General features: G+C 56.9%; 2 protein-coding genes across 8 annotated transcripts; both read right to left on the bottom strand.

Annotated features, from left to right (window-relative positions):
- Nucleotides 1-34,350: 34,350 nt before the first annotated feature.
- Nucleotides 34,351-38,577, bottom strand: P2RY1 (purinergic receptor P2Y1). The gene is made up of 2 exons (XM_084267097.1): nucleotides 38,351-38,577; nucleotides 34,351-37,831 (listed from the first exon to the last, which is right to left on the bottom strand). Exon 2 carries the CDS (start codon nucleotides 37,761-37,763, stop codon nucleotides 36,672-36,674), a length of 1,092 nt encoding a protein of 363 aa, XP_084123223.1. The 5' UTR covers nucleotides 37,764-37,831; nucleotides 38,351-38,577; the 3' UTR covers nucleotides 34,351-36,671.
- A 17,956-nt stretch (nucleotides 38,578-56,533) lies between these two features.
- MBNL1 (muscleblind like splicing regulator 1) lies at nucleotides 56,534-139,937 on the bottom strand. Of its 7 annotated transcripts, none has more exons than XM_084267396.1 (9): nucleotides 139,830-139,937; nucleotides 113,442-114,430; nucleotides 80,206-80,376; nucleotides 77,390-77,590; nucleotides 70,960-71,217; nucleotides 68,941-69,094; nucleotides 63,732-63,826; nucleotides 60,553-60,627; nucleotides 56,534-59,851 (listed from the first exon to the last, which is right to left on the bottom strand). In XM_084267396.1, exons 2-8 carry the CDS (start codon nucleotides 113,613-113,615, stop codon nucleotides 60,571-60,573), a joined length of 1,110 nt encoding a protein of 369 aa, XP_084123522.1. In that variant the 5' UTR covers nucleotides 113,616-114,430; nucleotides 139,830-139,937; the 3' UTR covers nucleotides 56,534-59,851; nucleotides 60,553-60,570. The 7 variants fall into 7 exon arrangements, with proteins under 7 accessions (XP_084123522.1, XP_084123524.1, XP_084123520.1 ...); XM_084267398.1 differs by lacking the exon at nucleotides 139,830-139,937 and adding an exon at nucleotides 133,169-133,193; XM_084267394.1 differs by lacking the exon at nucleotides 139,830-139,937 and adding an exon at nucleotides 133,025-133,151.
- Between the last annotated feature and the right edge of the window lie 489 nt (nucleotides 139,938-140,426).

Genomic DNA, 140,426 nt, shown 5'->3' with positions numbered 1-140,426 from the left:
GCGCCGCGCGGGGCCCGCCGGGGCAGGGAAGGGGCGGCCGCGCCTGGCGGAGCTGCGCCGGGCCGGCCCTGGGCGCGGGCGCCGGGCCCTGCGCGGGGCCGCGGGAGGGGACGGGGCTGCCGAGGGAGAAGGCGCGACGGGCCGCGCTGCGCTGCCGCTGTCGCCGCCACCGGCCCCGCCGCCCCGGCCCCGCGGCGGGACGGCGCTGCCGCGGCCCATCGCCCCGACCCAGCGGCCCCGGCCCATTGGCTCCGGCCCGCCGCCGCCCGCCCCCATTGGCTCCCCGGCCGCGGGCAGCCGCGCGCGCAGCGCCTCGCTCCGCCCCGCCCCGCCCGCCAGGCCCCGCCGCCCGGCAGGAGCGGGGCGGGGCCGCGGGGCGCGGCCGAGCAGCTGCCGGCGCCGGACAGAGCGGCCGGGGCCCCGCGGGGCCGGGCTGTGCTCAGCCGGAGCCGCGCTGCCCCCGGACAGGCGAGCGGCGGGCCCGGGTCCGCTCTGCAGCGGAGGGCGCGGCCTGGGTGTTTTATCGCCGCGGAACAGCCGGAGCCTCCCGCTCCCCCAGGGCCGCCGCCGCCTCCCGGCGCCACGGCGGGGCCGGGCCCCTCGCGGGGGACCCCCGCGCAGCCCCCGCGGCTTCCCCGGCGCCTCTCGGCCCCGCAGGCCGAGCGCGCCCGCTCCGCGCCGTGCCGCTCGGGAGCGGCGGCTGGGGCCGGCGCAGGCCCCGTGTTCGCCGCGCCCCGCAGGCGGGGGGTGCCGCTGCGGACGTGGCCGCGGCCCCGCGCTGAGCTGGCGCTCCGCGGCCCGGCCCGGGGCTGACTCACGGGGCTGGCTGGGCGCCTCTGCTTGCGGAGGTCGTTCCTGGGACTTCCCATCAATCAGACCGGCGTTCCTGTGGAGAAAGCGTGGTTATTTTGGCGCCCCGCAGCCCCTGGGTGTGTGTCCCCCCCGGTTCCCGGCTGCTCTCGCTGTTTGTTCAGGCAGCCGTGGCACGCAGGGCCTGGCTACCCCACCTACGTGCCTGGTGTAAACTCAGCGCTTGGGAAACGGGCCGTGGGTAGGCAAAGACAAAAGGATTCCATACAGGGTTTGTGAGCAGCTTTCTGTTACTCTGAACAGCTTCCACAGAGACTGAATTCTTAAGGTTGTTTTAGCCAGAGCTCGCTGTGGGACCCGCTCTGCTGGGACTAGCTGCTCTGCATCCCCATGGGCATCTGGGGTGTGCCACAGCGCTGCCAGTCCTCTGGTGATCCCCGGTCCGCAGGAGCTTAAGCTACACCCCTCTGCTCTTGCCTGCGCCGTTGCAAACCAAGCCCCTGGTGAGGAGCACAGAAACTGCACTCCAGCATCCCTGCCGCGGGCTGGGCAGCACTTCGAGCGACGGGATGGATCTCTGTCCGGAACGCAGCTGTCTCCATCTCAGCTGTCAGGGGTCGTCATCCCCGTGGGGACTCCCCAGGTGGGGCGTGGGTCTGCCCGGCCCCCACTTGTGTTCTCCCAGGTGCTCAGTCTCCTTCCTCTGCAGAACGTGTCAGCTGCAGGCAGGCCCTAAGCAAGGTGCTGTGGAAGGTGCTGTGCAGATGGGCCTGGAGATGGATGCGGTATTTTAACGTGCTGAGGAATCCCGAGGGCAGGGCTTTGGCCCTGTCTCTGTGCCAGACCCTGCCTGCCTGCCACACGTTACCCCTAACTTGTGAGGAGCCTGTAGGCCATCGTTTTCCCAGAGCAGTACTCTGGCTCTTGGAAAAGTGAAGATGACCACTACAAGCACTGGAAAACCCACGTTCCACCAGCCAGGCTCCTCTCAGTGACTGCTCAGGGCGCCCATAGACCTGCAGGATGTTGGTTTTGGAAACAAAATAACTGAGCCCCTGATGAGGCTTTTAAGTCCTTTGCCCGCCTCTTCCTGTCTCTAAGCACCCTGTCAGGCCGATTCCCCTCTGAAGTACTGCACAGGAGAGCTAGTGCATTGCTCACCACTGATCACCTTCCAGCAGCGCTCCAGAGGAGAGCTAGCACATCTCTCACCACTGATCCCCCTCCAGCAGTGCTCCAGAGGAGAGCTAGCACATCTCTCACTGCTGATCCCCCTCCAGCAGCGCTCCAGAGGAGAGCTAGCACATCTCTCACTGCTGATCCCTCTCCAGCAGTGCTCCAGAGGAGAGCTAGCACATCTCTCACCACTGATCCCCCTCCAGCAGTGCTCCAGAGGGGAGCTAGCACATCTCTCACCACTGATGCCCCTCCAGCAGTGCTCCAGAGGAGAGCTAGCACATCTCTCACCACTGATCCCCCTCCAGCAGTGCTCCAGAGGAGAACTAGCACATTGCTTGCTCCCACTGCTCCCTAAGCCAGCCAGGGCCAGGCACCAGCCAGCAAGCGTTACCAAGGGTTTCTTTAAAAACAGCCATAAAAATTGGTTGAAAGGCTACAATTGTGCTTCAAAAATAGTGTGTTTTCATGTTCTGCTGACGCACTTGGCCTGTGCTGCTCTCAGGCTCTGGTTGCTGTGTGGATGCACTTACCTTCACCACCTCTGCAGCACCCACGTGGGAAGCATTGCACTTACCCAGCAGCAGCAGGTTAGTAAAGCCCAGAGAGTCGTAATGCTGGCTTCAGCCCAGGCTGTTTAACCCATTTGTTGAGTTGTGGTTTGGGTTTTCCTCAGAAACAGACTAAAACTGCTCTCTGTTCCTTCCACACTGTGCTGGTAACGGCTGCTCCTTCTGCAGGATTAAGCGGTCCGTGTTCAAGGTGACAAATGATCTTCATGCTGTGGAGTGTAAACATGGGATATCATTGCCCAAGTCCCAGGCCTCTGCTACACCTTTTCATTTAATCTCTCATGTTACCAGGCAGCTTTAGGTAATTAGTCCACAGCTCTGCTTTTAGGAATCTGGAGTCCATGAAGTGATACCGAGGAGCCCGTGGGAAGGGACTGACAGTAGCAAGTCTGGGTTTGCTGGAGAGAGTTCTTCCAAGCATGGCTACAGGCTGCTGAGGGGATGTGTGAGCTGGGAAGGTTGAAAACCCCTGGCTGAGGGTACAGACTTTATGTTAATAAATGCTGTGTGGGGTTGTTGCAGCCCGTGAGTGGTGCTGTGGTGTAGAGCCTCTCAGGAGTAAACGGGGTGTCCTGGAGCAAGCCCTGTGTGGGCAGCACGGAGGCGTGTCAGAGCAGCACAGCCTGGGCAAAGGGGGACTCTGGGAGAGTTAACTATCAATTTGGTTCTCAAAATGGTCAAATATATTTGAAAACCAATTTAAAGATATTTGATACTGCCTGCAAAATGTCAAAAGTCACCTGAAAAACACGGGTTTGGTTACTGACCAGTTTGCTGTATTTTTATGTGTAAGTAGCTTTCACTGCATTGAGTAACCCTGTTCATTCAGCAAAGACTATTTCTCTGTGTACTTCAGAACGATCAAGTCTGGAGCTGTGTCTGTTACAGGTACTTCTGTCCATACCAGTATGGGTGTTGCAGAACTGTAAAGCAGCGTGGGTGGTCTTTTTATCCCCAAAATGTGTTTCACTTATAGGCAAAGACTAAAGTTCAGCGTAGTTTAAACCAGTTTGGTTTAGTGCTGTACACAGAGGTGAAGAAGTTCTGGCATTATCAAAGGGATCTTCCAACCAGCTCCTCTGGAACTCATTGAAGGAGGCACAGCCAACCCACTGACAGCTCTGGGATCAGCTCCAGCCAAGGCCAGTGCTAGCACAGGGTGTGCAGCCTCCTGAGGTCTGATCCGGCACCACGGGGCTTATTTAGGACAAGTCCTTGATAGAAAAGCTGTGCTGTACCCGGGAACAGGAAAGTGAGGGGAGCAGTGGCTTGAGTTGCAGGATGCCCCGTCCCTGGGGGTGTTCAAGGCCAGGTTGGATGGGGCCCTGGGCAACCTTGTGTAGCTCCAGGGCTGGTGATCCTTGGGGTCCCTTCCAACCCAGACCAGGCTGGGATTCTATCCTGCATAGTACCTGTCAGCTGCTGGATTTTGGGAGGTCTGAGCTCCATAAATGCAGGAGGTGCATGGCTTTGATTCAAACACTTTGAAAATGGGTGAGTGCACCAGTTTGCTTGTATCAGAACCCTGCACTCTGCCGTGCTCCGTGGAAGGAGGCGATCGGCTTCATTCAGGTTCCCTCTGGCTTCTGTCAGTGGCTGCTCATTTAAATGATTTTTATTAACATGTGGGAAGCTCTTGTGACTGTGAGAGGCTCTTCTGAGCTCACAGTGCTGTGTGCTAACTAGGCATGGTGATAATTGAATTTTGAGGCTACAAGTGATGCCAAGTGTTGTGCTTTGATGTTGAAGTTTTATGAGATAAGTGATTTTAGCAATAATTTCCTAACTTACCCATGTAGCTCGTTTCACCCCAGCACAGAGATCCAGCTCCATATGCTTCTCCTCTGTGGCACTGCTGAATAATGGCCTCAATACCCTTCTTTACTCTTGTTCAGCAAGAGGTTTTGGGTCCCTGCTGAGGTGAGAACAGGTCCTGCTGAGGTGGGTTGTGCTGGGCTGAGGGCGCAGAGCTGATCCTGCCTTCAGCAGAACCAAAGGCTTTGGCAGTGTCTTTATTTAGCACGGCTGCTGGGAAGAGTCCTGAGGGAAGCTGTGGCCTAAGAGTACTGCACAGAGTCATTTCAGTTCCTACTATCCCAGATGTGCCCTGGGTGCAGTGGAGATCTGTTACAGGTCACTTCTGTTGCAGTGACTGTGCTGGGCCAGAATGCAACACAGAGGATCAGGAGGTTGGAAAAGCCCTTTAAGCTCACTGAGTCCAACCATCCCTGTGCTGTGCTGACCCAGATCCCTGAGCACCTCATCTCCCCTCTGTTAAACACACCCAGGGGGTGACTCAGCCCCTCCCTGGGCAGCCTGTGCCACAGCCCCACAACTCTGCCAGGGAAGAACCTTCCCCTCCCAGCTGAGCTGCCCCTGCCCCTGGAATACAAAGCAGTTAAACTGAGAAGGTTCAGAACCGTTCAGGGCAGAGATCCTGCTCTGTCACTCCCATATGCTTAGTGTGTGGCATTAATGTTAGCAGGAAAGCTTACAGCAAAGGGGGGAGTGAGATGAAATAACCCCTGGAGACTTGAAACTACAGTTGCACTACGTGTTTTCTGGCATTGGACAAATCTGGAGAATTTTTGGGATGCTTATTCATTCTGAGTACATGAGATTGAGCAAGATTTCTGGGCCAGGGCGAGTTTTGGATTCATATCTGAATTCTGTTTTGAATTTCATATCTGAAACAAGGCTGCCTGACGTCTGTTTATCTTCATCCAGTGGCGTTAGGCATTCTTACTCTGGAATCAGAGTGTCTACACGTGGAGCTAGATGAGATAGTCAGTCAGGGTAGTTCCACGGGCAGACCAGTTTTATTGTAAGTGAAACTGTTCCATCTGCTGACGCCCAGATAACCAGAAAGAAACTGATAAGGCAGATTGCTGAGTGAGTCAGGCCAAAGGTACTGGACATGCTGGCAGCAGCAGGAGCTGGGCCCTCCCCTGACTCACCAGCACAGCATCTCCCTTCTGCCAGCTCTTGGTTCATGCAGAGTCATCCTTTTCCTGCCCCTCTGCCTTCCTAAGCCCACAATGTGTGGCTCTGGGAAACACAGCCCCGCTGTGACTGTCCTCTGCTCAAGGCTCCCAGATGCAGAACGCTCGAGTTTCATGCCTTGGGACATAGTAGCAGCTACTGGTGGGTGTCAGGAAAGAGATTTGTTAAACAGTGACCTGTACACAGCAGAAAAAGTTCATGATTTCCATCAAGAGTTGTGCCAGAGCTCTTACCACGGCTGGAGCACGGGCTGTGCTGCCGGGGCTCACCACGTCACCGCGCTCCGGTCGGGGTGATCATGATGCTCTTTATTCTCTGTAAAGGATGTGTTCAGTGGTGTCTGTGCCTCCCACTGACAGGTGTGATGTTTATAGCCACAGCAAGCACGGTGGTCAGCACCCAGGCCTGTTCCTGGGCTCTGCCTTCCTTAGCAAGCCCCTTCTGTTGCCAGGAAAGGTGCTGCAGCCGCGGGTTTTCGGTAAGCACACGAGACAAAGCACTTACCTGTTGCCCTGTGCAGCAGTGTGTAGGTGTGGTGAGACAGCCTGGGGGACCTGGGTAGCACTGGTGTGGAAACCACGCTATTGTATGGTAATGAGAAGGGTGCCAGCGGCCTGAAGTGAAACCGGTGACTAACTCCGGAGATAAACTTCCTGCCTGCAGCCAAAGCCCCGCAGCAGAGATGCAGCTCCTGCACTTGCCCCGTGGCGTTGGATGGCATCATAGCTGGCAGTGGTGTTCAGGCACAGCAAACCCGCACAGCTGGGAGAGCTCCCACTCTGGAATTGGGTCGGTTCCCCCGTCTCCTGAGCAGCGCGGCGCTTCGCTGAGCAGTCTCCAGCCCCGTGGCAGCCAGGCAGGGGTACCCTCAGCTGAGATCCTGCCGTGTTTCCTGAGCAGATGGGCCGTTTCCAGGAGCAGTGCTGCAGCAGGAAGCGGGGCTGGCAGGTCACCAGGCTATGGTTGTCTCTTCCCTGTGAGGAATCACTGCAGCAGTCTGCCTTCGGTCTCCGGTCCGTGGTGTGAAGTTGTGGTCCCAAGCATGGGGGTTATTTCCTTAACTAACAATGAGAGAGGCGCCTTTTAACAAATGAGAAGGAAACCTGGGTAAAACCCAAGCTGTATTCCATTCCTTCCCCACTGCCTGCAATGCTGATGAACATTACAGGTCCCCAGCAAAGCAGCAAGTCCCTGGCCAGCGTGTGGGGCTGGCCTGGGAAGGGCTGCTGGGTGCACGATGCAGGGGACCAGTATCCCCTGTGCACAGAACAAGAGAAACACAATTAATTTTTCCATTCATTAACAAGAAAAAATTATTTAAACATAGTGAAAATAGGTGAAAGGTTGCAGTTTGGGGCTGTGTGTGTGGCTTTTCCTGGGCAGCATGGAATTTCCCCCGGGATGTCATTCAGTCAGAGCATCTCCCTGCTGAACAGTGGTTCGTGGTGCGTCTTGGCTGAGCCTAAGAGCAAGTAAGAGATGCAGAGCTGTTAGTGCTTGCTTGTTCTAGCTCCCACCATCATGATGTGCCTGCCAAGGTGAACTCTTTCCATTTCCTGGCGTTATTTCTCTTACTGTCTTTTAAAACCAGCGTGGACATGGGATCCACTGGGAGATTCAGGTGGAGCACATGGTGGCTTGATCTTCCCCAGCTGCAAATTCCCATGCCCACGATTTTGGCCTGCCCCACGAGCTGTGTGACAGGTGCAGGCTGCTTCTGTTAGCCCAAACACCCTTCATCAGCTAAAGCCAAGCACCCACCTCACACCCAACTGTGAGGAGGTCACGGGGGCTTGCTGTGTCTGCCAGCTGCCTTGCAGCCTCCAGTGTAGAGGCAGTTGTGAGAGGAGAGGAGGAAGCACAGCCTTCAATCACAGAAGGTGGTTGCACAATGAAGATGTCTAAACCCAGAATTTCCTTCTTTTGCCCCGTGGTGCTTCGTGCTGTGAGTGTTTCCTCTGGCTACAAGGGGGAGGTGCTGAGCTGATTGCAACAAGCCGTAACTGTTGAGTTATGGAAAGACTTCACCTACTCGACCTTCAGGGATGTTTGTGTAGGTCCACATCTTACCTGGCCGCTCAGTGAGCAGTGTCTGACCAACTCCTTGTTCTCTGTCCTGTGTTTTCTCCCTCAGGCTCCTGGTTAATGCTGAAGGAGACCTAAAGGAGTGTTTCTGGGATGGTGGCAGCTGCAGAGGAGAAGCTGCCCTTTGTCTCTGGGTTTAACAAGGATCCCACAGCAATCAGAGGACAGTCAAAGCTTTAGACAGGTGAGCTTTTGCCTGCTTTTGGTTTTGTGTTCATGCAGAGCTGCACAAGGGAGAGACACCACGTGAGGTTTTTTTCCTCTCTGTGTGAATCCTTCCCTGCCTGGTGATTTCAGGAAGGGTGATACTACCTGACTCGTGGAAGCTCACTAAAACCACACTCCTTTTAGGCACTTGGTCCAAGCTCCTAAAATATTTAGAGCACAGCCCTTCAGGAAGCTGAGCAGGTCTCAGGGAGACAGGGGAGCTGCAGATCCCTCAGCCTCACCCCGAGTCCTTTAGACTGCACAAGAAAAGCAGTGGAGCTGGAAAAGAGGAGCTGCCTGCTCAAGGGAGCTTTGTTTTGTGATACCCAGGCAGCCTGCGAGGGCAGCAGAGCTCTGTGAGCTCAGATGGGCAGTGGCAGTTCAGGGAACACCCGTGCCAGATTTGGCCACGTGGCAGGTGAGTGAAAACCACCCCAGTGCCAGCTGTATAAATTCACAATCAGTTACCTGAGCAGGATGGGTAAGACAAGATGTTTAGGAGGGATGGAGGTGTTTCAGCCCTGAAACTTCTGTGTGCTTTGGGTGGAACCAACAGAGTTCTGCTGTGTCTTGGGTAGAATGGCATGGGTTGGAAGGGACCCCAAGGATCATAGAACTCACTTGAGTTTAAATATCACTTGTTATCCTCTTTATGTGTGCAGCCTCCTATCTGAGTGCTTTGAAGTAATTTTGTGATAAATATATCAACAAAGGAGATAAGCTTTGTGAGAGCAAATGAAGACCCTTGATAGGCTCAGACTGATGTAAGATATTTGCAGCCCCAGCAGCCTTCAGATCTCTTCAAGTCCCCTCCCAAAGCATTGTGTTCTGATTGTTTTAGAGGGGCTGCTGCTTACAGCTAGCTTACACTTTGTAAGCAGCTTACTCAGGCTGTTTCTGCTGGCCAAGGTTGGAGGGATCATTGTGTCTGACCACCGATTGTGTCACCAGCCTAAAGATTGTGTTTCATCTCTCAGGCCTTCTGCAGCTGGGCTGGATTCCCCTGGATGTGGGAGCCAAGGAACTCTTGCAACACCCCTGCAGATAACCCCACGCAGCCTGACTGCCGGGCAGGCACCGCACAGACACCCTCTCCTGTCTCCAGGGGTGACCTCAGGGGAATCAACAGACGAAGCAGGACGATGGTGATACCACCTGGTCTGTAAAGCCACCTTTGGTGCTGTCAGCCAGGCCAGTCAGGAATGCTGATGTGGCCACGAGCCCCGGGAGAGCTGGTCTGCAGGCTGGCTGTCCTCACAGCCCGTGGGACACTGCTGCTGCCTTGGGGCCGGCGCATGGCAGGCAGCCCCCTTGCCCCCTGCTCTGGGTTTGGTGGAGCTCTGGTGCTGTAGGCCTTTCTTCAGACTGCAGCCTGGAGCTGCAGCAATAAATATAAAATATCACCACTGAGAACAGAGGTATTTCTGTGTATTTTGCTTTGTTGGAAGCAGTTCCAGACAGAAGGTAGCACAGGAGTGCCAGTGTTTACCAGGGTACCGATGTTTATCGGTGTCACTGCCTTCCCTGGTGGCACTCTGTGCCTTCCAGTGTGACAGTAAAGCACAGACCATGTGAGAAAAATACACTGGAAATGCCAGGCTAAAAATGGCTTCAACTGGGAGCTGATTCTGTTTGAAATGAATCACTTGGTGATGGGTGAGGGACCTGCAGCTGGCTCCCAGGGACAGGTCCCCTGGATCTTCATCAGGTGGCTTGTCACTTACCAGCAGTCTTGCCTGGCTGAAGGTGAGGTGGTATCAAGGGTCAAGCCACACAAAAGGCACAAGTTGCTCTATAGAATGCATATTCCTGGGGCAGAACTGAATTCTTGCTGTTTGTCCCACTGGCAAGCAGCAAGGAAGGGGTCTGCTCCTGGATCTGCTCATCTTACGCTGCTCCTGTGGGCCAGCTCTCCTTGCTCAGGAGGAGGTGAACCTTGTGGCCTCTTGGGATCAGTGAGGAGATGTGGCATTTTACACTGTAAGCAACACAAAATGCCAGGCTGCTCAGAGAGTGTGTTTTCAACTGTATTTTGGGGTGGGTTTGCTTAGGTTCACCCTCCCCATGAAGCTGGTGGCTACGTCACTTGATGAGCAGATTCTTCTTGTGTTGTGGCAAACTCCATACCCCATCTCAGAAGGGACAGATGTTTGTCACTTACCCAGGCTCTCAGAACCCTCACTAGAAATTCCAGTTGTTCTCCAGAGTGCCAACAACCAACCTGACAGCATCAGCAAGTACGTTCAGGCCATGAACACTGCGTTGTACACCCTTCGCTGTGTCTCCAGGCTGTGTAGCAGGCTGTTGATACCCACTCTATACAACAATAAACCAGCTTTGTTTCCTTGCAGGAAACAGGGGATGTGGGAAAAGCTTTTCTACAGTGAAAACCGTCTCAGATCCACCAGCTCCTGCTTATAACGCGTGGCCAGTTCTTTGGCAGAAAGGGAAACTCTGCGTGGAGGAGTGGTTTGGTCATATCTGTGCCTGGGCTCATACAAGGAGTTTCTTAACAGGTTATTATTGTCTTCTAGGAGCTTTCTCAGGCTGTTGAATGAAGCACTGTGGTGTCAGCCAGTGGTATGCTGACACTGAGGTGACTGGCTATTGCAAATGTATATTTAAGAGTCAGGTTTGATTTCATCCTCTTTGTGCTGCAAACGGTGCAGGTTGTAGTTCACATCACACTGAGTCCTCCTGCAGATCCCAGCCAATGGGTTCATGAGAACAGGAGGGTAAATTCAGTGGAACATCCGTGGCTGTGGTGACAGATCAATTAAAAATAGCCTTCCTTTGTTGGTTTTTAATTTAAACTCCCTGGCACCTAAAGAAGGAACGGTCTGGGGTCTGCACAGCCTGGAGGGCTTGGGATCTCACAGTTGCTGGGATCTGGAGGGGACCTGCCAGCCATGAGCTCACTCTGCACCATCAGTGCTTAAAATAATGGTTCTGAAGCTCCTTTTAGTCTCCCCAGTGAAAAGTTTCCCTGCAGAAAGACTGCCCTGGGCACGCTGCTCAGAAAGGGGGGGAGCTGGATTCCCACTGAGCTTCACTCTGGGTTAACTGGAAGCAGAAGTGTCTGTGCTCCTTATCCCAGGTGTGACTGGTCTGGGCACTGCCCTGTGCCCAGGGCGAGGTGCTGGTGTTTGGGGAGGGGGCTGATGGGGCTGTTGTGGCACAGCTCACCCAGCCCTCTGACCTGGCTCCAGGCAGTTCCAGGGTTTAGCAAGCAGGAGGTTTATTTGCTCTCTGTCTGCCAGGTTCGTGCCCCTGTGAGCACGGAAATGCCATCACTTGGGTGCTGCACTGAGTGGCCTGTAAATACCACCCAAAAACGTGAGTCATGCCTCCTGGGGAGGACTGAGAGCCCTGGCTGGGGCTGCAGGGAGGGGAGGGAAGGGGAGAGCACGCAGCTCCTGGGGCTTTGTGTCAGGTGTGGTGCTGACTCAGGCTAGACACTGCCAAACCTTAGGATGTTCCTGACCAACACACAGATTAACCAGCAACAACAGAACCCCAGACAGCGGCTGTCTGCTGCACCACGCCAGGTCACTGGGCATCCTGGTCAGGGTGAGGACCCAGCTGGGAGCTGTGGGGCTTGGGAGCAGCACCAGGGTAGCACCTTGTGCAGTGATGACCGTGGGGAGGCTGCTGACAGCCACTGCCTTTGGCTGTCAGGCTTTGGGTAGCCTGACATTTGCACAGGGACCCACCCTGGCAGGTACCACGCTCCCTCGTTAAAAGATTGACATCTGTTAATGAATTGATTGCATTTAAACGAAGCCTGCTCGCCACTGGGGCTGATAAAAGAGATTAATTACTATTGCAAAATCACATCATCCTCCAGGAGGCCCTGGGTGGAGGGAAGGAGCACAGCCACTCACCCGGCCCTGGTGCTCATGGGGTGGGGTGAGGGTGGGGTGCTCACCCCTGGCTTGCCCCAGCCACATGACCCCCCTCACAGCCCCCTCCTCTCTCCATGCAAAGGCCTGGCTTTGCTTTTAGCTGGGCTTACGGGGAGTGGACAAAGTGGGGGCCATTCCTCATGTCCTCTTTGCCTCTCGGGTGGCTGGAGAGAGGGGAGACCCTGGGGAAGGCGGGTGGGATTCCTGTCCTGGTGGCTGACTTCACTGACCTGAAACGCTGCTCGCATGGCAGAGCTGTTAGAAGGTGCTCCTCATGTTTTGTTTATCCCCATGGTCAGTAGCAGCCTCACAGAAGCTACAGTTACAGGTAATTCACTTGCTCTCCCTTAAAGCAAGTACCTAAAGCCTGAGATCTTGGACAAACAGGCTGTGTTCCACCCGCAGAGCCGAGTGTGGAGTCCAGGTCTGCTCTGCTCCTGCCAAGGGATGTGCTGCACAGAAAGCACACCCAGGGTCTTGCTTCACTTGAGGAGGGAGCCGAGGCTCTTTTTTGGTAAGAAATATCTGGGCTGTTACAAGCTTTACTCCCAGGCAGAGAGGGTAACTGTGGGCTGGTTCGTAGTCGCAGCGAGAGCGCAGTAGGGTGATGGCTGTGAGAGTCAGGCAGAGCTCTCAAATTCCCAATCTGCTGATCACTACAGGGACAAGAGTGATTTACTTCATTTCTTTAGTGGTGTGGCCTGTACTGGGCCTGCCCCTGTAAGGGAACAGTGGAAGGGGAGTGCTGGTGGCTCCTGGGGGAGATGCTGCACGTCCTGCCTGGCCGGGTCACAGAGCTGCCTCTGGACCCCAACGCTTTGTTCCCTGTGTGGTGACAGAGGCTGGGCAGAGGCAGATGTTTCTGTGACTGAAATTAAAGAAGAAAGCTAAAGTTGTGACGGGGGGGGGGGCCTGGCCTCCTGGGCCGTTTCAGCATTAGGAAATCCATCCCTCCATTAACGTCCTGCGGCAGTTTCCCCATGGAAAGCCCTGTATAAATGCCAGCTGTGATCCAGTGGCCAGCAGCTGAGCATGAAACACGTTTCACACAGGGGTTGGGATAAGAAGTTCCATAACATTTGGCAGAATGGCTTATGCATTCCCAGGAATTGTACACAAAATCCATGCACAGTGCCCACTGGCTGGGGACCACGCACGGGATTCTTTCAGTCCAGCTCCTACCTCAGCAGATACCCACGCTGCTGGAGCAGCCAGGGCACACGTGTGAATGGGACTCGTGACAAGGGGACACACGCTACCCAACCAGCTCGAGTGGGAAACACGAAGTCCCAGTGGCCACTTCCAGTGGAACAGGAGAGCCCCGAGCTGGTCCTGCCCGGCGCAGGGGAGGTGTGAGGGATGCTGCGGCTGCCGACGGGCAGCGTGAGGTGGTGCTTCTGCCTTTGTTCCCCTGCCCTGCGTGTGGTGGTATTAGCCCCCCAACACAGCCCCCCCAGCCCTCCACAGCCCCCCCCCCCAGCCCTCCTATAGCCTCCCCACCAGCCCCACACAGCCCCCCTTCCTCCACACAGCCCCCCCAGCCCCTCCATAGCTCTCACACACACACAGAGCCCCCTGACAGCCCCCCAGCCTCCCCATAGCCCCCCACACAGCCCCCACACACAGAGACAGAGCCCCCCCCCAATCCCCCTTCCCCGCTCCCGCCCCCCCAGCCCCGGTCTCGGTGCCCGTCGCTCCCGCCGGGTGCCGCGGCCGAGGCGGGACCCGCTGGCGCCACCTGGTGCCCCGGCAGCCGCCGCTCGGGCCCGCGGGAGCCGGAGCGGAGCGACGGGACGGGATGGGACGGGATGGGATGGGATGGGACGGGATGGGATGGGATGGGACGGGACGGGATGGGACGGGACGGGACGGGACGGGATGGGATGGGACGGGACGGGACGGGACGGGACGGGACGGGATGGGACGGGACGGGGTGGGACGGGATGGGGTGGGATGGGATGGGATGGGACGGGACGGGACGGGACGGGACGGGACGGGACGGGATGGGATGGGACGGGACGGGACGGGACGGGATGGGATGGGACGGGACGGGACGGGGTGGGACGGGATGGGGTGGGATGGGATGGGACGGGACGGGACGGGACGGGACGGGACGGGACGGGATGGGATGGGACGGGACGGGATGGGATGGGACGGGACGGGACGGGGTGGGACGGGATGGGGTGGGATGGGATGGGATGGGATGGGACGGGACGGGACGGGACGGGATGGGACGGGACGGGACGGGACGGGACGGGACGGGATGGGATGGGATGGGATGGGATGCTGAGCGCCGGGACCGAGCCCGCTGGGCCCGGCTCTGCAGCAGCCGGCGCAGCCCCTCATCCGTGTGCAGCTGTTCCTGGGAACCGCCAAGCCGAGCGCGGGGATCTCTCGGGGATCTGATCAATGGGTATCAATATCTGAATGGTGGGACACAGGGGGCCATGGGCAGCCTCTGCTCAGTGTCTGTGGGGACAGGACAAGGGGTGATGGGCTCAAGTTGGAGCACAGAGAGTTCCCCCCCAATCTGGGGAAGAACTTCTTCCCAGTGAGGGTGAGGGAGCCCTGGGACAGGCTGCCCAGGGGGTGTGGAGTCTCCTTCTCCGGAGAGATTCCAGCCCCGTCTGGACACCGACCTGTGTGCCCTGTCCTAGGGACCCTGCTTGGGCAGGGGGTTGGACCCCATGAGCTCTGGGGGTCCCTCCCAGCCCCTACAATTCACTCTCTCATGCTGAAAACATCCCCACAAAGGGCAGGAAGATGGCAGGGGACAAGCAGCTTCTCGGTGGCTCGTGGTGCTTCAACACCACCATGACCAGAACTGCCACGAGACTCATCAGCCCCCCTGGGGTTTGGGTCAAGTGGGGAGTGAAACTCACGCTGGTGATGCAGCTGGGGCTGTGGGTGTCATGGGCTGCATCCTTACCCAGTGAGCATCCCTGCGGGGTTCTGCTGCTGGGTCCCTCCACGGGGCAGCGATCCTGGTGACCATTCATCCCTGGCCCTGCGCTGCAATTACTGCTGTGGTCTTGAGTAACACTAATCACCAGGTCCTGGGCCCTTTCCTCACGGGCAGGGGATGTCACCAGCCAGCCCTGGGATGTCACCCCCAGGGCTGGGAGGGAGCGGGGTGAGAAAGCCAATGGGCGCCGCTGTGGTTGGGGAACTGGGAATCACCAGGAGGGAGCTGAGGATAAAGACTCAGGATGAACTGCCTCTGGTGTGAAGGCAAAGCCAAACCCCAAGCACAGCCCCTTCACCTCCTGTCTGGGCTCCTGTCACCTCTACGGTGTCGGCTCTGAGGGGGGCTGGAGCTCACCCTTCCTGTGCCTCCTGAAGTCCTGCAGAAAATCTGTTCCTTGAGGCATCCAAAATCATCCCCTGCACACGGGGCCTGTAACACAGGGTGCCCCTGGTGCTCTCTGGAGAAGCCTGGAGAGAAGGGGTGAGATTCAGAGCACATCACCCAGCTCCTCCCTGTGCTTCCCCAAACACAAGGGTGCTGCTGCACCCGTGTACCCAGGGACTGGTCCCTGCCCGGCTCCTGGCACCCCACCACCCAGAGAGGGTGCAGGAAGCAGGTTCTGGCTTGGGTGGTGGGAGATGATGGGCTCTGCGCAATCAGTGCTGAGGGAGCATGGTAGCTGTCTGGCCAGCGCTCTGTGGAGGTGGAGCAAGGTGGGCAGGGGCTGGCAGGGGCTGGCAGGGTGCAGGCAGGGGCAAGCAGGGGCTGGCAGGGCACAGACAGGGTCTGGCAGAGTGCAGGCAGGGTGCAGGCAGGATGCAAGCAGGGGCTGGCAGGATGCAGGCAGGGTGCAGGCAGGGGCAGGCAGGGGCTGGCAGGGTGCAGGCAGGGGCAGGCAGGGGCAGGCAGGGGCAGGGCAGGATGTCTTGGCTCCCATGGGGTGTGCAGGGCCAGGGGACGTGGCAGGTGGTGGGGTCAGCACATCGTGGAACCCCCAGACCTGGTGCCAGCACCTGGGACCTCCTTGCAAATACAAAGTGTCCCCTGGCCCTGCCAGCACCAGCACCCCCCTGCAGGGCCCACAGGAAGGCAGACACCCCCCCAGACCCACCCCCACACGGGTCACAGGCATCCCCCCCCCGCCGTGCCCGCTGCGCCCGTGAGCGCTGCTCCCTCTGCCACGTGTCTTTCCAGGATGTGACAAGCAACAGTTTGGGTGTTGGGTGTTTTTTTCCCTCTCCTCTCCTCTCCTTCCACCCCAGCTCACGGTGCTTGCAGCTTGCTGGGAGCTGGGTGCGTGCTGCTCTGCCGTGGCTCATCGCCAAGCGTTACTCACCACAGGGTTTATATATTTAGCCAGTGAAGAGACAATATGACCAGCTTAAAAAATAGGCTCCTTGATGCCTATTTTTTAAGTTGGTCATGTTGATCATGTTGGTCATATTGTCTGCTAACAGCCCCCGTGTGTCAGAGGGGTGGGATGCTCATCACTGCGGAGCAGTCCCAGGCCAGAGCCAAAGCTGCATCTGCCCTGGCACACCCCAGCTTGCACGGAGCCTTCCTGGGTGCCAGGACTGCACTCCTGCCTGGTGCTGGCCCTGGAGGCTGCCTGCATGGCATCCCACTGCTGGAGGTACCCTTCCAACCCATGCCATTCCATGATTCTATGATGTTAACAGAGCAGCATTCGTTCCATGGGATCAAGACACTGTTAAAGTCAGGAGGAGAGATCCTCATCTCTCCAGGGATCAAACGCTTCGTGGCTTCCATGATGTTTCTTGCTATGGGCACACTGGGGCAGCCCCTAATGTCAGAGCTCTCCTGTGGCTGCCGGGGCAGCCTGGGGCAGGCTGGCCCAGGTGCCTCCCTCCGTCCTGACACGTTGGCTTCCAGTGCCGGCTCGTTGGCTGAGCTCGCTGCTGGAGCTCTGATTTGCATCTTACCAAAACATCACGACTCCCTCTGAGGCTCCTCACACCCACCTCGCTGTGCTCCAGCCCCGCAGCGCTCGGGGAGAGGAAGGTGTGAGCACTTCTCATCCTGATCATGGAGTCACAGGCTGGGCTGGGCTGGGAGGGACCCCAAGGGTCACAGAGCCCCAACCCCCTGCCACAGGCAGGGACACCAACCTCCAGGCCTGGAGCTACACAAGGTTGCCCAGGGCCCCAGCCAACCTGGCCTTGAACACCCCCAGGGATGGGGCTCCCACCCCCTCTCTGGGCAGCCCCTTCCAGCCCCTCACCACTCTCTCTGCAAAGAACTTCCCCCTAATATCTCATCTCCCCCTTCCCTCCTCCAGCTTCACCCCAGCCCCTTGTCCTGCCAGTCTCTGCCCTTTAACAAGCTGATTCCCCTCCTGTTCCTGGGGTCCCTTCAGGGACTGGGGGGCTGCAATGAGGTCCCCCCACAGCCTTCTCTTCTCCAGGCTGATCCCATCCCTTGGACATGGTGTCTCCATCCCTTCCCCTCTCCCCATCCCCCCACAGCTGAGGCTTTTCGGCCACAGCCCCAGCCAGGTCCCACTGGTGCCCGTTGGGTGGGAGCTGTGGGCTCCTGCCATGCAGGGGGATCCTCCAGAGAGGGTGCAGGGGTCTGGGCAGCAGCACAGGGGTCTGGGCAGCAGCACAGGGGTCTGATCTCGCCCACGCAGGAGCTGCCTGGGAAGTCTCCTCTTTGGGAAGGGCAGGGAGAGCCCATGTGTGTCCCCAGAGAGCTTCACCCTTGCACTCAGCCCTGGAATGTGACCCAGCCCTGGCAGGGTGAGGGGCTCAAGGTTCAGGGATGGTGCTGGCAGGGACATTCCACCCAAAATCCCCTTTTTGGCTGTACCTTTGCTTACAGACACTGAGCAATCCCAGTCCTGGGGGACAGAGGCTCTCCCCACTCCTTTCTCTCCATGCCTTCGGGGTACAGTCCCAGCTGATCCCATCCAGCTTGTCCCCTCAGCAGCTTTACTCCATAAGGGATGTTTTGTTCCTCTGGCTGCTCTCAGGCTGCACAATGGGGTGTTTGGGGGTGTTTTAATTGTAGAAAAGCAGCTTTCAGCCAGGCTGGGGGCTGCAGCCCAGGGCTGATCCTGCTGGGTGCTGTGGGCATGTCAGCAGTGGCCTTTCCCCCCGTGATGGTGCCCGGGGAGCTGAGCATAAATGGGGTCAGCCCTGGGGAGCTGAACTGTGGAGCATAAAGGCAATTCTGTCCTTCCCCACACACCCCTTGGGCAGGTGCTGGATGGAGGGATGGAGGGATGGATGGATGGATGGATGGATGGATGGATGGATGGATGGATGGATGGAGCCTGGCTGCAGGCAGGGCAGGCAGTGGGTGGTCCCCATGTCCCTGTGCCACTGGCCCTGGCTGTGTCTGTGTGGGCAGTGGGCAAGGGGCAGATCCCCTGCTCAGCACGGCCCAGTGTTCCCAGTGCTCCCAGCACTCCCAGCGCTACTAGTGCTCCCAGTGCTCCCAGTGTTCGATGCAACACAGGCAGAATAAGGGTCTCTAACTGTTTGCCTCTTTACTTCCTGCTGCCCTCAGCAGCCCCTGGCTGGAAGCAGGACTCTGCAGTGCCGGAGCAGTGAGCCGTGTCCCACAGAGGGGTGTCCCCTCCAGCGAGAGCTCCGGTCCTGCGGGCACTGCTGGCTGTGTGCTGGCACCCGGCACCTCCCGGTCTGAGGGGGCCGCAGCCCCCCAGCAGGACCCAGAGCTGGCTCACTCTGGGGGGTGCGCTCCAGCCCTTGTCTCTGGGACACACACTATCCCCCAATATCTGTGGGATGATGTTGCAGGGGAGATCTGCAGTGGGAGCCCCCCTGGCACCCCGGGGAGGTTGAGCCCTGCCCTGGAAAGCTGAAAGCGGGACAATAGTCCTGGTGACTATTAATTCCAGCACATGAGGCTTCCTGGCACGGGCGCTGCTTCTCACGGGGCCCCGCTGGAGCTTGGCAGGATCCAGGAGGCTTTTCAAGCAGGAGAGTCAAAACCCTTTAGTTCTGCTGAGTGGGACTTGCCTAAACCAGCAGCAGCTTGTGCCTGGCGAGGTGACACGGGGCCTGTTTGGCACCTTCTCACTTCAGCCTGTCCTGGCAGTGTTGGGTTCTTCTGGGCGCTGGATAGATGGGCAGCAGAGGGATAGAGGGGCTGTAGGTGGCTGCCAGGGATGGGCAGAGGACAGGATCCCACAGCACAGCTCCCTGAATCATTTCAGGGCCTCTGAAAAGAGGCATTTTCCTCCTGAGGAAGCTTTGAGAGAAGAGAAGAATTCAGCTACTCCATTATTTATTTGTTTATCCTTTTTTGATGGTGATGGTCAGCTGAACACAGACAGGGGGTGTGGTGGAGAAGCTGCCCTGTATTTTCCCTGGGGGAGGGTCCCTGGGGACCCGAGGTGGCCGGAGGGATGTGGGGAGCCCAAGGCTGCCCCCTCCCCACTCCCTGCCCCGTGCTGGGGGTCAGGTCAGCACTGGGCCTGATGCTGGAGACCAAGGGACACCCTTTGCTGCAGCTCTGGGGGGTTATTATGAGCAGGTTGCTTGGTAAGGGCACGGCAGTGCCAGAGCTTCCCAGTTCTGTTTGGGATAATCCAATGTTTCATGTTAACCCCCCCTGCCTGTGATTATTCCTGCCCAGGTCCTGGACACAGGCTCTCCTTTGCTTCAAGCTCACTGTGCTCAAGCACCAATCCCCGTCTCCTCCTCTGCAGCATCGCTCTGCTAACAGTCTGGGCACCCATTTGCCACCTGCACCCATTACACAGGGCACCCAGCTCCTCAGCAGACACCAGGGCAACCCCCCAGTATTCCAACAAACCCCTATATACATTGCCCTGCCTGCCAGGGAGCCCACTGAGCCCCGGGAGCTGACCCAGCTCACCCCAGCACTGCTCCAGCCCCATGCACATCCCCCCGTGTGCACCTCAAGAAGCACAGGGCCGGCCACCAGCCCCTCACGGGGTGCAACGGGACTGGGGCTGCGTGGTCCAGGTCCCGGCACTGCCCGGGGCCATCCCACCCCCAGCACCTGCTCTGCCCAGGCGGGTGTGCAGCGTTTTGGGAAGATCCCCTGTGACCCCCGCAGCCCCCTCGGCAGGAGTGTCCCCCCCAGAAGCAGCGTGGGCCGCGTGGCCAGAGGCGCCGAACCCGCCGCGGGCACCGGGGAGGCACAAGCGGCCGGGGGGCAGCTCCCAGCAGCTATTCTGGGGCTGCCTTCCCACCAGGCAGGCGGTGAGTGCCCCTGGCAGAGCCCGGCACGCCGGCATCTCAGGGACACGTGTTGGAGAAAAGCGAGGAGAAGAGACCCCCAGCCCAGCCCAGAAGGACCCCCCGCTCCCTCCGGAGGCTGGGAACGGGCAGCACCCAGGGTGCTGATTAACTTGAACAGGCAGACAAGACCCTGGCACCAATTAAACACTGCTGATGAGGTGAGGGCAATGGTAATTACAACCTGCTGGCACCTTCACGCGCTGCAGACGTGTTTCATCCCTTTACCAAAGAGCTTCTGGAGGAAGCAGCGCAGGGTGGTGATTTCCTGCAGCATCCCCTTCCAATGCATTAGCTGGAAACACAGAGGATTCCAGCTCAGCATCGCTGCTCTGGTCAGGTCCTTCCCAAGGAAACACTGAGGCTGAAGGGAGACCTTCTCCCCACCTCCCCTGCCCTGCCAGGAGGGTGCAGAGAGGTGGGCGATGGTCTCTGCAGCCAGGGGACAGGAGATGGGACAAGGGGCAATGGGCTCAAGCTGCCCCAGGGCAGGGTCAGCTCAGCTGGGAGGGCAAAGTTCTTCCCTGGCAGAGTTGTGGGGCTGTGGCACAGGCTGCCCAGGGAGGGGCTGAGTCACCCCCTGGGGGTGCTTAACAGAGGGGAGATGAGGTGCTCAGGGAGCTGGGTCAGCACAGGACAGGGATGGTTGGACTCTGTGGGCTTAAAGGGCTTTTCCAGCCTTGTGATCCTGTGATTCTGTGAAACACCTCTGGCGTTTGAACCTTCTGAAGCAGTTTGGAACTGGAGATCACACCTTCACGTGCCCTGTGCGGGTGTGAGCCCAGCCACAGGACAGCCTGGAGGGACATCCCTGATGCTCACCGGGTACCACGCTGGGGCTGGAAGCCACAGGCAGACAGGGCTCGTGCTCAGCAGTCACTCGGTACCCGCCGTTTGGGGCACAGGGAGTCCCGCACCCATCTGGGTCATCGTCCCTGCTGCCGGGACAGCGCCGTGGCCGAGGGCACGGGGCCCCCAGGCTGGCCCGTGTCCTGTGCCAGCGCCAGGGGACGGTCGTCACAGAGCACAGCGGCCCCGAAACTGGGAGACGAGGCTGCTCCCTGCTCCGTGGGGCTGAGGACGAGTCCTGCCGGCCGCGGGCAGGGTGCTGTGCGGGGGGGGCTGTGGGCTGGGTGCCGCAGCCCCGGCCAGCCCGCCCCGAGCCGGGCGCCCACCCGGGCGGCGCCGCGTGTTTCGGGAGCCGGTGGGTTTGTGCTGGGCTCGGCCCAGCCGTGGGAGGCAGCGGGGATCCGGGCTGTGCCTCCGCGCTGCTGCGCCGAGCCGCCGCAGAAGGGAGCCAGATGGCAGAGGGGCTGGCTTGGCAGCACCCTGCGGAGCGGTGGGAGGGCAGCGGAGCCGCCCGGCTGCCCAGCCCGGCTCTCGGCTGGGCGCCCGGACCTGCTCCCTCCTGCCGCACGCGTGTGCATCCCCGAGGTGGGAGCAGGGGGTGGCTCCGGGAGGGCACCTGGGCACCCAGCGGCTCCCGGGCAGTGGCAGGTGATGCCCGTGGGGTTCAGCTGTGCACCATGAACCCCACGGCCCTTCTCACAGCTCCCCCGCCTCGCCAGAGGCTGAAGCTGCTCTCCACCATCCCTGCGCGATGGTGCACGGCAGTGTCGCCAGTGCCCCCAGCGAGGTGGTCCCAAGGGACCCTCCTCGCCCCGTCCTGGACCTGCACATCTCCAGGTGGCTCCCCCGTGTCCCATCTGCAGGTGGCAGCTCGCAGCCTGCACAGGGCAGAGTCCCCAGGGCAGAGTCCAAGCAGACCCGGGGCAGCGGTGCCCGACCTGCCACACGTGAGCCTGGGGGGTCTCACAGGGACCTGTGATCCCCTCCTGTGGCTTTTCCTCACATCACAGTGGCAGTGCCAGTGAGGGCAGCTGGGGAATCGCCCCCTCTGAGCACAGTTCACAAGGTTTTGTGACAGTTACACCTGTGCTGCACCTCGTGTCACTGGGTAAGACATGACCCTGGGTTTGGAGCCTGTCCTGGCTCTGGCCAGGCCAGAATGACCCTCCCCAGGCAGCCAGCACAGCTGAGCTGAGTCAGCCCAGGTGAGCTGAGTTACCCCCTGACATCACTCCCCTATAAAAGGGGCTGGGGGGAGGAGGGAGGCTCTTTGGTGCTTCTGGAACAGTCTGAGTGCAGCCAGGACATCGGATCAAGTAGGTGCAGCACTGTGCATTGTCAGGTAAGGTTTTCCTCTGTGTTACCACCAGGTGTGAGTGGAAGAACTGCTTCTTGGTGAGGGTGAGAGAGCCCTGGGACAGGCTGCCCAGGGGGTGTGGAGTCTCCTTCTCTAGAGATATTCCAGACCCATCTGGATGGTGACCTGTGTGCCCTGTCCTAGGGACCCTGCTTGGGCAGGGTGGTTGTACATGATGATCTCTGGAGGTCCCTTCCAACCCCCACAGCTCTGTGAGTCTGTGAATTTGCTGTGGCTGTTATTGTTCCCCTCTCACAGTGTCAGTAACCATCCTTATCCCACCCCATAAGGCTCTGGCTAGTCCTCCTTTGGGATGGAGCAGCACGTGGTGCTCAGCCGCTGCTTGGGGCTGAGCCACCCCAGTGTGGATGCAAAGGAGCATCCTGCTCCAGTGACTTTCACAGCAGAGATCTCAGAAACCACTGGCAGCCTGACACACTTCTCTGTAAGTTATATAAAGTAACTGTTTACAATGTGAGCTGGCAAATATCATATAATATAGCTAATAATTAGATGACACTGAAATATGACTCACTTGGAGTGATCTCATGTGCGTATTTATACCCTGAAAAGTGCTACTGGGAGAGAAGAGCAAAAGCTGCTTGAGGAGTACCAGGGAGGTGGGAGTGTGCCCTGGCTCCCAGCTGGGTGTTTTGGGGGGCTTCCAGTTCAGCCCAGTGTCCCGTGGGGTTTTGGAGGGGCCCAGCCCAGTGTCCTGGGCCCCCTCGGTGCCCTGTTCTGAGTGGGTGTCCTCGCTGCTGCCAGGGAGCTGCAGCACATCCTGCTCGAGCAGCACCAGCACGAGCAAACCAAGGGGCAGGGTGAGGGTATCCTGGGAGATAGAGAATATCTACATCAAACCAGTAAACCCCAGCACTGTTCATTGTGAAAGGGCTCTGCTGCTGTCGCTTTGGCTAGGGCTGTCTGCCTTCTGCTTCTGAAATCCTTTTCCCACCCAGCACCTTCTCCCCCCGGGCAGCCGGCTGGGGCCGCGTCCTGCCCCAGCCCCCTTGGCTGCCCCGTGGGCTCAGCCCGTCCCACCTGCGGCCGCTGGCGTGGGAGGAGTGGGGATGGCAGCCCAAAGCACCCCGGGCCCAAAATCCAGCTGGGAAACACCCCGCCCCAGCCAAGCTCCTCCCGCGGCCTCTGATCCTGCGTGTCGCCCGCCGAGCTCCAGGGCCCTGGCAGCTAATTGCAGGTGGTGATGACAGGCGGGTTAGTCAGAGCTGGGTAATTAAGCCCGGGTTTGCGTTCAGCGGCTGCCATCAGGCCCCAGCCTGCGGTGGGGGAAGGCGAGGCGGCCGCGCGGCCGCGGCCTGTCCCGGTGCAGGAGCCTTTCCCGAGGCCTAGGATGCGCCAGCCTGCGCCGGGCCGGAGCCTGACACACGTTCTGCTGGTCCCAGCCCAAGAGACAAACTCCCTTGCTCCATGTTTCAGACCTCTTTAAGAGGTGAAGCGGAGCCCAGCGCAGCCCCTCGTCTTCCGGGCATCAGGTGCTGATGGGAAGGGTGATGGGGCTGGGTGGCTCCGGCTCCTCCGCCTCCTCCTGGAGTTTTCCCACCAGCATGAGCTTACTGGTGCTTCCAGGTCCCCTCATGATGCTCCATCTTGATGCTTGTGCAAAGCACAGAAGCACCGTGGTCACTGGGTACCAGCCCTTGGGGATGAGGTTGGGTTCATGGCCACGTGGTCTCAGGCACCACGAGCTCCCAGGGCTGTGGTTCTGAGCCCCTGCAGCGTGTGGGGCTTGGTGGGACTGTGCTGGAGGTGTCTGTTTCACGCTCGGGTGGTAGAAGCCATCCCAGGCTCCCTGGGAGGCTGGATGCTGCAGCAGGCGATCCCGAACCTGCCACTTCAAGTGGGAAGAGTGGTGCTGGTGGCAGTTGGGTCTCGGTGCTCTAGGTGCACACATGCAGCGCACGTGGTAGGTACGTGTGTGTGGAGCTGGTGCTGTATTTTTAGGCACAGTGTAACTGATCCTCTTCGCCAGCTCTGGTTTCGCTATAAATTTTCAAAAGCAGCGACTGAGAGCTGTGGTTTGTGTAAGACACAAAGCAGCCATGTGGGAGGGAAAGTGATTTTAGGGAGCTGTGGGCAGGACCCCCCTGCCACAGGCAGGGACACCGCCCCCAGCCCAGGGTGCCCCCAGCCCCATCCAACCTGCCCCTGAACCCTGCCAGGGATCCCAGGGCAGCCCCAGCTTCTCTGGGCACCCTGTGCCAGGGCCTCCCCCCTCCCCGGGAAGGATTTCTGCCTCCCAGCCCCTCTCCATCCCCCTCCTGCAGCTGGAGGCCGTTCCCCTGGGCCTGGCCCTCCCTGCCCTGGGCACCAGCCTCTCTCCAGCTCTCCTAGAGCCCCATGAGGGACTGGAAGGGGCTCGGAGCTCTCCCCAGCAGCAGCCTTCTCTTCTCCGGGCTGAGCCAGCCCAGCTCTGCCAGCCTGGCTCTGGAGCAGAGGGGCTCCAGCCCTCCCATCATCTCTGGGGCTCCTCAGACTGGCTCCCACAGCTCCGTGTCCTCCTTGTCCTGGGGACCCCCGAGCTGGAGGCAGCGCTGCAGGGGGGTCTGTGTCCCAGAGGGGAGCAGAGGGGCAGCATCCCCCTTCCAGCCCTGCTGGTCCTGCTGCTGGGGTGCAGCCCAGGACATGGGGGGCTTTCAGAGCTGTGGGTGTACACTGCCAGCTCGTGTTGGGCTTCTTGTCCCCCAACACCCCTAATTCCTTCTCTGGGCTTCTCTCCATCCACCCCCCAGCCTGTGGCTGTGCCCTGATCCCCAGGCAGGACTTTGCCCTTGTGGCCTTGTTGAACTCCATGAGTTTGCCCGGTCCCACCTCTCCAGCCCATCCAGGTCACTCCAGATGCCATCCCTTCCCTCCAGAGTGTTGACCCACCACACAGCTTGGTCTCACAGCAGGCTTGCTGGGGTGCCCTTGATCCCACTGTCCATGCTGCTGACGAAGCTGTTGAACAGCACTGGTCCCAGTTCTGACCCTGGGGAGCCCCACTCCTCACTGGTCTGCACCCAGACATCGAGCTGTTGGCCGCAGCTCTTGGAATGCCAAAGTCCAGCCAGTCTGCTCCCTGATCCCTGCTGAAGGCTGACTGAACCCCCAGCTGCTGGGGGCTGTCCCGAGGTGGGCAAGAGCCTGTGCAGCATCCCATGGGCTCCACATCACACCTTCAGCTCCCCCTGATTTTGGGGTTGTCAGGGGGCTGATGGGTGCAGGGGGGGCAGGTGAGCGGCGGGCAGGGCTTGGCTCTATTTTGGGTGCAGATAGCTATGCTTAGGGCTGAGTCATCCCTCCCAGTATCAGTTGCAGGAGAGCTGAGTGGAGCTGTTGACCAAACCCCATGGTGATGGCTTGGGGCCGTGTGCTGGGGCCACCAAACCAAGGTGGAGCCTCTCCACTGGTGTCAGCAGCTGCAGATTCAGTGTGCAGGTGTTAGCATGGGTACCAGCTCTGGTCCCCTCTCACTGCCTGAGCCTGGCATGGGGCTACGGGGTGCCTTTTGGGTGGGAGCAGGGCAGTGGGTGATGTGGCTGTGGCTGCGCTGGGCTCTGTCCAGGCTGTGGGCAGGGGTCCCACCAGCCCCCACAGAGGTTTCACAGGGCAGCTGCTTCTACAGCCACTTACTGAAGAGTGGGATTCACTGGGACTCACTGGGCTCTAACCCCCCTCCGTTTTCCCAGCCTGTGGATGATCCCAGAGCCAGCTGAAGCAGCTTCTCCATGTGCCTGCTCAGGGAGGCGCACGGCGCTGGCCGCAGCCGTGCCAGATATCACTGGTACAGCACCAGTCCTGCCAGCAAACAGCACAGAGAAATGTTTTTCTCTGCAGATCGATCCCCCGTGCAGAGAGGGAAGGCTAGAGAACATTTCTCATTGAATCACATCCAAACAGCCAAGTCAGCCTCCTCCATCTGCTTGCAGTGAGGCTTTAGCCGATAATTTGCCTCCGTGGGTCCCTCTGTCCTGGGTACTGGGGTGCTGCCTTGGACACTGCTGGGTTCTTTATCCTCTGGTGACACGGTGCCCAGGTGACACGGTGCCCAGGTGACACGGTGCCCAGGTGACACGGTGCCATGTCACCAGAGAGGAAACTGCTGGAAATAATCATCACTTGGGTGCCAAGCCCTTCCAATGGCAGCGAGACGCCGTGTGCAGAGCCAGAGCTCTTACTCTGAGCCCAGCCCCTGAAGTAACATCCAGTTTTGGTGTAATTCTCCTCAAGCATTTAACACTGGGAAGGTTATTTTTAGTGTGTAGATGGCAAGGTGAATGGCAGCCTTTCAGTCCGCCCCCAGCTTCTCATGCTGGGTGCCCAAAGCTCCTGCTCCCCTCCAGCACCCCTCTGCAAGGCCAGGAGCACCCTCGGTGCGGGGAGAGGATGCTGCTGCACCCACCTGGCTGGGGGCGACTGGGGGTGATGAAGGTCCTGAGGGTGATGATGGGATGGGGGTGTTGGAGCCGCCGTGGGACTGGGGCAGGCAGGGAGAGGAAGCAGTCCCTCTCCCAACTCTCTCCCTTCCCCAAAGGACTTTGTTTCAAAACAAGTAGTCTTTTAAGAATCTAGGGCAAGCCAGCCTCTTGCCAAAATTAGTCTTTGTGCAAGAGCATGAGGAGGAATTTTAATGGGAAGCTGGTATGTGGGGACGGAGGGAAGTGGCTGCTTTTACTATCCAAACGCTGCTTTAAATAAGGCTGCAACACCAGCCAGCCTTGCCAGGCTCCAGAGAGGGTCTGCAGGGAGCGTCGCTGCCGCCGCGCAGGAACAAAGGGGAGAGTTAAACCCCAGCTGGCTCCTCTGTGCCAAGCGTGCCCGGGCACAGCGCTGGGGCAGCAGAAAGCTGCAGCCCCCGAGGCAGCAGGGCCTGGGCACGCTGCTCCTGCCTGGCCTGGGTGCTGTCACCGCAGGGGTGAGCTACCAAACCCTGAGAGGCCTCTGCCTTGAGTTCGCCTGGCTGTGGTTGGGAGGGCAGGGAGGGGAACCCACCCTCTGCTGTGCCCGCTGGGTCCCACGGGGCCCTCAGGATGGGGATGGGATTGGATGGGATGGGGACAAGGATGGGGTGGTGACTGTGAGACAAGGTGAGGTGGCATAGGAGGGGATGGGAATGCGAATGGGGATGGGCTGGTTCAGCAGCCGGGCTCCATCCATCCATCCATCCATCCATCCATCCATCCATCCATCCAGTGGTCCCTGGTTGGCACTGCCACACTGAGCAGCTCCCGTGGGCGTATGTGCTGGAGGACACCACTGGTTGTGGGATGAATTTAATGGAAAATGGGGAAATGGGAGTTTCTGGGGGGAACGATAACACTCTGGTTGCACACCCAGCCCTGTCCTGGCTTCTGACCCTCGTCACCCCAACCCAGGCCCTTTGCAGTGGCACCAACCTGCCCTGCTGCCTCCCCTGCCCAGGGGCTCTGCCAGCAGCTGAACAGCCCCTCCAGAATCCCCCAGGGGGAGATCATTTGGGATCTCTTTTGCAAAACTTTCACTTGTCTTTGAAAACTAAAATCCACAGGTACAGCCCCCTCCCTGCAGTGGGTTATTGGTTTTAACTGGGATTTTATAACCTCTGCTCATGCTGGCCCCAAGTTCCCTGCCAGAGCAGTGTGTGTCCCTCGGGATGTGCTGTGGGGCAGCACCACTGATTCACGGCTTTCCCAGAGCAGGAACGAGATCCCCACAGCGTGCTGCTCTTACTGGTTGTGTGGGATGTGCTGGTCTGTCTGCTGGCCTGGGGGGTTCCCTCTGCTGCCAAAGTTCTTGGTGCAGGAAGTGTCTTGGGGTGCTGAAGGAGCCGGGTCCCCAGTGCTGGTGGTGCAGCAGCTCCTGGCTGTGCCAGGGGGTGCCTGGTGATGCCACTCAGTGTGGTTTGGCCAGGGAAGGGCCTGCCCCAGGGAGGGGGTGCCAGCAGCACCCTGCAGAGCAGGACTGTGCCCTGGCAGAGCAGCAGAACCATGGTCTCCTTGCTCTGGTGCAGGCGTGTGCATCGCAGTGTCAAGTGTGACCTTTGAAGGGGGATGGATGGACTTTGGGCTGCCTGAGTCCAGCTGCTTGTCTCCAGTAACACCAGTTGCACCCACCCAGAAGGTCTAGAGCCCCATCCGGGCTCAGCACCAGAGGGGCTCAGCTGTCCCAGGGATGTTCCTGGTCACCCACCACTGACACAGCTCCCTCGTGGGGGGGTCAGAGGAGGCTTTAAGGCAGTACCAGCAGCAAGGGCGGTGCTGTTTGATGAAAGTCCTGTAAAAGCCCCTCAGCATTATCAAACAAACAAATAATTCCTCCTCTGCAATGCAAAGCTTATCATCCTCCATGTATGACTGGACTCCTTGGGTGGTTATAAAGAGGAAATTAAAATTCAGCTGTGCAAGTAATCCCCAAGGAACGAAGCTGCTGTGGTTTCCTAAAAGCACCTTTTATTCTGGAATTAATAATAGTGGAATATTTAGTGTGAAAACTCTGTGTAACACCCATGACCTCCTCCCAGCTGGGTCCCAGAGAGACCAAGTCCTCATCCATTGGTGCCAGGGCTGTGCCCCAAGCCTCTGGCGTGTCAGTTTGAGATGCTCAGGATGTGGGGTCATCTCTTCCCCACCTTGCTCAGTCCTGTCTGTCTGTCTGGGTGGCCTGACACCCAGGGAAGGACCTCGGCACTCCAGCCGTGCAGGGGCTGGGTGATGATGTCTGAGTCTGTGGCTCAGCAGCTGGTTCCACTCTCCCTGCATCCTCCCTGCTCCGCTTTGCCGGCTGCTGGCTGGGTCGGCTGAGGGACGGTGCCAGCTGGGCTCTGCAGGACCCCCCAGCACCCGCCACAGCCGCTGCCTGGGAGAACAGGCCCTTTCCTACAGAAGGCCCTTGTGTGCAGTGGGTGCAAAGAGGTCTGGAGGCAGGGGCTGTCTTACCCCCGGCGTGGCTGTCACAGAGCAGGCTCTGTTAGGGGACACGTGCTGCCTGTGTGCCGATGCCAGCGCTCGGAGCTCTGACGCCGGAGGGCAGGGGACAAGCCCAGCGTGACCGTGTCCTGACGGCTGTGGGCTGCCCCAGCCTTCCCCATGGAAGCTTCAGTCCCCTCAAGGGCTGGTAACGGGGTATCAGGACCTGAGGTTGGTTCTCAGAGCTGAGCCCTGGGCCTGCTGCGTGAGGGCTGTGAGAGGGGCTGGGCTCTGGCTGATGGATTCCAGCCTGGCCCTGGGTTGCTGCCACGTCCTCTGGGGGAGCGTGTGGGGCTGATGCTGTGTGGAAGAGCCGTAATCTGGCCGGTGCAGACTGGTATGAATTATTAACGTGAGCAGCTCTGCTGCTCCTTGGGTTTCTGGGGATGCCGGGAAGGGCAGGCGGTGCTTGGAGCGCTCCGAAGGCTTTGTGCTGGTTGCTCAGGACACATGGATGCTCTGGAGCAGGCAGGAGCCCTCACAGGCAGGGGTGCAGCTGCTCAGGACCCCAGGAGCAGGTTTCCCCATGGAAGTTGCTGCCCGATTCTCAGCTGGGCAGCCCAGGATGCGTGCCTGCTGGATGCTGCCCAGTGCCAGCCCCCATGACCCACAGCCTGGGTGGGTGGGGATGCTGTCAGTGCCGAGAGCCCCTCCAGCACCCACCAGTGCGATGAGCCCTTCGTGCAGCCCAGCTCTGGTGGGTGAGCAGGCAGGAGGGGCAGCTCAGCACCCTGCTCCCAGAGCAGGGCCCGGCAGGGCGGTGGGTCACTGCCGCCTCGCAGGGTGGTGACACTGTTCCCCAGGGACACCTCGGGGGCTATAAATACACTCTTGGTAGAGCACTGCTGTGCTTGTGACACCCACGCTCAGCTGCTGTGGAGCTTGGGAGCTCTCTGGGTATTTATATGCCTGTCAGCAGGCACGGCCGGGTCGGTCCCAGCAGCACCGAACAGCCCTGCACCCCCGGTCGCTCTGCATCCTGCAGCCAAACCAGCCCTTCCCACAGAGGAAAGGGAAGTTTGGGCAGGACAGATGGAGCTTTCACTGGGTCAGAGCAGGTGATGCACACTGGGCTGCCAGGGCACAGCCACACCTGTGGGACACATTGCAGAGACAAATACACGATGCCACGTGGGAGCTGCTGAGGGACTGGGAGCAGGATGCCCTTGGGCTGGATGTGGGAATCAGGAGAGGTTCTGGGAGTGGGTGCAGAGGGGGCCAGCCCTCTGCCCACAGACCCCCATACATTAATTCACTTGTGCTAGGAGGGGGGTGAGCCCCTGCCTCCTGCAAACACCCTCCCCCTAATCCCCATCCATTTGGTCCTCAGCTGCCCAGGCTGGGTCCCCTCAAGGCCATGTGTATGTACCCCACACACCTTCTAGTACCTGGTTTAAACGTGTGTCACCATGCAAAGAATCACCTGGAAACAGGCATTAGCTGCAGCGACAGGAAAAGGCAGGAGAAGGGTTTCATCCTTTTATTGGTGCCATCACAGGTTGCTAGGTACAGTGCCAGTAACTGTGCCTGCACTGCTGCTGCCACTAAAAATAGTTACACCCCCAAAAGCCATGCCTAACAGCAAGTGTACGTGCAAACAGGCCCGTGCTTTATTAAAAAAAACCCCAAAAATCTTTTTATTTGTTAAAATTATAGACAAGTAAGGGGATTTTTTACTACAATTAAAGCCATTGCACAGCCTGAGCTTCGATGGCAGGTGCTGCTGGCTTGGCAGGTGTCACAGGCAAACCTCACCAGCATTTACATGAAATGATATTAAAACCACAGGACAATAGACAGTTTTCATGACTATCACAGAATCCCAGACTGGTCTGGGTTGGAAGGGACCCCAAGGGTCACAGAGCTCCAACCCCCTGCCACAGGCAGGGACACCAACCTCCAGGCCTGGAGCTACACAAGGTTGCCCAGGGCCCCAGCCAACCTGGCCTTGGACACCCCCAGGGATGGGGCACCCACCCCCTCTCTGGGCAGCCCCTTCCAGCCCCTCACCACTCTCTTTGTAAAGAACTTCCCCCTGATATCTAATTTAAACCTCTCTTTGACTTTAATCCATCTCCCTTGTCCTGCCATTATCTACCCTTTAAAAAAGTTGATTCCCCTCCTGTTCCTCTGCTCCCTTCAGGGACTGGGGGTCTGCAGTGAGGTCCCCCCACAGCCTTCTCTTCTCCAGGCTGACCCAGCCCAGCTCCCTCAGCCTCTCTCCATAGGGGAGGCATCCTTGAAACACACTGCATTCACAGCCATGAAGTCAGTAGTGGCTTTAACTCGTGTTAATTTTTGCCTCGTGAGCCGTACGTCTCCGAGTGCTGCCGGTCATTGTGCCGGGGGTCAGGCTCCACAAACACTATCCCGAGTAGATTCTGGTTTGGCACGAAGCCCCTGAAGTCAGAGATGTCACAGCAGATCACAGGCAGGAGCCTGTTCCTGTACCTGAAGCTGCTGGTTGGATTCTGTGGGTTTGGTTATTCCCCCTGAGAAGTTAAGGGCTTTCATTGCAGGGCCGAAGGACTTCCCAGCCAAGGGCCAGCCCTCTCCCACCATCCCCAGTCGGCAACCAGTGTCCAGCACGGCTGCTCAGGAGCTCAGAATACATTCTCAGTATTGACATTCAACTTCAGGACTCAGTTCCCATCCCAGCTGCCACCAGCGGTGTGGACTGGGCTGCTGGCAGCACGTGGGGGTGTCCAGCGTGGAAGGTAAGGAGCTGGGCACAGAACCGAGCCGTGGCTGTGCCTACAGACACAGCACTCGAGCAGTGTTTTTGTGTGGGTCTGAGCTGTTACAAAACCTGCCAGCAAGGACCAAGAGCGTCCCAGGCCAGCAGCTGGCAGGTGCTGGGCTGTGGCAGACCCCTCTGCCTGGCAGGACCGCAGGCGGGGGGTGGCAAGGGGAGCGGCCGGGTCCCTGCTGCCCACTGGCACCAGTGCTGGGGGGACAAGCGTTCTGCTCGGCAGGCTCCAGACCCGCCCAGCCCCGCTCCCTGAGGCTCCTGCTGCTCAGCCGGGCACCCAGGGTGTTGTGTATCCCCCCAGCCTTCCTCATGGAGGAAGAGGAGGATGCCAGGCTCAGGAAAACTTGGTGTGGTCCCTCCTCAGGCCCATAGGGTGTAAGGCTGAGGGTTTGGGCTGTGGGCCCATGCTGGAGACAGAGCTGCAGCTTCTGTCCCGGGACGTGCAGAGGAAGACAGCGGGATGCCCTGAAGAGGAAGGCAGTGGGATGGGATGCCCTGCAGCGTTCACTTGTGGGCAGCCAGCAAGGACACAAGCCTGCAACACCCACCCCCGCCCCCCCAGTCCCCTTGCAGGGAGCTGGGGGTGGGAGGCAGCTTACTGGGGTGCCTGGTGCCATCTCCTGCTCAAAGCAGGAGCAGGGATGAGGCTGCTGGTTCCCAGTGTCTGGTCACAGCTTCGTTAACCCCGTGTCCTACAAAGCAATTACAACAAGACCCCTGCACACTCTGTTGGGAAACGTACAGCCTGACAGCAGCCCGTGTGGAGGTTTCACACCGAGCTCCTTCTCAGTGCAGATCCCTGGATGTGGGAGTTAATGGGCATAAATGAGGAACCGAATTAACCCTGTGAGCTGGGGGAAGCAAAATACAGCTAATGAATAATAATGTGTTTCGGCCTGGATCACTGCAGATGAAACTTAAGCTCTAAATAACTATTTACTCCAACCCTTTTGGCGTCTTCAGTGACTGGTACTTAGGAGGAGATTCCCAGCTATACCCAGAGGAGAAGCAGGTTAAAAGCGAGATCACAAAACGTTTCATCTCCTTTGCCTGGCGAAGGCCAACGCGGCCCAGGGAGGGAAGGGGGAACTTGTAGGTGGTCCCCATGGTGAGACGATGAGCTGGACTCCTGCCACACACAACCCCCACCATCCCATTGCTGCTTATTCGTGACTGGCCCAAGGCTGGAGCTCTGCACGGGGACTTGGTGAGACGGGACCTCCTGAGCGGCACAGGGACAGGCTCCTTCGGCCGGGCCCATGGCAGGGCTGTGCGGATGAACACAGGCCTCTCCCGGGCCCTCAGGCTGGTGGACTGAGTGTCTCCCACACACATGCCCTAGTAAGAAGTGCCAAAAGGCAAATATTTAAGCAGAGTCTTGCCAAGCTCCCCAGGAGCTGATGGCTCCAGCCAGCACGCTGCCTGGGGACCTGCTCCCTTTCTGTCCTGCTGGTGTCCAATCCTCCTGTCTGACTGGCCCAAGACTCCCGTCCGTCCTGTGGCAGGCAAGAAGAGATGGTGCAGGAGGAGAGAGGGGCCTGGGGGGATGTCATGTGGTTCCAACCACCCCCTGTCAAACACAGCAGTGCTTAAACCCAGAGCAGGAGCTTCACACGAGGCCGCGAGGCTCAACTCCGGGTTCCAGCTGGATTCGGGGGAGGCTGCGGCATCTCGGCACGTGTGGAGCAGGGAGCTGCATCAGAGCAGGACGCGGGTGGAGGTGTCGGTGCTGCAGGTCCCAGGAGCTGAAAGGTGGAACATGAACTGTGTGCAAGATGTGGTCAGCGATCGTTGTCGGCGTCCGGCTCCCCAGGGTTGCGAGTTGCCCACCACGGCTGATCTTCATCAAATAACGTCCCGCAACAGGCCGGGTGAGTCGCCTGGCCGGCTGCAGAGTTCCCAGTGAGGCAGGATAAAGCAGAGAGCACTCCCAAGGAAAGGGAAAACCCTGCTGCTGTTCTGAACCCCAAGGGCTGCTGGCCACCCCAGCTCCAGAAGGCACGGCTCCTGGCAGGGCGGCTGTCCGCACACAGGTCTGTCCCCCAGCACACCCAGCCCATAGCTGGGCCCACAGAATCCCGTTGTGCTTGGATTTCACAGGCACCCTCAGTCAGCCAGCGTTGCCATATTAGCCAGACACACTGTGCCACGCAGCTCCGTAAGGCCCAACCTGGGCGTAGGGGTTGCATCCTGCTGCCTGTTTAGGATCCTCTCTCAGATGTGGATTAGCAGAACGTTTTATTTCCTAACTGAAAGGCAGAAACAGACCCCGGAGAGCTGGGAAGCGAAGGCGATTCTAAACCCAGCGCAGCAGATTCGGAGGAGATCCTATTTTTATGCTCTCTCCCCGTGTAATTCATCTGCCATTCCAAGCAAGGCATGCCTCAGTTGAATGAAGTCTCCAATAATCACATAATAGCAGAAGTCATTTATTGTGAGCCAGGCTCATTCTCTGGGGATATAAATAGGCTGTGCTGTTCCACAGGCTTTTGTCAGCGGGGATTAATTAGCAATTGACCCTTGGTTGGGATTTCTTCACTACCTCTACATTTTTCATCTTGCGGGGCTAAACGAGCTCTTAACGTCGCTTCGAGAAGCTCTGCTGCCTAAGCAGCAGTTTAATTTATCTCTAGGCTATAAATCAGCAGCTTAATTTATCACTAGGTTACATACCAACAGTGAATAGTCAGGGTGGAATCGAGTTTATTATAAAGATGTTCTGTCAGAAGACACAGTATTACAGTGATTGAAACATGCTGTTAAATTTCCCATTAATGCCCAATCCTGAGGCTGAACACGCAGAACCACACTTTACATACTTTACACTTAGCTTTCTAATAAATAAGTTCAATAAATAGGGGGTTTTGCAGAAGGAGAAGCCGCACGTGTGAACAGAAGCTGCTTTACAACATGGTCAAAACCCCCCAAAAAAACTAGAGCTATTCTTGTTCGTTACCAATCACTGGAAATTAGTGAAGTAAAATAGAAGTATTTTACTCTGAAGACTGGAGGAACAAAGATCTCCTAAAATCACCCCTAGGATTCTTACATAAAACTTAGTTTTGTACACTAAAATCGATAATTTAGAGCATGCTTTCATACCATTTTTAGCACACAGTAATTTTTAAATACATTTCTTAAAAAACTGAAGAGAAAGGTGAGCAATGAGCAGGACTGCCCGTGTACGATCTTGTGCGCGCCCGGATCACTAGCTCTTGTGTTGCACAATACTGCAGCTCGGCTAATTTTGGATGACCTATTCCACATTTGGAGAAGACAGAGAATATAAAGGGCCAGGTTTAGTCCGTAGTATATTGCGACATCTGGTCAATACAGTAATTTGTCACAGTACAGAGAGGTTCATTCCCCCGATTTTTTTTAATACATATATATTATTATATAGAATCCATTTCTATTATCCATTTAGATAAGGATTTCCTCGGGAAGCAACTCAGGCTGACCCTAAAGACTGCCCGGCACAGAAATACCCTCGTACCAAAGGAAACCCCAGGCAGCTCGAGCAGCTGTGGGTCTGTGTCTCTAGAAGGTGCAGTTAGTTTCAGCACACGCGTTCCCCATGTTTTACCCGTATGGAACTCCAGCACGGCTCCCAACACCGGGAGCCAAGCGCTCGCGCCACAGCGAGATGTGGGTCGGCCGTTGGGAACCCGGGCGCTCACCTGGGTCAGCCTGGGGGAACCCAGGCACTCCCCCGGGTCAGCCTGGGGGAACCCGGGCGCTCCCCCGGGTCAGCCTGGGGGAACCTGGGCGCTCCCCTGGGTCAGCCTGGGGGAACCCGGGCGCTCCCCTGGGTCAGCCTGGGGGAACCCGGGTGCCCCCCTGGGTCAGCCTGGGGGAACCCGGGCGCTCCCCCGGGTCAGCCTGGGGGAACCCGGGTGCTCCCCCAGCGCTCCCAGCCCACACTCAGCCCCGTCCCGCGGTTCCTCCGGCTGACATCGCGCCCGTCTTCCTCATCACGGGAGGAGGCAGGATGGGACCGTCGGCAGCTCGGAGCCGCATCGCACACACGTGCACGCTGACATCTGACCACCAAAGGCACGGTGACACGCGTGCGAGCGGAGCTGGCTCCTGGAGAGCCCCGCCAGCGGCCGAGGGGTCCGTTCAGCTGGGAGCCACTCTGCCTTTAAGCAGGGCCCAGGTTCCCCATGAGCAACCACCAAAAGCGTCACCATGCACGCGCACCGGTAAGCCTACCTTTAGTAAAACACCAGCACTCAAAGAAGACTGAATCATAAACGCCACCGAACTACCAAACGATTATGGACACTAGCAGGAGCAGAAGGAACAGCAAAGCCACCAAGGTGGGAACCGCACCGTGGCTCCCCGTTCAAACACCACGGCCAGCGAAGGGCCGGCTGTGCGCAGCCAGCCTCAGGAGATGCTGCCCTTCCTAATTTTGCTTTCCTACTTTTAAAGGGAGGCTGATTGAGAGCGTTTTAGAACGTGGGAGAACTAAGCCAATTACAACAGAAGCGCTTGGATCGCTGCCTCCCTTCAGGGGACTCACTTCGTTTTACTTTATCTGACACAAGCCAGAGAAACGAGCCCATCGCAGGGAGGAGGAGAGCTGAATTTCAACATGTTATTTCCCATTAAAATGCTTCCACTTACTTTGTTAAGCTTTTTCTAAAATCAGAAACTGAGGCTTTATCTAAAAGGAATCTGGGAGACCAGTAGATTTTCCTCACACACTGGAGCACTACAGCATCCCACTGTCTCAGAGCGGAGGACTTTTCCCCCCAAACTGTTCCCAAATCTTTCTCCTCCCATTCACAAACTCGTATCTCCGTTCTGTTTATACTCAGATAAAATATTGAGAGTCATTTCCTCGCTCTTGGACTGCACGTTGTGTTCGCTCCTCCTGGACGATTTCCTGGTCGCCCTGGAAAGGCGCCTTCGGAAGGTGTCACCTGCCAGGAAGTAAAGGATGGGGTCGACGCAGCTGTTGAGGCTGGCCAGACCCCTGGTCACTTGGTAGGTGGCATAGACCTTATCGTTGAAGGCACACATTTGCGGAGTCTGGAAATCCACCCTGGCTCTCAGATTTAAGGTCTTCATCACGTGGAAGGGAAGGTAAGACACAGCGAAGACTGTCAACACAATAATAACCAGGTAAATGGACTTTCTCCTGAGAGGGGAATTGTCCAAATCTTTGTAAATCAAAGCTTTGACGATCAGCCCGTAGCAGCCGAGGATCAGGATGAAGGGGATGCAGAACATCAGCACCGTGGTGCACATGCTGTAAATGAAGTAGCTTCTCAGGTAGTCATCGGCTGTCGTGTCGTAGCACGTCGTGGTTTTGTTTCTCCTGATCCCCGTCCCCGAGTAGAACAGAATGGGAGAAATCACGGCCACCACGATGACCCAGACCAGGGAGCTGATGTACACCGCGTTCTTCTTCTTCAGCCTGCCCAGCGACTTGAGGGGGTGCACCACCCCCGTGTACCTGTGCACGCTGATGCAGGTCAGGAACAAAATGCTGCCGTACAGGTTCACGTGGAAGATGAACCTCTGCAGCTTGCACATGATGTCTCCGAAGATCCAGTCGGTCTTATTGAAGTAGTAGAAGATGAGGGCGGGCAGAGTCAGGACGTACAAGAAATCGGCCAGCGCCAGGTTGAACATGTAAACCGAGATGCCGCTCCAGGGCCTCATATGGAAGACGAACATCCAGATGGCCACGCTGTTGCCCAAAAACCCAGTGATGAAGACCAGAATGTAGACGGTGGGCAGGTAATAGAACTGGAAGCCGGTTTTGGTCAGGGAACACTTGGTGGTGGCGTTTCCCGCTGACCAGCCGCTGCTGGGTAACAGGTTGGGCTCAGTCCCGTTCAAAGCAGCTGAGAGCAGGACCTCGGTCATGGTCCTTCCACCAGTGTCACATAGGCCCGAGGTGAAGCGACGAGGTCTCTACAGGGACAGCAGCGCATCTGAAAGAAAGAGGGGAGCAGCGAGAACCCGGCTGCCAGGGGAGACCTGACCCGCCCGGACGGGGCGCGGACCGGCCCCGCCGCACCCAGCCCGGGCCGGGGAACAGCGCGGCGGGTCGCTGCTGCCGCCACCGCCGCTGGGGCTGGGGCGCGCCCGGCCCTGGGACGCGCCGGCGGAGCGGGGAAAGGGAAGGGGCGAGCGCCGCGAAGGGGCAGCGGGAGCGGAGCGGGGCCGGGCGGGGGAAGGAGGGAAGGAAGGAGGGAGCGGCGGCCGCTCCGCCCGCGCTCCTCAGCCGAGCGCCGCCGCCCCGGCCGCCTCCGCGGCTGCCGGCCCCGTCCCACAGCCCCGCCGCCCGCCCGCTCCGCCCGGCTCCCCGAAGTCACCTCCGCCCGCGCGGTCCCGCTGCCGGCGCTCCTCTCCTCTCCGCCCGCCCGGCTCCCCCCGCTCCCCGCCGCCCGCGCGGCCCCGCTCCCCGCCGCGCCCCAGCCCGGCTGCGAGAGCGCCGGGGCCGCCCCCACCTGCCTCCCGCGGCGCCCTCCGCAGCCCGCGCTCGCCTCTCCTCGCCGCCGGCAGCGTCCGCCCGGCGGGGGGCGGCGTCCCGCCCGCAGCTGCCCCGGCCGAGCCGGCTCCCATCGCCGGGCAGGGCAGGGCAGGGCAGGGCCGGGCCGGGGGGCAGCGGCTCTACGGCACCTGGGGCGCCGGACGCCCCTCCATAGCGGCACCGCCGCCGCGGGGAGAGCGGGCGCAGCCCCTCTGCTGCCGGAGGCTGCGCGCCGGCCCCGGGCGGACTGCGGGCGGGACGAGGCGCCGACTCGGCCCAGGGGCGCGCCGCCCGCCCCCCGCACCGCCCTCGCAGGCGGGCGGCGCTCGCCGCTCCCCGCCCGCGGCACACGGCGGCGGGGCCGGGGGCTGCGGGGGCTGCGGGGGCTGCGGGGCGGGGGCGTGCGGGCGGGCGCCGGGGGAGCGGGGCGCGGGCAGAGGCACCCGTGGCTCACCCGGGTCACCCGGCCCGCCCGAGGGTCAGCGGGGCCGGCGGGGCTGCGGGGGGCTGCAGGGGGGGCTGCGGGGGCCCACGCGGTGCGGCGGGCGTGGTGCCGCCGGCGAGGCCGGCACCGGTGTGCACGGGCAGGATCGCGGCACGACACGTGGGACAGGACGGGCCCTGACACCGCGAGGGGATGGGTGCCACGATGGCCGGGATGCTGTGAGAGGCTGGGCACCGTGATGGCTGGGGTGCCGCGAGGGGCTGGACACCACAACGGGCCCAGACACCGTCCCCGTCCCTATCCCTGCCCCAGCCCCGGGCCACAGGGTGCCGGCTGTGCCGCCGCTGCCGGCGTCTGCACAGCGCTTCCCTGCTCTGCCTTCCCCCAGCCCTCTGAAATCTGCGCTGCAGCCCAGCCCGAGCTGTTCCAACGTGTTAATCGCTGTAAATGGAACAGCTGAGCAGAAATATGCTCCACTGACCTCTAATTAAGCGCTATACATTTGGCACCGGAGTCAGAATACGATTATTATTTATTGTCTTAGCAAAACACAATCTGCTGGTTTCAGCCATTTCTTCCCCGTTCACATTTCAGGGAGGATGAGTGAGACACGAGCGAGTCATCGCTGCTCTCAGCGAAACGCTGCGCTGGAGACCGAGCACTGCGAGCGCTTCATGAATATGGATTGATTCCTCAAACTTTGTGAGTCTGTCTAAATTATAGAGCTACTTTGTTGGCAAAGCTTAATTGGGAAATCAGCTGCACATTGTGCCCCGGTAGGAATCCGCGAGTGGATGCAGATGGAGATGCCAGCCCGGCATCGCTTCTGGGGCAAGTTACACACGCTACAACTTCGAGGTGGCAGCTTGGATTTTGCAAACACCAGACCTCTTCTTCTCGTGTGTCAGGGCTGGGTGTTGTTCTTTCTGTACTCACCCACTACCTGCGTGCTTCCTACTTGGAAGATTCTTTTTAATCACAGTACAGGTCGAATGGGAAGAGAAAGGGAAGTGAAAAATGAGGTCAGGAAGCAACACCTGTAAGCTCTGTGAGGCAGAGCCAGCCCAGTGGTGCCCTCTAGGACTGCAAAGTGCTACCGAAAAGATACCCTTTGCCCCACGAGAGGAGACACCCACTAAAGAAACACCCACAGGAGAGAACGCCCACAGACCAGGCGTGTGGTGAATATGGTGTAACACTATTCAGCCTGCCATGCTGCTTTATGAAAAAGCCACTGGAGACTCAGCTGCATGCCCAAACCAGAGCGCTTTTCCTGAAGGGCTTGAGTTACTGTGTTAAAAACAAACCCCGGACAAAACACAAAGCCAAGCTGTTAGCACAGGAGAAGCCCTTTCCTTTACCTTCCCCTCGTGAGCGTTATTTCACTGGTGATTTGCTCGGTCCCGCAGCTAACACATCACTTCTCCTGGCAGCCTCTTGAGCTCCCCGTCTTGAGCAAATTTTGAGTCATGCCGCAGCAGCGTTAGATAGCATCAGTAAACAGGCACTATGGACTGCGGGCTGCTCCTTACCTCAGCAGCACCATAAACCCGCTGCGAGGGGATGAAAGGTCGGGCAGCACCGCGGGACCCGCAGCTGCCCCGGGAAGGGGGTGCTCCTGGGGATTGACAGCCAGGCCTGTGAGCCCAGCTCCCAGCAGGGCCGGGGTTTGTTAACACAGGGCTTGGAGAAGGCCGAGGTGACCAGCACGAGTGTGAGCAGGAGGAGGCGGAGGCAGCTGCACATGCTGGGCTTGCCTGAGCCCCCACGGCAGCGTTCACACCGGCCTCAGCCCTAACGCCGAGGTGACGTTGGCCGGGGTGGGAGAGGCAAAGTCCTGATCTGGCACGACGCCGTGGCGGCAGAGAGGAGCCGCCTCACCTCGTGTAACATTCCTGAGGGGCCGGTACACGTGTCCGGGGTTGAAGGCAAACCTAAGAGTGCCGGAGGGCAGAGCTGAGGAGGCTGAGCCACAGCCAGCCCGCACGCCTGTGGCAACAGAGCAGGAGTGCTGCTGCTGAGACCTCCAAGCCCAGATGTGCAATCTGCTCTGAGAAACTCCAGGCTCCTCGCCAGGCCCCAGCTGGAGTCCTGTGTCCGGAGCTGGGGTCCCAGTACAAGGAAGATGTGGGGCTGTTGGAGAGGGGTCAGAGGAGCCACGGAGGTGCTCAGAGGGCTGGGGCAGCTCCCCTATGGAGAGAGGCTGAGGAAGCTGGGCTGGGTCAGCCTGGAGAAGAGAAGGCTGTGGGGGGACCTCACTGCAGCTTCCCCGTCCCTGAAGGGACCCCAGGAACAGGAGGGGAATCAGCTTGTTAAAGGGCAGAGACTGGCAGGACAAGGGGATGGAGTGAAGCTGGAGGAGGGAAGGGGGAGAGGAGAGACTGGGGGGAAGTTCTTTGCAGAGAGAGTGGTGAGGGGCTGGAAGGGGCTGCCCAGAGAGGCAGCCTGTGGCGGGGAGCTCTGTGACCCTTGGGGTCCCTTCCAACCCAGCCCAGTCTGTGGTTCTATGATTACGTTGTCTGTGGTGTCAGGGCAGGATTTTCCAGGACACTCACCTCATTCCTGGAACATTTTTCAGGGCATCCTCTCACGTTTCCATGGCTGTTTGGACGGTAAAGTGTAGTGATGGTGCTGCTGGCACTGGTGACAAGCAGTGAGCCGCCTCCCTGCCCCGGCAGTTTCCGATTGTACCCCTCAAGGGTATCACACCACACCAGCATCTCATGGGAAAGAGCCCCCTCTGGCAGAAGGTCAGGCCCTTTTCTATACCCCAGTTACCATGGCTGCTCAGCAGTTCCTCTTCGCCCCGCCTAGCCACCCTCCCCTGTCGTCCCTGCCACGTCTCCCCTCTTGCTGCAGCCCAGGTAGGTGCCCCTTGCTCCTCAGCTGCTCTCCCAGCCCTTCGGACGTGCCGAGGGTCCCGCACAGCCCGTGCTGTGTAAGCAGCCAGGTCCCCACCGCTCCATCAGCATCTCGTGTCTCCGCCCAGCCCGGCTGAGCCTGCGGCACTGGGAATGGAGCTCTCACACACTGGTTTGAACGGTCTGTGCATTCTGACTGCAGCGCTTCAGCTGCGAGAGGCCCGAGCACTGACACGGGTGCAGAACGAGGCAGAGTTTCAGCAGCCATGCTGTTCCACAGCTCCATAGCAGCCAGCAGATCAGCGCCTTCCTGCGCGTCTCCCGGAGCTGTTCTTATTTTGGACCCCAACCACGAAGCATGTTGCGGCAGCACCTTCTCCTCCATAGCTCCAGCATATGCCTTGGAGCTGCCTGGGTTTCTGCCTGGTGTAGCTGAGGCTGAATCCCTTCCAGCTTCGCCTCTTAATGCACTTTCTGCAAAATCTGGGATTTTATACCACTGATTTCCATTAAACTGAATGTTTTGTTCTGTTAACAGCTGACTTAACTCAAATGGATGATAAATCCCCAATGAGGAGTGAAAGCACACTCCAGAGCAAATGGAAATTCCCAGTCAGCCCAATTAGCGCTGCGATATTGCAGCGTGGGGGTAAGAGAAGGGAACAGGCTGGACATAAATCCAGCTGTTTCTACCTGTTGGGTTTGGTTGTCAGGAAGATTTCGGTGCCGGTTCCAGCATTTCCCAGGGCACTGGTGTGAGCGGTGGGCCCACGCTGGTGGAGCGGCCAGGGGAGGAGGAGGATGGCAGCGCCTGGTCGCAGCGAGGGTGAGCATGTGTGGGTATGTACATACAGACCATGAGGGGCCTGCTGGCTCTCACCTGGGGGTGCTGCTGGAAGGGCTCGCTGACATGGCACTGGGGGGCTGAGTGGCTCCCTGTGGCACGGCGTCGTTGCTGTGCCTGGTCCCCATTTCCCCAGGGCTGGCTGTGACCTAATGGCCTCTGGTGAGCTCGGTGCCCTTTCCGTTAGGGAGCTCTCTAGGTCAAACCCTGCTTTATCACACAGGATTTCCTCCCTCTGGCCTCTGAAGCCCCATCACTTCCTTTTCATTCGTCACAGGGGGTGGCATCTCTTCCCAGCACCCCTCCAGTGGCATGCAGGTTTTCCACGGTGAGCCTGCAATACTAATTGATTTGAGCCTGCAATACTAATTGATTTGAACCTGCAATACTAATTGATTTTAATTTAAGATGCTCTGCATGCCGTGTTTAACACACCGTGCCTGCTGAGCCGTACGGGGTCCTTCAGCCGGGCTCCCAGCAGCCCCCTGCACACAGGTGGGAACTGAGGAAACTCAGGCTTAAAGGATTTCACCCAGCACATTTTTGTACATGAAAAGCAGCTCCTTGTCTGTCTAAAGCTGCTTTTTAAACCCGAGCAGGCAGACTGCGAGCGATGGCCGTGTGCCTCGCTGCCGGGGCGGGTGTCTGCTCTGCAGCTCTGTGCCAGCCCCAGGGATGCACCGGAGCGGGGCATGGCCAGGGCCACTCTGCCTTGGGGAAGGGGTGCGTGTGTCCTGGGAACCGGGAGGGGCTTTGGGGCGGCAGCAGGACACGGGGAACAGGGAACCCTGGCCCGTCAGCCCTGGCGTGCCGCCCGCCATCGCAGCGTGGGAGCAGCTCGCCGCTGCGAGCCTCGGCTGCCTCTGTTTGCCTTTCCCTGGAAAACAAGCCCGGGACATGACAGTTCAAGAGCCGATAAGAATAATGAGCTGTGTCTGTTGTGGATACAACACGTGCTGCTGGGTGGAAGCAAGTCTAAACCGCGTTCCCAGCCCCCTCCGGAAAACCGCCGGCAGAGTAGGAGCCCAAAGCTCAGGCGGTGCTGCTGCCAGCGAAGCCTCGGCTCTGCCGCTGCGCTGCCCTCCCGGGCTGTCCCTGCTGTCCCTGCCGAGCAGAAGCCACTGTCCTCACGGCTGCTCTTGGACACTGCCAGCGCCCGTGGTGGGTCAGCCCCGGCCGGCAGCTCAGCCCCACGCAGCCCCTCGCTGGTGGGATGGGAACTGGGAGGCTACAAGTGAGAAGACAAAGTTCAGTAACAGCTTAATAACTGAAATTAAATAAGAGAATAGGATAATAATTTGTAATGAAATGGAAAATAACAAAAAGAGAAAGAAACCAGGAGAAAAACAAGTGATGCAAATGAAGGGCAGCTGTTCACCCCTCCTGGCCACTGCCCATCCCATCCCTGAGCAGCTGCCCCCAGCCCACCACCCCACTCTGTGCCGAGCACGAGGCTGCACCGTGCGGGGTGTCCCCAGCGACGGCCCCGCTGTCCTGGCCTGGGCACCCCCAGGCTCCTCACTGAGAAGCCCTGGGCTTGGTGCAAGCGCAGCCCAGCCACAGCTACAACCCCCTGTGTGAGCAGCCTGACTCCAGCCCAAACCCAGGGCACAGCTGGACCTGCTGCTGGGAAGACAGTTAACCCTGCCCCTGCCAAAACCAGGATAGCTGAGGAGGTGACCAAGTCCTGCTAGGGTCCCCGGGGAGCCCCCCGGCGTGTGCTGCTATGGCACAGGGAGCTGCTCCCCCTCCCCGGCGCGAGGCGCGTGCGCCTGTGCGCATCCGTAATGCCTGAGCTGACATTTGGCTGTCTGGAAAACAAAAGCTGTTCTCAGGCTGATTAAATAGATCCACACGCGGCACAGCCAGGCCCCGAGGAGCGGCAGAGTCCCAACAGGGTGCGGACTGGGTGCTGTGTGGGGAGGGGATTGTCTCGGGTGGGCGAGTGGCCAGCGCGGGGGCTGAGCGGTGGTCCCTGCAGCCCCAGTGAGTGGCCGTTTGGCTGCCATACCTTCCCTTGGGGATGAGTACTGGATGTCTTCTCTCACCCCTCTTTGCCTTTATCAATAATACAGACCAGGAGGACAAAGCACACAGTGTCTGATGGGCAGTGCTGCTGCAATGCCCCTGTGATACCAGCACGGCAAGGAGTAGAGTTAATGGAGGTGACATCCCAGCTGAGCAACTCAGCTTCCCGAGTCTGAAGATATACTGGGAAACGTGTTCTAATTACAGCAGGGAGCATCTTGCCTCCTTCCCATATTGCCATTTTAAATGGAAATCACTATTCTCAGCGGAGAGGATCTTTTGTTGAGCCACCAGCCCAGACAGACGATTCTGCAGAGCAGGTCTCCCAGAGCTCTCCTACTCACCTCACACAGGCTGTGCAAGCGGCCGAGAAGACACCCGGGCAGGAGATGGGGCAGATCATATGCCAGGGGAGATCATAGAATCATAGAATGGGCTGGGTTGGAAGGGACCCCAAGGGTCCCAGAGCTCCAACCCCCTGCCACAGGCAGGGACACCAACCTCCAGGCCTGGAGCTACACAAGGTTGCCCAGGGCCCCAGCCAACCTGGCCTTGAACACCCCCAGGGACGGGGCACCCACCCCCTCTCTGGGCAGCCCCTTCCAGCCTCTCACCACTCTCTCTGTAAAAAACTCCCCCCCTAATATCTAGTCTGAACCGTCCTTCCTTTAGTTTTAATCCATCCCTCTTGTCCTGGAGCTGCACTCCCCCCAAGGTGAGACCTTGAAAGAGGTGGCCCCATGCCCCCTGGCCGGGACAGGATGACGTGGGCTGCTCCCAGATGTGCAAAGGGCGCTGGGCAGCGTGACCAGGTCTGAGCCACTTCACACAGTCACACAGCATCAGCTCCCAGCACTGGCCCCAAGCGTGTGCCCGGACCCAGATGGGATCTGGGTGAGCCAAACCAGCCCCCTCAGGAGAAGAATGAAGCGCAGAACCATCCAAACCACAAGCACTCCCCTGAAACGGTTCAGGCAGACTGGAGTCCCTCCTGCCCCTCGGAGAGTTTCAGACATGCCCTTCCCTCCTCCCTATCAGCCTCTGCTCACCCCCACTAATGCCTTGCACCCCGCCAGTGATTGATTAGTGAGCTCTTAAGGGATTAACCTTCAGCTTTCAAAATCGGCACTTCAGGAGCCAGCTCGGCACAGGGCTGGAAGGAAAGGTCACTGGCAGAGACAATCCTTTTATGAGCTCTAGAACTTGCCTAAAAGAAGGAAAAATACCCCATTAATGTTCCAGGGAGCGTGTCTGTTGTGTACAAACCTTTCAAAGCTATTAATGATTGATTTTCACATCTTGTGGTTAATGGGGGAGCAAGATCAGCACCAGCTTAGACCCGAAGCATCCCGTGTGCGGCGAGGCGAGAAGTCCTCTGCGAGCTTCCCTGGGCCACTCTGGTTCCTGATAAAAGTCAAACCCAGAGCCATTAGAAAGGGGGGCTGGCAGAACAGCTGTGCTCCCAGGACTGCCAAGCAGGCTCCAACAAGGATCAGCACCAGGGCACACCGCTGGTGGATCCGTGGTGCCGTAGGAGGAGCCCACCCTTCACACACAGCATCATCGCAGGGAGCTTGCTGGACACGCTGGCACAGCAGCTGCACTGGATCCCCCACAATGGATCCCCCTTAATCAGCTGTCCCTTTGCCAAAATGTTTCCCTCAAAGTCCCTTAGCAGTTGCCTTTGTGACCAGGGGCCTGAGCCCTGGCTCACCCCGGGGCTGTGCGGGCAGCGTGCCGCTCTGTGTGCCGCACGTCGCTCACGTCGCTGCCGGGCCCCAGCCGGACTCAGCAGAGGCGCCCTGGGTGCAGCCTCCACCCGCCTCCAAGGAGCCCTTTATCTCATCCCCCAGGAGCCCTTTATCTCGTTCCCAGCTAGCACAATGGAGCTCCACTTCACCAGGCACTTGGTTCTGGTGTTCTGGGCACACGGCTGGTGACTCCGCTGTCAGCTGCTGTGACTGACTGCGAGAGCGGGGACGAGTCGCTGGCAGCCGCGGCTCTGGGGGACCCTTCCTGCAGTCCCAGGGTCACCCCAGCCCCTTCCCTGGAACCCCTCCCACACCCTCTGCCCTGCGCTGCCTTCGGAGAAGCCCCCTCCATCTGCCTGTGCCTCGGCAGGGACAGGGCAGGGCAGGGCTGTGCTGTACCACCCTGGGCACCCCGCGCTGCCTGCCTGTTCCTGCCTGTGCCCCAGCACCGTGCAGAGGGACAGGCTGTTGCAGTCCTGGTTTGACTGAGTCATGGATGTTAGGGAAAGGGATGAACGGGATGGTCTGGTCCCCGTGCCTCTGCCTGGGCTTCCAGGAAGCCAGTGGGCTGTGATAAGCAGTACGTGGAATTGCTGCAGACCCCTGGAGCCCTTTTATGTGCCGCCCTCCAGCCACAGCACCAGCACAGGGTGATGTGCTGAGACCCCTGTGCCTGGAAGAGGAAACATCAGTGAGATCTGCTGGGGGATAATTCCCTTCCCAGGAAGGAGCCTGGGCGTTGCTGCCAGCCCCATTCCCCTTATCTCTGCCTGAGAAGGGACAACAAGGGACAAAGAGGAAGAATTCCTTCAGCCTGAGTCAGGAGGAAGTTACAAACCCGGAGAGAGGAGAGGTCTCCTGATTCATTGGTGATGGATCTGTGCAAGGTAAGGAGAGAGGAGGGATTGTCCTGCCAAGTTCTGGGCTAATAGTGAGCCATCCCAACCTCTCAAGCCTGGTGCTGAGCAGGACTAATTAACTCCATGTGAACAGACGGGTCTGATTATTGGCCCCATTTCTAGACGAGATCTGGGAGCAGTTCTCCATCATCCTGCTCCAGAACCAGGGGGCTGCCCGGGTACCCACGGGTTGGGGTCAGCCCCCTGCTGCTGCTCCCATCACCCCTCACCCCCAGCAAAGGTGCAGAAGTGCCACAGGCACCCAGTGACCCTGATGCTGCAAAGAGAAGATTGTCCTTCATGAGAACAAAATGCATCTGGTGACCACGGCTGGGGAGAGAAGGGGCAGAGCTGAGGGCAGAGGGGGAGATGCGCTGGGGCACGGGGGGGTGCAGGGGCTGGCTGCACAGCTCTCCCTCAGGCAGGGTTCATACAGGCCCCCAGGAACAGAGCCCACACGGGAGGGCACACACCCCACCTCAGCACCCCGAGCCCTCCAGCAGCCCACCCCAGCTGCGACGCTCGAGGGGAGCACTGGGACCCCCGACACCCCCTCCCACGGGTCTTTCACTGGGTGTCCCACATGCCACATCCCATGGCTGAGCTCTGTCTGCTTTCTGGCCCTTTCTCTCCAGCAGGTAAGACCCAGGGCTTTTCCACACTATTTTTGTAGTTACTAATTAGTGACTGATACTAAAGGGCATCTTCTCAGGGGTGTTTAAGGAAAGGCAGAGCCTGCAGAGGGGGAACACCGCCCTGCACCAGAGCACACCGTCCTGTTCACATTATCTTGTTGAAGTCAGTTCTGGGGTTTAAAAAGGCTGATAAACTCGGGACAAAGCCAGCCCTGGCAGTGCTATCCCCTCAGAGCAAAGGGGCTTCGGCAGAGAGAGGTAAAAGCAAACAGGCTGCTCTCCTAGCGGCCCCAGCGCTCCCTGCACCAGCAAGGCAGATGGATTTCCTTCCAGGGAAGACACACAGGAACAAGTGACAGGCTCGTGGTTATTTGCTTTGGGTTTTGAAATGAAATGATGGCAATTATTCTGCTCTTCAGCACACGAAGCGCAGCAGTAACAGGACTCACAGGAGATGAGTGTTCAATTATCTGGGTTTAGGGTCTTTTTGTGGCTGGTGCTGAAGTGATAAACACACATTCCTCTGGAGAGCTGGCTCTGGCCACGCCAGCTGCCCACAGCCCCTGCCAGGGGCAGGGTTTGCCCCTCAAAGCCAGGTGCAGAGTGAGCAGCAGTGATGAGCCCAGGGGCTGCCCAGGGATGGTCCAAGCTCTGGATGTGTCAGCACACACCATGGATGTGCCACCTTCCCATCACCCAGCTCTGGCACAGGGCAAAGGTGGATTTTGGTGGAGCAAGGCAGAGCCCAGAAGCAGGTGAGCCCCAGGTCTGGCTTTGGATGTCATCTGGGTCTGGTGATGGGAAATGCCACCCATGGGGTCCTGATCCTGCACAGGGCCATCAGCTTCCCCCTGACCCCAGCACAGGACCCGTGGCACTGCCCACCCTGCCCCACAGCACACCCAGCAGCACCCCAACCAAAGGGGCACTAAGGGCAAGACTCATTTTCCAGCTCACAGTGACACACCAAGGAAAGAAGATTTTTGAAAGCATCTCTCTGCTTACACAGCAAGGTCATCCCTGGTTTGGGTTTGAGAGCCACACGCTGCCATATGGCAGTTATTAAAAGAAATGGGTGGGGGGAAAAGCTTCAAACAGCAAAATGCATCCAAATTGCAGTGAGCCCAGTGCCTGGAAGAACACAGGTCCTGCAGCAGCCTGCCCATGGCTTCATCCCCCAGGCCACAGAGCCCTGGGACTGGCTCTGCCCTCCTGCAGTGTGAGCCAAAAGCACCAGGGAAGGTTCCCTTCCCCTTCCCCACAGCACATCTCCAGGAGGCTCCTGCAGCCTGACAGGAGGAAGTAGTGGAACAGCACGAGCCAACACGTTTGCAGCTCCACGTTTAGAGGGGGAAAAGTGTTTTCTAAACCCAGGGCTGTGTATTTTCAGACCTTTCCAAAGCACTAGTTTTTATTTGTATAGCTTCTGCTTCATTATTCTAATTTAATAAAACCATGGCTGAGGCAGAGAACCAACTCTCTCTGGCTAATGACAGACTTTGATTTGTTTGTGCTCCTTGTTATAGATTTTTCCTAATTACGAGCATTTTTCAGAGGCAGTTGAAAAAAATAACCCGAGCAGCTGGTCTGAGTGTGGAACCTATTATTGTACTGCTAGAGCTGCAGAAAGAGCATTACATGCACAGCAGGACGGCTCTCAGCAGAGGAGGGCAGGAAAGGCATTTTCCAGTTGGGAGTCCATCTCACCTCCCTCCCCCCAGCCCCAGTGCCAAGGAAAAGCCTGTTTTCCAGCCTTTGGGGGACCCTGAGAGGTCTCTGACTCAAACACGTTCTCTCAGCGCTGCAGAAGTGGCACAGGGGGGAGAAGCAGATGAGATGCCCCCTGTGTGCTGGGCTGGGGCTGCAGGGCAGCACTGAGCCTGCAGGCAGGATGCTCAGTGTGCGGGTGATGCCAGCATCCCCCCTCCTGGGTACCACAGGCTGGCAAACCTTCCTTTTGGGAACACTTTTACCTGAGTCGGGCATCAGAGTAAAATGATGAGCTGAGCAGAGCTGACCCTTCCTGTGGGGCTCACAGGGACACAGAGGCACAGCCATGCTCCCAACAGAGCCTCCCCAGCCCCACACAGGAGAGTTTTTGGGAGGAGGGGGGTCTGTCATTAACCCTGGGCTCTGCCTGCTGCAGGACCAGGGTTTGCTTCACAGGGACCCATGCCTGCTGCAGGAGATGCCTCTTCCGAAGAGTCATCCTTCTGCTCCTGAGCCATGAATTTTTTAGCAGGATCCATTTAACAGAAGTGTTAATTCCAGTGAGGATGGGCTTTCCAATAGTGAAGAGGAGGCAGGATGCTGGCAGGAGGGCAGGAGGCTGCCAGGGGCAGAGCAGCATCTTCCTCAGGCTGTGACCGGCTCCAGCGAGGAGCTTTCCCGGCTCCAGAACACCCAGAAGTGCAGAGGGCTGCAAGAGCTCAATCTGCTGAATTTATCTATCCAAACCCTGCTGAACTGAGCATTTGATGGTTGTTATTGATGACCCAAGAGTTAAGAGCTGCAATCAGACTGGGAGTCAGGAGGGTTGGGCACCCGCTGCCCACACCGTGCAGGGAAGGTGGGCTCTCCGGCCATGGGCACGAGCTGAGGGTGATGCTCTTCAGGCTGGAGCAGGAAGGAGTTGAAAAGAAGCAGAGGAGGAAGAAACCCTCACAAGTCTGGTTGGAAACCAAGGAAACAGCATTATCACTGGTTCACATCCCCCCGGGCTGTGCTCAGAGCCTGTGGCCCTGCTCTTTGGGCTTCTCCCTGGGCACCACGATTGGGTGCAGCACCCTTGCTGCTTGTGCCCTGAGGAGCGAGCAGCAGGATGGGGGCTGCAGCACCCAGCCAGCTGCTGGGACATTTTGGGATGGGGAGGAATCCCCATCCCCCCACCAGCTCCTCCAGCCGCAGGCGCATCGGGTCCGGCTGGCTGCAGTGGGCAGGAAACAGATGTGACACTATCTGGTGTTCGCTGCTGCTCTGCAGCCCCACCACAAGTGCCACGGGGTTCTTTCCCCCCCCCGGCAGGGAGCAGCACCAGAGGCAGGTCTGCTCCAGGGAGCAGGGGCTCTCCCAGCACCCCCATTCCTCTTGGAGCTGGCACCAAAGTCCCCCGGGGGAAACACCCCTCCAAAACCAGCGGGAGCCTTCAACACGGGGCCAAGTTACACCCCCAGCAGCGTGGAGAGCAGCACAGGGTCAGGTGTGTGCGTCTGGCACCCCTCGGCCGCTGGGCCCCTCGCTGTGGCCACGGAGAGCTGAGCCAGGCACACGGGCGCTGCCGCCCTCAGCCCGCCGCGGGTGGGCTTCCCAGAGCCCAGGTGTCGTTGGACCCCAACCAACCCCTGGCTGGACAGCAGCCCCCCCGGAGCAGCACTGTCAGCCTGGTACCGGCCCTGCCTGGGGATGCCAGATGCCTCGGGCACGGCCAGGACGCTGCCCAGGCCCGTGCTGGGCTCGGCTCTCAGACCCGCTGGAGCCACAGCCTCACAGGGACACCTGGTTATCGAGGTGACGCACAGGTACAGACAGCAGCCAAACCAGGAGCCAGCCCAACAGCCCGGCTGGCTGCCCAGGCCCAGGTCTCACAGCCCAGGAGCGCAGCTCTACCCCGACTCCCATCACTCTGTGTCCCCAGTCATCTCCCCTGGAAGGGGCTACTGGTGTGGCCAGGCCCCCAGCCCCGTGCCAGCAGGCGGGCTGAGCCCCAAGGTGGCTGCTGGCCCCTCCGCTTGCCCCAGCAGCACTGGGGGGGGGATGCAGCCTGTCTGCCCGAGCACGGAGCTGGGGTGGGGGTGGGAGCAGGGCACCGGGGTTTGCCACAGCCCCAAGTGCTGGCAGGCAGCTTTCCCTCTCCCTGCCCACAGCCCCATCCCTCTCCTCCTGCCTCTCCCAGGGAACACGGCGCTTAATGGATGCATTAGGAGCAGAGAGCTGAAGTGCACGCGCCTTCCCAGTAAAGCTAATGAGCTATTAGGGGCTGAGTGCCGGCGGACGAGAACAAGAGCAGAAGATGCAGGGAGCAGCTGCGGGGATGCCTGGGCAGGCTCCGCGCCTGCCCTCTGCCTGCCCCGGGGTTGCGATGGGGAAGGGACAGGATGGGAACAGCCCCCCACTCCCATGTAGCGCTGGCACAGGGCGATGCAGTGCCCCACGGGAGGGCAGCGATGGGGGGCAGGGGGGGCACACCAGCCCCTGCAGCAGCTCCAGGGGCTGGGACCGCCCCGGGGCTTCGCAGGCAGCCCGAACAGTCGCTGCTGCTGGGAAGATGCGGGACTGTCCCAAGGGCTGAGCAGAGCAGCCTGGGGGCTCCTGCACTGTGCGACCTCCTGGCCACTCATACCAGAGCCCTGTTTACATTCTGTAGCTCTAGTTATACATATTCCACCCCCCAACACGCTGCTCAGCTGGAGCAGCTGCTCTGCACCAAGAGCTCTGCAAGGGCAGGGATGCCTCTGGCTGAGCTCTCTCTCCCTGACCCCACACACAGGCCTGCTGAATACTTAATGACTTTTTTTAATTCCTGGAATACTGTGCAGAGTCCTCTGGTGCACTGAAGGAGGAGAACAGAGTTAAGAGGGGCCAACAGCCCGGTGCTGGGCAGAGCAGGCTGCCCAGGATGCTCTCCCCGGCGCCCATGGGAAGGTCTCCCATGTGAAGTTCTTAGACTGCCACTTCCCACAGCCCTGGGGACAGTGTTTGGCTGCAGAAGGCCAAGGGGCTGTTTAAGGAGTCACTGCTGCTCAGATGCTGGGCACTGATTTTCCAGCAGTGCCTTTGGTGGAGCTGGATGGAGGAGCCCTGTCCTTCTGAAGGTGATCACGCTGTATGGTAATTCCAGTCTCCAGAGTTTTCCTTGTTTCAGCCTGGTTTTTGGAAGGCCCATGAAAATGGTCATGGTCACAGAGGGACGGTCCCAGCCCCAGGGACCCCACTGCCCCCAGCACAGCCAGCTGGGAGAGCAGGTTGCTGCTGGTGGGGCTGGTCAGTGCCCACGTCTGTCTTTGCCTGCAGTAACCAAGCTTCTGGCTGCCACACTCCTCCTCCCACAAAAACCCAAGGCACCCCCACGTCCCACATCCCACTCCATCCTCCTCCAGCCAGGGATCTGCACAGCTCAGGGAGAGGCAGCTCAGCTCTCACGGCCCCTGGAACCCAGCGTGTGTCTGACGAGGTGACACTTAAACAAACAGATCCCATGTGGGAGTCACAAACAATCTTTTCCTGCTTTCCCTGGCCATGCTGCCCATCAGAGCCCTGTTCTGTGACTGGCACGGTGCCACAGCCATCCCCATCCCTGGGCAGATCCCAGCACTGTGCAGGCATCCCCTGCACCCCTGGCTTTGCCCCATGCAGAGCAGAGCCCGCTCAGGGAAGAAGCACCAGCCGCCCTGCTGATGGCTGCAGAGGGGCTCCAGCATTGCCAGATGGTAACAAGACCCAGCCCAGCCCCCACTCACCCCCACTGTGGGGGGACTGGGGACACATCACCACACACAGGGGGCTGGAGATGAGCATCCTTCATCCTGGCTGCATCCAGACCCCCGCTGCTGTGCGGCACCGAGGGGTGACCAAGCCCAAGGGTTCCCCTGGCCACAGGCCCACAGCACTGGGGGCTGCTGGTGGCCCCGTGGCCCAGCCTGGCTGTGCTCCTGCGGCAGGAGGACACGGCCCCTTCCCAAAACCACCACAACCCCACCGGTAGGGAGGAGAGGCGCGGGAAGCCAGCCCCCCTCACAGCACCAGAGCTCCCGCACGGTGCGGGTGCTCAGCACATCCCTGGTCCCGGCGCAGCAGCGCTCCGGCCCCAGCCCCGCCCGACACACCCGCGACAGGGAGCGACCCGCGCTGCCGGCACCCGCTGTTCCCGGAGCGCTGACATTAAGGATGAGGTGGGAAGGCACCGCGCCGGCTCCCACGGAGCCTGAAGCCGTGTGGCACAGGCAGCCTGGCAGGCAGACAGCTGGGCCTCCTCCGGACTGTTACCATCCCGAGGATGACTCAGGCTCCCTCCGCGCCGCAAACCAGGCGGCTCCTTCCACGCGAGCGGGCGGTGGGGAGGTCCCTGCCCCGCGCCGGGGGCGAGGACGGCTGGTCCCCGAGCCGCATCCCAGGGATGCTCGTGCCCAGGACCGGCCTGGCAGCAGCGTGCCTTGCTGAGAGGTGTTCCCGGCTTGGCAAGGGAGCAGCTTTCCAGACAAGAAGAGACACGAAGCTGCTGACACGTTTCTCCCTGTTCCACTCAAAGCCCATCGCGAGCGGCACCGCCAGAGTCACGTGCCGGATCCAACAGATCACTGCCCAGAATGAGTCTCGGGCTTGGAAGGGCTGGGGTAGGGGGTGAGGGGCTGAACAGCCCACCCAAAGCTCTGCTGCACTCACAGCACGCGCCAGGCAGGCTGCTGGGCTCTCCTCTGGCTGCTGCCCTGCCATAGCCTGAACCGATGCCGCTCGGAAAGCGGGAGAGGAAGGCAGCAGTCTGGGTCGGGTCATTATCAGCATCGGGCCATGTAATTACTAATGTCCCCTTTATTAGGGAAAAATTTGCAAAGAAAGCACAAGAAAACATCACCTGTCCAGCACGAGTGGGTGAGCTCACCCTGCAGCATCACAAACCCTGGGATGGGGACGGGGGAGGAGGAAAAAAGGAAGGGGGAAAAAAAGCAGCAGGGAAAGGGTGGAAGTGTGTCCCTGTCCCTGCTGTCCGTCTGTCCAGCAGCAGGCTGGAAGGGTGCTGACATGAGGAACACGAGGGTGCTGCTCCTGGGAGCGAGGAGCTGGGAAAGGACCTGAACCTGGGTGAGGTGTGAAGTGCCAGGACAACCATGAGTGAAGTTCGGGGTTCAGAAGCACCACGAGCTGCTCGGGTGCCCCAGGGCAGTGGCACAAGGCACATTCCCCTCTGTTCCCTCCAGCTCTCCCACAAGTTGCTCTATTTCGGGATGGTGTGTTCAGCACAGATGTTCAGAGCTGGTTTCAGCAGCAGCAGCTTTCCACATCCCTTTCCTTTCTGCAGTAGGAACGGAGGAAGGAGCTGGAGCCAGCAGCAGCTGCCAGGGGCTGTGACAGTCCCACGCTGGGTACAGTTCCCCCTTTGCTTACAGCTGCTGGTGCTGTGTGACCAGTCACAGACCCTTCACCGTCAGGTGTCGGCACCTCCCGCGTCCCTCCCAGCCTGAGCCCCACGCCGGGCAGGGTGGGCGGCGACCCCCGGCTCTGTGCGGTGCCTTCGCCCCAGGCACCGGAGAGATGCAGCCGCCCAGCACAAGTGCAGGTACCAAGAACCAAGACAGCGTTTTAAACAGGGGGTCACGTCACCAGCCGCTCGGGTTTGCTGCAGGAAGAGCGGGTGTCACAGCTGTGACAGCCCAGTGAGCGGCTGCGACCGGCTTCGTGCTGCCACGGAAGCAGAGGGACGGTCACTGCGGGTGAAGGTGCTGCCGGGGGCTGCGTGGGGGCTGCCGCACCGCTGGCTGCTGGCAGTGACCCCGGGCAGAGGGGGGAACAGGCGCTCCCAGCCCCAGGCAGGATGAACACACGATGCTGGTGCCGTCCCGGTGCCAGCGGGGCCGCGTGTGGAGCCCGCAGCGTCCGGATGCGCCGGGCTGAGGGGCGGGAGCGCTCCGGGGAGGCCGCGGGCTGTGCCAGCACCACCCGGGCCCGCGAGGGAACCAGCGCTCCGGGCCGGTTCCTTCGCCGAGCGAGGCCGGTGGCTTCTCAGCCCGGGACGCTGGGTCCTTGCCCCGGATTAACCGCAGCGTTTGGTGCGAGACGCGCCGGGCAGCGGCGTGTGGACGCGGGGCTCCCTCTAACGTCACCCAGCGCCTCGGCTGCCGAGCCCGGGGACCGGGGGAGGCTGGAGGGGGTGTCCCTGCCACAGGGAGTGTTGTCCTGGGGGGAATTACAGCCCCTCCAGGCTGGGGGGGGGCTTTTGATTTTTTGGTTTTGGGGTTGTTATTTGCCCCTTCCTTTTCCTTTCTCTTGCCTCACACCCCCCCGTCCCGTCCCGTCCCCCCCCCCAGCTGTTGCTCAGCAGAGGGGAGGGGAACAGACCCTCCCTGGACCCCCTGGCCACACTCTGCTCAAAGCCCCCAGGCCCCATCAGCCCCTTGTCCCCGAGGACACGCTGCCGGGCACGGAGCGCTCGGTGTCACCAGGGCTGCAGCTCCTCCTGCACAGTGCTGCTCCCAGCCGCTCCCCCCGAGCTGTCCTGGTGGCCCGGGCTTGTTCCCCTCGGGGTGCCTGACCCTACCCTTGCCCTTGTTGAACCCCATTTGGTTCCTCTCAGCCCAGCTCTTGCTGAACAGCTCAGAAGACTCGCTGGGGTCCCCACTGTCCCCGTCCAGGTCCCTGATGAGTGCGCAGAGCAAGCCCAGCCCCAGCCCCGAGCCTGGGGACACACCACTGAGCACATCCCCCAGCTCTGCCACTGGCCAAGTCACAATCCCGGTCACTGTCCCTTCTCCTGGATCTCTGGCATCCTGGTGCTTTGCATGTGTCCCCAGGACTCAGCCAGACCATCACATGCATCCTGCACATTTAAGATACTCCGTGGGGAGAAAACACCCAACACCAGCACATGGGGCTTCCCCCCCACCAATAAACCACACACCTTCAGCCTGACAAGCACAGCGTGCAGAATGGAGCCTGTGCCACTCGTACCCTGGTACAGAAAAACATCATTAAGAAAGAGAATTTTTATTAGGGCAATTTCACTTTATTTTTTCCATACAGCAAGGTCAACTCTAGCAGTAATAATAAAATAAGCATGAAAACAAATTGCAGCCCAGGACAGAGTACATAATTTGGAGCAACTACAAGCAAAAAAGTAAGTCTGTGATTACATAATAGTAAAACCAAGCACATCTGTCCTTTCAGCAGATGAAAGCTGCGGGGTTGCAGTAAGTGCAACTTGGTTAATTACTCAGTGTGAGCACTGGAGAGACCAGATCAGGGAACGGCCCCATCGCTTCTCCGTCCGGCTTTGGCATAGAGAACGGTGACAAGGTTCCAGGAGAACGGCAGCGTTTCCCAGGGGTTGGGTTGTTTCACCTGCTAAAAGAACAGGCCCACTACAGCGGTAAAAAATAACCACGTAACGACTACAGCTACGGTGTGCTGTCTGGTTTGCCTGTTCATGGTTTGACTCTTCCGTGAAAGTCAGTATTTGTTTTGAAGAATCTCTTTTTGTTGTGAACAATAAACCACTGAAATTGTCAGGAGCTGGTTTGAATAGCATATACCTTTAATATACTTTTGATACTTTAAACATGCAGTAGATTTTGAGTAATGTACGGCATCTCTGATCCATGATTTCACCTTGATGGTCTGAAGTACCTGCTTTTTTTTTTTTCCTCTTTTTTTTCTCTTTTTTTTTTCTTTTTTCCTTTTTTTTTTTTCCTTAATGATTTTTCAGGCAGATTTTGACCCAGTGGAGCTTTTGTCAGTCATGAGATCTTGGAAGGATGGCATATCTTTCCAGCCGAAAAAATCCTGGCAAACTACAAGCTGTCCACATAAAGCAAAGCAACTTTTTTGAAGGGGTATGGAGTGCTAACTCTGTGCCACTTTTGCAAGCAATTTTGTTCAGCCTGTCATTTTATTAGCCTTAACAAAACTCCTTGTAATTATAGACATTTTTATTCAAAATAAGATCTTACTATTATACAGGTTTCTCTCTTTTTTGACTATATACAGAAGTGCAAAAAGTCAACCTTCTCTCTATACGTTCCCACATGCTAAACTGCAGCATAATCAACCCTCAAGAGTTTGCACACACACACTAGGATTCTTGTTACGTAAACTTTGAGTATTTGGATTATCAACAAAGTCCCTTGATCTATTGATTATGCAGCTTATTTATAACAAGGCCTGATATTCAGGGATTTCAAAAAATATTTAAACAATATTTTAACATTTGAAATGGATACAGTAGAAAATAAATTTTATTCTAATATCTAGGAACTAGATTTTTCTCATAATAACTAATTACAAACAAAATAAATCATCAAAATATTACTCAATTGTCTGCCAGGATTGTTGCCATAGCAACAACTTAACTTCTTACTTAGCAATGATTATATAATTATAAGATATCCATATAAAAGATCTTTGTTCTTTTAATGAAAACTAGACAAGAACTAACAATGACTGACATTCTTACATTGCAATATTAAATCAGTAAAATAGAAATCATTTAGTTAACAGTAATACGAGTACTCATATGACACTACACGTAAATCCAAACCCAGGATGGGATGAAGGAAACTACTTGCTCTGTACTTGGAAAAAGTCATCAGTAAACTCTAATGAAACAAAGTCCTACGAACTGAAATGAAGAGGAAAAGGAGCTAATAAATGGAGGAAATAAAAACTACACTTTTAACAAGAAAAAATAAGTAATACTCTCTAATGTTAAGGAACTACAATAACATGTGAAGTCACCTATACTTTCTTAACACGATTGAAATTACATTGGTATGGGTTTGAACCCGTAATGTAATAATCTAAGGCTTTAATAGATGTACAGTACAATCAGTAAAATCAACACGTCATTCTTACACTATAAAGCGTCTCTCTCAAGCATAAAAACTCGCAGTAAACTGGGAAGTATGGAGAGTTCTAGAACCGAACCCGCGCTTCTTCCGCTCCACGCTACGCTACCAGTGACCTGGCCCCCACGTCAGCACTTTGCTGAACAGAGCAAAAATATCCTTTACTAGCTGCAACATCCAAACCACAAAAAGGAATTCCTTGGGATGAATCCGCTCTCACAACTTGAATGCACATCTATCGTTTTGTTTGTATTCTGTAAAGGCTTTCTAAGGCTATAAGCAGTTAATCTGAACAAAAAAAGTCACATATAAAACTCACCCAAGTCTTTAACCCACCCGACTTCTACGCTAAGTAACATCTCCACGTGTTGGTGTTTTGGTTTGTCATGCGTCTGATGTCAGTGCTTCTCTCTCTGTTTAGAGTCGCCGTGCGCAGCGGGACTGCGATGGGTGGAAGTGCCCCCATCTCTGCAAAGCATTTAGAGTCCTTCCGACTGTCGGCAGAGGCTATAAATAGAAGCAAAAGAAGTTCCTCCAACACTCGTGACTGTGTCTCAGAAATGGCTTTTCCCTTTCGCACGTTATACAGTAAAAGAGGCGTAAGTATCACCCCAGGAGGCCCTAAGAGAGTCGCTGTGTGTGTCCGGAGCGGGGTCATCTGTCCGGCCAGAGCATCCCCCTGCGCTGCCCGCGGCAGGGAGCAGGTGGCCATTTCTGAGACAGCTTTGGTTTGAGTCAGAACGGTGCCCTTCGACTGGCTAGTGCTCGGAACGGAAACGTGAGTCTGAGAGTAACACTGCAGGAGTAACACTCTGATGGGCTGTACAGTCTATGGCACTTCATGAGGATCCTCGACAACACGGTTTTAAAGCCATCCCTGTGCTTTAAAATGTACACAGTGTGGTTTCGCTTGGCACATTCATCTCTGTCAGATACCTCTCTTACCACTTCTTACAATCTATTACATTAAAAATATTACTCTTAAACAAAAGTTACTGTGCATGCACGCTCTCATCTATAATGGCAATTTTAAATACAAGGTGCACCTTTGTTATTTGTAAACCTTGAAAGAAATAAACTTACTTTAAAAAATTATATCTTGGTCTACAGACGTACCAATACATAATAGATTCATGGTTACACCATCGGCTGCCTTTCCAGGGTGACACAGGTGATTATGTGGGACACAGACCTCGCACGTGGCTGTGCCAGAAAAGACAGGCGATGCTGTAGGCTTTAGACAAGAAGATCACCTCAGCACAAATATCAATTCAATGTACAAAGTATATAGGCAACAGTGTGCAGTGGATTTCCAGGTTCTTGTTTCGTCTCGCTAACATGCAATGTGTGGATGTCTTACTGCTGAGGGAGTCCCCGAGGGTGGCCTGGCGGTATTTACATTATGGCTAATGAGCTCGTCCTCTTCTCAACCCAAACACACTGTCCTTTGCTCTTCAGTTATGATCTAGAGAGGAAAGAGAGAGAAAGGGTTTGCAACGCAGCCACAGCTCCTTCTCCGCACCCCATCAGCCCAAACTTCACACCTGCCACTGAGGTACCGGGGAGGCTCACACCCACCCCGCGGGGCTGCCCCCAGTAACGTCCCTGCAGCAGGGCTGCCTGGCCCTGAACTGTGCCCCAGTAAAGCACCCAGTGCCCTGGCCTCTGCTGTCCCCGAGCCCTGGGGTCAGGATCCAGGGGATGTTTCTGTGTGGTGCTGTGTGAGTGCTGCTGGCCCCCCTGGACAGCCAGCCCGTGCTCAGAGAAATCCAGCTCAGAGAGGCAGAGTGCTGTGTTTTCCAGCTTTCTGACTTCAGAGAGGGGAGATCAGCTCTTTCTAAAGAGCCTCCCGCAGCCCCCTGCCCTAGGCACCAGGGCTGGAGCCAGCATCCTTCAGGAACAACCCGAAACCCCCAGCCCTGGCCTCTGGCTCTGCACAAAGCAAACTGACTGATGCCTGGCCCAGCACACAAGCCAGCAGCGACTACTGACAGCAGGACCTCTGCTCCACTCAGAGCACAGCACGGCAGCGCAGAGCCAAGCCCCTTTCCCCCACCACCTGAGGAGTTTTCCCAGCAATAAAATAAAGACCTTCTGTCCCCCCCCAAAGCCAAGTTCTGCACACAGATACGCAGGGAAACCACCAGCAACATGGTGGGAACTTACTGTTTGATGACAAAACGTCTACATCTGCGTAACATACTTGTGGCTAGTCAGATGTTCGGCAGATATTATGGGTATCTGCAGGGAAGAGATTGGAACAGTGAGTCCCACGAGCAATGGGCCCACCCCAAGACACACAGCACTTCGCTACACAAGGTACGTTTGGAAACGTGAGATCAGCTGTGAGTTGGTGGATTTTATATTGTAACTATAAGTTTTAAGTCAACTGAAGTGCTACAATAGCAATTTAAAACTGGCAGACTCTGTGTTAAGTACTACTTGGCAAATATAAATGAGTATTATTGGTCGTTTAGGAAACAAGAGAAGTTAAAATCTACAAAAGTCATGCAGTGCAGTAATGGAAAATAGCCCTTTTTGTTGGCCTACACAAAATTCTGCGCTTTCATTTAAAATGTTGAGTCCTACAGTGGCCTCTTTTCAGCCTGATTTTGTGAAGTGCTCACTGCTTCCAAACCTGGGATGCCCTGAGGTCGACTTCCACGGCCAGTGAAAATCCACTGCTGAGAAGAGCTGCCAGCCCTTCCCACGGCCACTGCGGGCATCACCATGGATCAGCTGCAGAGCCCAAACTCCCCAAAGCAGTGAAACGCTTCCCAAAATGTTTGTCTGTGTAAAGGGACCCCAGTGGCTCTCTGAGTGCCCCATCACCTGAGTTTCCCGTTTAAACTGAGAGGACTGAGGTCAGAGCTGATTTCCAGCCACGCTAACGCCAGCCGCACAGCGTGCAGCCCACCAGTGCTTCCCAGCTGGGCAGCCCTCTGCGCGGTGTCCAGGGGGGTTGGGCAGCACTGGGGTGTCGGGGGAACCCTGACAACCCCGCCTGACAGGAGGAGATGTGCCCACGTACAGGGAAATGTGCTGTCTCACCACACCAAGCCCATTTGCATCATCACCAACGGCTGCTGTGCCCGCAGAGAGGTTTCCTGAAGGGCGCTAAGGCCGGCCTGACAACCCAGCTAGGAAGGGAACTGTGGGTCTCTTCTCCGCTAAATCCGCTGGTCTCTCCGCCCCTCGTGCCCTCTCCTCCCCTGGCAACTCCACACAACGCTCTGGACTGCACAGAAAGGTGCTTCAAGGGAAATGAAGCTTCTCGTACCCGTTCTTCCTGCTGCTGCAGGACAGGCTGCGGCGCCCGGCTGCGGAGGAGCGTCAGGGAGAGTGCTGCTGGAACGCACCCAGGGCCGCCGCGCAGTCAGGGAAGGTGAGGGGCCAGATCTCAAGACTCTGGGCATGCATGCACACGGCGCTGCGTGGCAGTACGTAACTTCAGCGCTGCTCAGGCAGTATATACATATATCCCTTATATATGTATATGCTGAGGGTTGGCTGCGGGACTCTACTACGTGTGTTATGAGGCTCCGGGGGGGATATGCATGAAATGATCAGGTTCTACAACAGAGAGCTTCCCTGCGATCTAGGTGGGAGGGTGCACATGGTTATTTAGACAGAGATGATTTAGAAAATCAGCATGTCTTTCTGTGGCAGGGCTTGTTCTCACCAGTCTCTGGACTGACAGAGGCGCTTCCGCTGCTGAATGGTGAAGGAACTACACTCTGAGCTACCCTGGGCACGCCAGCGGGTGCGTGCTTAGGTGGTATGTGTGCCCAGACAGTCCTGCCTATCAGCTGGATTTCCAAAACACAGAGTAGCTGCTACACTAGTTTAACTCCATGCGAGATGTGGTCCCTCATCGATCCCTTCCCCAGAGCACAGAGCACTCCCTGCCAGGCAGCGTCACCCCAGTGTCCTTCTGAAGTGGAACATACCCATGTCCCTCTGGAGACTGGGGATGTGCACCCCTCTGTCACTGCAATGCCACGGCCTTGGGCACAGTGCTTCTGAGGGCTCAGGGCATGGACAGGGTGACAAGGGACGTGCAGCTGGGAGGGAACAGACTGTAGTGCCCAGCCAGCGAGGGGAACAGCTCGAAGCCAGCGGCTCTGGGCTCCATCCTGCCAGAGCAGGGGCTGCTGCCGTCCCCCCAGCGCAGAGGGGTGTGGGCAGCAGGGCACAGAGCTGGCACTGCCACTCACCGCCCGGCTGCAGAACCAGTGACCTCCTGAAGGGACTGTGGGTGTGTTTGAAGGGCATTAGGGAGCAGAGTGTGTCAGGTGAGCCTGCCTGAAGACTGGCCTCTGTCTCCTGCGTTCACTGCACACACAGATCCCTGGCTGTGAGGTGCCAGAGGAGCCACCAAGCTCCCCTTCCCAAAAGGCACGTGCAGGACTGCTCAGAGCAATGCCTGTGTCAGAGACCTGAGCCGAGGGCTCCACGACACAGGCAACTCTCACTTCCTAGCACATCTCAACAATCATGTGGATTTTCAGAGGAACAAGAGGGACTTTGAGAAGTTTTGGCTGCTGTGCCCCGAGCCAAGCACACTACACGTCTGTGGCACGACAACTCCATGGGATGGAGCAAGGGCTGCATTGTGCCTCCTGTGGGGACCACAGCTCTGTGCCCCAGGGCTCAGTGTTAGGGTGGCCTTTCTGGGAGGCTTCGAGGCACTGGTCTGGTAAAGCATTACCCTCTTACTCCTGAAGTACGTGCTAAGGTGGAGACAACGGGGTGGCTATTTAGAAACAAACCCAGGCTCTAAGGGACATCTCCTTAACTTGAAACTTTGTGGACTGTGAGGAGTGACCGGCCCTCTCCTAGCAGAACCAGCAGCTGAAACAAAGGTTTAGAAGAGGTTTCTGTGTGGCCCCTGCTCAGATGTTCTTGTTCCACTCTTGGAAGGGGAGAGTCATGATCAGGCTGCTCAACTCGGGCAGTTCAAACTCGGATCCCGCAGCCCCTCTGCACAAAGGCTTCTCTGGCTTTCACTGGAATTCTGCACTAAAAGGAACTGTCAGCTTCCCAGACAGAGATATAAATAATTGGGTTCCGTGTCTTATCCCTTTCTCTACATCTCTGAGAGCAGAAATAAGCAGCAGGGCCCGTAAATGTTAAGACTGAGTCAGAAACTCTATTATTGATTATTTTTAGCACCAGGAATGGAACCGCAGCACCTTCTGAGCATGGATAAAGGCTTATTAAGCTGTGCTGCAGGTCTTAGAGAGAATGTGTAGGCCAACAAGAGGTAAAATCAAAACCCCCATGCTCATTACAAGCACCGATTTCAAGTTGTCTGTAAGGAACAAAGCTGTAAATTAGCAAACCTGGTTGGCTGTGGCTGTTGCAGCGAAGGGAACACTTGTGGCAGATGTTGTTGCTGCAGACACAGTGGCTGGCGTAGCACCGTGCACCATGGGAACTTTCGGAAGGAAAATCATATAAGCAAACACACAGAAGAGTGTAGCAGTATGGGGACCAGAGCGACACGTGGGAGGGTAATTGAGCATGGGATTTATCGCAGCGAGAAGCCCGAGACGTCATTGCCAGCGCGTGACATGCAACCACAGTGCCAAGCAGGACAACATTCCAGGGACAGAGAGGGGAGGGGGATGAGAGAGAAAAAAAGGGGAAAATGCTTGTTACCATCAAATCAAGAAAATCGACACAAACAAGCTTAACCATTTCAATACAAAATTCAAGAGAGCAATTGTTAAACGCCCTTACACGTACAGACTGGCGCCTGTTAAACTCCAACCCAAACAGTTACTGCCAACAGAAATTAATCTCGTGGAAGGACAGGTGGCTATAGCACGATACAGTCTTTATTTAACAGAAGGTAGTTTCTAAACACTGGAACTCATAGTCCAATCAAAATCCACCAAGGAACAATGTGCAATCGGAGCTGCTGTACACAATTAACAACGGCTGTCCGCCCGTGTCAATTAAACCAACCAACTGCATTTAATTGACAGGTGTTAGTGCAGGAGGCTCAGGGAGGTGGGTTGGCACGAGAGCTCTACGTTCAGATCTAGCAGTGGATTTTGAGGGTCCGTGAGCTGCACCACAGGTTTAAGATAATCAAGAAACAAAGCTGGCACCTACCAACACTTGTAGCGGGTGTCATGCACAATATTGAGCCTGCCCATCATGCATTGCAACAGGAAGGTGGATTTGGAGAGGGAAGAGAATTAAAACAACCCATCACACGTGTAATTAGAGATTTCATTTGAACAAAGAAGAAAAATTGTTATTATGGGAACAGTGGCATGTAACTGTCAGCACAATCAAACCATACAATAGCACAGTGACCCATCAGAACCAGGCTTCAGGGAGGGGAAAGGAGCCGATCCAACTGTGTGCCAGTGTGTTGTGTTTGCCTTTGCAGCACCCTGGAGGATTAGCAGCGCTAGGGAAGCTTCTTTAGCTTTACTTAGCAACTCTCTCAGCCTTAAATCGTTTTGCCTTTTGAGATAAGCTTTGTAACCATCCCTACCCTGGCTTCCTCAGATCAAAAGAAATGCTTTACAGCTGCCCCTGCCTACAGGTCACCGAGGTCCATCCTGACCAGGACATCAGGACGCACGGAGTAGCTGGAGCGAGGGACAAGTAGTGGTTGTGCCCTGTCCCTGCAGCTGCTCAGACACAGGTATGGCTTGTTCTGTCCAGGGATGGTGGGAGGGCAAGAGGAAGCAAGCAAGGCTCTCCTTCTCCTTCTCCTTCTCCTTCTCCTTCTCCTTCTCCTTCTCCTTCTCCTTCTCCTTCTCCTTCTCCTTCTCCTTCTCCTTCTCCTTCTCCTTCTCCCTCTCGCCCTCCTCCTTCTCCTTCTCCTTCTCCTTATCTTTCTTCCTCTCCTCTGATGAGCTGGAGCAATGACTCCTCACAAAGCAATGACCTGATCTGTAGAGCTCCATCAGCCCTGGCCTGACAGCTCCCAGGTTTAGGCACTGCACAGGAAAGCCCCACACACTCCGGTGTGTCGAGCTGCCGGAGGAGCAGACGCGATCCTGCCTGTCCCCTCCGGGCTGTCTGCCTGATGCGCAGGTCACAGGGGTGACTCTGCAGCTCAAGCCTCCCACACAGCTCAGCACAGCACTGAGGAACACTTGTTCAGCACTTTTCCCTACAGTGTGGGATGCATTTGAAGCTGCTGGTGTCGGAGCTCAGGACCTGCAAGTGTCATTAGGCTCCACAAAAACAACCAAGTGACAGTGCCTGGCGAATGCCGCCCTGCGACAGGAGAGCCTGCAGCAGTGCGGGCTCCTGGGACCCCCACAGCACCACCTGGCACAGCAGAATACCTCCTGCCAGGCTCTCCATGAACAGAGACAGCCCCTAGAAGACCACTGGTGATGCTGGCTCCTTGCCATGACTGCCAGCAAAGGGGGATGGGGCAATGTTTTGGCTGGTGCCACACACCGCAGCGCCTGGCACCATCACAACAGCGTTTAACAGAGCAGGGAGAAAGCCTGTGTCATCAGTGCTGGGGACAAGGCGATTCTCAGCCATCGCTGCATCCCTAAGGAAAGGGCACAGCAGGGTGTCCTAATTACTCTTCTATTCCTGTGCTGTGGAAGGGACTGAAAATACTCACAAAGAGAAGGGCTGCTGGTCTGGCTTCTGCACACACAACCAGGGCTGAAGCCAAGGGGGCTGGTTGTGAGATTGAAATGTGGAGCAAAACTCAGCTATGAAGCACAAGCAGCAAGTAAACCTGCATCCTCCTCCCTCTCACAACACTCTGGTGTCAGCAGGGCTGCAGAGCAGAACCCTGAGCTCTGTCTCTGCACAGCACTGCCCTATGCACACCCTGTCCCTGCTCCATTAGCTCTGGAACCTTACATCACCCCAAGCACAACTAGGTCTACATGCCAAAGACAAGTCAGACTTCCACAGTGACTCCGAAACACCACTGGAAAGCTTTTCAGCTCACAGCTTCACTCTGAGTTGCCACTGTCAGCATTATAACCAGTGCACACAGTTTGGGAAGGGAGTCGAAGCCGATGAACATAAGGCAGAATGAAGACACTAGCTGGGGTGCGATGGGGTGCGAGTACCAAGACGTGATGCTGTACGACCCTCTTACCAGCAGAAAGTCATTTTTGCTATGACCTTAATGTTCCTCTTGACTTGAGCAGCTCTGACTGACTAATGAGAGCGCATGAATAATGAATGTGCAGCTTCCAATGTTCCCCAGCTTTTCGGCACAAGGCAGAATGTTAATTCAGGGGTGTGCTCAGTTAACTGAGCTTCACTTCACAACCAGATTATTTCTGCAGAGCAATAAGGCTGGTTTTATAAATAGTCTAGGTTTCTTGGTGTTTTAAGGATTTTTCTCCCTCTTCTTGCCCTCGTTGCTCCCCTCTTGCTCCCCTCACTCTATCCATTCTGTCCAATCACCTAAATCCTAATTAAAAATGTCAACAAGCAGTGGAAGCCCTCCTGAGGAGGTGAGAGTCCTGCCTGGGCTCTCCCACCCTAGGATTTGGAGTAGAGTGGTGTTTTCACACAGAGCCAGAGCCAGAGCCCCGTGAGAAAGGTGCACACACACACACACAGAGCTCCAGGGAAGCTCCTGTGCACCAAGCTCGGCCTCTGGCGATGGAGCTGTGGCAGCTCAACCAACATGAGTCCCTTGGTGGCTGCTGCCCTGCCATGGCTGGCCCGTGGCTCAGCTGCCCGCTGTGATTCTGCCCCTTGCCAGTACCCCAGGGCTGCAGCTCCTGGAGTATCCTGCAAACCTGACCCCTTCCCTCTGCAGGACTGTACCTCACAAGGACCGCCCGGTCCCACAGCCTGCAGGCCAGCAACAGCCCTACCAGCACAACTGAGGCCTGGGTGGTGACAAGCACCAGGGCACGAGCCTCAGCTCACTGTCTGCAGGAGCTCCCCCTGTGCCCCCACAAACATCCCCCGGCAGCTCACAGCTACTGCAGCCCACGCCAAGTCACCGGGGCCCTGCAAGATCACAGCCCCACTGTGAAACCTCCTTCCACCTGTCTGCTGGCAGCCAGGGATGAAACAAGCTGAGAAAAAACTTTTGGGAAAAGGACTGTGCTCCTGGGAAGCTCCTACTGCTGCTGTCTGAAGAATGGAACAGGAGGATTTAAGGCAGCTCAAGCTAAGACATCCTTCACTCTTCTGCTAAACTTCAGGGGTTGAGTGAAGCGTCACTGCACCAACTCCTGCAGTGTCAGAAGCTGTTTGCTAGAGGAGGGGCTCAGGCAGGTTGTGCCCAAGCGCCACGGGACAGGTCCCTGTCACTCATGTGAGGAGTGAGGGCTGGCACACAGGGCCCACGGCTCAAGGGGTGTGATGAGAAGCAGCTCGAGTACTTCCAGAGGTCACCCAGCTCCTCGCCAGCGACTGAAGCTGAGGAGCTGTTACTGCCTACAGTCCCTACAGTCGTGCTTCTCCAAACAGACCCGTGGATTGCCCCACACCCCTGGGAAGGGCTGGGACTGCACGAGTGCCTCACTACAAACCTCACTGTGTGGGCTACAGACCTGAAGCTAATCCCATCCCAGCCTTTCTATGGACTCCACCGAGCTCTGCAACAAGCTTTCACTAGTACCTTTGAGTGGTCACAATGTATTTCTGGAAACTGAGTTATTACAGTGTACTCCATCAAGCAACCGACTTCTGTGCCCTTAAATTATACATGTTGGTTGCACGCCAGGTGAAGAAAGAATGGTCAAAGGCACGATCCCAAATTCCTGGGAACATTCCTGCCAGGAATGTCACGGATAGTATCCTGAAATGGTTTGGGTAAGGATGGAAGAGCTGTATTCTCCTTTCTCCCCTGAGCCAGGCTGCACCCCGCTGGGCTGTCCTCACTGAGCACAGACCTGGGGGTGTCCTCAAAACGTCTACTCCAGCTCCAGGGCCCATCACTTGTCCTCTGAAGGGATTTCTGCTTATGTAAATGGCAGAGGCACCAATTCCTCAGCAATTACACTGGGACAAGTGCAGATCTGGTCACTCCTGAACATGGTTCTGCCTGGTCCAAAATCAGCCCCGAGGCTCTAGTGCAGAGGCCTGAACCCAGAGAAACTCCTGGTGCCGGTTCATCCTCAGCCTGCCTGTGCCTTTCATGATCACTGCACCACGATGCAAATCCAAACCTTCAAGTGTGTGACTCAGAACAACTGTTGCTAAGCACACGAAGGCAAAGGGGGTCTTACAGCAAAGAGAAACAAATACCACAGCTCGAGAGATGCGTAACGAAGAGAGCAGTTAATTGAGGGAAAGAGAGAGAGCACGATACTGATTCCTGTGTGAGACTGGAAACACCCACCCAGCTTCCGAGAGAGGCAGAGAGAAGCCAGCCTGCCTGCAGTCAGCACCTCTGCCCGTGGCTCAGCGGGCACCTCGGCCGGGAGAGAAGCTGCCTGGCCCTGGCAGCAGCCCCCCAGCACCAGCAGCTGACACACCAACACCTCTGCGGCTTTGCCGTCGGGAACAACCCTCCTAGCGTGGGTGCTCCCAAACTCCCCCTTCTCCCTCCCCAGAGAAAGGCAAAGGAGAAGCACTTACCTGGTGGGAGAAAGGCTGTATGCTGCTGTAACTGCATGTTGGCAAGAGCTTGCTGGTATTGGAAAATACCAGTGTTAAAGACTGCGGTGGCACCATTGGTTTTTTCAAGCGCAGGCCTCTTTGGTAACGGGGGAAGTACAGCTTGAGGGATTCCCTGAATGGTGGGTGGGCATAAAAATAAAGTCCAGTAAAAAAAAGAAAAAAATAAAAGGGGGTGGGAAGGGGAGGGGAGGGGAGGGGGTGTGGAGGAGGAGGGGATGGAGGGAGGGAGGAGAAAAGGAAAGAGAGAAAGGAAAAAAGAAAAATCAGTAGAAGGCAAAACAACCAGGCAGCACCATGTTTATCCATGAGCAAGCAAGCGGCATAGCAGACTGAACTACCAAATAAAAGGCGAGGTGGAAGCTTTACGAGGGAGCACTACGTTAGCCCACCACCACAGCGGCACAGACGGGTGGGCGCCGCCCGTGTGACAGGAACCGGCGTGAGGACTACGCTAGGGCGAAGCGGAGGGTTCCGGTCAGGAGCGGGGCTCTGGGGAAGCAGCACTGCTGGCTCCATGAGGATCAACACGTACAAGCGATGTTAATAGTCACCGTCCGGAGCGGATGGCAGGGCCGCTGGCGCCAACCCACTCCCCGGGCCCCAGCGCCTGCCCGGCATGCAGAGCGCGCACCGCATGCCGGCACCCCCGGGCCGCCTCCGCGCCGCAGCGTCGCCAAGCCATGCCAACGCACCCTGCGCCCGCAGCCGGCCCTGCGCCGCGGCCGCCGCACGGCACCCTCGGGGAGGGGACGGGAGGGGATGGGATGGGGACGGGATGGGGCGCGGGGGCGGCGGGGTCCCGCTCTGCGCCCAGCCTGGCCCGGCCGCCCCCGCGCCCCTCGCCGGGGATGGGGGGAAAGGGGAGGGAACTGGGATAATTCCATTTCTACACATTAACCCCAAACTCGACTCTACGATACAGCTACATGCCAAGCTAAAAGGTGAAAGGTCATAGTACCAGGTCAAAGGTTGCCTCGAGGGGTCGCTTCAGTGATTTGACAGCCGACTGAGTCTTAATTAGCAGGCAGCGAGCACATGATGGCAATGGCCAGTGGGGTCAAGCGCATTAACATAAACAGCAAGCAGAGGTGCATCATGGGGGCAGCAGTGCATTTGGGTAGGTGAGAAAAAACAAATAAAAACAAATCACCGGATGCCGTGTACAACGGTAACAAGACTAGGCATGCAGGGGCAGGGCAGGCAGGGCAGGCAGCCACGCCGCCGCCCGCCCCGGCCCCCTCCCGCGGGCAGGCCGGGTGACACGCGGGGCTCGCGGTGACGCGGGAGCGGGAACGGGGCTCCCCCGTGAAGCGGAGCGCTTCTGGCAGGCAGCCTGTGGCTACCTCCTGCTCCTGCTCCCCCCTGGCCGCCGCCACCGCGCCCCGGCGTGCCCGCTGTGCTCCTCCTCTCCCACACCCCACTGCTCTCAGCATGGTGGGGATGAGGTGCCAGCACAGCCCTCGGTGGGGCGACGGGCTCTCTGCACCAGGAACCCACCCTGGAGGGGTTCCAGGCCTGACCGCTACAGCTAGGTTGGCTCTGGAGCCGGGCGAGGGCTGCTGCCAGCCGTGCTGGGGACAGGGCAGGTGGGCTACAGCAGCACCGACTCCAACTGTCACAAACACGGACTTACAGTCACTGAAATACGGGCTTATCTATCCGTGCAACTAGATAGATACACGTCTACCCAGGCACAAACACAGGATAAACTCTATATACACATATGCACACGCACACGGACACACGCACACGTATGTACACACAGACACTCCACATCGGCAGGCAACGTTAGTGGAACACCTCAACGGTCTGGAACTACCAAGGGGCAGACCTGGCACCACATGCTGAGGAAGCTCACTGCACCGCGGAGTGACCAGGATGCCCGAGCACACGCGTCCCCCCAGCGAGACCAGCTCACACACCAGTTGTTCCCCCTCGCCGACACGCTGCCATTCCAGGGGTGTTTTCCAGACTCACCATGGCAGCTGCAGTCGCTGCTGCCTGGGCAGCTGCAGCTTGGTTAACCTGGTACTGGGCAGCCTTGATCTTGGCTTGCAGGTGTGCGGGAGGGTGGAAGTATTTGCACTTTTCCCGGGAGCATCTCCCTTTGATGTAATCCATGCAGACAGTGACCGTGTTGTCATTGGTGTCGATCATCGCGCTGTCGGCAGGGTGAGCGAACCGGCAGTCGTTCTCCCCCCTGTTGCAGTTGCCACGCTGGTACTCTCGACATACCTGCAAGAGTGGGAAAAGAAAACCGTTTCACTGGGGTGTTGGGGGTCACAGGCACAGCTCAGGGCTGAACAGGCATTCCTGAGGCTGGTGAGAGCACTGCAGGGCCGGGCGCCGGCCCCAGGAGCAGCACAGCAGTGTGGGGCTTGGCTCCCTGGCACCAGGGACCTGGCTTCTCACACCACCTTGGATGTTGAAGAGCATCAAAACCCAGCGGGATGGAGAGCCCACCGCACAGCGGGTTGTATTTTGGCTCCGGGTTAGCTGCCTGCCGGGCTTCCTCTGCTTTCTGAGGAAACACACTGTGGCTGGCTCCCAGCTCCCAGCTCCCAGCTTGCCCCAAGCACCACGGTGTCTGGGCAAGGCCACACTCGCTGTGATCTGGCTGGCCCCAGTTAGCAACGCTCCGTGCCCTGGGGTGACTGGCCAGAGGTCCTGGGAGGATCACCGTGGGGCAGGCCCCGAGCAGCCCCACCGGACGGGTGCTCGCAGCGAGCTGCACCCGTGGGGCGTGCGGTGCCGCACCGGGCCCACGATCCAGGCATCTGCCACGAGAGGGCAATGCAAACCCCGGCGTGGCGGCTGCCGGCAGCGCCCGAGGAGCAGCATCGCCGGGGGAGCAGCATCGCCGGGGGAGCAGCAGGCAGTGGGCTGCCTTGGGCAGAGCCAGGCTGCGGCCAGAGCTCACCGGTCCCGCTGTCACTGGGACAATGATGGAAGAAACCCCCAGGGCTGGAGGGCATCCCCTGCAGCATCCCCCCGCGGGTATGTGGGCTCAGCCCGGCATCGGGCCAGCACAGCATCCCCCCCAGACCTCCAGCCACCGCAGCCATGCAGTCACTAACTGTCCCCACTGTGACACCCATCAGCTGCCCCTCTGCACCCCTTGCAACCCCACTGGGAAACCGACCTGTGTGCTGTTCATGCTCTGCTCCCCACAAACCACAGACTAGAGAGCATTTTCAGTTTAGTTTTCCAAAGGCTACAGGAACAGAAAGGGACAAAAGCAACCAAGTCTGTGTAAAAATAAAAGTAGATGGAATTTCCTTTTAAAGGTGGGTGCCCATGGGCTTGGATCATCAGTATTTCCTCAAGGACCTTGGCTCTGCTCCCTGCAACAACCCAAATTTGGCTGTTACTTGGTTTCCATCCATGCTAGCACTCTGGCTGCTTTTTAACCCCTGAGCTGCTGCTCCAAGTACAGCTGCTCATCGTCTGAGGCCCATGAAATGACATCCCCAAAGGACAAGAACAATGTGAGCCCGCAAGAAACACCCACTTGTCCAGGGTCAGTCCAGCCTGACCCTATTTATAGCCCTGTTTACAGCCTTTTTCCACCTGGTGACAAAGACCCTGGGGGTACCCTTGCAGCAGGGCCAGAAGAGACAGTTCAGGCACCTCCACAGCTCGGTGCTGGCAGCACACGTGAAGTGGTCTGTGCAAACTCCTCAGCTGGAGAAGGGCCACCTGCCTCCCAGGTAATTCTTAGCCCGATCCCTTCCCTGGCCCCATCGCCAGTCAGCAGCACAAACTGCTCTGCCAGCACGACACAGCAGTGATGGGGAAGGGTGCCTGTTCTACAACTGTGCTGCTGGTACCCGGGTGTGCCAGCAGCGTCCCTGCTCACAGCATCCTGGTCTCCTCGCCCTCAAGCACCACAAAAGGAGCTGCACATCACTGCCCCTCAGAGAGCAGTGCTGGGCCAGCCAGCCACACCACCAGCAGCACCACTGGCTCTTCCATCTCTGGGAACACTCCCTGTGCCATGAGCCTGTCTTCTGCCCGAACACAGGCCCCCAAGGAGGCAGAAATGACTATCCACCTGCAGTGATCCTGAACTGGGGATCCACAAAACTGAAGTCTCAGAACCACTCCACGTGTCAGCAAGGACACTCCATCAATAACTCAGAGATGGGTCATACACAGATTCAAGTGTAACTTTGTACACACACACAAGTATCTAAGCACACAGAGAGAATGATACAGCACCCACAGATAGGCTGATTTTCTCATGGTTAAAGAGCAAAGAAGAATGACCTGAAAGATGGAAGACAGTGCTCATCCCAGGCATGTCCAGCAGCAATGTCCCAGCGCTGCCCTGCAGCAGCTGAGCTGAGGTGATGGACAGTGCTCTCCCTGCTCCCAAGCCCACCTCTGAAGGATGGTTTCAGCAGCCAGGCACAACCCCTCACACCTCCAGTGCTTTTAATCAGAGGGACAGCACGGGCTTTGCAACCACTCTGCTGGGAGCCAGGAATGTTTCCAATTCTTGTTTATTTGAAAGCAAGCCCTGAGATCGGTGGTGTTTCTTTGCCACAGGCATGCAGCAATGTATCAGCCACAGACATGGAAGCATGATACATTGTCTGGTCTTTGGAATCTGGAGAGCTTTTATTTAGCTGTTTATTAATAGTCCTGTAATTAGCATCATGATTTTCAGCTCAGCATGTGAAGAAATGTAAATAAAAGAGGCACCTGTACATCTCCAGCCTGTTGGGAAAGCTGCTTCGTGCTGCGAGTTACGGATCCATCACCACTCACCTCACTCCTAACTCTGGGATGAGTTTATCTTGATCGCCCCATGGGGATTGGAGTTGCTGGCTGAGGTCCCACACTGCTCCCCAAAAGAGGGCAGAGCTTTGGTGGGAGGGAACAGCCAGCAGACAGAGGTCCCTGCCCTCCTGTGAGCCTCCTGCCTCCTCCTCCGCTTCCAGGGGAACCCACCACAACAGGGATCTCACTGTCACTACATCGTGGCCGTTTAAACAGGTCACATTTCCTGCTCACCCAAGATCTGAAAATCTCCAAGAACTTCCAAAGCTGCTTCTTTTGGGCAGAAAAGGGTAGATGAGAGGAGCAGGAAGCTGCAGTTGGCTGCGGTCACTCTTGATTCTCGAGCACTTTTAATAGAAGCTGATGGCACTGGAGCGGAAACACATGGGTTTTAAATAAAGCCGTTAGGCAACTCCTTTCTCTCACTTCCCGTCCGTCTCACTTCTCTGCGAGTTCTCTGGAAGAGCCACCCTTTTGTTCGAGATATTTCTGGCAGGAGAGGAGCATGAGGAAAAGCCTCAACCCATGACATTTCCACTCTGGGATCCAGATCCCTTACAGGAGGGGCTAGAGGCTCCAGACGCCCACACATCTCCATGCTAGCTGTGTAGGTGACACAGCCAAGCCAGCCACCCACCTCAGGGGGGGACTACACACATGAATTCGGGAGACCAGGCACTGCCCCTGCCAGATCTGAGCTGTCTGCCTGCCTTCCCTGCCACCCCAGGTGTGAGCTGCCAGCCTGTCACTGTGCCACGGTCCGAGTCGGATCCCAGAACACGTGTGCTGACGCCAGGGAACATCACTCTGGAAAACAGGGATGTAACATTCTAAGCAGGGCGACTCATACTCCCAGATTAGCCGCTCACATCAGAGCAGTTATTTTTCCCAAGGACAGTCCATTCCAAGGCAGAGCCAGCTAAGCCTTATAAAGCTCTCAGCGCGCCCTAACAAATGGCAATCCCGACAGCAGCGAGTGCTCTTACAGAGCAGGTACCACAGGCTGGTGTCTCTGAGACAGCAGTGAGGGCTCCCAGAGCCTGTCAGGTCAGCCCTGCATTTCTCTTAAGTCCATTAAAACATCCCGAGGCTCCCCAGGGGGCTGGGTTCATCGGACACTCCCGATTAAATGACCACTCCACAGGAGAGCACTAGCACATTATCCTCTCCACTACACGTTTTGCTACTCAAACTGCACTTGCTGAAGGGCAAAGGGAGAAGCCAGCCCACCCAGCCCCCAGCAGGTGCTGCTTCTGTGAGGCAGCAGTGTGGCAGGGCTCAACCTGGCTACGCTGTCATGACACAAAGCAAAACCAAACAGCTTAAAGGGCAGAGACCTGCAGTGTGCCATGGCTGGAGCAGGGCCCAGGGAAGGCCCTAACAGACAGCAGGGCTGGCACAGCCCTCCTCCAAGGGCACGGAGCCCGCTCAGGTAAGGCTGTTAGGGAAGGGTGCTGGGCGCTGCCTGGACGGGGACGTTAGCCAGCTGGAGAATACACCTAGGAGTGAGTGTCCTGCTGTGAGCTCAGAGGGCTGGTGCCGTGTCCCTGGCGCTGCTGAAGGCTCTCCCTGGCACGGGGTGCTGCCCCACGGGAGCTCTGCGGTGCCCAGGGACCTGGGACGCTCCTGCAGCACCAGCACCGCCTCTTCCCAGAGGAATCCCAGCACAGGGCCACTTCACCAGGAGAGGGGACAGCAGAGGCACTCCTCTAGGTCTTGGGACTTGCTTTCAGGGGTTTCCAACCTGCCCATCATCTTCCCATCCATTCAAGTTCAAAGCAAAACTACCCAGCCTTTTTTTTGGGGTGTTTTCCTGATTTCAGGTGGTTTTGCTGGCTTTTCCCAGTTGATGAAGGCTGGTTTTGCTGCAGACCATGCCCCTGGGTGGTTGGGGAGTGCAATGCTCTCACAGCTCCCTCTCGTGCAGAGGAGTGTGGCTCAGCAGCCTATCACTTCTCTAAATAAACAGCTATATAAAGAGAACGCAGGTGCAGACCCTGCATGCTGAAGTCCCACATTTCATTCGCTCCCCGTGCACTCTGGTCACACTCTGCTGGCCAGCACAGCTCTGCCCCCGAGGCTCCCCACAAAGAGGTGTCCCCAGGCTGCCCCTCTCAGGTTCCTGCCAGCGTACGTGCTGCCCTGGCCACGGGCAGAGCTGGGCCTCAGGGACATCCAGCTCATGAACAGAAAGCTTTTGAGCCCACATGTCCCCAGCACCACTGGTCAGCGCTATGCCCATGGGAGCACCATCAAACACAGCATCCAACCTCAGCTCTGCAACCCAAAGGGCTCCGGGCCACCGGCACCCTCCTCTCAGTACTCATTTCTGAACCTCTCATGGTTTATTTATGAATTTATCTAATTGCAATTTGGTTTTAATCCACCTCTGGCAGGTATCCACCACGAGAGAGTCCTCAAAGGAAAGAGATGCCTCGGTGATTCCAAACAGGCCCCCGTGTGCCAGCTCTCAGCTGGTGCGGCTCCTGTAACCTGAGCGTGCTTTGGGGAACGCTCTCCTTGGAGAAAACATCTCTAAAAAGGGAAATGATGCGATCCCACAGGAGGGGAACCTGCGGTGACGTGAGCTCTGAGAATAGTGACAGCAGCAGCAGCAGGCAGCAGGACGCTCGCTGCCAGATGACCCTCCACACTCCGCCCGGCTCGCAGCCTTCCGAGCAGCAGCTCCTTGGTTGGAGATGCAACCAAGAAAGGAATTAATTTGCCTTGTAGGGAGGATTAACCCCCGTTAATGCAAATGTGGGCAGGAGGAGAAGCATTATAATTTCAACTGTCTGCACTAGGAAGCGGAGATCCTTCTTGTTCCTCCCCAAGTTCAGGGAGCAAGGCTGCCCTGGCTGCTACGCGGCGCTGGGAGGGCGAGCACCGTGTGCTGGGAGAGCCGACCTGGGCCTGGCACAGGCCATGTGCCCCAACACGCTGCCCGTGCAGCAGCCTGCCCAGCCTCTGCCCCTGGCACCTCCTAACCACGGGCTGGGCTGGTGCTGCCAAGCACAGGCTGGCTGAGCTCATGGGCTGAGCTCTCCGGCGCGACCCGAGGGCACAGGAGCCGGTGGCACGTTGGCGCCTCACCGCCCGTGCTGCTGCGGCGCCGATAAGGTGCCGAAAACACTGTCTGGCCTTGCAGATAAGGAAGATCCAGGGCAAGGGAGAGTACCAGCTAGAGAGCACCAGCACTTGTCAGGGTTGTAGCGAGGATGATAAGCCGGTGAGGGAGTGCCAGCACCAGCCCTCACAGCGCAAGGAAGAGGGGCTCAGAGCCAGCTTGTGCTGGGGTAGCTGAAGCTCTGCCCTTACACCCACCCTGGTGCTGGGCACCTGAGCCCCTGCACCCCTGTGTTAACACCTCCTCATACAGTTCCCAGGCACTCTTGTTGCTGACACGGCCTTTCCTAGAAGACCAGAGGGTCAGAGGCAGAACCACGAGCACTCATTTACTGTATGATCACTCAGTCACCCCTGGTCTTTACCCATCACCCAGAAACATCAGGAGCTGAAGGAAAAGCTGCATTATTTCCTTTCACACGAAAAACATTTCATATCAGGCAGATGTAACAAATGATACAGCTTGTGAGAGTAAGTCACACTTGTTGGCCCCTACCTCCAGCCTGTCTGTCCTCATCAGCTTCTGGGCAGCGGCGGCGGCAGCAGCAGGAACCGGGACACCGGGGTTCCCTGTCACCAGCATCGGGGCGGTGGGCAGGATCTCTGCTGGGACCAGGCCTGGGGAGACGGGCCCCAGGTAGGGGTTGAAGGCGGCCGATGCGTTGGTGGCTAAGCTCGGTGCCACGGAGAACATCGGCTGCAAGAGAAGAGACACTTTAAATCCTGCCCCTTGCCGTGCTGTCAGCACCCCAACCCAGCAGCTATCATCTCAAGCACAGCAGCAGTGAGATCCTGTCACTAATGGGCAAGAAACAACCATCATGTCTGTGGGACACGAAGAACACCCATGCACATGCTGCACGCAAGCGGGCCCAGGAGAACAGGCACTCCCCACCAGCCTCCCCGGGTTCTGCTGCTTCTCCTGCACAGAGCCAGAGCAAACTCTCATGTGACCCACACCTGAGCAACACCCTCACAAAGGGGCACAGGAGGAAGGCCAAGGCTCTCAGCTGGACACATCCAGACCTGTGCTAATGGGAAAAGGCATCTGCACCAGAGCTCCGACACGGCGTGGAGCCCCACTCAGCTTCAGACCCAGGTAACACACTCCTGGCCCTGAGGACAGCCACCACTGGTTCCCAAATTAGGGGGGTTTAATACAGCAGCAAGGCCAGATGATGTAATAATTGCTTTTTGTGAAATGAAAGAGCCTGTCCACACAGATACTCTGAAATACACTGCGTCAGGGATGTGCTGCATGGAGATGAAAACATTAAGCCAGAGGGAGACAGAGTCCAAACACTGGGGTTTGTTTGTGTGCTTTAAAAAAGCAACAGCCAGATGCCCTTGCAGGCTATCACACGTGGGGAAGATAATTGGATGGAGAAGACCAAACAATGCTGTAAGAGCTGTTACGCTGTGGTAAAGATTAAACAAGTCCTCTGCCCCACTGAACACAAAGGCACTGTGCTACCAGTGCAACTGCCAAAGAAAATCCAGTCTGGACTGTTTATCTTTAGTATCGAAATAAAGGAGTTACTCAAGGCATTTGGATTGCTCTGCCAAGCTGATTTTTAGAGGGAAAAACAACTACAGAGTTAATGCAGCTCTCCTCCTCTCTTCCCTATCTCTTACAGCCAGGCAGCACACAGCACCACATGTTTTCGTATTCCTGAGGAAATGACTGAACCCCTTGGAAGCAAGGAGCATGTCCTGAAACACCCACCAACCACATGTGGGGATTACTGAGGAATGAGGACGGAGGGCTGGGGAAACAGGGGTCAGTGCTGTGATGTCCCCTGGTTCTTCCTCCACAGGAATGAAAAACAGAGGGGCACATTTCACAGGAACCAGAGTGTTAAATACCCAATTAACTGCACTCCTCATTACTGTGTTATCTGCTGTGTATTAGTGAGCATTACAAATAACCCTGTGAGCCAGCCTGTTAGTGTGCAGCTCAGAGACAGCACTGTGTGATTTCAGCCCAACACACTCTCTGCATGGTAAATAAAGACTTGATGCATTTTGTACTGAGATCACTTTACACTAATACCAATACCCTGCAGCCTTCATGCCCCTGCAAAGTAACAGCCTGTGTCGTAGCACCAGAGAATCCCAGGCACAGGTGAGTTGGGAGGTGACAGCCTGTCCTCCAGCCCTGTCAGCCTGGAGCAGGAGGCTGCAGGAGGGAGACAAGGGGCAGCTCTGGGCCAGGCCGAGCTGCTGAACCACTCCCTTGCTTCCCAGGAAGCTTTTCCTTGCCCTTCTGGAGAAGCAGAGGTAATTCTCCTATGTCAGCATGACCAAGCAGACAGCTACTTAGTGGCAAATCCAACTGCCTAACTTCTAACCTTTGCCAGCAAGAAAGGAACAACAGGGCTGTCAGAGAAGTCCTGGTAGCTCTATTTATTTTACATGTATCTTTCAACTGAATTTGTTTCCTCTGCTGCCCATTTCCCCATTGAAAGAGAGAGCTTCAGGCAGGGCAGAGCTGTTGCCTTTGTAGGATGCACCAGCCACACTCATACATTAATCAGCGCCTGTCTCGCTCATGCATTAATCAGCACCTCTGATGTCTGAGCTAGAAATCTGTATCAAAAGGGTTCTGGGCCAAATTTAGCTGTAGGTAGGCTCACATGACCTCTCTGGATTGCATTAGAGAGGGCTCTGGTGCAGGGATTCAGCTCCCAGATGCTGGGGCTGATGCCTGTCACCTCTGCATCTGCTGGAACGTGTTTGACTCTGTGCTGGCTTCCTGAGGTAGAAGAGACACGGCTGTGGTGCCACGTATGATCAGAGAGATTTCTGACAGATTCCCCCCCTTGCCCCTTGGCTTTCTGCAGGAAGTATTACCCACACTGCTCCTTCCTGCCAAGCAGCACGGTGGGTCGCACAGGTCAGAGTGACACGAACCATACGTCACCCAGGACAAGCCTTCTGCTCTGCCCAACAGTGTGCCACAAAAACCAAAGCCCAACCCAGCAAGTCAGTCCCTGAGCAGGTTCCCCTGAGCAGTGGAAAGCATCCAGGGGAACCTTCTCAAACCCAGGATTTTCCTAGAGCACAAGGAACTGCAACGAAGCGTTGTTCATGGAAACCCCACGCAGACTGCTCCCCTAACTGGAGAGACCAGCTGCAAGAAGTGAATCAACAAAATTCATGACATTAACATTTCTTCAGGGAGGAGAGAATGGAGCAATACAAAGCCATACAGACCAGCATGCCATTGGGTTTGGGACTTGACCTGCTCACTTAGTGCTGCTACAGCTCATCACACCCACCAAGAGAAGCCCCAGAGCACCGAGCACGTACCACGGGCTGCAGCGGGGCCCCAGGCATCATGGCGTTGGCGATCTGCATCTGCTGGGCCAGCATGGCCATGTTCTTCTGCTGGATCAGGTTATTGCGTCCATTGATCTCCAGCTGCGTTTTTAAGTGTGGTGGTGGGTGAAGGTATTTGCAGTTTTCCCTTGAGCATCGACCCTGAAGAAGAGAATTGACAGGATTGGCTTTAGAATCACAGCATCACAAGGTTGGAAAAGACCTTTAAGACCATCGAGTCCAACTGTCCCTGTCCTGTGCTAAACCAGCTCCCTGAGCACCTCATCTCCCCTCTGTTAAACACACCCAGGGGGTGACTCAGCCCCTCCCTGGGCAGCCTGTGCCACAGCCCCACAACTCTGCCAGGGAAGAACTTTGCCCTAATATCCAATCTGACCCTGCCCTGGGGCAAAAGGTGCATCTGTGCTCTGTATGTCATCAGCTACAACAGACACCACACGCTGCAGAGCCAGGAGGGAAGCCCCTGCCTGCTCCTCTCACATCCTCCCCGGAGCACTCAGCACTCCTCACCTGCTCTGCCCTTCTGAACTATGTATCTACAGCCCAACTCTCAGAAACAGCAGTTCTTTCAGAAGGTGCTCATGGCAAACGAGCACCGGTTGCTGCGAAGGTTCAGCGTGGCCACGCTCTGTGTGCACAGGTTTGCTCAGTGAAAGCTCTGCCCTGGGACTCGCCTGCCTTTGGGGGCCAGAAACCCAACCCCAGAATCATGGTCTGGCTGCAGCCATCAGCCCAGAAAAGCTCACTGCTTCTTCAGACGTGTTCAGAGCAGCTCCTCTCTCTGTGCACAGGGGCACAAGCAGTAGGAGCATCACTGCCAGGAGACACCTGTGGCTCTGTGCCTCGGCTACACCTGGAACACAGCACCTCTGAAGAACAGCTCTTGTGTGCCCTGTGTGTGTGTCACAATTGTGTGAGTCAAACAAAACAGCCAGAACTGACTCGTTTCTGAATTTGTCAGTGAATTCAGATGTGATCACAAATTCCATGTGCTAATTTTATCTAAGGACAGGAGTGTTCATGGATTCGACAGCCGGTCACGTGAAGAAGCAACAAGAAGCACTCCTAGGTACAGCTCACACCAAACCCCACAGCAGCTCCCTGCTACGGAGCAAACCAGCTCTGCACAGCCCTGCTCAGTGAACGCTGGTACCGGGCTCTCGTGCTGGACACGGGTGCCCCCGGCTCCGGGCTGGCAGCGGGTGCTGGGCATGATGGTGACCTTGCAAAACCAACCCCCCCACTGCAAAAACCAGGGGGAAGAGGTCTGCCTACACAGCCTCTCAGACGGTGAGTGGCTGAGGGGGGAGAACCCCCCTCCTGGGAGGAGAACCCCTCTTCCCATGGTACCAGAGCTGCCCTCCCGGACAGCACAGCTCCACTGACAGGGAGGCTTTACACACCAACACTGCTACTGAGCCCGTACTTCCACTGAAGGGATGGTAACAGTGAAACACACACAGACCAATCCTTCTCTGGAAAAAAAACACATTCCTTAAATTACACTGGGTTTCCTTTACTCATTTGTCTCTGAAAGAAATCCAAACAGGAACAATGACAAGGCAAGAGACAGCCTTAATTTGAGGAGTAAAAAGCCAATTTTTATCAGGAAAGAAATGAATTCCATACAGCTTGACCTTATCCTGCAATGCTGCTCAGAAAGTTAAGATGTATTCTGGTTGTAAGAGCTGCCAGCAGCCTTGTTTGCCTGCTGATGTGTCTCCCCCAAAGGCTGGGATAAGGGGTTTGCAGCTGCCCCCTCCCAGTCCGTCTGTCCTGCAGCAGCCCAAAGCTCTTAAAACTCATTTTCAGAGTCAGACAACTGACACCTGAGGGAGCCTTGCCTCGGAGATACACCTGATAGGAAGAAAACTCCTCTGAGCTCGGTGGGATCTGCAGGCAGCACTCCAGCACTGTGAAAGAAACCCCCTGCGTACCGAGCCCACCGCTGTCACCAACGGCAAAGGCAGCTCATCCTGCCAAGCACACTCCCATCTCCCACACATTCCTGGAACAAAACATGTCCCCATCACACGACCCCGTCTGCCTCCAGGCATCGGTCTGCTCGTGTTGGGGGCTCCCTGAGCCCCTCACCTGCGGCTGCTGCCCTGACACAGCCCTGTGACGGGGCTCAACTCGGGTGCCGCAACAGTTCCCAGCAGAGCCCACGCACCCAAAGGCCACTGGAGTGACTTACAAGGACACATCCCCAGTGACACAGCTCCAAACGCTGGCAAGCCACCACGACAGGGGCCAGGTAAGGCCCAGGAGCTCCAGGCACACCACCTGGACTACAGGTAAGAGAGGGAAAACATGCATGGCCTGAGAAAACACTTCTCCTGGGGCATGCAGAAATGGCACGTGGGTGGTGGTGACAGGACCCCGTGTTTATGGAGTGTGCACATGTGCATCTGCTGGTCGCTGTGCCGCCCTGGGAGCTCCCCAAGACCCCTCCAGCATGGCACAGTGAGAGGGGCAGGGACCAAAGGCAGTCCCTGCAGCAGGCAGACCCACACAGGGGCTGGCCTGGGCTGCACAGGATGCCTCCCACACCGCACAGCACGCCTCGCCCAGGGAACGCCACGCGTCCAGCCCAGGGATGCGCTCGGACCAAGGACCCTGGGCTCTCCCCTTCCTGCCTCACTGGCACCCAGCTGGGTGTTGCCACCATCCTGCACCCCTGCAGAACCAGCTCGCTCCAGCACCTCGCCCCCACAGCCTCGCAGCGACAGGGAACGGCAGGTAAAAGGCGAGCGCTGTGCAACAGCTTTATTTATGTCAGCTTTCCTCTGACACTAAACCCTGTGTTCCTGGTTGCTACCACTGAGCAACACAGGGCAAAACAACACATCCCCTAGCTGGCTGGCAGACAGTATCTTACATTAGCACAGTGTAAAAATCAGACTTAATGAGTAACAGGAAACTACAGCACGCTGCTGGACTCAGAGAGGGGTTCAGGCTGCCCCACACCTCTCCAGGCTGCATCCTTAGTCCGGCAGTATATGTTGTGCATCAGGCCAGCTTCAGGTTCCTCACGGATGCAAGCACTTTAAGGCCAGAGGAAGCCATTCCAGTGACCAACTGCCCCATCCTCAGGCTCCTGGGTAACAAGGAGCCCCCTCCCTCATTTCCTCATCAAAGCCATCATTTCTATTCGCTTAGCAGCTCACGTTTAAGGAAGACCATTTACTCTGAGTTAAAGACAACAAGAACATACTCTATCCCCAGGTAACCCGTGCTTAGGCCTAGTTATCACTAGCTGCCATCAAAAGGTTTCCATCTTTCCTGTCTGCATGCCATGCTGGGACTCTAATGCAGCGTTTGCCTCTCGACCTTTTGAATTTTCCACAAGAAACACAGACCCCTCTGCTTGGGAAACAGCTTTCTTGTCTTACTCCTGTCCCATGGACCTTCAGGAAGGGTCCACAGAGAGCCCAGGAGCAGGAACCACAGGCTGAAATCCCCTGTCCCAGTCTCGACCATGAACACAGACTGCATTCATGTCCTCGATCCCATGTGCAAGGAGCTTCTCAGTTCCTTTCCATGGGACTCTGGGGACTCCACTCAACAGACCCTTTCCCAAACCCTTCCGGCCACAGAAAGGGGGATACCGGCCACAGCGGCAGCTGGGCCGTCCCAAGAGGCTGCACCAGAGCACGAGCAGGGTCCTACCAGGATCCCACCGGGGTCAAAGTTCTGATCAAAAACGTTCCTGGGGCTCTCGGCCACCCGCGTGTCTCCGTCCCCTCCAGACATGGATGGCCCCCAGCCCTGGCTGAGCACCCCTGCTGTCAATAACCAGCACCCACCGGGTACCATGGCCCCGTGTCATGAGGAGCCTTTGTGTGTACCCCACGGAGTGAGGAAGAGGAGGGTGAGCTCGGCCCAGGCATCCTCCCAGCAGGAATGCCGGAGCGGGAGGGCGCGCGGGCCGCTCTCACATGATGTTTTTCTCCAGCTATCATATCAACAACGCTGAGGCAGCCAGCCCAGCCTGGGCTGAGCGGCAGCCTGAGCCTCATTAAATCGGGGCAGCATGATGTCTGCAGTATTTCAAGCTGTCTGGCCCTGGCTAAAGCAGGCGGCGGGGGAGGCACAGGGGAGGAGTAGGTGGCAGGGACCTGTGCCCAGGGGGTGCCCCCAGCCCTGTGGTGCTGGGTGGGGGTCTGGCATTAGCCACCCCACGGGGCTGGGGAGCGAGGGTGCTGCTCTCTGGGGTAACGTCTCCAGCTGGGGTCACCAGCACTCCTGCCCAGTTCAGTGCTGCTCCGAGCACAAAGCCAGCACCCACAGGCAAAGGGGGACCCGGCTGCCTCCTCACCACCCTTTGGGAGGCAGGAGGAGGGGGCTGAAGGGAATGCAGGCCCTGCATTGCCCCAGGGGCTCTGTCTGTCCATCCGCCCCCGCTGCCTGCTGGATCAGGCCCTCCCTCAAATACCTCTGACTCCTAAATGCCACGCAAACACCATGAAACAGCAAGGGCTTGCAAGGGCAGTGCCCAGAAAAGCCGTCTGTGTGCAAGCTGATCTGCTGGCGTGTCACCTTCCACACCATCCCTCCTCCCAGCAGCGTCCCCAGAGCCCTTCCTCCTCATGCCTGGGAGCGGTGCTGGGCTGGCTGTGGGGACACACCGCTCCCCCGCACCCAAGAACACCAGTCAGTCCTCATGCACCACTCGCTCCCTGCTGCTCCCCCCTTCTTATTATTTAATATGCAGATTTATTTCCTATTCTCTGCATGGCACGTTCATGGCTCTGGAATGCTGCACAGGAACAGCCCGGCCATGGGATGCAACGTGCCGGGCGCAGCCCAGCCCTGTGCGCCTGACCCAGCCGCTCCATTTCCATGAGCTCACCGCCGTGTTCTTCTCCACAGCACCATCCCGATGGGCAGAGCCCACACCAGGAGTCAGAACTCCAACAGCAACTCTTTCCTTCTAGAAAATACCCCGAGTGCACAATTAGCAATGGCAGGAGTATCCCTGGGATTCGGTTCTGAGGTCGAGCTGTGGTTACAGCGTAGGTAACACGGGCACTAACCAGCTTTACTTCTTCCTTGAGGGAATATTTAATGGCAAACCCAGCCTAAGTCAATAACTAATTAACAAGACAACAGTTTGAGCTCAGTGTGCTGCCACCCAGCGTGACCCACCTGCAGCCCTGGGGCTCACAGCACAGTGACAGCCCCGATGCTCACCACAGCCACTGTGCAGCCCCCAGCTTGGGAAACCCCCCCTGTGCCCCACAAACACTCTGGAAGGCCGGAGGGGAGCCTGACCTGACCAACGCTGTGGACACGGGGTGGGTTTACAAACTAAAGGCACCCAAGGTGCTCTCATCCAACAGACCTGCAGAGAGCTCTGGGTGCATCGGGTCCCGCTCCCGTGCCATGGCCCTGGCAGCTCCAGCACATCACTGGCAGCTTCTGCCTCCGCTACGCAAGGTGTGTGTGAGCTGCCGAAGCCCACAGGCTTTGTGCAGGTATCTGCTCCAAGGACTGAGCAGCAGGGCCCTGAGCAGCTGGGGCAGCTGCTGCCACAGGCCTGCAAAGCTCTTCTAAGCCCTTGGAACGTTCACTGCTCCACTACCTGCTCAGGCCAATTACATTCAAAACAATTACTTCCCAACACCTTAGACAAGGCTCTAATCTGCCACACAAACTCATCACCCTGGTGCGCTTGGCTCCAGTCTAAAACTTTCTTGGAAAGCACAGCCTGGTGATGCAATAGATAAGGTTTAATTAGCAAACTGCTCAAGGTCATTACTCCTCGGGACACAGGCCATCGGGAGCCCTGTGGGCACAGAGCAGCCCCCGTGCAGGGGCACTGCCAAAGCCCCTGGCCTCGGAAACAGCAAGCAGGCCATGGAGGTGCCCCACAGCGAGCCCTCGTGGGGTGCAGGACAGCAGGGAGGACCAGGCCACCCTGCTGTGTCCTGGCACCTGCGGTGCTGTCACCCAGTGTGACACCCAACACGAGCCCTCCTCTCCCAGTAGGATCCCAGTTCCAGCAACCCACTGCATCCGCCGCCTCCAGCACCCACAGTTGCAGGCTGAGGTTTGCAAAGCAGGGATGACCCCTGCTTGGGCTACTTCTGCAGGGATGCTATTTGCAGTGCCACCAGGTCTGACTGCTGCCAGCATTCCCCCTGGCATCTGCACTGGTTCTGGGGTTCTCTCCAGCATCTGCATGAGTTTTGGGCTGTGATGGGGTGCACCGGCGTGGGGGGACACCGCTCAGCACCAAGAACCTGCAAACAGCCCCCTGCAACAGGGAGGAGACACTGTGCTTGCACTTGCACTCGCAATGCCACTGGCAACGAGCTGACAGATGGTGCTGGGATGGCTGCAGTTTTGGAGAGGGGCATCCTCTGCAGGACAGGCTGAAGGCTTTGGGAGGACCATCAAACACGAGGCTGGGCTCAGCCAAAGAGGAAACACAAGGGAATTTTGTGTGGAGAGGGGCTGAATAATGAGCACAGCTCCTGCTGTCATCTGCTGGACATGAGTACAGACGGGGAGCGCAGGGGTCCCACCATCACTGCTCAGGGCTGTACCTCTGCAACAGCACACGCCCAGTAAAACCACTCAGAGCCAGCAAGCGGGGGGTGGCAGCGTGTCTGCACGGCCCTGGCCCAGCAAAGACCCCCACTCCCAGCCCCCAGCCAGGGCAAACTGCCCGACTCCCACCGAGCTCCCCTCCGGTTCGGTGGCACCCACCACCCACCACCATCTGAAGTGAATACATCTGTGCAGACAAGTTTTGTGAGCACAGTTGGGCTGGGAAAGTCTGAAAACTCCCCTGCGCCGGCCTGCTGGGTCTGTTTGTTTGTGCTATTTTTGTACCGCTGCGGTAGCACAACCCCGGTCACCCAGCACTCGCTGCGCCGCTCTGCGCCTGCCCCAACCAGAGCTGCTGCCCTCCAACACACCCAGGAAAGCCTCCTGTGCTTCATCCCCTGCTCCAGGGCCCAGACACTCACCTGCATCCCCGTAGCACTGCCCCGGGGGGGCAGTCACCACCTCCAAGCACCCACCCAGCAGACAGGAGGGTGAAACGGGGCTCCCACCCATGCACACTGCACGTACAGACACTGCTGTGCCAACCTACATGTGGTTTCAGCTGGAATTTTAACATTCGTTGCTGCCTGGGCATGGCCTGCAGCCAAATTAATGCTCCAATTAAAAACTGTTGCCTAGCAACAAGGCTTGTGATGCAGGAGAGGAAAGCGGGGTGTCCGTGACGGCTGGTGATGGGCAGCAGGACGGGCACGAGGAGCCGCTGTGCAGAGGCTGTGCCACACCCCCAGAGCCAGACCCCTGCCTCAACAGAGAAACGACCCTGCAGTGCCCCAGGAAACACAAACTGAGCCCAGACTCTGCTCTTGCTTGTCCCACCCCACAACTGCAGTGGGAGAAACACGGGGCCGCTCTGGGTTTGGGCAAACCCCCTTCTGCAGGTGGCTCTGTGAGCACGTGATCCCGCAGGCAGTGCTGCTCCCACTGTCACTGCCCCTACACCCAGGAGACCACCCCGGCGCCACGGGGTGCAGAGTACCTGGCTTGAAGCACAAAAGCATCTACAGGGAGCAGGCTGTAATGTCTGCTGAGGGCCTTTGGCCATGGCCTTGAACTGCCTGCAGCATCACGATGGGCTCTGCACAGCATTTCTGTGCCGTTCAGAGTCCTGCGTTTCTGCATCAACCTGTGACCTGTATTGAACAGGATTCCTCCTGAAAACAAACACAGCTTGTGGGCAGCAGCTGCTCCTGTGAGCGCTGCACACCCCAGACCCACCGACCCACACCGGTGCCTTGGGGGGATGCCGCACGTGCCACGATGCTGAGCAGCCCCGGCCGCAGCGGAGGACGCTCCCCTGATGCTCCCGGGGGCTCTGCCGGCCACCGGCCCCCCGTGCTGCAGGCACCCGACCCTCTCGCCTCCCCAGGAGCCAGAGCCAGCAGCCAGGCTGAACGGTGAGGCTGCAGCAGATCAAGTATTTCTGATCCAAAACAAACACTCCGAACATCTCGCGCTTTTAGGGAGCATAAAATCCCTCCAGCAGCAGAGAGCTGGCGCCTTGAAACCAAGCAGGAAGATGATGTAAAATCCCAATATTGCCTGTAAATGGTAAAACTATTTATCTGGGTGCTCACAGGGTTTACAGGGAAGCATGGAACTCCACGTGAGCCATGGGCTGGCCTTTACAAGCAAACTCTGCCCTCACCCTGTTGTAGTAGCCGGGCTGCCAAGCAAGATTTTTTCTGTATTGAGGAAAAAGAATTACTGGAGTTACTGGAGTTACTTTACTGAGCTGGAGCGTCCAGACTGCAGCCCCAGTGAGCCAACTGCTGCCCTACAACTCTGGAGCCAGGCAGTGATCCAGAGGCAGGACCAGGATCACGGAGGCACTGCGCAGCACAGACGGGATGATCAATGCCTCGTGCCCCCGTGACCAAGATGAAAACCATCTGTGAAGCTCTGGTTTTGTACGTGGTTTCCATGTACCAAGTGAAAATTCCCCACAGCACAGCAGCACCCAGAAGGCTCTTGTTTCATGTACCATAACCATGTTCCTGGCTCCATCATGGTTAGGCTACCACATGGGCACGTGTGCCGGTGCAGCTGCCTAGGATGGAGACGTGGAGACCCCCCTAGGCACACACCTTCCCTCTGGAGCTCAGGGAGTGACCTGGTGATGCTCAGAGCCAGAGGTTGCAGGTGCTGAGGCAGTCAGCAATGGATGAGGCAGTCCAGGTCTCCCCCCTCACTCACAGCCCAGGCTGCCCTTCAGACTTCACCCGTGTCCCTGGGTACCACCACCACGCTTCGGTCTGCCGGAGCACATCACTCTGCTCTAGAGATCCTTCCCTAAAGGTCCCACTGGGACACAGCCCAATTCCACCTCCCTGCCCATCCCGCCTCCTGCTCCAGCAGCCATGGAGGCGAGAGGGATGCTGCCAGCCCCTGCTGTGTAACAGCATCCTCAAACACTTAAAGGAACTTGTAAGCAAGGCAGAATCCAACCCAAAACCAAGCACAGAGCTGCCGGGGTCAAGATAAAGCTCTCCTGCAGCCGCAGGGTGCAAGTGCCTCAGGCGATGGCAGCCTGGGAAAGGCACGGTGCTGACCCTGTGCCGAGGCAGCGTGGCCACGCAGAGACTGGCCAGAAGCTGGGACACCCACGGCTCAGTCCCTGCTCCTGGAGGGAAGGCAGCACAGAACGTGATAAGGAGCTGATTAAACAGCAGAGGGCAAGAAGAAATGTTGCCAACAACTGCTGAGTTTCTACCAAACACAGGACTTGACATAAACACACATGGCCAGCCAGCATCCCCGGCTGCCAGCATCCCGGGCACGGGCGCCGCTGCTGCTGGCAGGGGGCAAGTCAGAGTCCCCCCCCCACCCAGAGGCTCAGCAGCCAAAACAACTGAGCCCAGTAAACGCCACGTGTCGTGTCACGTAAGCTCATCACAAGCAGAAGCAAGAAACAACTGCAGGGAAGTGCTGGAAGGTGCCACTTGATGCCTGCTCCTCCTCCTCATTAACCACAGCTCTTCTGCTCCATCAATATTCCTACAAACTTCAGGCTGTTTTTACAGCTGTGTTATGTATCCAGGTAAATTACATTTCACCCATTAATAACAACACTGCTAACACACAGCAGGGTGATGGCTGCCTCAGCACTCCCATCAATCAGCCTCCTCAGAACAGCCCAGGGGTTTCACCCTCCAGCTGCTGCCCCACACCAGCACTCCGGGACAGGACGGCAAGCAGTAACACCTCACAGCACTGCAAACACTGAGCAGACACACCGGGTACCTTTGGGAAAGTCCTGCCTCCAGGAATACCAGTCCAAGCTCGGCTGCTCTCAGGAGAACCATTTAACTCTGGTTTGGAGCTCCCTCAAGCCTGGCTCAAGCCTGCCACCCCACCAGTGTGCCAGGGACACTGTCACCCCGAGCCAGAGCAGCCCTGCAGTGGCCGAGCAAAATTCTTCCCAGCACACTCCTCTGATTCGTTTATTTATTTATTGGGTTAATTCTTGCTACAGTTTTATGGCTGGTACTGCAGAGAGGAGGGAAAATAATAATACCAAGAGCTTCTGCAGTTATTCCTGGTCGCTCTGGGAGTTCTTTGCCAAAATCTGCCCTCCCAGAATGGGGGCAAAGGAGTGGTTCCCAGCTCAGCCCCACAGACAGACAGGGTCTGAGAGGAGCCAGCAGCCACTGCTGCACGGCACCCGCGCTGCCACGGGGCTGGGGATGTGCCCGGGCCCCCTTACAGCAGCCCCATGTCCCCACATCCCAGTAGCACCAGTGATCCCTGCCTCCTGCAGGCACCTACCCTGCCTTTACAAAAGGGCCTTGCTAAGATGATGCCTTGTCTGGCTTTTCTGGCAGGATGGGATCTTGGTTACAGTAATTAAATTGATTCGGCTGAAAGTTTTATACTTTTTAATTATCTTTGTGCATATTTTCATATGCAGCACAGCCATAAAACACGCTGAACTGACCACTTAATGACGTCTTTGGGTGTCTACCTTGTAGATAAAAGTCTCAAGCCCTCTAATTTATCCCTCTGCTAATGGCACTCATACAGGAAGAATCACAGAGGGTCGGTCTCACTGCCATGAAACGCAACAGGCTTAAAACCCCCCCAAACACAAAAGCAAGAGTAGGCAGCTCCCAGCATGAGCCCAGAAGGAAAGCAAACAGCAGAGCAGCTGTTCCCCAGGCCTGCAGGGAGGGCTGGGCTCTCCCCACTCCCCGGAGCCTCTCTCTCCCCCAGCTGGGATGCACCGTCTGCCCCGGCCCAGCCCTCACCCCATCACCCCCGGGAAGGCAAACTGCACAACCCGAGCAGGGGCAGACAGGAGAGACACAGGGAAGCACAGAGTGATCCCCAGCTCCAGGGCCAGTGGCTCAGGGACGGGGATGGGGACAGGGATGTGGGTGAAGTTCATGCCTGCACCACCGTGCTTTGCCCATGCAGTACCCTGGTGTCACCAAGGCGTCACCCAGCTGGTCTCAGCCTGTACCCTGGGGTGAGGAGGCTGCTGGAGACTCCACCTAGCCACCCTGAATCCTTGTTTCCTGACAGCCACAGGCAAAAGCCTCAACAGTTTTGAAGTATAAATCTGTTTCCAATGCTTTAACACACCTTGGGATTGATGCAGTGTCTGCATACCCACGCTGTCTGTATGGACATGTTCCAGGCATTGCTTTGGATGGAACCACTGCCACCCCCAGTCTTGACTACCCACTGCGACAGGATAACAGAGGATTCTTCCCAGCAGACCCCCGCTTGTCCCCTGCCACTGGGACGAGAGGGAACTGCATCTCTCCAGGCCTACACAGGAAAACCAAAGCCCCCCCCAAGGCGTCTGTCTCCCCAGGGTGGCACGTGGATAACGGCAGCATTAGGAGCTACAAAACCTTTCCAGCAAGGACTACAGCAACTGAGCTCCTAAAGCCATAAATCCTGTTAGAGCAATCTCTAGTAATCCCTAGGATCCTTACTCAAGCATGTAATAACTAACATTTTAAGAGTAAAACGAATGACTTTATGCCAAGATCAAGCGAAACACACACAGGGTTTAATCTCTTTATCGCTACAGCTGCACGTGGGGCCAGCCCAGGGGCCATGAGGAAGGCAGGGATGCTCAAAGCCCCACCAGTGACCAGGCACCGCTTCCATCAGCGCTTCTCTGCACAGAGCATCATCTCCCTGGCAATGACTCAGCCTGACAAGCAGCCCCTCACCACGCAGCCCCTCACCACGCAGCCCCTCACCACGCAGCCTCACGCCCGGGACCTCAGGGGCTGTGAGTACAAGACTGAAATGAGCAGCAAGAGGAAGGTCTGTGGGGTTCCACTGCTGCCCTTTAATGGATGTGCTGCAGCATTATTAATATTTAACAGCATTTTCAGGCTTCCAATTTGTTTTGGTGTGGCACAACAGGGAACAGGCATGCTGTCAAACGCTGCCTCCAGCACAAAGGGCAGGGCTGCCCAAACAGGTCAGTGTCATCTCCAGCCAGGTTAAAAAGGGAGCACTGCAAGAGGGGCAACACCGTGCACCTCATCACTTACTCCTTACGTGGCTGAGGTACTTTCCAACTGCTCAGAAACCCACCAGGCTGCCTCCCTGCTGCCTCCAGCTCCTCACACCCTTTGCGGTTCCGGTGACTGAAGCAGTTTTCTTATTAGCTACCAAGCAGAACTTTTTAGGTAGATAAATGCACATATAAAATACAAGAGAAACCCCAGAGGAAACCACTTGCACTTGCTCTTGCGGCAGGCTGGTATTTTAAGTCTCTTCTACCTGGAGGAAAGGAGAGGTGGTTGGCATGGTGATCTCAATTGGATAATTAGTGTCCTCACCCAAGTGTAAATACCCAGCAGAATTCTCCATTCTAGGGGCTATATTTAAAACTGAGTTGCTATAGCTTAAAAATAAAACCTTGCTTTTGTGATTTCAAGAGAGAGGATCTGCCATGACCTGTGGTCACATCTGTGAGTGGAGAGCATGTGGAGGCTGAGCGCAGGGAGCGAGCTCGCCGGCCGCGCTGCTGCAGCAGGAGCAACCCCAGTCTGATGCTCCATTTACACAGCTCTTCCCTACCTTGTGCAGGCACAACACAAAGCACTACCCCAGCATCCTCAGAACGAATCCACCCTGCAACACACAGAACAGGCAGAGCAAACAAGTGGCACAAGAGGGAGCAAAGCAGCATCGCTGCACCGTCCTTCTGCACAGAGCCTGGTGGAGCACCTGCTGCCAGAGGGACCCCCAGCCCTGGTCAGACACCCGCTGAGGGCTGCCTTTAGCCCCCACCAACAGCTGTGGCTGCAGTGTGTCCCCAGCCTGGCACCCTCCTGCCCAGCATCCCCCCAGCCTGCAGCTGGATGCGGCCAGAAATCAAAGGGCCCCTTTCAAGCCATGGGCAGGGGGCTTGGGGTGAGCTCCAGCCCAAGAACCAGGAGGGGAGAGGGAGAAAGTGTCTCCCCTCCATACTAAATCCTTTAGTTCAGAAAGGGGAAGAGTACTTTCCCCTCCCTGAAGCTCTGAGGAGGCTGGATGGCAGTGATACACCATTGCATTGCAACTGCAGTGCCTGGGCTGTGGCAGCGCTGACAGAGCACAGCTGCAAACTGCCATGCTGCTTCCTAAACAGGAGTGCTTTGGGCACTGACTCACAATATACCCACTGCAAAACCAAAAATACCCTTTAAGAAAGATATAAAATATTTTCAGAAAATCTCACGTTAATTATACATGCAATTAATTTCCCTCTCTAAGCTCTGCATCTCATTTCCAGGGGCTGCTCCAGCAGCTTGCCACAGCGCTGGAGCTGCCCTCCCAGCTGTGCCTGCCTGCTCCTCCCTGCTCTGCCACCGCTCCTGCAAAGCGCTTGCCTGGGGTGTTTTAGCAATGGCAATTGAGGGGGGAGCAGGGGAAGCTGGTGAATCCTCAGCAGCGCAGCGGGCTCCGGAGCTGCCTGCACGCCACCTCGCCACGGCTGAAACGCATCCCTGTGTCTCTAGGCACAGAACCAGCAGAGCACTGTAGAGCTGTGGGAGTAACTCAAAAACAAAGATAACACGCAGAGCTGGTGACAGGCTGCTCCAACAGCCAAAGGAGACAGGGTGGAGATGCGCTGGGCACAGGGAAGCCTGAGCACAGGTGGTCGGGTACAGCCCTGAACCCAGTTAAACGGTGACAGAAAGGACGGTCCCCTCCTGGCTCTCCTGCGCTGACCTCACCTGCTGGGTTTGGATGTCCCAAGTCCCCCTGGCTCTAACCCCCCTGTACCACCCATTGACTGTCAGAGTTACTCTGAAGGCTGGGTTGGTATTTACCCCGCAGAGAGGAGCGATCCCTAGGAACACACGTGCAGCAGGCTGCAGCTGCTGCATCACACCCATCATCACACCTGCCCGTGTGCTGGGCTGCAGCAAGGCAGCACATCACCCCGAGGCCCCTCATCCACCTCTGTCTTAGCTGCTGACGTGGCTGCTGAGGGACGAAGCCCCAGGTGATCTGAGGACAGGGACTGCAGTGCTCAGCCTGCCAGCGCCGCGCAGCCGCCGCTGGCGTTTATAGTTAAGGTCACTGCTGAATAACACAAACCTTGACGTCACATCAATAAATTGCTCTCCAGCAGCCCACCTTCAGCAGCCCCAAGGTCACCCCCTGCCACTGGGTTTGCCTGGGTTCCATTCAGGGGAGGGGGATTTAAAAGCCCCACACAGGAAATCACTGCTGGATCCACACCCCGAAACACTGACGTGTCAGCGTGTCTGGGGTTCTACTGACAGGTTCAGATGGACTGATTCACCTCTCCATTTTCTCACTGTCTCTTCTGTAGTATTTTGCCTTTTTTCTAGCAAACACGACATCTGAACACACTATTTTAAGTGCAACTGGAATGAATCTGTCAGACAAATACTTTATGGACTGAAACCCAATGAACCTGGATTGACTGACACCATTCCCAAACTTGGCTAAAAATTACCTCCCTGCACCACTGGGGAGAGAGTAGTTGTTAAATACCATCTCATTCAAGTGAAGTTAAATGACCAATTCTGGTCGAACCATGGGAATTATTCATTTCAAACAGCACCTGGCTTTGCAACTTCACTGAGCACAAGTGAATGAAGCTGTCCTGGTTTGCCTTTGTCTGGCCACTGCATCCCAAGAGAGGACTGGTGGTGAGAGCCCCCCACAGTGTCCCCAGTGCCCCACGGGGCTGCTGGTCCCTCCTACCCCAGAGCACAGCCAGCTCGCTGAGGCACCGCTCTAACACTGACAGGAGAAGCCAGGACTGATCAAAGAAGCACAGGGCAAGGTCAGCTCCCCTCCAGGGATGCTACCAGCCCCAAATGTTAACTGAAATTCTGGGAAGCCACAGGCTGTCAGTGCCCTGTGGGGTCTCTCAACATCTGGCAAGCGCTCTCTGCATCACCCCACGCCGGATTTGGGTTAATTTTGGCTCATTTTGGCACCTCAAAGCTGCACTGAAAACTGTCTCTTAGGCTCCAGTCAAACACTGAGGATGCTCTGGGTGTTAACCACCTCAGTGGCCACCTCCAGCGCTGCTGGCAGAGGAGGTCTCAGCTGGCAGGACCAGCAGCACCCTGTGAGCAGGCAGGCTCACACACTCACACAGGGAACCACGGAGAAGCCTGAGCACACTGCCTCCCCAGTGATGCTCAGCGATGCCTCCTCCCTGGTGACACCAACCATTTGGGGCAGAGCACCAGTGTCTGGGGAAGGGACAGAACGTCACATCTGTCAGGTCTTGAGGTGCTTCTTAGAAATATCAGAATGATTTTCAGACAAATAAGCATTTCCCTGAAAACAAGGCCAAGCACTGAGATGAGACCTGTCCTGTGAATCAATGCCAAAGCCTGGGGACGGGATTTCCAAGGAGCTCTGCTGCATGGTGTCCCTCCCCTGTGAGCCTGAAAAGCAGGCAGTGAATCTTCATAGCAAACACCAAGCACAGGGCTTGGGTGAACCTTTACACCGGTAACAAAGAGCACATTAGCAGCACTGTGGGAAGCAACTGCTATTTTTACCTGGAAAAGGGAATAGCTTCTTCCATGGCACTAAAAACTTCTTTCCAACAGTTTGCAAAGGATCACAAATCCAAATTACCAGCCTGAGAAAAGACCTTGGGTCTCCTTCTGCCGAAATCCCTGCAGAGCAACCCTCCGTGGGGTTCTGCAAGAGCTGCCTGGCACTGCAGCCCAGGCAGCCCAGTGACCAGCACATCTCACTGGCTAGGGAAGCACCAACTGCCCAGCGTGGCCACTGGAAGGGGCTGAAAGGAGAAGTGACCTGATTTTCAGGAATGCAGGGAGCTCTCCAGCCCCTGATCCCCCCCCCCACGCCTGAGGCATTTTACAATACAGCAAACAGATTGCTTCAAAACCATCCAAACCTCTCTACTTAATTATTGCACAGAACCAGCACTGCCAAAACAGACCCAGCACAGCAGTTAGGGAGGGGAAGGGGAGCGAAGTCAGGGGCCTGGGGAAGACACACATCTCAGCAAACAGCAGCAGGGAGATGCCAGGGGTGCAGAGGAGTGAGACAGCTGGGGACACCTGGCACCAAGCTCTGCCTTCAGCAACTGAAAACAAACTTAACACCTCTGCCCTTTTTCCTACAGTTTGCTTGTACAGGAATCAAATCAAGGCCACCCAGTCTAGGTGGTAGTAAAAGCACCCCAGACTGAAACCCCACACACAGCCCCAGCGGGGGCCTGGCTCCTGTTCACCCCCAGCTGCTCTGGAGTTCAAGAGGCTGGTGGAGTCTAACTGTCCTGCTTCCCATGGGCACTGGGCATGACACCAGCACCACGCCATGCCCTGCCTCGTGTCACCCCAGCTCTGGCACCCCCGTGTGCCCCACGGCCCGGGGGGCACAGAGAGGTGGCAGGTACAGGTAGGGTGACAGAGCAGGTGGGGTGGGTGCAGGGAGGATCCCCAGCCAACGGCTGCTCTGTGTCCCACCCCAGCCAAGAGGTGCCAGCATCTGATTCCCATGGACCGCGCGGATGGAGCCCGAGCTGCTGCAAGCAGCACGCTGAACACAGAGGGCATTACTGGGCACTCCCACAGCACTGCCCAGGGCCAGCTGTCCAGAGGCAGCCTGAAACCCAGCTCCAGACCTGCAAGACTGAGTGGGTGCTTCAGCAGCACACACCCACACCCAAACACACAGACCTCCAGCCTTAAAGCACACACAGGTCAGTGACCACCCCTGGAAGTCCACCCTGTGCCACTGCCGCCCACCCACCGGGCTCTGCCACGGCCCCACATCTTTCCTCTGGACTTGGGTCAGCCCATCCCTCAGCAGTTTTTCTCCTAAAGCTCAATTCCACCTTTTCCCAAGAGCAATCATTAAAAGATACAGATTAACCTGGCAGAAAGTTACAACTTCCATCCTTCCTTCAATGCACGAGGCAGAACAAACACCACTCTCCTCTCTGCTACATCATAATTACAATGGGAGTAAAATCATCAGCTCTGGCCCCTGCTGAACTTTGTGTTCCACCAAACAGTGAAATCTTTCTGCTAAAGACTAGAAATCCTATTTTACGTAAAGGAGGAGATGGGATGGGCACACAGGTCTCCTGGGAATGTCTCTGATTCCTAAGGTAAATGAATTCCCCCTCTGCCACAGGGTAAGGCAGGGGATCCCCCCATCCCCTTGCTGTTCACACCCTTTTCTCACTCTCCTGGCCACTGCTGGGTGTGGGAGGCAGGCAGTGTTTGAGGATTTGGAGGGAAGGAGGGCTCACACGTGAACACTGTCAGACAGCAGGCACTGAGAGGCAGGGAGACACGGCAAACCCAGTTTTAATTTAACAGACCCAAAGGCAAGTGCTGTCAGACGTGCCAGGAATAGTCAGTGCCTCCACAAAAAGGGAACAAAAAGGGAAAACCCACAGATTTTGATAGGTAAGACAAGAGAGCATGAGGAAGGGGCACTCCAGAGAGCACCCTGCGAGGCAAGTGAGCAGGAAGAAGGGGGCAGTGGTGGGCAGGACCCCTGGTCCCAGCCCTCTGAGATGCAGCAGTGCTGCCTGGCATCCCCTCCTAGGGGACTGACAACCCCCCCAAGTGCCAGTGCCCCCATCCCGCCTTCCAAAACCCAGGGGAAAAGCCTCAGGTTGCTCCTAAAGGCCCGAGATGTCTGAGTCAGCACTGGGTGGCAGAGCGAGGCGAGGCCCTGAGCGAGTTACATGTGGCCACCCCTAATACACAAAAATAACTTGTTTATTCCTCCCATGGGTTATTTTTACCCCAGCAGCTCCAGGGAGCCGAGGTGGGTGCTGGTCCCAGCGAAGGAAGGCAGGCGGCGGGGCCGGGCACACGAACCCCACAGGCACCTTACCGGGGATGTCCCCAGCTGACCCAGAGGGCTGCACTGTGGGGCTGGGAGTGGTCCTCGTGTCCTGGGGGGCTGTGAGAGACATCCTGAGCTCTGCCAACCCCACTGGCTGTGCCAGGCACCCAGGAGAGTTGCCCTCCTCCTCCTCCTCCATCTCTGCGCTGCCCTCGGAGGTGCAGAAGGAAAGCCTTCTTCACCGGAGCCGCTGCTGCACCGGAGAGGACACCTTGGATTGCCACTGGCTGGAGGAAAACCCTTCGCAATCAAGACATGGCCACCGCTTCCAGAGAGGCAGAACTAACTCCTCCATGCACAGGACCAACCTCTATCAGACACCCACCCACATCAGTGCTTAAAGGAGGACCCAAAGCACCACCTGCCCCTGTGCAGGCTGAAGGGGGCTCGCAGCCCATTCCTGGAGTAACCAGCTAAAGCTCTCCTGGGGCTGACCTCTCATTATGAATACAAGTCCAACTGCATGCAGGCCACTGCCTGTGAGGGCTGCCCCAAGCAAAGGGTGGCTGGGAGAGGCACACGGGAGCACCAGGGAGCTGGAGCAGGACAGCAGCAGGGGAAGCTGCTGGCAGGGAACGATTGCACAACCGACACCAGAATTGGGGAAAAACTGACAGAGTGGAATAACAGGAAGCTTAGTCACTTCTGGACAAGAAAAGCAAAGCAGAAGAGAGGGGAGGGAGGGGAGTGGGGGGCAGGCCGGAGCAGTGGGCTGGGAGGGCTCGGCTCCCAGGGTGGCTGGCACAGCAGGGACCGGCCAGTGGAGGTGGAGGAGGAGGAGGAGGAGGAGGAGGAGGAGGGCAGTCCTGCCCGGGTGTCCCCAGGGTGCCAGACCCGGGTGATGGGCAGCCCTGCTCAGCCCCCCGAGCGAGTACAGGGGCATCCACTGCTCCAGCCCCTCATCCCCAGGCAAATCCAGCTCATGGCCAGTGCTCATCACTGAGGGTAAAGCGTGACCTAGCTACACCACATCCCCAGCTCCTCCTCCGCCTCCCTTAGCCTGGTGAGCACAGCTGCTCGGCTTGGGGGCTGACAAGAAGACACATGGGGAGGCCAAGGGGGGCTGACAGACAGCAGGGAGAAGCCAAGGATACATGTAATTTCGATTACCATCATCATGCATGGGGCGTGTGGAGCACAGCCAGGGAAAGCACCTAGGCAGGCAGCCCAGGGGCCATCACACTGCAGGTACTCAGCCCAGGAGGGCACCTCCCAGAACCAGGGAACAGCTGAAAAGGAGACTGCCCTGAGCGTGCTCCTGCACCCTGCAAAGCACTCGTTACCCTCAGAGTGTGCCAGCACTGCTCACAGATGAAGCACTAGCAGCTGGATGTTAGGAAGGGGAGGCTGTTGGAAAACCACACATGTAAGGTCTTACCACAGCGCCTGGAGGCACACACAGCAGAGAGAAAGATAAATGTAAAATAATTAGAGGAGAGATAAAGGAGGCAACCAAACCCTGCCAAAAGGAAGACAACATTGATTAATAAAGTTTTGTACTGCCTAGGCAATAAGGGAAGGACAGGATGCAATGAATAAATCGTTCAGCAGCAAAGAAATAAAAACAATTAGCTAAGCTTATAGTTTAAAAATGACTAAATTGAAGCTGTGTCTACAAGTAATTCAGATTGGGCGGCAGAGACCCAGCGATACCGCTGTGTTTGCTCAGGGGAGGAAAGGGAGAGCGAAGGCTTTAACAAAGCCCAAGTTTAGGCAAGCGAGGGAGAAGTGTTGTGGGCAAACAAAGGCTGATACAGGCGTTTGTTTTACCCCACAAACCTGTGCTGAGGCACAATAAAAGCTTCCCCACCAAACACACAACCGCCCGGGCCCTGCAGCGAGCCGCAGCAGGGTGAAATCAAGCAGGGGTGTGCAGGGCTGGAGGCCTGGGCCATGAACCCCACGGCGGGGCAGGGGCTTGGGACACGCCTGTCACTTTGTCTGAACCCAAACCTGACCCTGGAGTGGTGTGACAGCTCCGTGGGAACCAGATGAGCAGTCTGGTGTTAGCGGTGGGAAGGGGAGCTCGCGCTGCATAAGTTACAGACTCGGCACAGGAGGGGGCTGGGAGGGAGAGCACCCCCCAGCACCCCAGCAGGAGCCACGGCCCTGCAGCCCTGCAGACAGGGTGCCAGGCCGAGCCGGGCCAGGCTGGATGAGCAGAGTGCCATTAGCTCTGCAGCCCTCCCGGCAGGCACCACAGGCATGGAGCAGCCTTCCCAGGCCGAAGGGACAGGCAGCGCCTTCAGACCTCCGCTGCCGGCTCCAGAGGGGATCACAGCACACCAGAGGACAGGCTGGTTTAACTTCCAGCGGCAGCTCAGCCCCAGCACACAGCCACCACCCGATGCTGCAGCCCAGCACCCTGCCAGCGCGCCCCAGGGCAGCGTCCGGCCCCACCACCGCCGTGCCATGCCCAGTAATGCTTAGCACTGGGAGATGGAAACGCTGGGGAACACCGCGGGTTTCAGCCCCCACTGCTGAACACCCCTGCTCAGAGCACCGCTCTGCGCTGCCCAAGCGGAGGGGAGCGGCAGGGCGCTGCTGACCTGCCTGCAAAGCCGGACCCAACAGGCCCTGGACTGGCCACAGACTTTTTCCACGCAGCTTCAGAGTGACTTCCTGCACTAAGAGCTTTCCAGGCCTCGTAACACTGATATTGTAGATCAATATTGGCCAAAGCCAAAGCTGCATGACGGCTGTACGCGCTAATTAAACCGTATCTAACAAGCGGCTAACAAGCAATCACACACTCTGTGTCCCTTTCAGCCCCTACATCAGAGCTTTGGCCTCCCTCACTTTCTCCAGAAAACAGAGTGACAATAAAACGACAGAACAAAGGATCCTCTGTAAGTCACACTGAGCAAATAAAGATACAATCTACGTTATCCGTCCCACTGCAGTGTAAATATCATTAAGGCTACAGGAAAACATCACTCGCTCTCAGGAGCTCTGCACCTTCTCTCTGCCAAAGCCCCTGCGTTGGCTTTGCTTCTAAAACTGCAACTCTGTTAGAGCAGGCAAAGAAAGAGCAGTTAGACTGCAGAGATCCACCACAGTTCCCCACCTGAGGGCCCAGTAGGGCCACAGACAAGGCTGGGCACGCAGGGACCCCACTGCGTTGTGCTGGAGCAGACTGGGAGCCCTCAGTGCAGCTGAGGATGCTGCCCATGTGCCCCCCATAGCTGGAGGCACATCCCCTGCCTGATCCCAGGGGGAAGGTGCTCACCAGCCTTGGTGCTGGCCGGCAGCCCTGGTACAATTCTGAAAGCCCCGTGTTGTTCTCCTTGGAAAATCCCAGGTGAAGATCCCGTGTGTGCTCAGAAATGCCCGGGAGTGCAGGTCCCAGCTTCCCGCAGGTAAAACCCCTCAGAGCACTCAATGAGACGCAGAATCCCACTGAGAATCCCAGCCTCTCCCAGCTCCACAGAATTCCAAAGGGAATCCCAGCCTCTCCTGGCTCCTGAGGGCTCAGGCATTCTTTAAACAGAGTTAAGGAGCAGAAGCTGAACTGAGCAATTTGTCAGACGATCAAAGCAGAACTTAAGTAGTCACTTACTAACATTTAATTCATTGTCATTTAAACAGAATGGGAAAAAGAGCATGGAGCTCTGGATGGTGCTGGACCAGTGACCTCTTGCTGCACTCCCCACAGCAATGAAGTCCAGCCATGCTTTCCAAACTTTGAAAGTTAAATACGGGTGTATTTTTAGCAGCTGCTACTTTCAAACTGCCCAAGGCAGTTTCTTAGCTCACAGCAGGACTTCCCAGCTGCTGAAGGCTGCTCCTCATGTGCAAACCCCACGTAGAGGCACCAAACACCACAGGCTCCAAAGAGCTCAGAGGAGCCACCCGGCACCAGTCTCTGCAGCTGCCAGGATGGCCCATCCTAAGGCCAAGAATTCAAAGGACAGGGGACAAAACTGCTGGTGCCTAAGGATGTCACCACAGTGATGCACGGCCACTTCCCCTCCTTGCTCGAGGCAGGGTGGCAGGGGAGGCAGGGTCACAGGGTGTGTGGTGATGGTAACGGCTCTGTGGTCCCAAGCTGGTCTCTCCCCTGAAAGGATCCCCCTGCATCCCCAGCACAGTGCCACACTGAGCAGCCACACACACAGCCTGTGGCATCACTGCCGGCTCACAGAGCCAGGCGGGTGCTGGCTGTCAGGGGGGTGTCACTGCCACACCGCCCACGGGCTGATGGCAGGTCCCTCCCGTCTCAAGCAAGGGGGGTGGGGGGTGAAGTGAGGAAACTGTTACTTTTCAAGAAGTATTCGTACTGCAGAAATAGATGCTGCAGTGACACCTGTCCGCAGGTACAACCAACTACAACGGCATGGGAACACATACACAGGCAGGCAGGGAAGGATGCCTGGGCTCCAGGAACCTCCTGGAATCAGCAGCAGGTAAAAAGAAAGAACAAAGTCCCTCTGACAGCATCGTTAAGTTTAACCTTAGAAAACTGTCATGTGAAATAAACCAGATTAATGCCAAGCTCAGCTGCTTCTCAGATCAGCACAGTAAACATCGGGGAAGAGAATTCACGGGGTGAAACCCAACTGACTCCCCAAGTCTCCTGTCCCTGCTTTGAGCAGCAGCCGGTCCCCCAGCCCGGCTGCCTTACAGCTGGGAGATCAAGGAGCACGTCTGAACCCCGTGCTGCACTCACCCTGTCCAGCCACAGCCCCGTGCAGCTCTGCTGCCCTTTGTTGGGCACACCAAACAAGAGGGTTTCACCTCCAAGATGTGAAGTGAAAATGCAGGCACCAAGACGGCGAGGGACCAGCGTGCCACCAGCTCTGCTGAGCCCATCAGACCCCCAGCAGCTCCTCCAGCCCCCCAGTTCTCCCCCAAACCCCAATACACGAACACACTGTCACAGCTAAATGCTGAAAATGAGAATAAATGGCCCTGGGGATGCACCAGTTCCTTGGCTGGCTATGCTGTGGCCCTTTAGCTAACCATTTTAGCACTAAACCTCTTTGCTCCTCCAGCCCTGAATGAAACCAAACCACCCACCCCTCCTTACAGAGCTTCCTGCAAGAATGTGTCTTTCATGTACTAAGGCAAATAAAAACAGACCCAAGAAAACTGGCTGAATTTCTGACATACCAAATAGAAGGAGATTTAAAAAACCCCTCCTGATTCCAAGAAATACTTCCAAGAGGAAGGAGCATACAAAAGTAAGCCAAAAGCTCTGGAATTCTGGACCTCGAGCAGCACAAGGGGCACCTCTCCTCTGACATAAAGGAGCCATATCAACTTGTACCTGTAGTGGCTAATTAAAAGAGAAGCCCAACAAAACCCCATCACTTCAAGATTTTAAACCCAAATCGTCCCTGAGCCAGAGGGGTTTGTACATTTTTGAAATCTGCATTTAATTACCTGCACGGTTCCCAACTTGTCACAAGAAGCAAAACGAGCCCAGAGCACCTGCAACTTGCACTCTGGAACACCCATCTCTACCCAAAGCAGTCAGGTTCTTAAAATCCCCTTAATTGTTCACAGGGACTTTAATTAACCCCTTCCCTTTCAGTGGTACCACTATAGGAAGAGGCAAGCTCCAGCCCTGACCACTAACCGTGGGATGTCTCTCCAGTCCAGCAGCTCCAAGGGTTGAACCCACCCTGCTCCGAGCTGAGAGCTGTGAGTCCCCCCACGAAACAGGGGCAGCTGAAGGACAGCAGAGACCTCTGAGGACAGCAGGGAATATAAACCAGACTTTGTGCAACTGAAGCTTATTTCAGGCAGCCTCCAGGCTTCAGGAAAGTAACATCCCAGGAAGGCTTTAAACGTGATGTAATAAACTGCCCACTGCTGCCAAAAGCTGGTGCTGCTGCTGCCTTCCTCACCTTGCCAACTCATTTACTGCAAGGATACAAGCAGCTGTACCACAAACACAAGTCAGCTGCACACGATGTGCAGGCATGTAAATTCTGGTTTCTACAGAAGCACCGTGCCCTTCTCCCTCCTGTACCAACCCAGAGCCTTCTGAAAAATGATGCAGCCTATTTATACAGCGGGTCTTATTTCCCAACTGAGGTGACAGCTCCATCCTTGTCTCCTTTGAGTCACTGGGAAAACCGCTGATTTACTAAAACAAACACAGTTACATGTGCTTCCACTTGTCTCCCCTCACTTACGCTCAGGATGCCTCAGGCAGCTCCTCTCCCCGTGGCAGCCAACGGCCAGCTCAGTGTCCCACACCTTACTGGGTTGCCATTCCAGTAAGTCCCTTTCACTGGGCTGACTGAGGATGGTCACAGCTGCTCCTGAGAGCAAGGCAAGCCCCAGCTGCTGAGCTGGGGTCACGCCAGCTGAATGAGCCCCAGCCTTGTGCCACACCAGCCCTGCCTCTGCCTTGCTCTCCCCTTCCCACTTGGCTGCACCCTGGAGTAACACCTTCCACCTCCCAACAAGGGATGCTTAGCACATCAGCTGCCTTATACGTAACACCCATGGCAGGTGATTTCTGGCAGAAAAACGCATTTCTCACTGCCATTTTTATATGCCTCTAGGCTGATTCCTCCTGGAGAGCTCAGGAAATCTTCCTGACAGATCTCTCCCCTCTCAGCATCCCACCCCATGTTCACCACTCTGCTCGCACACCCATGGCACGGCCACCAGCAGCATCTCCTGCACACAGAGTACAGCTTGTCAATAGCCTGTTACAAGGAGAGGGGAAACATTTACATGCTTCTGGACACTTTTCCCAGCACTATGGCCCAATCCAGTACTGACAGCACCTATGCCAGCACCATCAGGGAAGCTCAGACAGCTTTACTCTCCACACAGTGAAAAGCTGAGCTGACTCTACAGGCTGGAGACTCTGAATTCGTGCTTCCCCTTTCACTGCAGGTCTGCCTGGCCAGTCTGCAGCTCCACACACATTCACTCCCATGCCACAAATGCGTGGCCAAGTGAGATGACAAACCCCATCACAAGCCACCCCCAGCATCAACTGGAAGTATTTAAATCACAAATTACCCTTTCATCTATCAAATTATTGCTTGCACTCACTACCAAAAAGAACATTGCACTTCAAGGTATGGTGCTTTGTCATATATCTATCTCTATCTATTTATCTCCATTACCCACATGCCTTGTGCAAGGGCAGCATCTTCCCAACGCTTCTCCCCAGCACATATCAAGCAGGGACTAGACCAGTTAAAATTCACTCCTGTGTCCCCTAGCAATCTTCACCTCGTGAAGATGATGATCAAGTCTGTATTTATGCTTTCAAGGCTGAGGATGGACAACGTGAACAGGCATGAAGGGCAGTTCTGTACCTGGGCATTCCTCTCCTTCCTACCTCAATCTCACAGCAATTCATGTTCAGATTTAAGCCTGGCAACTCTGCCATTCAGGTTCAGTGGAATCACGCTGACAAAAGTAACCAGCTTTGCTCCCTCAAAAAGCACTCCCTTCCTCACTCAGCACTCCCTCCCTCTCCTGCTCAATCTCCGTACTATTTCTCCAAGTTAGGAATGGTCCAGAGGAATCTGGAGCCGAGGACAGTCTTTCCAGGAACTCCACAGGACTTGAAGTGCTCTCGAGATGCAAGCTCAATCCAAACCTGCTACCCCAGCCGGCCCCTTCAAACCCTCCTGCTAAACCACCACCACTCCTCAGCTGCCTTTGAGCAAACTTCTAAAGCATCAGCGTTATCCCATCGGAGCAGCACCAGCACTCCCAGCATCCCCATTCTGAAAAGCAAGAGGACTCTCCAGGATCTCCAGGGCTGAGGGCTGGCAGCCAGAGCGCACTGGGGTGCAAAAGGCTGCTGAGCTCAGCACTTTTATCAGCTGGGAACCATACACAGTGACTGGGATATAAAATAATCTGAGGAAGCTGATCCTGTTTATCACACTAGTGGATCTGCCATGGTCAGGAACACCTCTACCCACGCTGGATTGGAAACACCACCTCTTCTGGCAGGGGCTTGTCCCCCAGCTTCCCACTGCTGGTGTGAAGACCTCCAGCACTGCTACACCCTGCAAATGAAGTAGCTGGATTTATTATTCCTCTTCAAAAAAATCCAATTATCAGATGTTAGTATTTTCCTCTATTTGATCAAAATCTTGGGAGTTACTCCCAAATACCTCAGCAGGGTATTTCTGCATCAGTTAAATCATTAGATATCCCCTAATGCAGAGGGTTATGTCGTAAGTATTTCAATCCATTCAAACACACCACCAAAAGGCTCTCTCATTTGCATAATCCGTGCTTCAGAACACTACAATTGAGTGTTTACTTAAACCCAGCTTCAGTAAGCCCAGCCTTCAAGTGGCACAGTGCACATCAAGGAAACAGGCAGAACTCCGGATCAGAATAAAAGCAGCTCTCTGGCTGTGCTATAAAGGGACCGACTCACATGCTGCCGTGCAGCCCTGGGTGGAGACACCAAGCCCCTGGGCTCCCCAGCCATCACAGAGGCTGGTGAGGAGGGACCAGCACGGCTGTGCTGCCTCCCAGCAGATCCACCTGTGTCAGTCCAGTCCCTCGCCGTTAAGGCTGCCAATTAGCACAGCCAGCAAGGCAGAGCTGCACTAAGGCAGCTTCATATCCTTCGAAGAGTAGAAGGATCACCCTTTCACCTCCCCTGAGCAGTGTAAGGCAGCCCAGAGGGAGGGAGCACACAGCAAGGCAAAAATCAAGCAGCGGGCATCACTGAAACTGCACAGGGTCTGGGATCCCCATCCTCAGAACAGGGGTGACCTGGCACCCCAAGCAGTGCTCCCCCCTCTTGAAGGAGCTCCGGCACCAGACTCTGCCTTCTCCCTGCTGCTCCCTTTCAAAGCAACAGTGAGCTGGGGAGAGATGTAGGACAGACAGGAACAGGATTAATAGCCCTTCACCAAAGCCTCCTCTATCCAAGCCTGTGCACTGCTGCCTGCTCACCCCCATTCCCAAAACCCAGTGCCAACCCCAGCAGGATGGGACTGGGAGCTGGCTCCCAGGGCGAGAACTGCTGCTGTGAAACTGGGAGGGCAGCTCCCAGCTCTTCACCCAGCCCGACCCCACGGTCCCATCACCAATCCCTGGGGAAAAACAACGCAGCACGGAAGGAAGCCCAAGGAAACAGAGGGTGAAGAAGGTCCCTATTACCTACCAACCCCAAAACAAAGCAGTTTTTTCTCTTGACAGGGTTTTCTGGATCTGGCTGACCTGGCAGGAGGGCTGTGGGCTTGCCCTGGCCTTGGCCAGTCTCCCAGAGAGGAGGTCCGGCACCGCTCCGCCATGGGGCTGTCCCTGCCGTGACACCCAGGCTGCTGAGCTGCACCCAGGGCCGTGTTCCCCCAGCGCTCTGCCCTCTGGCTAACAGGGCTACACGGTCCCAAAGAGAAACACTGACGCTTCTCCAAAGTCAAAAACCAGATGTGGCCATTCGGTCTTGAATGTAATTTGTTCCTCCCAGCGAACTGAAGAGTGAACCTTGGCAACAAGGCATCTCTGCTCAGAAAAACACAGCAGCCAAGGCGTGGGGTCATCCCAGGAAGGACAGAGCCCTGCAGCCCACTCCTGACCAGGTGCTGGAGGGCTTGGGGCAAGCGACAGAGTATTTCTGATGTGAGGTTCTCCTGGTTCATGCCTCTTCAGACTTTCCCTGCAAATTAGTTCAGAATTTTGCTGATTCTGAGTGTACCCAGCAGAGTTCCTGACTGTACCTAAGAGAAGCCCACGCTGGTTTCTGGTAGGTACAGCCTCTCAAAGAAATGACAGTGCAAGTTGCAACCCAACGTTTTAATTTTGTTTTAATTTCTTCCTGCAGATGTGGAGCCGAAACTGGAGTGTGAACTCTGGGCACAGCAGTGAGCCATAAGGCTTTTGTCCGAACAGCCGATAAGATTTCAATGTGCCATTCACACTCCCTCAGAGGAACACCTCTGGTTTCGATTGTTTGTTTTTTTAATGGACTGTTTGCCACTCAGCCCAACAATCGCACCATTTTCCCCCTGTATTTGCCACTTTCCCTCTGTTTCCCCTTCTGGAGCTCAGCCTCCTGGCAGGCACACAGGCTGAAGAGGAGAAAAATGGCAAATCAGATCTGAGGAATTAGAACACTGCTGGTATTTCCCTTTTTTTTCCCCTGGGGTTCCTGCATTCTGAGTTTCCCTGGAAGTAGACACATGTCCCAGCCCGAGCTGAGCCTCACCTCCACACCCCCAACTTGGATATGGCCTCACACCACATGATGCTGTACACCCCAAAGTTTAAATTACTCAAGAGTCACCTGCTAGCATGTTCTAAAGCCATGCTTCTGGGTTTTGTCTTCTGCCTTAATTAAAGGAGTGAGTGCCAAAGATCTGCCATTCCCACAGCGTTAGTGAAACGCACTCACCATGGTGCTCTTCCCTTGGTATTAAAATACATCCAGAAGGTGCCTGTGCTGCACCCGTCGGGAAGCACAGCGCCATGGGGAATGACAAGCCAGAAGTTACTCTTTTCAGAAGCAGTGATGAGGAGAGAGGTTGGAACAATTAACAATTCTACCTCTGAGGAGGCAGAAACCGGCCACTCGCCGAGTTCATCTGCAGCAGTAACACCACAATTGTGTGGTTTTAAGGTTTCTCAGTCAAACCTGGCATGTCACTACTACAGAGTTCAGCACTTTTCTTTTTAAAAAGATAAGTACTTCTTCATCAGAAAACAACCTACTAACACACTGTGTACTGATGGACCTTGGGCTGGAGGCTTCCAGCTCAGCCATTGTCAGTAAAAGCCTTGAACTTCCAGCCCCAGCTTCCCCTTGGAATATCAAGCAAGTGGAGAAATGGGAAAGTCCAAGACTAGTCAGCTGTTGAAGGAAGAGAAGCAAAAGGCTTTTACATTTCCCTGGGACACCCAACTCGAGCACGAAGCAGCTGCCTGAGCGGGAGCACAACTCAGGAGAGCAAAACTTCCCTGGAAAGGTGCAGTGCTGGTAGTGAACATGAGCTCCAAAGGGACGAACCCTGACTCAGCCCAAATCCTGCCCCATTGCCCAAGCCCACTGAAACCATGGCAAGTTCAGGTCAGCTGGAACCCATCTATTTGGGACCAGCAGAGCCTGCACCCCGCAGAAAGGCCGCTGACTGCAGGGGGGAAGCACTGCCTGCCAGCAGCACCGACCACGACCAGGCAGCTCTGCAGAGCAGACACTCCGTGCCCGCATCCCCCCTTCCCCACCTGCTTCCCCCTCAGCTTTCCACTTGCAGGAATGCCCGGCCAGGAACGGCAGCCTGGCAGCCCGGGGGGTGTGCACTGCGGCCGGTGGCAGGGCATCCTCATCTGCAGCCTCCCGCAAGATTTGCATTTGACATCCATCTCCCCATTGTTAAGACATCTTCATCTCAGCTTTCAGGAAACGTCAGATGACTCATCTATCGGAACATCTGATGGAGTTAATGTAATTTCAAAAACGAAGCCTGCTTAGGCGTATTTTTCCAAGTGAAAGATGGAGAAAAATGTTTCAGAATTATGCTAAAAATCTAATTTCTGTTGAAAATCCTTTTCCTGATTTAGGAACCCAAGAGCTTATTTTTGCTGTAGACAGTTTAACAGGCTTTTAGGCATCCAAATTTAGGAAAAAAGTCCTACGGCATTTAAACAACGCAGAGCCAGAGCTGGAGCTGACTCAGCCACTCAAACACACCATTTGAATATGCTACATAATCATTCTTGTCTTAAAATTACCCTCCTAATATATAAGGGCTAGATTATCCCACACACATTCATCTTGATTAACGCACTACCCTAAGGACAGCCTCGCAGGCTTCATTAGGACTAATTAGGAAGCAGGGGATTCAACAGAGGGATAATAAAGGCACGCTCTGATTGACATGGCCCTGACCTCTTCCTGCGCTGACTTGCTGAGGTCACAGGGATGTATGCGCCTTCCTTTGCCTCCCTGATGCTTCCAGCTCAGGGTGACAACTGTGGAGAGCGGCCTGAGGGGTGCAGGTGGGATGCAGCCCCCCGCCAGCGATGTGGCCAGCCGGGCGCTGCAGTGCTGCTGGACCACAGGCCTGCCCTGCCGACACCAGTACCTGCGGGCAGCAGCACCACACAAGGGGAGACCCAGGAGCAGGTGCCCCTCTTCTTCCCCTATGCCTACACATGGGGAGGGAAAGAGCCAAACACCAAAACCACGGTGTATTGCCCAAGCTGAAAGTTCCCCATCTGGGATCGGTTTCTGCCCCTGGAGCAGAGCAGCTGAGCCGCGTCGCGGGAGGCTGGCTGCCCGCTCCGGCCCTGCGCAGCATCCGCGGAGGACACCTGGGACGCAGGCCAAAGCCTGCTGGGCAGAGCTGAAGGGTGCTGCCATTTCACGGGGTCCCCTCAGAAGCTGTTTGCTTTGCCTGTTTATGTTCTAAATATAGCAGAGCACACGGGCCATCTCCAGCTCCCGAGCAAGCTGAGGTCACAGGGATGCGGCTCTGCAGCACTACAATACCTGCCTGATGCCAGCCAACATAAAGCATGTTTTTAAGACACCGACACCAGTTCTTGGGAGCACCACGAGCAAAGGATGCACTCGGAGCCTGGAAAGGAAAATTCAGCGACTAAAAGTCAGTCTAAGGTCCAGGAGACAGCAGTTCAGCTAACACTAGTACTAGATATGCTTACAAGACATCAGGCATTTTGATATCAAGGTCAATTTTCAGGCATTCTGCTGTTTCAGTTAAGAGCAAGGACACTGCATCCGCACTGAATAACTAAAACATTCACATTTCCTTTCAAAAATACTTCTTTTCCCTTTGGCAAACTCCTGACCCACCTTACAGGGCCTAGAGAAGGCTGGTGTGGGCTTCCCTCAGGTGTTTTTGGTGACACCCGCAGTTTGTGTCCCTGCAGGCAAGGTGACAGAGTGACTAGTGCCTGTTTGGCCGAGCACACGCGAAAACTGATGGATGTCTGCAAAACCCCTAACCCAGGGACTGCTCTCCTCTGCTGCGGGTGGGATGGGGAATTCCAGGAGGTCATACCCCATTTTCTGGCTACCGATGGTATTTTCATGTATCACAGCAGGTCTTTAGCGAGCTGAGAACACAGCAAGCTCTGGTGGGCAGCTGGCTGCAGCCAGGGCCCTGCTGGCCTGGCACCCCTGCGGCATGTGGAGCAGCACCCCAGCCATGAGCACGCCTTTCCACACCAGCACAAGAGGACCTTCCCGGTAGGCAGGGCAGCGTTAAACGGCAGACACCTTCCCAGCCTACCCCCAGCTGCTGAGCTGACTTTACCTGGGCAAGGGAAGACTCCCCCAGAGCGTGCTGAAGCTGCAACATTACCTACAGCTATCACCGGCCGTCCCTGCGGCTCCTGGCGAAGCTGACAGCCGTCTCCTTCAGCCATGTCCTTCACCACAGCAGGGAAGAGCCCTGCTGTCAGCAGGGCAGGGCCAGCTGCGCTGCCGGGGAAGCCCGGCCAGTGCCCGGCTTGTCTCACATCCAGACACGAGCCCACACTGCCAGCTCCTCGCCCAGCTCCGGCACTCTGCGGCCCTCCCAGCGAGCGCGGCTTTCCACAGATCTGAGAGGAGGGCCCCGACTCGCAGTGAAAGCGGGTGACGCCTCCCCCAGCGAAGGAGATTCAGGTTCAACCAGCTCCAGCATCTCACTCCGAACTCTGCGGCCAGGAAGCACCAGGCCAGCGGGCAAGGCTTCCACGACTGCACGGCGCCCTGCGACCAGCCAGCCATGCAGTGGGACACCAAACCAGGACACCATGGGTACTAGTTCCCAGTGGACACAGCTGCCCTATCCAGCCTCTCTGACGAGGAGATATCGGTCTCCAAGGCCAGGCCTGGGTTCCTGCAGCCATGCCGCAATGGGTGCAGCAGCAAGGCTGTCCCCGCTGCGCCAGGCCGCACAACCGCCACTGCCGACACGCTGCGGGGGCGGCCCTGGCCACGCCAGGCCACGGCAAGCCTCACCGCCACACCTCACCACCACGCCTCACCACACCAGGCCTCACCCCACCAGGTCTCACCACGCCAGGCCTCACCACCACGCCTCACCACGCCAGGCCTCACCACCACACCTCACCGCGAAGAGGAAGCGGCAGGAGGTGGCCGTGGCAGCCCCATGGCCGGAGGCGCTGAGCTGCTCCTCAGGCCAGAGTGATGCCTCGGGGCTGCTGGCACCTCTCCCAACACTTTTTAACCCACAGCAACGTTCTCTTTCTGCACTTTTAATTATTTTCCCCACATGCAATATAAGTACCACAGGTCTAAAATAAATTAAAAAAACCCCAAGACCATTTCAATGTCCGTAAGTTAAGACGTGGCTGGGGTGGTGGGGCTGGGTGTTTCAGGCCTCAGAGCATCTCAAAGTTCACCCTCTACCCCGATTGTTAAACTGGGGAACATTGCAGGTATATAAAACAAGCCACTCAGCACCCATCTCTGCCACCAGCCCCCTCCATGCTCTGGGGTTCTGCTCTGCTTCCCAGGGTTCGGTACCGGGGAGAAAAAACTACACCGTACAAAACCTGACAGGCATGTTCCTGTTTCCCAACCCTCCAGCTTTTAGGGCTGCACTGGATCAATTCTATGCTGTTTGTGGGGTGAGAAAAGAGGGCGCTGGGATCCCCACGTTTAACACCCATTACTGAAAGTACAGCTACAGGAAACCAGTTACAGCGCCTAAACTGAGTACGCCTCCTACAAACCACAGCGAAGCTGCACCCTCTCTGCTACAGCCCTGCTTGCGCGTCTAGAGGTAGCCTGCCTTCTGCTAAGCACTGTCCTTCCCTTCAGCAAGAGCATCTGTGCCAGAGACGAGACAACCTCAGCAGTCCCAAATGCAGAAACACTAGCAGGGTGCTCAGAGACACCCAAATAACCTGGGGAGGAAAACACTCTTCTAGGATTCACCATCAGCTGTCCAGAGACACCAGCGACCCGCTGGGAGTTACGAGATGGAAACAAATCCTCATATTGCTTACGTGGTTTGTGCTATTAAAAACAAAGAATCCTTACAGTGACTTTGCTGTTTCTACGTGAAGTGCCCTTTATTCCAGCTACAGGCAGAGAATAATTTGGAGGCAGAGAACCAGCCTCTGTATCCCTACTGGAGGATTTGAGCCCTGCCAGGCATATTTTCCCTTCGTTCCCCCTATTCCTTCCCCCTGGGGAAAACAGCAAAACAAATCAACAAGCATCAATAAAAGAAAAGCAGCAAAACACCCCACGGCTGGCAGCCAGCAGTCGCTCCCTCTCAGGCTGCAGAGCTTCTCTGGCTACAGCCCCTTCTTTGATTAACTGTATATCCTTGAGAATATAATGCATAACGTTTACTCACTTTTAATGAGTCAAAGCAGGCGATTACGCGTCCGTTCTCAACTTGGCAGCTTTTCGATGGGTGTGCAAATTTACATTCCGTGTCTGGCCGTGAGCAAGTCCCCCTTTGGAACTCCCTGCACACTTCCAGCGTTAGCCATTTTGTGTCCCGAATCGGTGTGACACTCACAGCCATCTTTAGACTTTACAGGCAGTTAAAACCTCCAATAAAACGGACAAGCAAGGAGCCGAACTGAGAAACTGGGAGCGATGGAAGTGCCACCTCCAGAACACTTTGTGTTTCGTCCTGTCTGTCTCCCCCTCTCCCTGTTTTAAAAGCAGGTTAAAACGGGGTGGCCGTGATCTCGAGGAGAAGACGTGCCACCAGCAGTTCACGGCGTGACAGCTGTGAATCGACAGAGGTTTCGTACGGAGAGAAAGGCCAGCGTTACCAGCCAGGTGAGCGTTGCGGCGCGGGCTGGGACTCGCCGGGTGCGCTCAGTTACCCATCCTGAGTGCCGGCCGGAGCCCGCCGTGCAAGCATGGGCCGGGGGTTCAGACTGCTCTCCCACGCTTGTCTGACAGGTGCTCTCCAGGCAGGCAGCCGCGCTCGCAGCGGGGCTGGGTGGTGCAATCGGGATCGATTAGTTTGGCATAGAGAGATGCAGCAGTTTAGAGCAACGCTTGGGACTAGATTACTGTTTGGTTGGTTGGGGGTTTTTTTTGTTGTTTCTCTCTCTTTTTTGGGTTTGTTTTTTTTTTTTTTTGCTTTTCCTCTCCGATTCTCAGGCAGAAGGTCTCTGACCTGCCCGGCAAACTTTTATTTGGACAGTAAAGCAGGCTGCGGCAAGGCCCGAGCGCCGTCCCCTGGGCGCGGGCGTCTGGCTAGAGGTGGCGGCGATGCGCTGTCGTCGCGGTCTAGCTGGCAGCAAGCAAGGCAAAAAGCAGCGGCTGCTCTAGCAGCGGTCCCGAGCGGCAGAGACGTCAGGAAAGGCACTTCTTAGTACCAACCTGTAGAGAGAAGAGACACGTTACAATTCAGCGGGCCGAGCTCCGGGCAGCCCCGCGGAGGAGCCGCCGCCGCCGCCGCCCCGCGCCGGGCACTCACGCCAGCCGCCGGCCGGGCTGCGAGCGGAGGGGCCGCTTCCCCGTGCGGAGCCAGGCATGATGGGGAGCGAGCCAATGGCGGGTAGCGTTGCAGCGACACTCCGGGCAGCAAGCCAATGGCGGGGGCCGTCTTATGAAAGGTCGCGCCTGTCAGGCGCTGGCGGCGCTGCCCCGAGCGCCGAGCCGAGCGCGCCCGCCCGACGGGGCTCGCCCGGGCCGCCGGAGGACGAGCGTGCGGGCCCCGGGCGCTACCCGACATGCAGCGAGGGGGGCGGGCCATGGCGGCGGCGCCCGCTCTCCCGAATGGTACCGTCCGCTGACCCGCCCGCCCTCCCGCCTGCGCGCCGCCGCCGCCCCGCCCCGCCGGAGGCTCCCCCCCCCCCGCCCCGCCCCGCCCCGCCCCGCCCCGCCTCCTCCCCGCTCCGCGCCGCGGCACCGGCTCCCCGCACGGGCGCGGAAGGCCGGGCCCGCCGGGCCGCCGCGCTGCGGGGCGGTCGTTGCCGCCCGGGGACCGGCGGCCGCACGGCCGGCGTCACCCCCCGGCTGCCTCTGGGTCTCGCCCCTCCGAGGGACGGGCCCGAGCCGCCGCCTCCCCGCAGGCCCGGCCGGGCCCCGGCAGCGCCGCGAGCGCCCGCAGGCCCGGTCCCCACGGCAGGGGCGCGTCGCGGCCCCGCCAGCCGGGCCGGGCTCGGGGAACGCCGCCCCGCCGGCAGACAGGGGCTGCCCGGCGCTCCCGGGCTGCAGCTGAACACCCGCGTCCCGCCCAGCGGCACTGGCTCAAAGAGCCCCGCGGGGTCCCTGGAGCCAGGGTGCCGAGGCAAGCAGAGCTTCAGGCGCCCGGCTTGGGCACAGCAGGCCGGTGCCACGCACAAATCTAACTCCAAACACAGTCCAACTCCTGCCCGAGCCTGGAGACCTCCAAAGAGCAGCCAGGTGTAGAGAGCCCTGTGGCAGCACCCGCCCCAGCCCGCAGCCAACACCGCCGATGGGCACCCCTCTCCCAGCATCCCCCCCGCCGGCATGTCGGGGGAGGCTGCTCCCATCCTTGCCTTTCCAAGGATAAGGCTCCCTAATCTGTATATTCCCCACATCCTGGGAAGTGGTGCTGGCCAATGCGGGTGCAAACCAACCGATGAAAACCCTACGAGGAGCCTTCTTCCAGGGACTAGGTGATCAGAGCAGCAAAGGGCAGGAGAAACAAAGCACACCTAATACAGCTAATAAGATTATAACACACACCATGGTTTCCCTTCTAATCGTGCCCACGTTTTTAATCCCTGCTAGCAGGGGAAAAAAAACTGCAGAACTACTTGCAAGCCCAAGCCAACAGCTCGGTGTGTTCGCTTGCTTCAGCTGCCTCAAACTCAGAGTCATCGTCCCGTGGCAGCAGTGATACCACAGGGACTTGGGAACTGAAAACACGCTCTTTAATACGGCAAACAAGGTCAGCTCTCCCTCCTGCAGCACGCTACCCAGCCGTGATGGGGCAGCACCAAGAGACTGGGAAGCTCACGACAAGATGCTGGGACCTCACAACACCAGGGACCTCGTGGCCACGTGTTGTCAGTGGGTGCAGCTGGGCACCCCGTGGGACGGGCTACAGGTGTCCCCCCCTGCCTCAAGCAGGACTGCCCTTCGCACCGGAGCTTTGGGAAGCCTGAAACACTCCATCACCCGCTCTCCAGCCAAGGGGTGCTGCAACTCAGCACATACAGGTACCAGATGCATCCACCTCCTCCCACCATTGCTCTTGCTCAGCACAAGACAACGGCTTTCGAGTGCTATTTTGCTGTGAACATCTATTCCTTGTGAGACCCTCGGGAGAAGGTGATGCAGGCAGTTAGAGCTCTGCAACAAAGCTCTGCAACAGCTCTAAGCAGGGATCTTTCTCCTGTTCATCTGTTCAGTATACAATCCATACCACGCATTGATTTTTCCAAACGCCAAGAAGAGTTAGAGCAGCAATTGATAATATTTTACATGCTAAAGCCACAGCAAGTTAAAGGCCACATTTTCAAAACAAGGTCTTTCATTTCGCTCTCATTACAAGAGCAGCCACCCCTAACGAGGCAAGAAAGACAGCATGAAGGCAGCGTACAGAACGAAACCAGCTGAAAACTCTCTTTTGTACTCATCTGCAATGAAAGGAGTGATCTTCCTGTTAAAACTCGCAGCCCTGGGTTTTACTCCCAGCTCTGCAGTAAGCTCTCTGTGTGCAGTCAGAGCAGCCACCCCCTCGCAGCGAAACCCCGCTCCTGTGGAGGTCAGTGACACGCCTGTAACTGCATCAAGCCACGCTGAATTTCACCCCTCGTTCCTCAGGCTGCCAGCTATGAGAAGTGTTACTGTGAGGGGCTGCGATGCCTCAAAGGGAAATCTCCTGAAGGTGCAGAAGTGCTGGATATATATTTAGTGCGAGAAGTTACTTGAAGAAAAACTGTTTTGTCAGAATTTGTTCCCTACCTGGGAACACAGCTAGAAATGCCAGCTTCAAAACCAGCCTCCTAGCACAAATAAAGGCTGACTTCAGACCAGAGGTGTATCTTCAAGGTCTCTGCTAAATAAAGGCAGATGTTGTCACAGAATTCTGGCTTCTTTTATCTGCAGAAACTATTTTCCTCTCACTCTGAAATTCTCCTGTGATAATCCCAGTCAATAAGGAGTCCCCAATAAGCCTCAAACGCTGATGGGTATCACTGCCTGCAGGTACATTGATGTCTCTCTCTGAGCTGTCTCTGATAAGAGAGGAGAGGCTGCAGCAACTCCAGAGAGAGGGACCACGGTGAGGGGACAGGGAGGAGGCTGAGTTGATTGTTAGGGTCAGGGGTTTTTTTAGTTTCATTAAAATTTCTCTGGGGGCTGACAGCTCCCAGACTCCACCCAGTAGGGCAGTCGGTACCAGAGGCTGTTTGTCCTCCACAGCTGCTTTTTGAGGTTCACCTTGTGAAATCTGACAGTACTTGCTCCTTGTCTTGGGCCCGTCGCAACCCTTGTTTGGACAGAGTAACCCTGCCTTCACCCAGCGCTGGGGATACAAGGAGCCTGAAAGCACTGACAGCAAATCAAAGAGCCATCCTCAGAAAAGAGAGAAATAACACTGGGAAGTCACTCCTCAAGAGTCACAAGAGGGGTCAGTTAGCTGCCTGCTGAGCTGGCTCAACCAGAACGATTAAGAAACAGCTACAAACCCACGGGACAGGGAGCTGGAAGTGCCCAAGAAAGTGAAAGCAGCATGAAAGGGCCTGTGCCAGGGGTGTGAGTTCTGATCTCGGTCAGTTCTATCACTCCCCATTACGGCTATAGAGCAGTGCTGGACAGCCAGGTTAATGATACGTTCTCCCTCCTTTTCCCATTACAAGATCAGGTGTCTGAGCAGGTGTCTCACTGCACTGGGAATGGTTCCCGACGAGCCACTGCCTTGACTCTTCCTGTAACAAACTGGGTTTGCTGGACGTTCCTGTTTATCTCAGGTCACTCACGTCTCTCAGACACACACGTAAGGCTGGCCAGGCACAAAGCTCAACCCTAAAGAACAACGTGGCAGCAAAGAACCATCTTCAGGCTCAGAGGCAGTGGAAGCTGAAAACGCCAGTCTCAGCGACATGGGAACTGTCAGCAAGAACAGATAATTACACAACATGAATCCGTCCTCATGACAATTACTCTAATGAGATAGGAAATGGAATAAAATCAATATTCTGTTTACATTGGTGCTACAGGCTCAAAGCTGGAAATTGCCAAATGGCTGTCTTTTAAAGGAAGAAGCACAGCAACTACTGCCTGCTGAGGAGTATTTCCCAAACACCTCTGCCAAACCCAAAGTTTACCAATAACCTATCTCAACATACAACTTGGAAGAGTTACAGCAATTACTTCACAACACAATTGAGGGATATAATTACAGCACTGTCACAAAACTGAGCAGAAACAATGAGCTAATTAACGACTTGGCCACATAACTGGGAAGGACTGGTTAAAGAAAAACACTCTTTAGTGAACTACCACCAAACAGACCAAACTGGGCTGGTACTCTGGCTCTGCAGGAACTGTACCTGCTACAGCAATGCAACAGCATGTCAAAGCAAACAGCCCCCCCAGTTCTGCAGTTCTACATATATCAGGGGGGAAAAGGAGAGCGTGGGGGCAGCAGCACAGCAGTTCCAATGAGAAAACGATGCTGTGCCAGCTGGGAGGCACTGCAGAGCCCCCAGTCAGCTTGGGACATAGAGAGCTTGGTAAAGCTACAAGCAGGTATTGGCACTGAGCTGCTAAGTGAGCCCCAGACAGGGCTAGTACAACACCTGCCGACAGCCCTGCTGTGGCCCAGGCACGCTGTGTGCCCTGCACAGCTCCAGCAGCACTGCCAGCAGTGTTTTATGGGGTATTTCTGGACTGGTTTAACTCAGGGTGCTCGGGAAGCAGCACAACCTCCCACTGACTCCAGTGGGCTCCTTGAGCAGATCCTCATCAGAGCTGTCTGGATATGGGGCCTGTTTCACAGCTGCTGAAACCATTTCAGCAGGAACACCTACCTGTGGCATCACACCTGAGTGCATCACATCACAGTGTACTCAGTTCATGAAAGATGAATAAACCATCTTTAAAAGAGGCCACACGCCAGAGAGCCCCCACTGCACCAGTTACTGCAGCGTGTGGAAACCAGGCATGTCCTTGACACCAGCTCTCCAGGATGTACCTCCCCAGCCAAACCCTGAAGCCATTCCCAAGCACAGTGTAACAGCACTGACACCCAAACCCCACAGCCCAGTCCTTTCTTACTTTAGATTAATTACAGTAATGCTATTTTCAAGTCAGAAAGTTATACTGCAAATTCCACAAGCCTTTAAAGAGCAGGCAGTTCTGAAGTCACTGACCACTGTTAAAAACCCCAACACTTCACAGTCAAGAAATGTGCCAGTTGGGCTTTATCTCCTTTCTTTACAAGCCGTGGTATCTATCAACCTCCTTCACCAAACCGGGCACTCCAGCGACGGGCAGAACTCACATCATCTGGCAGCAGGAGATGGATGTGTGTTCATAAACGACAGCAGGCAAAGGTCAGGGGCTGTCTCCAGCCTAGGAGATGTGTACACTAGCTATTATTCCGCTCTTTCCTCTTGTAAGCCAGAGAAGCAAAATGGCAGGAAGGGCTACTCTGCATTTAATCCACTTTGCCACTGATTTATGGATTACAAAGCACTCGCACATCCCTCCACACCACTGAGGCTGCAGATGCCGACTCTGGTAGTGCAAACAGGCCCATACTATGTAACTCCTTAGGATAACATTTACGTGATGTATTTCAGAACTAGGAAGTCCTGCATCATCCTGACATGGGGGAATTTCAGCTGTAAAAGAAGTGACATTTCCCACGCAACTCTGAAAAGAAGTTGTTTATCTTTAAAAATAACAGTAATCTAGTGATTTAAAACCCCAAGAAGTAATTTTTTTAGAAGAAAACAAACCAAACTGAAATAGCCCAAAGCTCTTTAATTAGAGTCAGTCTCCTGTGCTCACACTAATGAACATTAAACACCAAATTTCTACACGACGACGGGTCAGAGGCTGTAACTGACCCACCGTGCCCCCTTCCAAACAGCACAGAGCTATTTATTAATCAGCCTCTTGCACATCACAGGCATTCTGTTTGATTAACTGCAAGCGCCTGTGGGCCAGGTGACGCAGGAGAGGAGCAGGATGACCTACTGGATGGCATCACACCAAGAGCCCAGTGTCTGCTCCGGGGCAGGACGGGGTGTGAGCACAGCCAGCCCAGCTGGTCAGCCGCTCCGAATCCTTCACCCCACACTGTCCCCTGTCAGCACAAAGGTACACTTCACCTGTAGAACGTTTCCTGCCCTCTCCTGCCTCAGCATGTGTGTGACTTTGTACCTCCCGTCACTTCGAGCAGGCTGGGGTGCTGCTGACTCTGAGCCAGGCATCAGCAACGCAGCGCCCAGGCAGCCAGCCAGCCGTTCCTGGGTGCTCTCCTTGACAGCACGGCCACACAGCCAACCTCGAGTCCCACAGGCAAGACACAGAACTGGGAGGTACTGGAACTGGCTAAGAGGACAGCTACACACCCCTGGAAGACACCCCTGTATTGACAGGGGATCTCTAACCGTACCTGCACGTACACGAAGTGCCTGAACCCACGATTAGCAGCATCCTCCATGACGACTGCTACAGCAAGAAGCAGTGCCCGTGACTCAGCAACACCGAGTCCAGCTGCTGCCGCTGGTTCAGGCAGCAAAAGCGACCCTGTGGAGCCCTTCCTCCTGAGAGATGCTGCAGACCCCCAGCCTCGCTTCTCGGGGGTCAGGTGCCTCAACACCCACTGCACAGCAAGGGGAAGGAGCCCTGGCAGCTAATGGCTGCTGAGGTGCTGAATTAAGCCACACGTTACCTCTAGAAAGTTTCCCGCTTTGTACCATCGGCTGTATCGCTTTTCACTTCCCCTCCTAAAGCAGCTGCCACGTGGCCCTGGTTGCAAGGGACAGCTCTGTCCCTCCCCAGAAATGGAGCCCAGCAGTGGGTAAAATGAGCCTTGAGAGACCACTCTGGTGGGTTCCTGATCAATTAAGGGCATGTACAGGGACAGCACTACCGTTAGAGTTCAATTATTGCTAACAGCATTCACTCCAGGCAACCAGCTCCCCCGCTGGCTTTGCTAACCTGCCCCAGTCTGGACACCCCCTCCTGCACTTGCACCATCACCAAACCCAAGACTTCAAAGCCCTTGCCTGTTCACACGATGACTGTTTTGTGACGTGGATAATCATGAACTGGGAGTCTGGACGCAGCCGTGGCAGCCTTGCACCCTGGGAGGCCCGGGGCGTCCTCAGCAGCCTTCAGCTCAGCACCTCACCACGACGTGCCTGCTGTGAACAGGGGTGCAATCCTGGCGAGGCCCTTTGCAAGCTGCAATCATGCCCATTGCTTCCTCATGCATCTGACTTGAGGGCAGAGAAAGAGGGACACAGGCAGAGACAGTAAGGAGCACGTTAGCCACAGTTCCGCTTTCGACAGCCAGCTGGAGCTCCGTAACGGGGAGCTGTGGCCATGCAGTGACAGCCCTGTGCTTCTCTCCAAGGAGCAGAGAATGGCACAGGACTGAAGGGGAGCAGCACTCCTGCCAGATCCACAGCAGCACTGGGCCAGCCCCTGCACCACCAGGCAGCTTAGGGACACCCACACCTCCGGAATCGCCCCAGTCTCTATGATCACAGCTCCGCCTCGCCAGGGACACCCAGAGCAGTGAAGCATCCCCAGCATAGTGCCAGGATGTGACTGCCTGACTCCTGATACTGTCACCATGAATCACAAGGCACCCACAGTGCTGGAAAACCACCCCTGCATCTGCTGCAAGAGAGGGGAAAAAGCTGACTGCGTTGCAGTGCAAAGCTCTCTGTTTCTCAGCGTCTGAAAGCCAAAATCGAGCATCTTCTATGTTTTAATACATGCTGGTCTTACCTTTAATTTACAGTCATATCCTTCCAGGCTAATAAGAACTTACACAACCGATCAGAAAATATAATTCTAAAATAATTTCATTATTTACATAAGAATCAAAATGCCAAAGAATGGGGATTTCACCTCCCTGTGCTCTGCACCGACAGAGGTGTCGGGGAATTGCTGCACACTAACACAAGGGCAAAATGGTTCTTCTGTTTACAGCAAAGCAAACCAAGTTTAGGGGATGCTTTCCTTGACTTAACAGAGATCACTACACATCCAGTGCTCAGCAGCACAGAAACACTTACTGATGTGACTAATTTTGCATCACGAACAGTCTCACCCAAGCTAAATAAACACAGGTCTGTGGACATCAAGGCAAAGCTCCAAATTAGTCACCAGTATTAAAGAGAAGTAATAAAAACTGAATGACTCTGCTTTATTTTAGGAAAGAAGTGAAAAAGGTCTTTGAAAGCATGTTTTAATGAGTATCTGCTATAATTTATTGTTGTGCCAGTTCACCTTCAATCATAAGACTCATGGTTAGCTAATGATAGCCATGAAAAACAACCAACAGCCCCTGTTCAGAACAGCTGCTACTGCACAAACTTCAGTGGGAGAACCTCCATGGTGAGGGGACACCTCCAGCTCCAGGGCAGCCCTCCCCGGGGGTGCACTGCGCAGGGGCTGGAGCCCACCCTGCCTCCCCAGAGCAGCAGGCAGGACTAGTGGGATGGGAGAGCAGCTCCTGCACTGTAGCCTCCCCAGCACCTGGCTCTGCAGTTTCCCAGGAGCAGTCAGCCTGCAGGAAGGACATCAGGAGCTGGCTTTGGTGATAAATCGTGGATACTCCTTTTGTCCATGGATTCCCTGAGAGCTGAGTGACCCAGCTGGTGTAACGCTGCTTCAGTGCCCGCCAGCATAACACTTTTCTCTTTTTCAGCCTTTTTCTGCTGTGACTGAAGATGAAATTAGAGGAGGATGGAAAAGAGATTCCCAGTTATTCAGTGCCCAGAAGGCCCTTCGTGTGCTCATCCAGGAGGGAGCTGCACCCCCGCCACGCCAGCAGCACTGCAGGCAGCACTGCAGCAGGATCCCAGCCACAGCTGCCGGGTCCCGGGGTGTTCCTGGGGCCACCAAGCGAGCACAGCTCCAGGGACACTGCTGGGTATCACACCACGGCACACGGGATCACCCACAGGCTGCCCTCCCTGAACCTACCACATCAAAACCAAGAAGAGCAAGCAGCAGCCTCACAGGCACACTGACACCTTCTGCATCACTGCACACGGCAGCTACAGGGGGTTTCCAGCTCCAACGGCCAGACCTGTCATGATTCTTGTTTCTGGGTTATGGATCAGGTCAAAACCAGCTACCTCACATTTTTATTTACGGCTGTGGCAGGGCTGGGCTGTCCCAACCATCTCTGGGCTCCCGCCTTCCATGGAATAATCAAGGGATGTCTGCTGCAGAATGAGCACCGACCCTTCACCAGCCTCTCCCATCCTTCTGCACTGAGGTCTCACATCCTGACAGCTGCTGGATCGCTCTGTGGACAACACAGGCCTGCGACTCGCTCTGCTGAGGGCAGCCGAGGCAGCAGCACTGCCCACTGCCCTGGCACAGCCCTGTGCCCAGGCCCAGGGTCTGGTCACCACTCCCAGCTCTGGTCTCCTTCCTGAGCAAGGAGCAGTGAGCAGCACCCTCCTGGCTCGCTCGGTAGGCAAACCTTGTTATGCTCAACCAGTGGCACATCACAAACACCTAACCTTCAACGTCCTGTTAATTCTCCTTGCAAGGTACAAACTGATCCCTTCCTCCAAAGAGCCTGCCACAACAAGGTGAAAGTCCCAATGCTGACATGTCAAAGGACAAATCAACCACAGACCAAAACTCCTGTACAGAAGTGTCTGAAAGGCTCAGTGACAGCCCTGTCATTACTTACTGCAAACACTCCCACTTTGAGAGCAGCCTGACGAATGGCACCACAGGAAAACCCAACACAGAAAAGCACTCGAGCCCATTTAATGATGCCACTCATGCAGAGTGCTAATCCTGCAGCTCCATCTCCACCTTCTTGCCAGGCAAGAGCAGTGGCAGAGGTCCCTTTGCCTAGCAGATGGCCAGGGTGTGAGGCCCCATGCTGGAGGAGCTCAGTGGCTGAGCCACCCGAGGCTCCCGGGATCCAGCCACCCAGCGATCCCCATCGCTGCCCCCAGCACGGTCCCAGGCTCTGCTCCCAGCACTGCATGAGCACAGGCTTCCACAACACCCAGAACACCTATTGGCACTGTCCCCCTCCACTATTCCCACCTGCTTTCCCACAGTATTTCTGACAGGAGGAGCCCTCCCTACCCTCCACTTCAGTTCTCATCCACGGGCCCTCCTTTCTCCCTCCCTGCCAGCTACCTGAACTGAGCATGGCAGCGGCAGGATGCTGGGAAAAGCTCCCAGGATTTTCCCTGTGTTCCCATGCTTACCTCTAAAAGCCACTGAAAAACACAGAATATCAAAGTTTAAATTCCATTCTTACACAAAACCAGCCAAATATTTGGAAAATAGCTTCTGAAAAGGCTTAAGAAACAGCAATTTTAATAAAAATGGTGATTCAAGACAGAACGCTTAGGAGTTGATGAAAACAAACCAAACAAACCCAAAGCAATGATTTGCCAGTCATGCTGAAACACAATTCTTGTGTTTCAGTGGCCACCATTAGCTATATTTAATTAGAAGAATTCTACAGAGCTGCGCCTACTTCTCACCAAAAAATCCCATCATTAGGGATGTATTTATGGAATATATTTGCACATAAATACAGGAGCTCAGTGAAACGCTGATAAGCTGCAAGCAAGATATTTTCCCAGGGACTTTCTTCTAAGCAGCTCGCACAGCTCAGTCACAGCAGCAAGTGTCTGCACTCCCCAAAGAACGTTTGTAACGTTACACATCAAACAGCCACAGAGCACATAATGACTTCATCAGGATCAGGGACTCACTACCTTTGATTTTTATGCTTGTGAAAGAAGCCTCAGTCTAACTCTTGCCCATATATCGGGCTCTGAAGGATTCCCATACTGAATTACAGAGGGAAATGATGTCACTGAAACCCAAAAGCGATGGCACGACGTCAAGAATGCTGCCCAGGCACTAGCACAGCCTTCCCAACACTGGAAGAAGCATTTTTTTGTTTGGATATTTTTTTTCCAGCCTCCAAGTGACAGAAAAAAGCCCTAAAGTTTCTTTCTCAAGTAAATCACGCTGTGTGCTGCTGGCAAGACCGTCCCTCCATGAAACCAAACGGCACGAGCGACACCGCAACAGCCAGCGTCAGCTGGGCCGGCGAGCACAGACCCGCGGGCAACGCGAGGAGGAGGAGGAAGGGCAGCGGGCTCCACACAGCCAGCCCCAGCCTGCCCACTCCTCCACCGGTGACAGGCAGATGTTGGGGCTCTGGGCGCCTGTGCACAGGCACACGGATCTTCTATGGCAAATCCAGGCCTAATTACTGCTGCCTTCAGCTTGGCAACCTGCTCGGAAAACCTGACACATCCCCCGGGTCGGCGAGCTCCCGGAGCCTGCACACCCCTCCGCAGCGCCCCGGGGAGCGCGGGCTTTAGAGGCTGGAGACCTCAGGTCTATCCAGACCCAATTAACGCAGCAAACTTCATTTTCTCCTACAGCAATTTACTGACACATGAAAGAACAGCTTATCTCCTCCAGCACCGTGTAGGTGTCACTGCAGCAGAGACAGCTTCACCTCAACGGCAGAGCGGCCTCAGGAGCGTGCTCCTGGCTGGCACCCTGCCGCAGCTGACCGGGGGGCACAGCCATCCACCCCCAGACCACCTCCTTCCTGAGCAAACAGGGAGCTTGGGGTTAACAACTACCAAGAGAGAAGCGCCCAGGGCCTCCAGAACCGAGCTGGGAGCTCTGATCCCTCTCCCTTTTTTAGAAGGAAAACTTCCCATTAACTTCTCTGGAAGCAGGATTGGGCCCGGAGCCCAAGCATGCTCTGGGTTCCCAAGTCCTTACTCACTGCTTGCAGTCCCAGGAGCCAGCAGCACAGCAGGAATGTGTGGAGCAGCTTCAGGCTGGCAGAAAGAGCTGTGGGAGCCCGGGGTGCCACCAGCCAGAGGAACGACCCCATGCCTCCTGCTCTGCACCAAACCACACAGGTACTCTGGGAATGCTGCCCCTCTGCCTGTGGGCACCACCACGGGTGAATCCTGGTGCCACCAACCAAACTTTCTGTGCAAACCCTGAGCCACCCGAGTCAGGACATGTTATTTATAATGCTTTTGAGGGTTTACTTCTCTCTCCAAATAATACCTGCTCCAACTTGGAGCCCAAGGCAGGTTTTGCCTCGCCAGATGATCTGCAGCGGTCTCATGACTTAACACAGTTATCATCACTCAGCGTGGCAAACAGGGCTGCCGAGCCTATTCATGTTCTGAAACAGCCAGTCTGACACTGCAGAAACAAAACATCACACTGCAAGATATATAAAGTGTGGTAGGGTGAGATAAGGGGGAATGCAGGGCACGCTCTGGTAACTTGTGTCTGTGGCACTGCAAGCAAGGCTGATGCAACTCTGTAGGACCCAACTCTGGAAGTAACACTGATGACAAGTACAGGATGAAAAAATGCCCACTTCCCACAGTAGCTCCCTCAGCAGCAGGGTCTGCTCCCAGCAGGAAAGCCTGGCCTCTCTGCAGAAGCCACCTGCCACCTCTGAATTCAAACCATGGTCTGGCAGCAGGAGGGGAGCACAGCTGGCCCGGAGCGGAGGCTAGGCCAGAGCTCACCTCCCAAAACATCAGATGCCTGACCTGAACCCGCCCAGCCCTGACTTTTTATTGTGCTGAAATTCATCCTGACTCAGGCACTGATGTGCTGCTTGCATATTTACGTCCCAAGATATTTTCCTGTGAAAACAAGTATTTGGCGTGTTTCCCACCGGCACGAGGCCCCACGAGCAGCACGGGCAGCACGGCCTTGGGATGCTGCTCAAATAAGGGCTGGAAGCTGCCTCGGAGAGACTGCTTGCCAGCAGGCACTGGCAGCAGGGCTGCAGGACAGGCGGACGAGGGGCTGAGCTGGCTGCCGAGCATCCGCTTGGCCCACGGACATGGTAACCTGGCTGCAGACAGCTCACTGCCAGTTTTGGTTTGCTCAGCCCGGGCTGCCTCAGTTTCCCTGCACAATGTGTAGATTCAAAGGGAAACAAACCCCAAGCACACTATTTAGCATCAGATGTATTCTTTAACTGCTGCTTCTGAGGGGTCCCAGTAGCAACTGTCCCACTGAAATCAGGTCATGTTTAGGAACTTAATGTGAAGAGAACTTATGTTGGGTTTCTGTGAGGGCAGACTTTGTCTAGTGCAAACTCTGACTGCCTGTTCCCCCCAGTGCATTCAAAAAGTTCTCCCAGCTACCTCAAAGGTATTTTGGATACAAATATTCTTGTAGAGCAATGCAGCATATGCACGTAACTGGAAACACGGCCTGTTTCACAGGGTAGTAGCTAACAGCAAGCAGACATGTAAGAAAAAAGCAACCAAAACAACCCCAAAACTCATCCCAGAGGAAAAAGCCAGTCTCCTGATACACAGGGGGTTTCATCCTGAGGCCAGCACACATCAAACCCTCCCAACAGGCATCGAAGAGCCATGTGTGCATCGGCCGGCACCAGCTCGGCACTGCAGCTGCCACTCTCCTGTCACAGCCACCGGAGCCAGGGCAGAAATTTCAGCCCAGCCTCAAGAAACGTTCTGCTGCCTGAACACACCCAGCAGTGTAAAGCCACTTCATCCCTGGCTTCATTCTCCAAAGGACCCAAGGACCAGGAGACTCCCGTGGGACCAGGAACCACGCTCCCTTACAAGATGCTGTATCAGCACCTCCACCTCTCCACTTCTGATATCAAACATGCTTTCAAGTTTCATCCCACCCACAGTACAGTTCTGACACCCCTTCTCCTGCCTTGCTGCTTGCTCTGCACTCACAGTGCCACTGATGGACTCCCAACCACACACATCCAGGGCAGAAGAGACTCCAAACGTGGTGGAGGACAGCAAGAAAAACCCATCACATGTTTATCCCTTCGGTAAATAAGTACAGGGCAGCAGGAAGGAAGTGGTGTTTACTTTGCTGCATTACTTGGGAAACTAAGCTTAGAGTATGGGGTTGTTAATAAAATAAAATCAAAGAATAATAATCAGGGGCAACTGCTCCAATCCCTCAGGAACAGAGCCAGTGAGACCACCACACGTGCAGGCAAAGGAGAGCCCTGGAGCCCCAGCCTGCCCTGCGCCCAGCCGGGCACGGCCAGGCAGCCACGACCGCAGGAGTCCCCGGGGAAGCGAACACGCCAGCCAGACCCACGCACCACTGTCAGTAGGTGTGCAAAGCACGGTCACCAGCACGGGATGCACGTGTCTGGGCTATGCTCACAGACCTCCGAGCCCCTCAGCACATCTCCAAGCACCCCCCCCATAGGCACATCTCCGAGACCCCCCGGCAGCACCACTGTGTGCAGGATTCCTCCCCCACCACTGCCAAACGAGCAGCCGACCAAAGCCAGACCATTTTGGGCAATGCCTGATCGCTGCCCGCACTGCCCTGCATCATGCACACTGAAAAACCCTCACAAATCTTCACAATAAACCCACAGTAGAGCTCTGCCTGGGCAGGAGTTCTCTGATAAATATCCCTAGCTACAGAAGGTGTCCCAGCACGGATAAAAGTCATAAAAATGCAACAGCAAAAGGGAACAGAACTTTTTCTGCAGTTTCATCTTAACAACCTGGTCTGTTTACAGCCACATCACCTCTTCATAGCACCAGCATTTAAGATGCACACAAGGCAAAGGCAAACACCTACTCAGCCTTGCAAGGTAAGGAATGGTTACTGCAAGGCATGTTTTACAACCCAACACGTGTGACTTCCTTGGTGCTAGCACTGCTAGAAAAATGGGGCTTGCAGCTCAGGCACGTGGTTCCTAAGAAGCAATTCTCCTGTCCTGGACGTTGAGGGGTGCTAAAGATCATCCTTCTCATTACAGGCACTCCTGCGCCACTACCACCTGAAGCAGCAAAATAAAACACACTTAAAGGAAATAAAAGCAGAGAGGAAAGCCTGTGTGTTCACCTGAACTGGCCACAGGTTTAAGGACCTTCACTGCAGCCACAGAACCCATCCTGGTTTCTCTGGTGAAAACCACTTGGCTTCAACAACCCATCTCCTCCAGGCTACTCCGGAGCAACACCCTTTTCACAGTCCAATGTTTGTTTCAGCTGCCTGCTTTCTGCTCCTGTACTTCAGTGCACATTCCAGGCTCCAATATATACCTGGGCTGTCAGGCCAGGGAACTCAGATTTGCCCACGATGCTGGTACCCAAAGCGATGCAGCTCAGACATCACGCTGAGGCCACCGAACAGCACATCCATCAGCCCTCTAGAAACCCCTGGGAGGCCAGGCTGCAGGGAATGACATACACATTCCTTCCAGCTACACCTCCCCTCCTTATGGAATTTTGGAAGGTAGCATCTTCCATGCTCCTGGGACACTCAAAGCAGCCAAGCACCACAAAGCTCCATGCAAAACAGGTTGCAGAAGAAAACAACAGCAGCACCTGCTACTTTCAAATGCTTGCCAGCAAGTGGTATTTGTCATGGAGGGACCTGAAAACGTTAGCTTACTCAATACTTGGCCTTGCTATAGGAAGGAGAATAAACTCATTAATTATTATCAAGTAACACAGGTAAATAATGAACAGCAGCTGAGCCTTGGCGAAGCAACAGAGTACTAGAGCCCAAGAGGAGGAGTATGCAGAACAAAACTAACCTTTCCCCAAGCTGAACGCCTGTGCTTGAGGCTTGAAGCACCTCGACCCAGACTGATTTATTTCTGATTATGCTGCCGACCTTCCCTGAGCAGAATGAACCAAGATCCCTTCCTGGCTAACGCAGCTCCAGCAGGAAGCCCCAGCCCTGTGCGTGCCCTGCCAGGCGTGCCAAGGCTGACCGCAGCCCAGCGCGGAGCCTTCCCACGGCCCCGGCCCCTCGGGCACTGCGCTGCAGCAAGGCACAGCGGGAGCCACCAGCACCCTCCCGAACCCCTGCGCAGGTACCGTCCTTGGGCCTGTGCTTTCGTGACCCCCACCTCTCCGGGACGAGCGGGGCTGAAGGCACAGCACCGCACTGTGCACCGGCGGCAGCCCGTCAGTGGGAGGGCAACTTCTTGGCTGTGGCTGACGGCAGAAGAACCTCGGAGTGAAGACTGCTCTGAGTTACGATCACAATTCCTTCCACAACTACATTATACCAGAGAAATTTTAAATTAAAACTCTCTGCTTCCACTAATTAAACTGCTTTGTTGATACTCCTGAAGATAGATATCCATTACCTTGTTAATCTACCGGACCTGAAAGTCCAATATCATCTGCCACCAAGGTCTGACATCTGCTGAGGAGGGCCGGGGCTGTGGGCAGCGGTCGGATACATCTGACCTGCCCGTTTCCCCTGCTTGCAAAACAGCTTTCCGCCCAGAGACCCACGAGGCTCGTGCCCAGGCAGCACGTGTTCAGCCCTGCTCCACTGCGCTGCGAGACAGCCAGCACAGAGGAGGAGTCTGGGGGGAAAGAAGTCACGGAGCGAGGCTGCTCCCAGCGCTGTGCAGGGGACGCGTGGGAACCAGCCCCTGCGCTGCGGCCGAGGGGGTTTCACAGGACAGCTTTGACACCGCTTCCCCTCTCCACTCAATCACAAGCTGCTCATGTAATACCCCGATTTTGCCCGCTGATTCAGCTGCCCCACAACCAACCAAGCATCCTCGGACTCAGGCCCTTGTCTGCCCTTCAAAATACATTTCATCCGGTGGTGGCTTTAAGGAAATGAGAGGATAAACGTGCCCTGTCACTGTCTCTCTCATCTATACGGCAAAGAAATCTGCTGCCTGTGTATCCTTCCTCAGTAGCCCAAGCAAATACCACTGCATGGCCCTGTGCTTTTAGGTGTCATGTAAACTAGGCAAGCTCCACAACTACCACTACATCCTACACATCGTAAGTTCCCAACGATTTCCCAAGTCGAGCCTAACCAGTTATGAAACTCTGAACACTCAGACACCACTTTTCTATTTAAACACCTTTTGCTTCACCTCAGCCTGCAGCAGCGCTGAGGCTCAGCAGCCTAGCCTTAAACCCGGGCACGTCCAGTTCCATTTTACAGTGTTCTCAATCTACACCTGACCCGCTGTGAGCTGAGGAAAGCAGCCTGACACAGGCCCCTCAAAATTAAAATTGCAAAAGTACATGGTGCAACTACAGAGCTCAGCTTAGCGTATGCCCAGCATCCCTGTCCCCTCAGATGGGCTGTCAGGGTGCTCTGCTCCCCAGAAAGCCTGATGGGCAGCGCCCCAAGCTCAGCCCGCACCACCCAGCAAGCGAGGAGACCCCCAACACCTCATGTTCCTGCACGGCTACATCCCAGCCCTCCACACAGAGCGGTTCTGCCCCTCATTGCAGCGAAACGGGCACGCCAGGCCTGCCATTGCTTCTTCTTCTGTCTGCTGTGACTCCTAACGGTGCTGGTACGTGAGCAGGTCTGGCCAGGGTCAGCACCGGCGGGCAGCCCCGGCCGCCCATCGCAGCTTCCAAGTGCCCGACCTCTGGCCCTCACCTCAAGCTTCCCCCGCAGCAGTAAGTCTCATCGGTTAATTATTCATTATGCAAATGACTTCCTCGTTGCCCCTTTGGCAGGTGGCGTCGCTTCGTTAGGCTCCTCTCCGCCGCGCAAAGGCCGGTCGGGTCGGTCCTCAGAGCGCTACCGCCCGCTATTCCGCCCACTGCGCCTCTGCTGAACCCGGGCACGGCCCCGCCGGCCCCGGCCACAGCCCCGCCGGCCCTGCCCGGCCCTGGGCACAGCCCCACCGGCCCCGGACACAGCTCCTCTGGCCCGGCTCGGCCCCGGGCACAGCCCTGCCGGTCCCCGCGCCCTGCTGCCACCCTGCTCGGCCGCTCAGAGCGCCTCCGGAACAGGCAGCGTCCTTCCAGCAGCAGCGAGCGGGTATTTTCCCAAACGACTACTGTACACCGACAACACCGCTGCCGCCTTCCCCCCCGCCACACCGACAGCTTCCCCGGCTTGTCTGCGGCACCCGCAGGCACAACAAAGTTCCGAATCCAAGAGCTGCCTCTGACAGGGAGAAGCCCCGCGGGTCTCCGTCCCCCCGGGCACCGAGCGGCCCCGCCGGGCCAGGCGCGCAGCACGGGCCCGCTCCGCTCGGCCCCGCGCCGCCCGCGTCCCCCGGGCTGCCGCCGAGGGCCGCGTCCCCAGGAGCGGGCACAGCGCTCCGCCCGCCGCGGCCGGGCCCGCCGCCTCGTCCCTGGGCCGCCGCCCGGGGCTCCCCCTCCGCCCAGCGCCCCGGGGCGCGCAGCGGGGCCGCGGCCGAGAAGGGACCCGGCTCCGGGACGGGTCACGCCCGGCGAGCTCCCCGCGACGGGCTGGCGCAGCGACGGGCAGGGACGCGCGGGCAGGCGGGGCCGCGCCGCGGGGCGCCGCTCCGGGCACCCCCCCCACTCCCGGCGGAGGCCGGCGGCTCCCCCCCACCACCCCCCGGTCCGCGGCCCGGCCGAGCGGAGCAGAACGTACGCTCCCCCCTCCCGCCTCCCCCGCGCCGCCGCCCCGGGCAGGGCCGCCGCCCGCGGGGCCCGCAGCCGCCGCGCCGGGCGAAGGCCGCGGGGCCGCGCCGGGGGTAAGCGGCGCCCCCGGGCACCTGCGGCCGCCGCCGCCGGCACTCACCTCCGGCATGCTGGCGGGGCGGGCGGGCGCGGCCCTGCCCGGGCACGGCGGTGGCGGCCCGGCCCAGTCAGTCAGTCAGGGGCGCATGCTGACAGCGCCGCCGGCGCGGCGGGCGGGCGGGCGGGCGGGAGGCGGCGGCCCGGGCTCCCCGCGCCGGCCCCGGCTTCCGCCGCCGCCCCCGCCCCGCCCGGAAGCGCGGCCCCGCGGGCAGCCCCGCGCCCCGGCCCCCGCCGCGCTCACCTAAGCCCGGCGCGGCCTCCGGGGTCCGGGCGACGCGAACCCGAGGGCAAGGTGAGGCGCGGCGGCGCGGCGGGCTGCCCTCCCCCGGGGCCTCGCCTCCCTCATCCTGCCAGCGGCGGCGCGGCCCGGCGCCTCATGACTCACGGTGCCCGGGCCCCAGCACGCGTGCCCGGCCCCGCCGCCGCCTCCGGGTTCGGAGGAGAGAAGAAAAAACACCAGAGAAAGCGAAGCGCGGGGAGGGGGGGGGCGAGCGGGCGGAGCAGCCCGGCCCCGCCGCCGCTCCCGCCGGGCCTCCCGCCGCCTCCTGCCTGGGCGCCCCGGGCCCCCGCCGCGCTCCTTCGGGCCCCCCCTGCTTCCCCGAGGGGCAGAGGCTGCCGGCGCCCCGTCTCTCGCTGCCCTGGCAAGCAGAGCGCATGGCAGGAGAGTCATGCTGGCCCATGGCTGCCGAGGGGTGCCCGGGAGCCGCACTGAGCTCCCCACGGGCGCGGGGCAGAGCCACCCCACCCCGCCCCGCCGTGCCGGCTCTGAGCCTGTCCAGGCTGCGAAGCCACCCGTCCCTGTGAGAGCTGCGTGCCCATCACTGAGGCACCAGGGCTGCTCTGCCGAGCATCGCACGGGCAGCTCCTGGTCCTGGTGACACCAACCAGCAGTGCTGAAAAGGGAGCTGCCACGGGGCAGATTAGCCAGGAGGGAACGGTGTCCCTCGCTGGGACACTCATGTCTCAGGGTCACTCCCTCGCACCCAAAGGAACCCCCTCAAAACCCTGCAGCACTAACCAAAGGGCCAGACAAGGGAAGGACACGCACCTCAGTACGCAGAGAGGCAGGCTGCCAGGCCAGGGGTGCGTTGGGGGGCACGCAGGGTCCCATCCCAGGACATGGGAAGCAGGATGGCAGCTCCCAGACAGTGGTGGGACAACGGTGGGAAGAGCTGGGAGCACCCTGACCACACCAAGACTGAGGGAAGTGCTGCACTGGTCTTCCAAGGTGGAAGGGCACTGCAAAGAGCAGGAACAATCTTCTCTGCAGTTATGGTGGCAAGGACAAGAAGGTGGGCTGAGACAGCAGGGAGAGCGATTCAGGCTGGACTTAAAGGGAAAAGGAGGGCTGAGAAGGGGCATGGGATGCTTGTCCTGAGAGGGGCTTTAGGTACAGTCTGTCCTGCCTGGGCTGAGGGATGGCATTAAGTGAGCTCTCACAGTCCCTCTTCTACCTCGCTCTTCCTCTGACCCTGCCAGGTTTGTGCTTTTAGACCTCCACCACTCCTGCAGCGAGCAGCCTGCTCTGTCCCGAGGCTCACAACACACCTCCTCGGCTGCTCTGGGTTTTGGCCCCTTGCCCCAGAGGAGCCTCTGAAAACCCAGGCTTTCAGTTCTGTTTTCTACCCTTCCCATACACTCCGTGGCAGGATTCTCTGGCTTTACTCTTAACACAGGGCAGCAGCCGTGCCTCGGCCAGCCTCACAGCCAGACCCCACAGGAGCCGTTGTGCTGAGGCCATGGTGGTTTGTCAGGGCACACTATCGCTCCAAGCAACTGCTCCTTGATGAGGCTGAGCGCACAGGGCCCTTCACAAAAACCCCTCAGTTACTCTCTTTCCCCTTCAGCTTTTGATTGCAGTTTCTGTTTCCCTCCCTAGGGAACAGCCTGGAGAACTGTTAGCCTGTGCTGGGCACTCCGGCCGGTTCTGTTCCTCCCCGCTCCCCGTTACTAAATGTAACTGCAGGCCAGTGGCTCCAGGTGGGGAAATCCCTTCTTCCCCTCACACCAAAGCCCAAGCCAGTGCTGGCCCCAGCCTGCAGCCGAAGCCCGGGCCGATGCCTGGCCCCAGCCTGCAGGACCTCGCTGGGGAGTTGCCGGCTGCCGACAGCCACTGGCTGCCTGTGCCACGCTCCCACCTCACCGCAGGAACGGCAGTTGTCACAGGGAGCTTCTGCAGAGGCTCCAAGTGCTCTCCAGTTTGGGAGGCTTTACAGAACGGGCATGGCAGCTGCTCGCAGCTCCACCTGCATTGAGCCTTCTCCCGACTTTGGTTGTGAGAATTCACAGCCGTCAGGTCAGTGAGTATTCACAGAGACAAAGGGGGTGAGCCCTACGAACGAGTTCTGTGCCAGCATGCCTACCCGTGCCAGAAGGACACCAGGATGTCTGCAGGGAGGCAGTGTTCCTGAAGTGCCATAGCTGCTCTGCATCGATCCCCCCCGGCAGGCAGGGCCTGCAGCGCAGGGCATGCACAGCAAGAGGAGGCTGCTGCAAGGAGCAGGGCGCTGCACACTTCAGAAACGAACACACCACCACTTCTAGAAGGTTCTTTGTGGTTAAGGGTTCAGATTTGGTTTGATCTGCCATCTCACTCCCCCATCCCTCAGGGCCGTGCCACATCCACACAGGTCCTGCACCGAAGGGCCGGAGTTAACACTCTGCAGCATGTGACACTCTGCAGAGTTAACACAGTGGGAAAAGCCAAGCATGAGAGGGAGCAGAGTTCTAGCAGAACTTCCTGTCAGAGGTCTAGCAGAGCTTTGTCTTCCTGGTTGAAGTTCTAGCAGAACTTTGCCTTTCTGTCTTCTCCCTCTCGTGCTTGGCTTTTTCCCCCAAATCCTGCAGTTTGTGTTTGTAACTCTGAGCATCACTTGTTACCCATACCTTTATTTTACTTTACAAGTAAAAAAAAAATCAGGACCAAAGTGCCATGGCCCTGCAACTGAACGCTCCTTCTATTGGTTTGTAGATGCTGAGCCATAGCGGAAGCAGCCAAACCACCTCACTGATCACTTTGAAAGTTATTACCCTGGGGACTGGGAGACATCTGCCTTTAAATTTGCCTTCCCCCCTGAGCCGTACTCAGGGCTGAACTGAGCATTTGGGAAAGGAAGGGGCAAAGAGCTTCCCAGCTTTGGTGAGTAATTCCTTGCTTTGCTTGGGAAGACAAACACTATTACCTGCCCCAGAGATCTGAACTCCAGCTGGTTCCTTCTTAAGGCTTGTTGTTCTATCAAACAGCCTGGCACTAACACAGTTAACTTCTCTTTTTGTGTGCTCTAGTCACACCTGGCTGTGTGGCATTTCTGAGCCCGCAGTGGGAATCGGGGTGCCTGGAGCATCCCCCCAGCCCGGGCGGCCTCGGGAGCACGCTGGAGCTCCAGAGCAGTGAAGAAACAGGTGGTAACTGGTACCCCACTGTGCTGTTGTCTCTGCCTGACTTGGGTGGCCTTGCCGGTCCCTACATGAAGCAGCAGCACTACAGCTGTACCCCTCAGATCCCACGCCTTGCCAGCCTCTGGGACTGAACACTGTAATGGAGCCTCGGTTGCTCTTCCTGTTCCTGTTCTCTCACAGAGGAAGGCGTGAGGCTGTTTCCTCTCCCTGCGCTTACACCAACGTGCTGGGCACTTTCTGAGCAGCTGCTCCAGTCACACTGTTTGCCACACAGACCCCCTGCTGCTCAGACTGTGCTCAGGCCCCCTCCAGTGCCCACACAGCAGCTCTTCTCTGCACAGAGAGCCAGCTTTGGAACCCAACCAGTGTCCAAACCATGCCCCATTCCTGCCTCGCAGCGGCCGCAGAGTGGGTACCCGGGTGCCGAGATGCTTGGGGCTGGGTAGCCGGGGGGCACCCCCTGCCCAGGTTTCGAGGGCCCAGCTCCCAGCTCCACAGCCCTGGCTCGGTCCTGCTCTAGATTCAGTTCACTCAGTTTCATTTTCCCATCGTGCCCGTTCCCACGTGGCAGCGCAGAGCGACCGGCCTGCCGGGCTCTGTCCTCGCTGCCTGCGACGGCGGCAGCCCTGCAGCTCCCGGCATCAGTGATGCCACCTCTCACTCTGCCCTGCCCTGGGGACGGGTTCTGTTTCACAGGGGTTCATGGAGGTTACAGGGGATCAAGCCCCACAGCACAGATACCAAGCACAGGCTCTGCCATAACAAGGCATCCAGGCAGGGCAAGATAAAGAGGAAACTGTAAGGAAATTGCAGATCCTGTGGTCTCCCAGGTTATCATCTGATAATGATAATTACCATCCGGGACACCTAGCAACACCATGGACTAACTATCTTCCAGCAGAGAAAGATAAGGAAATAAGTTATTGTGCACTTGGCTTCATATGCTGTGCAAACAGAGAGACATCAATTGGGAGACAAGGGAAAAAAGAAATGTGAACAGAGAGGCACTTTCTGGTTCAGAGTCACTACGTGTCACTGGAACTGGAGCGAGAAAGAGGAACTCTTGGCTGAGCTAACGCAGCCATGGTGCAAGAGCCTGACCTCCAGGAGTTGTGCAACAGTTGCTGGCCCTTCCCTCCGAATCCCAGTGAGCAAGGCTGCTGGGCCAGTGGGCATCCAGCCCGGGGGGCAGAGGCCCCCAAGCCCCTGAGCCAAGCATGGGGACACTGAGGTTTGGTGGGTGCCCTACGTGAGGGTGGCTGTTGGCACCCCCTTCACACCCAAAAGCAGAACTGAAACACTTCCTGCTCTGGTTCCTACTTCAAAAAGATCTGGAGAGAAAAGTTTGAAGGGAAAACTGAAGGGAAAGCTCTGAGTGACGGGTCATCCCGCAGCAGCATCACATCAGGGACATGAGGGGAAAACAGATTCCCATTTCCTCTCTGGCATCCCAAACGGGATAGATCCTTTGAAAGATGACTGCAGTCCACTGCTGGATTAAGCAGTTTGCAATGTGGGACCCTCCCAGGTCATTTCAAGCCCGCCCTTGGAGATGGCTTTCTGAAGGCATTGGGCATGGGCAGAGAAGGTAACTGCCAGCCCAGACAGGGACCGCAGCCTCTGGCTCGGCTTGCACCGGCGCTTCCCTTCCAACCCCAGCTCCTGCCTGAGTGAATCGAGTAAAATGACCAAATCCAACAGGAACCTTTTGCTCAAGAACTGAGAAAGCGAAGAGCCTGACTCAGCTCAGAGCTAGCTGAAAGAGCCCCTGGGCTCCAGCTGCGTGGCTGGCACTGGGCGAGAGCAGCCTGGATGAACCGTTGGCATCCTGGGTGCCCCAGCGCCCAGCTGCTCCCTGCCTGCGCCACACCGGTGCCGGCAGCACCCCAGGCTGAAGCCGGCACAGAAAGGTCCCTCTGGCTGCATGGGTGCTCCCAGCAAAACTTCCCCCCACATTCCCAGCAGCTCAGCACCCCCAGGACACCTGCACTGAGACCCACAGCCTCCTGCGCATCCCCGACCCACACAGCGGCTCCGCAGCCAGGCCGCTCTCCTCACAGCCCGACCACAGACCCCCACCTGTGAGGAGAGGGGGTCCTGCTGTAGCCCTGTCCGTTAGAGAGATAAAGGTCACAGCACAAATCCCTCTAGTTCGAAATACACCTCAGGGCTCCGTTTTATCACAGCAAACAGCTGGGCACGACAGTCACAACGTAAACCTCGGGCTTAATCTTCCCATTTCCCAGCCTTTAGCAAAGGGGCAGAGGTGTCGCGGCGCAGGCGGCCGCGCGCCCCTGGCCCCGGGAAGCTCTTCGCCTCCTTCGGCTGTTACTCACTTGACACAAGTCGCCCACCGAGGCCGGACGTTACACTCGAGCCTTGGCAGTACAGGCGGCAACTGCCCCCTCTCCTGAGCTGTGCAACTCCTGCAGCAACCAACTTCTGCTTGGCGGCAGCGCGGGGCCCTGGCCTCCACCCCGCCCCATTAACGAGCCCGCTAACAGCATTATCCCCTGTGCTTGATAAAGATAACGGGCACCTTCTGGCCTCTGCCCTCCCACTCCCCCACCCCCTCCTAGGAAAGCCTCCTGCAGCTGGCTGCCAGGGGACACTATTTTCTGTTGAAGTAATGAAGTATTTAAAATCTCTGCTGGCCTACAAGCACGGAAAGGAGCAAACCCCATGCTCAGCGTCACAGCAAATACTCCTGCCCCACGCTGCGTCCTTTGCCTTCTCTGGGAAGGAGGTTTCTTTATTGCTCCCCAGCTGGGACCCAGCCGGCAGTGCCAGGCTCTGCTTCCACTTCATCCCCTACAGGGAGCAGCATGGGGACGCTGCCTGCAAACCAACATCCTATTTCATCACGGAAAACCTGTGGGACGTTTGTGGCAGCAACGCATTTCATGGCCGGGAGCTGACGGCAGGTTCACTCCCAGGGACCGATGCTGGTTTCATTTCTCGGGGCTCTTACCAATGGCTCCTGGGGCTGGAGCAGGCCGGGAGCGACGCTGCGGGGACAGGCTGCCCCCGGCCTCGCCCAGGGCTGGAGGGGACCCCACCATGAGGGGAGCAGCGTGCCGAGGCGCGGCACAGCAATGGCGGCGGCACCACAGCACCAGCATCCGCCCTGGCGCCCGCCCTGCAGAGCAGACTGCTAAACCCGCTCGCAGGGCTCTTCAGAGCATGTGGAAATCTTCCTCCCAACCTTCCCGGGCACCACGGGACATGAGCAGTCACCAAGGAGAGGACAAGAGGAGAATGGACCCGTGGCGGGTGGTTCCCGCCCTGGGCTTGGATTTGTCCCGTGTCTTCCTGGGAGGGGGTCGGAGCTCACCCAGGGTCCCATCAAGGGCCCAGGAAGGGTCTGCTGTGCAGTCCCACCGCTCCTTCCAGTTCCCTCGAGAGCCACGGAGCTTTGGAACTTAAACTTTGCTTAATAAAGTCCTGCTCATGGCGCTCAACTCTCTAGCGTACCACTGAAACCTCCCCCCCAGCAGAGACCCAGACGCCAAAGGAGGCGCGATCAAGCGCAGATGCTACAAGAAACCAGCTCAGCCTTCCAAACACCTTCCCGCACCCCACTGACCCCCACACAATCCCACAGGCCGGCGAGGGGCGCAGAGGGGGGTAAAAAGCGTGACCCTTACCTGGGGGGGCTGAAGCGCAGGGTGCGTCGGCGCGTGCGGCAGCGCTCTGGCAGCGCAGCCACCGCCTCCTCCGGCAGCGCGCGACGCTAATTACAACATGCTTTTTTTGCAGCAGTGGGACGGCGGCCTAGCGAGAGGGGAAGCGGTGAAAGGCCAGAAGAACTACACTTTCCACAGCCCCTGGGCCTGGGGATGTGAGATGAGCCACTGGCAGTGGCGTGCAGCGGTCACCATGGCGACGGGGCTTGTGGTTTGCAAATGTATTTTCTTAAAGAAGCAAAAATTACTTTTGGCTAATAAAAAAGAGAGAGGCGGGAGGGGAAGTGCTGCTGCGCTGCAGCCACATCTCGAGCGGCATGCGGCTCGCTGCTGGGGAAGCTCACGGCGCGGGCGTGCAGTTTGAAGGGTGCTTGCTGAAGGCGGCGTGGCTGCAGCCCCCTAATCTGCCCCTTAGCATCTGGCAGGGGGACGGGCTCCGGCCACCCTCCCACAGTCCCTGGAAACAGGGCGATGACTGGGGGCCCCCCGGGGCTCCCTTCCTGCTGTGAGCCAGAGATAACGGCCACCCAGGCAGCACCGAGCCGGCAGTGCCCACAG

The sequence above is a fragment of the Gallinula chloropus genome, assembly GCF_964237585.1.
Source record: "Gallinula chloropus genome assembly, chromosome: 8".
In the NCBI taxonomy this organism is placed as follows: domain Eukaryota; kingdom Metazoa; phylum Chordata; class Aves; order Gruiformes; family Rallidae; genus Gallinula; species Gallinula chloropus.
Note: the sequence above shows the minus strand (reverse complement) of the source record. Positions and strands in the feature narration are given on the sequence as shown.

What these genes read in the sequence shown, in the direction of transcription:
- P2RY1 (XM_084267097.1), bottom strand. Translation starts at nt 37,763, where the DNA reads ATGACCGAGGTCCTGCTCTCAGCTGCTTTGAACGGGACTGAGCCCAAC.
- MBNL1 (XM_084267396.1), bottom strand. Translation starts at nt 113,615, where the DNA reads ATGGCTGTGAGTGTCACACCGATTCGGGACACAAAATGGCTAACGCTG. An exon ending in GGGCCCCGCTGCAGCCCGTG is followed by an intron (nt 77,591 to 80,205) that starts GTACGTGCTCGG and finishes CTTCTCTTGCAG; the next exon opens with CCGATGTTCTCCGTGGCACC. An exon ending in CAACAGCCACAGCCAACCAG is followed by an intron (nt 60,628 to 63,731) that starts GTTTGCTAATTT and finishes TCTTCCCTGCAG; the next exon opens with ATACCCATAATATCTGCCGA.